This window comes from Pelobates fuscus, chromosome 8 (genome assembly GCF_036172605.1).
Source record: "Pelobates fuscus isolate aPelFus1 chromosome 8, aPelFus1.pri, whole genome shotgun sequence".
Lineage (NCBI taxonomy): Eukaryota > Metazoa > Chordata > Amphibia > Anura > Pelobatidae > Pelobates > Pelobates fuscus.
The window spans coordinates 53,085,583-53,229,761 of record NC_086324.1 but is presented as its reverse complement, the minus strand read 5'-3'; positions in this window follow the sequence as shown (position 1 = coordinate 53,229,761).

Here is a 144,179-nt window from a genome sequence, read left to right as displayed (position 1 = left end):
GCCCCCTCCCTCCACCAATTTAATACACTGCCCCTCCCTCCACCAATTTAATACACTGCCCCCTCCCTCCACCAATTTAATACACAGCCCCCTCCCTCCACCAATTTAATACACTGCCCCCTCCCTCCACCAATTTAATACACTGCCTCCTCCCTCCCCAATTTAATACACTGCCCCCTCCCTCCACCAATTTAATACACAGCCCCCTCCCTCCACCAATTTAATACACTGCCCCCTCCCTCCACCAATTTAATACACTGCCTCCTCCCTCCACCAATTTAATACACTGCCTCCTCCCTCCACCAATTTAATACACTGCCTCCTCTCTCCACCAATTTAATACACAGCCTCCTCCCTCCACCAATTTAATACACTGCCCCCTCCCTCCACCAATTTAATACACTGCCCCCTCCCTCCACCAATTTAATACATTGCCCCTCCCTCCCCAATTTAATACACTGCCTCCTCCCTCCACCAATTTAATACACTGCCCCCTCCCTCCACCAATTTAATACACTGCCCCCTCCCTCCACCAATTTAATACACTGCCCTATCCCTCCACCAATTTAACACACAGCCCCCTCCCTCCACCAATTTAATACACTGCCCCCTCCCTCCACCAATTTAATACACTGCCCCCTCCCTCCACCAATTTAATACACTGCCCCCTCCCCAGTGGTGTATCCTGGTTTTGTGCTGCCCTAAGCAGCTGCTATGTTTCACTGAGGGTTAATCCAGCCTCTAGAGGCTGTCTCATTGACAGCCGCTAGAGGATTTTCTGCGATTCTCACTGTGAAAATCACAGTGAGAAGACGCTGAACGTCCATAGGAAATGCTTTCCTATGGGCGGTTTGAATGCGCGCGTGGCTCTTGCCACGAATGCGCATTCGGAGCTTAGAGGCGGATCGGGGCGGAGAGATCCCCAGCGCCAAGGGAGCCCGGCGCTGGAGAAAGGTAAGTGCTTAAGACACACACGCACACATTAACTGACAGACACACACTGAGTGACAAACATACATACACACTCACTAACAGACGCACAGACACACACTCTAACACGCGCACACTCTAACACACACACACACTAACACACACACACACACACTAACACACAAACTAACACACACACACACACACACTAACACACACACTAACACTAACACACACACACTCTAACACACGCTCACACACTCTAACACACACACACACACACTCACTAACACACACACACTCATTAACACACACACACTCACTCACTAACACACACACACACACACTCACTAACATACACTCACTAACATACACTAACACACTCACACACATACACTCACACTAAGATACACTCACACTAAGATACACTCACACTAAGATACACTCACACTAAGATACACTCACACTAAGATACACTCACACTAAGATACACTCACACACATACACTCACACTAAGATACACTCACACTAAGATACACTCACACTAAGATACACTCACACTACAACACACTCACTAACACACACTCACACTAACACACACTCACACTAAGATACACTCACTAACATACACTCACACACACACACATGTTTATTTTTTTTATTTAATCCCCCCAGCCTCCTTACCTGTGGGAGAGCTGAGGGGATTCCCTGGGGTCCAGTGGTGTCACCCGGCTGGCTTGTCCTGCTGGCGCGCGAGGGAGCACTTTCCCCTGGGTGCTCCCTCTTTAGCTCCGTCGCGCGCCGCGTACTGATGCCGGAGCCGGAAGATGACGTCATCTTCCGGCTCCGGTTTCAGTGCGGTGCGCGAGGGAGCTGAAGAGGGAGCACCCAGGGGAAAGTGCTCCCTCGCGCGCCCGCCAGCCTGGTGATAGCAGGGCCAGCCTCGGGGGGCCCTGAGGTGGCCGGCTCTTGGGCCCCCCAGGAGAAGAGGCTGGCCCTGTGGGTACATACCTGGGTCGCAGGGCGGCCGGGCCCCCTGGTGGGCCGGGCCCGGTCGCAGCCGCGACCCCTGAGACCCCGGTATGTACGCCACTGTAGCTCCCTAATTTGGTGTCCTTAAATATGTCAATCCCACATAAGGATAACAAATAAGTGAGTTATCTACTAAACAACCTAAAGATTAAAATTAAGAAAAAGGCTTTTTAAATTTTGATCTTTTAGCTGTTTAGTAGAGAATTCCCTAAATTGGTGCCCTTATGTGAGATTCCATATGTAAAGATACCAAATTAGGGTGCTGTTTAGCAGATAGCTCCCTTATTTGGTGTCCTTAAATATGGCAATCCAGCATCTCAGCATCTTGCCAACACTACACACAAACACATCCCTGCATTCCAGTGCAAACACTACATACAAACACACCTCTGTATTAAAACATCACCATTATATATAACCACACCACTGCATCTCGCCAACACTACACACAAAAGCATGCCTGCATTAAAATGCCAACACTACATACAAACACACCCATTCATTCACTCACACTTACTCCATACAAAAGCATGCTTACATTGAAACCTTTTTTGGTTTTTACATTGAAACATGCAAGCACTGCTCAATGCTACATACATTAAAAAAAATTGTGGGTGTTTTGTACATTTTAAAGTGCAGGGGGGAGGGGGGTGCCAAAACTAGGACCCAACCCGGGTGCCATATGCTCTAGGTACGCCCCTGCTTTACGTAATGTTAATATTAAAATCTTGTAATTATATATATATATATATATATATATATATTAAAGCGCTGTGGAATTAGCTGGCACTATATAAATACCAACAATAATAAATGCTAACGATGTATTGAACCTTTTATATGGTGTGGCTCTAAACGTAAGCGTATCTGTGCCCTTCAATACATTCAGAGCCATACCCTGTAAAAGGCTCAATACATTTTGAGCATATATTAACTCTACATTCACATACTATATATCAGTGATTAATTTATTGCACTATTGTGTTTTTCTCTCTCTTTTATATATACAGGGAAACACATTTCCCCAAGTTTTAGACACTGCTCAAAAAAATAAAGGGAACACAAATATAACACATCCTAGATCTGAATGAATTAATATTCTTCTGAAATACTTTGTTTTTAACATAGTTGAATGTGCTGACAACAAAGTCATACAAAAATAAAAAAAATGGAAATCAAATTTCCCATGGAGGTCTGGATTTGGAGTCACACTCAAAATTAAAGTGGAAAAACACACTACAGGCTGATCCAACTTTGATGTAATGTCCTTAAAACAAGTTAAAATGAGGCTCAGTAGTGTGTGTGGCCTCCACGTGCCTGTATGACCTCCCTACAATGCCTGTGCATGCTCCTGATGAGCTGGCGTATGGTCTCCTGAAGGATCTCCTCCCAGACCTGGACTAAAGCATCTGCCAACTCCTGGACAGTCTGTGGTGCAACGTGACTTTGGTGGATAGAGCGAGACATGATGTACCAGATGTGCTCAATTGGGTTCAGGTCTGGGGAACGGGCGGGCCAGTCCATAGCATCAATGCTTTCGTCTTGCAGGAACTGCTGACACACTCCAGCCATGTGAGGTCTAGCATTGTCTTGCATTAGGAGGAACCCAGGGCCAACCACACCAGCATATGGTTTCACAAGGGGTCTGACGATCTCATCTCGGTACCTAATGGAAATCAGGCTACCTCTGGCGAGCACATGGAGGGCTGTGCGGCCCCCCAAATAAATGCCACCCCACACCATTACTGACTCACTGCCAAACCGGTCATGCTGGAGGATGTTGCAGGCAGCAGAACGTTCTCCACGGCGTCTCCAGACTCTGTCACGTCTGTCACATGTGCTCAGTGTGAACCTGCTTTCATCTGTGAAGAGCACAGGGCGCCAGCGGCAAATTTGCCAATCTTGGTGTTCTCTGGCAAATGCCAAACGTCCTGCACGGTGTTGGGCTGTAAGCACAAACCCCACCTGTGGACGTCGGGCCCTCATGGAGTCTGTTTCTGACCGTTTGAGCAAACACATGCACATTTGTGGCCTGCTGGAGGTCATTTTGCAGGGCTCTGGCAGTGCTCCTCCTGTTCCTCCTTGCACAAAGGCGGAGGTAGCGGTCCTGCTGCTGGGTTGTTGCCCTCCTCCACATCTCCTGATCTACTGGCCTGTCTCCTGGTAGCGCCTCCATGCTCTGGACACTACGCTGACAGACACAGCAAACCTTCTTGCCACAGCTCGCATTGATGTGCCATCCTAGATGAGCTGCACTACCTGAGCCACTTGTGTGGGTTGTAGACTCCGTCTCATGCTACCACTAGAGTGAAAGCACCGCCAGCATTCAATAGTGACCAAAACATCAGTCAGGAAGCATAGGAACTGAGAAGTGGTCTGTGGTCACCACCTGCAGAACCACTCCTTTATTGGGGGTGTTTTGCTAATTGCCTATAATTTCCACCTGTTGTCTATCCCATTTGCACAACAGCATGTGAAATTGATTGTCACTCAGTGGACAGTTTGATTTCACAGACATGTGATTGACTTGGAGTTACATTGTGTTGTTTAAGTGTTCTCTTTATTTTTTTGAGCAGTGTATATAGGGGTAAGTTGATATATTGTAAGCGCTGCACTTTGATGTTTTGGTGGGGGGTATATCACCTTAACGCTGCAGTATTTGTTCGCTATATATAAATTGTGGGGGGTTTCTGGGAGTTCTCACAGAGCTTCAGATTTCTCATTTTGTTACTTGAAGAATAAGCGCTACTATATACACACATTCTATACATCATTTTACAAATTATGTGCCCTGTAAAAATTATTTACATGTCTTTACGTATGGTGGCATATGTAGGCAAAATGCCCCATGTTTTCATTTTCTGTGTTCCCTCTTTGCTGTAGAATTATTTTTTTATTGTGTTGTATTGTTACCTACAAATTTCTCATACAGTTATATGTTATGTGCTGTTTTAAATGTTACCATAAGTTAAAGATTATTGAGGGGTAGTCCTTGAGTCAAAGTGTCTCAATTGTTCTGGCACCCCTGAAGCTGTAGAAGGATCCCAGAAGCAGGGTATGCAGCCGGGGCAACCCAGTGGTACCAAGGTAAGTTGTCAAACTACTAAAACAGTTTGACAAATTACACTAGGATGCTGCAAATACCTGTAGTGGTTATGGTCCTTGGAACCTTCCTATAACACATCAAGTTGGAGAAAATTTACATTGACAAAGCAAGGTTACTTTCCTGTTATCAGTGAGATTAAGGAAATGGCACAGTCCCTGAGACATTGTCCCGACACTAGGCATAATTATTACAAAGAGGTTTTCAAAATATAAAACCATTAAAAGAAGCTTGTTCTGGGTTGTGGTGTTTAAAAGGTACACTCTAAGCACCAATACGAATACTCATTGACGCCTTTAGACAAGAAGTGGTGACAAGAAGTAGTGCCCTTATGGTGCAAGGAGGTCCCCAGTTCCTATCTCTCTGTGTATAGTTGCTAATAATGACATAACACTACATAGATAGAAGCCTTTTAAAATCTTATCTTCCCTTAGCAGCTGAGACGCCAAACCATGTTGAGCATGTGCACAATCAGCGGCTTGATGAAACCATGTGCAAAGTCCGCAAAACATTGCTATCACATTGACAACCCCTGTGGTATGGCATCCATCAGCTTATTGAGCAATTCCACTCATCTTAAATTTTAAACTACTGCTGGTGGTTGAACTTCATGTCCCATATCTTCTTGGTGACCAGATTTATATAGATAACAGACCCATGTGCCTGGATTGGTGGTGTTGTTTCCTTGTTTGAGCTGACCAGCTGCAGGGGAGAATTTATTTGTACAAAAAGAACCAATGTTCTTTGGGACGTGATACAGACAATATGGCAGCACTTAAACCAATAACACACACAGAGATGTGCATAGAAAACAATAATTACAAAAAAAAAGCGCGCTAAATTAATCTGTAAATATAAAAAAGCAAATAATAGTGCAGACAATCTGGATAAACATAAAAGAAAACAAAGTACAAGTCCTGCCCTTCTTTTTCATACAGTATTATTGAACTGCTGGTGGATACATCTTTTGGAACGATCTTCAGTGTGGGGATATCCCCTCTCCAAAGGAGCTTTGCAAACCCAGAGCCAGGGGTGATGGGGCTCTGGGACATTTGAGTTTTTCCCCTCGTATTTCTCCAAAAAAATTTTCTTTTATGTTTATCCAGATTGTCTGCACTATTATTTGCTTTTTTATATTTACAGATTAATTTAGCGCGCTTTTTTTTGTAATTATTGAGAATTTATTTGTAGTTTGCTTAGATATTTAGGGTCACTTACAGGTCCCTTTTAGGATTTTCAGTTTAGTAATGTTCTATTTGTCACATTCAGTGTGCATAATTCATTGTTCCTTGTATAAATATTGTGAGTGTGGTGTGTATTATTTTATTATTTATATAGCACCAGCAAATTCCATAGCGCTGTAAAATGAGTGGACAAACAGACACATAATTGTAACCAGACAAATGGATGCACATTTTTTTTTTTATATATATATTTGGGCATTGGAGTGTCCCTTTAAAAGTGGTGTGTATGTATATATATATATATATATATATATATATATATATATATAAATTACTATTTGCTATATACTCCAAATGAACACAATCATGCATTCAATTATGCATGTTACCATCAGGGCTATATCTAAACACAGCTTGAAAAAGGAACTGCTCAGTTTATTGAGCAGTTCCACTAAACCTATGTCACGAGTGGAAATGCGAGTTGCGGAATAAACCCATGGACAAAGGTCCATGGAATGAGGTCAAACCCCTCATAATAATCAGGAAGGAACATGCCTGCAGACACAGAAAGTCTGTTGGTTCTACAAATTTCCATGGTAACAGCCACACTTTTAGAACTTTAGAGTAGAACGGAACATTTTTATAGATCTCCCATGTGTTTGTTGTTTGACTTTAACTCACGGTCCCAAAAGGCTATGTGGTTGTACCAGCCATCTTTGGGACAAAAACTGAAAACTGCAGGTTGGGAGAGTGGGCCTGTGGAACAGAATTATATATATTTTTTAACCTAAACAAACACTTTTTCACACTAGTTATAACGTAACCTAACCTGCACCTAGTTTGTGGATACTTGGCTTGCCCCTTTAACTCACCAGAGCTTTGTTTAGTCAATAGAACACTACAATTTAAGCTATTTAAATAAAGAATAATATAATTTGAGTCCATACTAAATTTAAAACCTCACAATAATCCAGAATGCATTTTGTTATCTCTCTCTTTTTTTGTTTTTATTATGTCTTTATTATGTCAGTTTTCAGCAATAATAAATGGATACGGTTGAATATAATTTCATACACTGTATAAAAAACCCAAAACCACTGGGTAAATTATCATTCTCTACGTTATCACTATTTTTGGATATCTTACAATTACATACAATAAAAGAGAGACCACAGTTTTAAAGACTAGATTATTAATAATAAGGTAACATTTCAATAGTAATTGCAGGAATTTAGTTTTAGTCCATTGATTTTTCGGAAACGTCCCCATCCAGAAATAAGAAAAGTGGAAAATAAAAATGAATGCCGATTTCTGGATATTAAAACTTACCCAAGAACAATCAATCAAAGCTCCCCAGTCATGATGTGAAAACCCCTCTCATCTGAAACCTGGGTTTCAATCATACATTCATTTTTTTGTACTGAAAATGAAAGCATATTCCTTGTTAAGAGATAGAATGCCTTCTGAAAGCCAGGATATAAAACTAGAGAAAAAAAAATAAATAAATAAACAAAACCAAAACCAACAGTTTAACATAATTGTATCTTCAGTCTCGCGGAACATACATTTAGTCAGGGGCGTACCTAGAGCATATGGCACCCGGGGCGGGTCCTAGTTTTGGCACCCCCCCCTCTCCCCCCTGCACTTTAAAATGTACAAAACACCCACTATTTTTTTAATGTATGTAGCATTGAGCAGTGCTTGCATGTTTTAAGCATGCTTTTGTATGGAGTAAGTGTGAGTGAATGAATGGGTCTGTTTGTATGTAGTGTTGGCATTTGAATGCAGGCATGCTTTTGTGTGTAGTGTTGGCGAGATGCAGTGGTGTGGTTATATATAATGGTGATGTTTTAATACAGAGGTGTGTTTGTATGTAGTGTTTGCACCGGAATGCAGGGATGTGTTTGTGTGTAGTGTTGGCAAGATGCTGAGATGTATGCAGATATATTCACACACTGACACACATGCAGATACAGACACACATTTACACACATGCAACTACACAGACACAATGCCATCCTCCTGTTTAGTACCTGCTGGCTGAGGCTGTTGGGAGTTGGGCTCTAGTTCTCTCCCAATCAGTGCCGCCCTCCATCCTGCGTGTCTCAGTGTTAGCTGGGAGGAAGTGACTGAATTTCACTTCCCCCAGGGCTGCCATTATATTATTACAGAAGCCTGGTCGCACCATTAAAGCACCACCGCGCACAACTGGGTCCCTGAAGCAGTGGTGACTCTAGGAACAATATATAGGGGAGGCACATAAACAGTGGAGGCTGGAAGCATGAATAATTTTCACTAGGTAATGGGGGAATGTAATGCCATTGGCTGTCTGACGACAGCATGTTGTGCATGCTGGCATCAGACAACACATTTGCATAGAATTCACATTAGCGACCTAGATTTCAGGGATGGCTGACACCTCTTAACTTTGATCTTTGTTTAGCGGATAACTCCCCTATTTCTTATCCTTATGTGGGATTGCCATATTTAAGGACACCAAATAAGGGAGCTATCTGCTAAACAGCACCCTAATTTGGTATCTTTACATATGGAATCTCACATAAGGGCACCAATTTAGGGAATTCTCTACTAAACAGCTAAAAGATCAAAATTTAAAAAGCCTTTTTCTTAATTTTAATCTTTAGGTTGTTTAGTAGATAACTCACTTATTTGTTATCCTTATGTGGATTTGACATATTTAAGGACATTTAAGGGAGGGGGTGACTGGGTGACAGGGTGACTGAGGGAGGGGGTGACTGGTGACAGGGTGACTGAGGAAGGGGGTGACAGGGTGACTGAGGGAGGGGGTGACAGGGTGACTGAGGGAGGGGTTGACTGGTGACTGAGGGAGGGGGTGACAGGGTGACTGAGGGAGGGGTTGACTGGTGACTGAGGGAGGGGGTGACAGGATGACTGAGGGAGGGGGTGACAGGATGACTGAGGGAGGGGGTGACTGGTGACAGAGTGACTGAGGGGGGGTGACTGAGGGAGGGGTGACTGGTGACTGGGGGGGTGACTGGTGACAGAGTGACAGGCTGACTGAGGGAGGGGGTGACTGGGGAGGGGGTGACTGGTGACAGAGTGGCTGAGGGGGGATGACGGGGTGACTGAGGGAGGGGGTGACAGAGTGACTGGGGGGTGACTGGTGACAGGGTGACAGGGTGACTGAGGGGGGTGACAGGGTGACTGTGGAGTTGACTGGTGACAGGGTGACTGAGGGGGGGTGACAGGGTGACTGGTGACAGGGTGACTGGGGGGGTGACTGGTGACAGGGTGACTGAGGGAGGGGTTGAGAGGGTGACTGGGGGGGTGACAGGGTGACTGAGTGGGGGGTGACAGGGTGACTGAGGGAGGGGGTGAGAGGGTGACTGAGGGAGGGGGTGAGAGGGTGACTGAGGGAGGGGGTGACAGGGTGACTGAGGGAGGGGGTGACAGGGTGACTGAGGGGGTGACTGGTGACAGGGTGACTGGGGGGGGTGACTGAGGGAGGGGGTGAGAGAGTGACTCAGGGGTGGTGACAGGGTGAGGGGGGGTGACTGGTGACAGGGTGAATGAGGGGGGGGTTACAGGGTAACTGAGGGAGGGGGTGAGAGGGTGACTGAGGGGGGTGACAGGGTGACTGAGGGAGGAGGTGAGAGGGTGACTGAGGGAGGGGGTGAGAGGGTGACTGAGGGGGAGTGACAGGGTGACTGAGGGAGGGGGTGACAGGGTGACTGAGGGGGGTGACAGGGTGACAGGGTGAGGGGGGTGACAGGGTGAGGGAGGTTAACTGGTGACAGGGTGACTGAGGGGGGGTGACTGGTGACAGGGTGACTGAGGGAGGGGTTGAGAGGGTGACTGAGGGGGGGTGACAGGGTGACTGTGTGGGGGGTGAGAGGGTGACTGAGGGAGGGGGTGAGAGGGTGACTGAGGGAGGGGGTGAGAGGGTGATTGAGGGGGGTGACAGGGTGACTGAGGGAGGGGGTGACAGGGTGATTGAGGGGGGTGACAGGGTGACTGAGGGAGGGGGTGAGAGGGTGACTGAGGGAGGGGGTGACAGGGTGATTGAGGGGTTGACAGGGTGACTGAGGGAGGGGGTGACAGGGTGAGGGAGGGTGACAGGGTGACTGAGGGAGGGGGTGACAGGGTGAGGGAGGGTGACAGGGTGACTGAGGGAGGGGGTGACAGGGTGAGGGGGGTGACAGGGTGACTGAGGGAGGGGGTGACAGGGTGAGGGGGGTGACAGGGTGACTGAGGGAGGGAGTGAGGGTGAATTTACAATAATATTTTCTTACCATGATTCAATGGCTGACTCTCTCCATCCCAGGCAGTGCAGGAGGTGCAGGCAGAGTGTCCGCAGGGGAGAAACCTTGCAGAATGCACGCTCTGCGCCCCCTGCTGGTACACTCCATAACAGCATCCCTGGTGCTCAGTGATGACTCAGAACACAGGCTGGGAATCCCCTCCCTGTGCTCTGACTCACTCACTGAGTGCCTGAGCCGCGAGGGAGAGGACGACCAGCAGCAGGGACATCCAGCACCCCCCTACTGGATGGCACCCGGGGCGGTCCGCCCCCCCCGCCCCCACCTTAGTACGCCACTGCATTTAGTTAGCATTTGAAAAAATAGCTTTAAAAAGCCCAGCTACATTTGAACGTTCAACAGTAGGCCACCAGCTGCATTAGGAAAACAATTCCCACAATTCTTAGTCCAATTACAGCTGGTGGTCAAAGGTTGGACATCTTTTTGTCTCCGTTGTTAAAATTATGATAAAATGATGATGATCCATTCATTCTAAAATACTTTTTTTCCCCCCTGTCACTAAATAGATAATCTTAACGATGCAGAGATTCACAAAAAACAGATCAGAACATTCACAGCAAACTCTTCTTAAAACATCTTATGTATGTAAATAAATTGGGAAAAAAATCATTACTTGTTATTACAGACACTTTAATTTTTTTTCATTATTGAACCAGGGCTCATGTCATTGTTGATCTCATATTCAGATATTGCATCATTTTAACCATTTAACCATTCTAATAAAAAAAAAATTTAAAACAGGCTTTGGATAACCTTATCATTGATAAGGAATTGTTTAAATTTCTGTTGGAAACTACACCAGTTGTACCAGCCTTATATACTCTCCCCAAAATTCACAAATCTTTGATTAGACCACCTGGTAGACCTATAGTAGCAGGGATTGGTTCTCTCCTTTCTCCTTTAGCTAAATTCCTTGATAACATTCTGAGGCCTTTTTTGGTTAACATTAGGTCTTATGTGAGAGACACTACTGAGGTGCTATTGAAACTTAAAGAAATATCACTCAAAGAGATATCACCTAATGAAATCTTGGTTCTTCTCACATTGGATGTGACAAGTTTATATACCTCTATTGAGCATGATGCTGGCCTGGCGGCTGCAAGATCAGCATTCATTTCATTGGGTTTTAATGGTGATGTCTTGAATTTTCTTATGGTACTTTTGGAGATTGTTATGAAAGAGAACTATTTTTTGTTTCAAAATGAATTCTTCTTGCAATTAAAGGGTACTTCGATGGGCTCCAATGTGGCACCCACATACACTAGCATTTTCATGTCAGAAATGGAAGAGAAATGTATTTATCCTCACATGTTATTTCAACAATTTGCCACTAGGTGGTGGCGTTATATTGATGACGTGCTGCTGCTGTGGGTTGGCACATTGGAGTCCCTTAAAGAATTTTACAGTTTCTTGAATACATGTTCTGAAGACATTAAATTTACAATGACTTATGATATGGTTGAGATACCATTCCTAGACATTTTGATTAAAAAGCATGAAGATAGGCTTATGACTGATTTATATAGGAAGACGATGGACAAAAACACAATTCTTCATTTTTCTAGTGCTCATCCTCCAGCTATCTTTAAAGCCCTCCCCAAGAGTCAATACACACGTGTTCGGAGACTTGTATCTGCCGATGATCTTGTGGAGAGGCGTTTGGATGAGATGACCACTAGATTTATGGAACGGGGTTATCCCTTGCCATTGTTGAATGATCAACTTAATCAGATCAAGGATCAGGATAGAGAGTATTTTCTTCATTCTCATAAACATCAACGAAATCACAATAGGCTAAAATTTGTGTCCAAATTTGGAAGGTATTCAGACGAGTTGCGGAGGATTGTATATAGACATTGGCATGTTCTTTCCCAATGCCACCCCAATATAGTGGAATTCTCCCAAAGGCCTATGTTTCCCTACAAAAGAGGCACCTCGCTAAGTTAGTTAAAACTTTGGTCCCTCAGTCAAGTAACGCTTCAAGTGTTGTTAAACAAGGAAATTTTCCTTGTTATAATTGTGTCTCCTGTCATTCTATGATCGGGGGGATGTTATTTATCACCCATATAGTGGCAAAAAGTACTTGATTAAACAACATTTGACTTGCAACTCTGACTTCGTTGTTTATACATTGAAATGCCTGTGTGGCCTTTTATATGTTGGACAGACTAGTCAGAAATTTAAGATGAGATTCTCTAAACATAAGTCGACGATTCGGACTGGACTGACTGACTTGCCTATACCTTCACATTTTGCAGAGGCTAGACATGGGGTCTCTCAACTTAGATTCCAGATCTTGGAACAAATTATAGAATTACCCAGGAGGGGAGACAGGAATAGGAGACTTCTACTACGTGAGGCATTTTGGATACGGGAACTTGACACATTACATCCAAGAGGCTTGAATTATGAATATGATTTATCTATGCTCATTTAAGGAATGATTGGTTGATTTTATTGTTTTTAATTTAATTTTCTTGTTTTACAGGATGTTTTAGATTTCGGGTGCTGGCTCTTTTTTGACACCCTTTTTCTCTCTGTTACATGACATGATACCTTGGACTTCTCGGGGACTACTAAAATTTGATGGCACTATATGTCTATAAATAATCAACACTTCTAATAAGTATTAAATCATGGTGTTATTATGTTTTAGTGTTACACACATTGTTTAAGTGATACACACATTGATCACTATGTTTCTTGTAAGTAAAATAATTTTTTATTTTATTTTTTGATATTTCTTGATTTGTAGCACTTGCACTTCATCACTATAGTTCACACTATATTCAACAGATAATATATTAGTGATTTCCTATTCTAGTGATTTCTCATTTTTTAGCACTTAATAATTGAGAGCCATATATTTGCACAGTAGATATCTCCTTTGTCCCGGTCTTCCTCGTAGTCAATAGTGTAATATGTATCTTGTGCATGTAAAGACTATTCTCTTTTCTTCTTTACTTTTTGTTTTTGTATTATGCTAGGATCAATGCTGGGTTGTTTAGTTTATACCCTTAAACCTTGAGTGCCTATGAGGAGGAGAACATGTATTTTTTCCTTTTTTCTATTTTTCCTTTTTATTTACTTATCTTCACTTATTAGTTTTTATTATTTATTTATTTTTAATTTTATTTTTTTTATTTTATGTCTATTCTTTATTTATTATTATTTTATTTTATTTTTTATCATTTTTATTTATTTTTAATTTTTTAATTTTTTATTATTTATTTTTTTATTATTTATTTTTATTTTAATTATATTTATTTTTATTTATATTTATTTTTATTTTTTATATTTATTTATTCTTATTTTTAGTTACTTTTAGTTATATTTATGTTTATTTTTATAGTTTTTATGATTATGTATTACTATTGTTATTATTCTTTACATCTTTTTTATTTATTATTATATTATTATTATTTATTTTTTATTATTATTTATTTTGTGTGATTTGGAGTATTCCTTATTTTGTTTTTTAATTAGATATGGGCATGATCAATTACTATGCCCTCAATTACTATGCCCTTGATTATATTATATATGACATATTCTGACTTTAACTTAGGGTATATTTAGAGATTTGGTTAGATGGATGCTCTGGGAGATATATCTTGTAATACTCATACGCTCTGTGCCTTGCAGCACATTGCGCATGTCCGGTTTTGCTGTCTGCACGGAGCCATGTTATTATGATCACTATGCCAACTCCGTATCTGACGGACTGCCGCGTGTGCATTCCAGTGACGTCACGTGCGGCTCACATACCCGGAAGTGGACCGCGTTCGGATGATAGAAGGGAAGCTTATCATACATTTCTTGTTTTTTTTCTGTTTTAGTTTTTTTCTGTTTTAGTTTATTTCTTTTGTTCTCTCCTCCATTTTTTTGGCACTTATAGGTAAGCTACTCATGTAAACTACTGGTAATAAGTACTGATCTTTGATGTCACAGTAGGATGCTTATTTACATTTATATACATTCCAGACTATCTCTAACTAGTACAGCATTGCTTAATAATTTATGTCTTTACAACTGGTGATTGATGTATTACTTTTTGATGAATTTGACACAATGAATATTTATATTTGTCCTTTTTTTGCAATATCACTTTCTTGATATTTGTTGTTTTCAAAAAAACTCTGTTGTATCAATTAACAAACCTTGTTAATTAGTTAATTGAATTATGGATTGATTTCCTGTTTGTCATGTTGTTTGCTATATAAGCTCATTTATCACCATGTGGTGTCAGCTTGAAAAAGACATTTGTTGGTCGAAATGTTGCGTTGCATTTTGTTACATTAAAGCTGCATACGGCTTAAAATTTGGAGTGCCTGTGATCTTTTCTTCTTTGTATATTGTCCTGGGATTGCTGGTCCTGATCTGGCGCACCCAGGGGTCAAGTCCTGGGTAAAAAAGTGCAGGAACTCACCCAAGATCCACTCCCCGCCCCCCCCTCACCCCCCAAAAAATGATACGCTTGTATGCAGGGGCTGAGTAAGGGCACGGGGCTGAAGAGGGGGACAGGAGCTGAGGAAGAGGGACAGGAGCTTAGGAGGGGGGAGGGGGGCATGGGCTGAGGAGAGGGACAGGGGCTGAGGAAGTGGGACAGGGGCTGAGGAAGGGGGACAGGGGCTGAGGAAGAGGGACAGGGGCTGAGGAAGAGGGACAGGGGCTGAGGAAGAGGGACAGGGACAGGGGCTGAGGAAGAGGGACAGGGGCTGAGGAAGAGGGACAGGGGCTGAGGAAGAGGGGCAGGGGCTGAGAAAGAGGGGCAGGGGCTGAGGAAGAGGGGCAGGGACTGAGGAGGGGGACAGGGGCTGATGCTCGTATGCAGGGACTGAGTAAGAGCACGGGGCTGAGTAAGGTGGACAGGGGCTGAGTAAGGTGGACAGGGGCTGAGTAAGGTGGACAGGGGCTGAGGAGGGGGACAGGGGCTGAGGAGGGGGACAGGGGCTAAGTAAGGTGACAGTGCTGTGGAAAAAGGGACAGGAGCTTAGGAGGAGGGGGGGGCATGGGTTGAGGAAGGGGCCATGGGCTGAGGAAGGGGCCATGGGCTGAGGAAGGGGCCATGGGCTGAGGAAGGGGCCATGGGCTGAGGAAAGGGACAGGGGCTGAGGAAAGGGACAGGGGCTGAGGAGGGGGACAGAGGCTGAGGAGGGGGACAGAGGCTGAGGAGGGGGGCAGGGGCTGATGAAGAGAGCAGGGGCTGGAGGAGGGAGACAGGGACTGAGGAGGGGGGGCAGGGCCTTAAATAGGGGGACAGGGACTGAGGAGGGAGACAGGGACTGAGGAGGGGGGACAGGACCTTAAATAGGGGGACAGGGACTGAGGAGGGGGACAGGGACTAAGTAAGGGGATAGGGCTTGAGGAGGGGGACAGGGACTGGGGAAAGGGACTAAGGAGGGAGACCGGGACTGGGGAGGGGGGACAGGGCCTTAAATAGGGGGACAGGGACTGAGGTGGGAGACAGGGACTGAGGTGGGAGACAGGGACTGAGGAGGGAGGACAGGGACTGAGGAGGGGGGACAGGGACTGAGGAGGGGGGACAGGGCCTTAAATAGGGGGACAGGGACTGAGTAAGGGGATAGGGCTTGAGGAGGGGGACAGGGACTGGGGAAGGGACTAAGGAGGGAGACATGGACTGAGGAGGGGGGACAGGGCCTTAAATAGGGGGACAGGGACTGAGGTGGGAGACAGGGACTGAGGAGGGGGGACAGGGACTGAGGAGGGGGGACAGGGACTGAGGAGGGGGACAGGGACTGAGGAGGGGGACAGGGACAGAGGAGGGGGACAGGGACAGAGGAGGGGGACAGGGACTGAGGAGGGGGGACAGGGACTGAGGAGGGGGGACAGGGACTGAGGTGGGAGACAGGGACTGAGGTGGGAGACAGGGCCTGAGGAGGGAGACAGGGCCTGAGGAGGAGGACAGGGCCTGAGGAGGGGGACAGGGCCTGAGGAGGGGGACAGGGCCTGAGGAGGGGGACAGGGCCTGAGGAGGGGGACAGGGACTGAGGAGGGGGACAGGGACTGAGGAGGGGGGACAGGGACTGAGGAGGGGAGACAGGGCCTAAGGAGGGGAGACAGGGACTGAGGTGGGAGACAGGGCCTAAGGAGGGGAGACAGGGACTGAGGTGGGAGACAGGGCCTGAGGAGGGAGACAGGGCCTGAGGAGGGGGACAGGGCCTGAGGAGGGGGACAGGGCCTGAGGAGGGGGACAGGGCCTGAGGAGGGGGACAGGGCCTGAGGAGGGGGACATGGACTGAGGAAAGGGACAAAAAAAAAAAAAACCTAAAGTGCCTTCCCCCCTCCCTGAGGCTTACCTTGGGCCAGGAGGGGTGGGACAGGATCTGGAACCTGCAGCCTGCAGTCAGTGGAGTAAGCCGGCCTCTCCTGATGATGTCAGGAGGAGGGGGCGTGGCTTCCTCTGCTCCCCAGCGGTCCTGTGAGAAGAGCAGAGAAAGTCACGCCCCCTCCTACTGACATTATCAGGAGAGGCCGGACGACTCCACTGACTGCAGGGGGAGAGGTGAGTTAAAAATCCGAGTCCCCAGTCAGAGGCAGGGGATTCGGATTTGTGCTCCCCCTGCTCTGGCAGCCGCTTGTGCCAGCCCTGGGTCCTGCAGGACTAGTAATGGGAACGGCGTTCCTGCTGTGGAAAAAGTGCAGGAACGCCGTTCCCACGCGTTCCTGCAGGACTCGAGCCCTGGGCGCACCCTTCGCCGTTTGGATTGAGTGCGGTTCCCACTATCTACTCTGCCTTTAAGGATGGAGGCCCATTTCCAAATGCTAAACAAAAACAAAACCTAGAATTTGTGCTATTTGTTTGTTCCACCATAATTTAAGGATACTATACATACCGCATATAATCGAGTATAAGCCGAGTTTTTCAGCACATTTTTTATACTCGAGTCAATAGTTTGTATTATGGCAATTTACATTGCCATAATACAGACTGGGGGCTGTGGGGGCTGCAGAGAGCATTTACTTACCTCTCCTGCAGCTCCTGTCAGCTCTCTCCTCCTTTGTGCCGAGAGAGCTGACAGGAGCTGCAGGAAAGGTAAGTTACAGCTCTGCCAGCCCCCCACTGAACTGCCAATGCCACTGGACCACCAGGGAAGGAGAGCCACCCTCCCTGCCATATATCAAGCAGGGAGGGGGGACGAAAAAATAAATACAAAAATAATAAAATTAAAAAATTAAATTAAATAAAAAAATAATAAGAAGAAATTATAATTAAAAAAATATTAAAATAATTACAAAAATAATAATAAAATTGCCCACCCCCACCAAAGCTCTGCAACACACACACACACACACACACTGCACTCATACACACACACACACTGCACTCATACACACACACTGCACTCATACACACACACTGCATTCATACACACACTGCATTCATACACACACTGCACTTATACACACACTGCACACATACACACACTGCACTCATACACACGCTGCACTCATACACACGCTGCACTCATACACACGCTGCACTCACACACGCTGCACACACTGCATTCATACACACACACTGCACTCATACACACGCTGCACTCATACACACACGCTGCACTCATACACACGCTGCACTCATACACACGCTGCACTCATACACACACGCTGCGCTCATACACACACTGCACTCATACGCATACACTGCATTCATACACACACACTGTACTCATACACACACTACACTCATACACACGCTGCACTCATACACACGCTGCACTCATACACGCTGCACTCATACACACGCTGCACTCATACACACGCAGCACTCATACACACGCAGCACTCATACGCACACACTGCACTCATACGCACACACTGCACTCATACGCACACACTGCATTCATTATACACATACTGCATTCATTATACACACACTACATTCATTATACACACACTGCATTCATTATACACACACTGTAAATAAATATTCAATTAATATATTTTTTTTTAGGATCTAATTTTATTTAGAAATTTACCAGTAGCTGCTGCATTTCCCACCCTAGTCTTATACTCGAGTCAATACGTTTTCCCATTTTTGGGGGGTAAAATTAGGGGCCTCGGCTTATATTCGGGTCGGCTTATACTCGAGTATATACGGTATTCTATATTTGTTTTTAAGGACAGAAAGTGCTTTCATTTAATACTCTATATGTAAACCTAACATAAAATTAACTATGAATAAAATGTTAAAAGTGAGGGAAAACACTTTTCTGCTTATAATAATTTTTAAACATTTAGGTCAAGTAAAGAAAAAAGGACTCAATAGATTTGTGTTTCAGTCTCCATTGATATGTCCAAGAAATTGGGAACCAGCCAGGGTAGGCATAAGGGGATGAGTTAGGAATTTATTTATTTTATTTATTTATTAAAAATTCTTAAGAAACGTAGTCTTATTACCCATAGGGTCTCGATGCGCATACCAGCAATAAAACAGACAAAACAATATCCAGCAAACAACAGCATTATAATCACATGCATTTGAACCAGGTTAAAAGTTTCATGTCATCCCATACGCCTGAGCAAATAAAACTGTTTTTAAGCTCCGGCGAAACTTCAGTAGATCATTCTCAAGTCTTAATGTCAGAGGCAGGGAGTTCCAAAATTGCGCTCCCTGAACATCACTCGTTCTCCCTCCGCACTTTTTCTTTTTAAAATTTGGAATCTTCAATAAGGCTAAATCAGCAAACTAGGCAACAGTGTGCAATGCAGGTCTGCCATAACAAAGGCTTGTAAGGTGTTGTCATGCATTAAAAAAGGGTTGATTATTGATTCATACGATCATAGTATAATTTTTCTTTTTATAAATCAATGTTAAGAATCTACCTTAAATATACACAGTGCAATTTTTGGTATACATTTTACAAAAGAATATTGCAGAACTAGAAAGAGTAGAGGTAAACTATGAAATGATTAAAGGGTAACGAAAACGGTTACCAAGAAAGGCTAGAAAACCGCACTTGTTTTCTTTAGAAAAAAGGGGGGAAAAGAGCCTTGAAGGGCCTACGTATATAATAAAATAGCACAATACAAATCAATGTAGGATCAGTACAATCCACTAAATGCAAACCTGTTAATTTTTGTCAATCTGTGTTTTATTGAGGGGTAATTGCAAGATACAGACAAGTCAAATTGCAACAATATTATGATCGTGCATAAACACTTTTGTGAAATATTATGGACAAGCCAACCACTCGTTTTGGACAATAAAAAAATGTACGAGAACTGGTTGCACACAAAATCACATTTTTATAAAACAAAAGAATTGTTTACTGAATGCACGCAATAGCAGATTGCGATGTATTATATGAATTGCATACATGGTACTTGCATAGAAAGAAAGGTAACTATAGGAACTAGTGTGGCAAATAGCCAATTAAGAATGTCAAGGGGGAAAAAAAAGTCTGAGAAAAAATAATAAAAACAACACATAAATAGTATCACAGTATGACATATAGCTCTTACTTTGGGATGAAAGGCACAGGTACAGTTAACAGAATATCTTCCAGATCGGTCACTCCTGGCGCCTTTATCAGCAAGTAGAAGGCAGTGTAGAGGGGTGAATTCACCATGTGCTCACCTGGAGAAAGTCAGTAGCTTAAATACAGGATTCTCCTGCAAGACATACTGATTCGCTGTGGGGATAGACTCGGCTTCATTCCTTGTCGTGTGAAGTTTCTAAGTATTTTGTTTTAAGAGATGTGCTTACCACATGAGACCTCTTCGGGAACCAGCTTTGTACACAAGTTAATACATAATAAGTCAAAGGCATCTAGAAAAGCCACCTGTGGTTCTGGTGATATCTTGTGATGTCCAACATCTCACGATCAGCAGCCATGTTGGTAAGTGAGTATGATAAAAAGAGATGTTCAAATACCATAAGGTCCTTCTGTCATAAGTGCTGCACAAATTGGCCAAAACTTTGCTTGCAAAAGACCACTGCCAAAAGGTATATATTACCAGATAGACCAAAGGTTGGCTGGTTGTATTGTAGTGTCTGTCCGGCATGGCAGTCAGGCCCCTACTCCAGCAGCCTATTCATTAGCAGGAATATACAACAGAGAAGAAAACCATTTTTACTTACAGCAGAGGAAAGGGTTCTTTGCAGTAAGAACAGTAAATACGTGGAATTTACAGCCCAAAGAGATTGTCTTATCAGAATCTAGAGATATTTTAAAAGAGGCTTGGATTTCTTAAAAAAAAAATGATAAATGAATAAGGGCCAGATTGAGACCGCAGTCTCTTCAGATTGCGGCTCTATCTCCTCCATCTGCCAAGGCCCAACATGGAGGCAATAAGGCCTCATTTCTGGCCTCCAGCCAGGGCCGGATTAACATAGGGGCTGATGGAGCTGCAGCTCCAGGCCCAGGCCCATGGAATAGGCCCATTTAAAAAAAAAAAAAAAAAAAAAAAAAATTTATTTTTTTTTATTTTTTTTTACACACTACTCTTAGGTTTGCCACCTGACTGGTATTTTACTGGCACAGCCGGTATTTGAGGCTGCCTGGCCGTGCCAGTATTGCAGTAATACCAGCAATACAAATGCAGGTATTTTTCTCAATATAAACAGAGATTATTCTGCAATACCAGCACCGGCCACTAGGGGTCACTGTGTGTGAAGAGAGGCAGTAATAGAAAGTTACAGCATATCGCTCCCCTGCCGCCCCCCTGCCTCAGCACAGAGAATCCAGACAGCAGATCTACAGCTCAGGTAAGTGAGGGATGGGGGGAAAGGCAGCAGGGAGACATGGGGACACTGAGGCACTAGGGGACACATGTGGACACTGGATGACATGTGGGGACACAGATACCACGAGACCTGGGGACACAGACACTTGGGGACACTGGAAAACATGGGGACACTGAAACACTAGGGGACACTGTGAGACATGGGGACATTGGGAGACACCGAGACATTGGGAAATGGAGAAACTAGGGACACAGTGCTGTGTCCCCATGTTCCCATGTCCCCCAGCCTGTGTCCCTAGTGTCTCAGTGTCCCCATGGCTCCCAGTGTCCCCAAGTGTCTCAGTGTCCCCGGGTCTCTCAGTGTACCCATGTCTTACTGTGTCTCCCAGTGTCTGTGTCCCCATGTCTCAGTGTCCCTAGTGACTCAGTGTCCCCAAGTCTCCCAGTGTCCCCAAGTGTCTCAGTGCCCTATGTCTCCCAGTGTCCCCAAGTGTCTCAGTGAACCTGGGTCTCTCAGTGTACCCATGTCTTACTGTGTCCCCTAGTATCCTAGTGACATGGGGACACACTGAGACATGGGAACACTGGGAGACTGGGGGACTGGGCGACGTAAGGACACTGACGCTGTGATACATAGGGACACTGAGAGACTGTGTGACTTGCGAGACTGAGACACTGGGAGACAGGGAGACACTGGGAGCAATCCATCTATACAGCAGAATCAAACTGTAAGTAGTTTGTTGGTGATTTTACAGAATTTTCTCTTGTGTCACTCCTTGTGATTTACATCATGTGATGTCACACATAACTAATTAATTATACAAATGATTAAGGCTGGTATTTTTTTCCAAGAAAGGTGGCAACCCTAACTACTCTTCACATACTCTTGCTTAAAGGAACACTATAGGGTCAGGAACACAATTATGTATTATGTTTAAACCAACCTCTAGCCCCCCTGGCCCTCTTTTGCCTCCCTAAATATAGTAAAATCTTACTTGTATTCAAGTCTGCAGCTGCAGGCTCTGCCTCTGAACTGACACTGTCTGCTGACATCATCAGAAGTGGTGGTCTGAGCAAATGACAATGCTTCCCCATAGGATTGACTGAGACTGTCAACTAGGCAACATCTCCTCATAAAGAAACATTGATTCAATGTATCTTTATGAGGAAAGTTCAGTGTCTGCATGCAGAGGGTGGAGACACTGAATGGCAGTGCTGCACACTAGGCAGTACTTTCCCAGGAAGCACCTCTAGCAGCCATCTAAGGAGTGGCCATGGGAGTTATGTTCTCTGAAAAGACAGTGTTTACTGCAAAAAGCCTGAAGGGAAGGATTCTACTTACCAGAACAAATACAAAACGCTGTAGTTGTTCTGGTGACTATAGTGTCCCTTTAAGTTTGGAAGCTTAAGATAGATGCATGGGAACAAGACTTGTGTGGACAGGCTGACAATAAAATTAGTTTAGATAATGCAGACGTTTGTCTCTCTAACATTGTGGCATGTCCCCTTTCTTCTACACTCACTACATACACCTTTTCTCTGTCCCAGACTTTATACCAGGAGCTTCTGCCTGGTAGTAAGAAGGTAAGGAGACAAGTGGACATGTGAGTGTTAGGGGACAGTCCTTAGAAAGCGTGGAGCGAACAAATCATTAGACGCATTTATGTAAAGCTCAGAGCTCAGGGTGCTGCCTGCATTGTATGCCCTTAGTTGGACAGCCTGCATGATTGGTGGGCAGCCGGACATGCATTCATGCCAGGCTGTCCTTCCAATTCTTTGGACAGACATGTCCCCTTTTTGAGCATCTTCGCCCCTTTTGGCAGTTCTGGCCATGTGATTCGCATGCCAGTGGCACACCCTTTTACCCCGCCCATTGACTTCCTGCTTCACTGGACACTGCTGTTAGGGGGTATGGATTTACTTAAAAGATGAAAGCATAAATTAGAGAGAGATTAGCATAGAATGTGTTTTCGTATAGCTGCATCCTTTGAGTTTCCCTCCAATACCATCTCTATCAGATATATGATGCTTGGGAGGTATGATTGTTTTAGTGTTTTTGGTCGATAAGATTCTGTAAATAGGCCCATCATAATTGTCAGCACCAGGCCCACTGGGCTCTTAATCTGGCCCTGCCTCCAGCTCACGTCACTTCTATAGCTCTCCAAAAACGGACTCCAGTGACTGACTTTCTGGTACAACATATGGTTAGCGCAAATTTGTGCTTCGTACAATAAATAGATTTGTACACTTAACTGTCTTAAATTGTAATCTGTAATGTACAGGTAAATGCACCTTTTAAAAAAAAAATATATAGTGGACAATAGTTTAAAAACCTTAGTACATATAATAAAAACCCTATATGGAACACTCACATGGTCCAGAGCTAATAGACCTTTTACCAGACCTGGTGTGTATAACCTTTAGGTTTGTATTTGGGCCACCTTTCCCCTCTCCTATATGGCCTCTTTATTTAACTGTATATCCCAGGACAAAGAGAATATGCAGGAATAGCGTGATATTACTTTAAGAATAAAAAGCTTATATAAAATGGCCGTTATACTCACAAAAGTGGAGCCTTAATCCTGGTCAATATGGGAGCTTTGTGAAGTTGAAGACCACACCACCTTCTTTATAAGTGCAGGGACTCAGTTAGTTTTAAACATATATTAACTTTATTATTATAATCTAAAACTACAAAAATAGTGCAATTTAAAAATACCAATACTTAAATAAAGTCCTTGTGTAATCCAGAAACTCGTTTTGCCGTTCTGTGGCTTCCTCAATTGAGGAAGTTATGTTTTTTTTTTTCTTCATTTGTTTTTTTATTCTGCCCTATAGGTGCTGAATTTAGAGTGATTTCAATCCACAAAATTACATTATTTTTGCTGGTTAGGACAGTGGTAACATCACTGTCTTAGAATTGAGAGCCCAGGTTTATATCCTGGTCATACCACCCATAATTGTAAAACACTGTGGAATATGTTGGAGCTATTTAAATGCTAACAATAACAATACTTTGCTAGCACTGAAGGTCCCAGTATTTCTCAAAAATAAGTTTAAAAAAATCTACAGATTCAGTTGAGCTCCCCCCCCCCCAATCTTATGCACTTTCTTAGCAATCAATGCTTAGGGACTAAGCACCCATCACAAATGTTGGCTTGCTCTTTAGGAACCTAACCGGGCCAAACCCCATATCGCATTATTCCAAGAAATCCATTTCAAATGGGGACATACACCAGGGGTTGTGTCCTGTCGAGTCCCCGAATAGACTGGGTCTGTTCGTCTAGGTCAGTGGAGCATAGCTTGGAAGTCCGGGCGTGCAGTGGTCAGTAGCCAGTGTGTCCAGATCGTCAAATAGGTCTGTGATTTCCCTTCTGCCATCAGGGATAGCTCCTCCAGTGTTCTGAGTTCCTCCATGCGTCGGTACCAAGTGTCTATGGGCGGTGCAGTTTGTTTTTTCCAGTAGATGGGGATGAGGCTTTTAGCCACATTGAGTATTCGGATTGTGAGGGATTTTTTGTAGATAGATGACTTTGTCTTGGTGTGGTGTATGAGGAATGTTGCAGGTTCCTTCGGTGGGGGGGTGTCAGTGAATCTCTTAATGATTTGGTATATGGATTCCCAGTAGGGTTGGATGAGTGGGCATTCCCACCAGATGTGGAGGTATGTGCCCGTGTGTCTAGTGCATCTCCAGCAGGTTTCGTCTGTAGTGGGGTCGTATATGTGGGTCTGGTGTGGGGTGCGGTACCAGAGGGCTAAAATTTTATAGGCCGTTTCCTGCGTTCCGCTAGACAGCGCGCAGTGGAGCGTGAGGGTACAGATCTTGTCCCATTGAGGTGGTGTGAAGGATGTGCCTAGTGTTTGTTCCCATTTCACCATAAAGCTTGGGGGTGGTTGTCTTCCCTGTCGCATGAGCATGCTATAGAGTGTGGAGAGGCCCTTAGGTAGGGGGAGTGGGTCCATACAGAGCTCCTCGAATTGTGTCAGTGTTCTAGTGGTGTTGTGGATCTGGAGCAGTGGTTGCATGAACAGTTTCAGTTGTCTGTATCTGAATTGTATCATGAATGGGTGGTTTGAGTTCCCGGTCATGGCCTCTAGTGTCCTGAGGCAGCCTCCGGTGGTTGCGTGGCACAGCCTCGGGACCTCTCGGTTCAGGAGGTGGACTAGTGTTTTTCGCCTCTTTTCCTGGGGGGAAGGTCTCGTTGTGGGTCAGCGGAAGCAATGGGGAGGGTGTGGTTGTGAGTGACAGTCGTGTGGCTAGTTTATGCCACACCTGTACGGTCGCTTTGATGAGGGGGTGTGGGGCTGCTAACTGCCTACCTTGTTGGTCGTCCAGCCAGGGGAGGACTGCGATGGGTCTGCCTACCTGTGCGGTCTCTACGTCTTTCCACAGTTTAACTACCTCTGATTTAGTCCATTCCATGATCCGTTTCGATGTGTGTGGCTCTGTAATACCCCTTGAAGTCAGGTAGGGCCAGCCCTCCCTTTTCTTTGGGCAGTGTGAGCACATCATGTTTTATTCGAGCCTTCAACTTCTGCCAGGTGAATCTGAGGGTCATGGATCTGAGCGAGGCAAAGAAAGCCTCCGGGATGGTACAGGGGATGGCCTGAAACAGGTACAGCACCCGCGGCAGGACGTTCATTTTGAGAACTCCCACCCTGCCGAACCACGAGAGTCGTTCTGGATGGTGCGCAGCAGCGGTTGAAAAATCGCCTCGTATAGCTGGGCGAGGTCCTTGGTGATCATTGCCCCTAGGTATCTCAGGGAGGAATCCGACCACCCAAAGGGGAGGTCCCTTCTCAGTGCCGTTTCTGTGTGTTTCGGGATTGAGATATTCAGTATCGTGGATTTGGAGAAGTTTATTTTGAAATTCGATAGTTCTCCATATGTATCGAATTCCCTCATTAGAGTCAGCATCGCCGTTTCAGGTTCGGTGACGAAGAACAATAGATCGTCCGCATACGCTGCTACGGAATGCCTCTTGTTCCCTATCTTCAGCCCCGGGATGAGTGGGTTGTTCCGAATCGAGTTCAGGAATGGTTCCAGTGCGAGTACGAACAAAAGGGGTGAGAGTGGGCAGCCCTGTCTGGTTCCATTCCTGATCGGGAAGGGGTCTGTGAAGGCCCCATTCACACACACGCGAGCCGTCGGTCTCGAATATAATGCTTTGATCCATGTCATCATGAATGGACCCATCCCTAGCTCCTCCAGTACCTGGAACATAAAGTCCCAAGATATCCTGTCGAAGGCCTTCTCCGCGTCCGTAGAGAGCAGGAGAAGGCCCTCTTTGCTGGTGTTTGCGGTGTGGATCAGGGCTAGCGCCCTGATCGTGTTATCCCTAGCTTCAGGTTGTGGGGTAAATCCCACTTGGTCCCTGTGTATTAGGTTCGGGAGAAAGGTTTGCATTCTCTGCGAGAGCACTTTTGTGAAAAGTTTTAGATCGCAGTTGAGCAGGGATATTGGCTGGTAGTTGGCGCATTGTTCAGGGTCTTTCCCCTCTTTGGGGATCAGGGCGATGTTCGCTTCCAGGGTTTGTGGCGGGATCTGTATCCCGTCCCTAAGCGCATTGAGCGCTACCAGGAGGCGGGGGAGGAGGAGCTCCGCGTACGCTTTGTAGTACCTGATAGGTAGACCGTCAGGTCCCGGGCTTTTGCCGGATTTCGCCGTTTTGAGGGCCCATGCTATTTCCTGGGCGGTGATTGGTTCGTCCAGCTCCGTGCTTGCTTCTTGTGTGAGACGTTTGCCTATGCGGGGCTCTAGGTATCTGGTGATTCGTACTTTCTTGTCCGCTAGTGCATTATCTGTCGTGTGTGGTTCTAGGCTGTATAGGTCTGCATAGTAAGTTCGTATAGCGTCTGCCATGTCCCGTGGCATGCCCTGGATCCTCCCCTGTTTGTCCCTGATCTTGGGGATATATGCTGTCGCCCTCTTTTTGGCGATCATACGTGCGAGGAGGGTGCCGCATTTATTAGCGTTATTATAGAAAAACGCTTTAGTGTGTATGCATGCTCTGTGATAGTTGGCATTGAGGATGGTAGAGAGTTCCCTCCGGAGTGTCGTTAGTTGTGCCCCGTCGGTCAGGAGATGGGTCTGTTTGTGTCTGTCCTCTAGTGTGCGAATTTCGGTTAGTAGGGTCTGTAGTCTGGTGGCTTTCGCCCGTTTAAGAGCTGCACCTTTCGCTATGAAGTGTGACGTCCGGCGTGTCATTGTCTGCGAAATATTGCGTAAGTTGCGTTTTGGCGTCTGTCAGCACCACCGGGTCGTTAAGGAGGGAGTCGTTGAGCCTCCAGCTGTTACACGTAGGTCTATATAGTGGGGACGTCACCGTCATTAGGACTGGGGCATGGTCAGACCAGGTTGCCGTGTCTATGGCCGTCCGTCTGATGTCTGTCAGAAAGTAATGTGGCATTAGGAAGTAGTCAATTCGCGAGTAGGTTTTGTTGGGGGTCGAGTAAAAGGTATAGTCACGGTCCGTTGGGTGTGTCGCCCTCCAGCAGTCTACCAGGCGGGCGTCGTGTAAGGTCCTGTCTATGGCTGAGAGGATGTGGCGAGGCAGCGAAGAGGTGCCCGTGGATGTGTCAACTGCCGGTCTTAGGGCTACGTTTAAGTCTCACCCTATGATCAGGCAGCCTTCGGCAAACCTCTCTATTGCCTTGATTGTGGAGCGCAGGAAAAGGTGTTGGCGTCGGTTAGGGGTGTAGAGGCATGCAAACGTGTAGGGTTTGTCAGCTATTAGTCCCTTGACACAAATGTATCGACCTAGCTTGTCACTGAGGGTGTCAGTGGGGGCGAAGTGCAGCGATTTGTGGATCAGTATCGCAGTGCCTTTGGTTTTCCCCTCTGGGTTGTTACTAAAGTAGCCCTGGGTGTATCGTCCGTCTGCGAGCTTAGGGGCTTGACCCTCTTTAAAGTGGGTTTCTTGGATTAGCACTACATGTGCCCTTTGGCTATGGAAATGGCGTAACGCGTTCAAGCGCTTCTCGGGGATGTTTAGCCCTTTAGCGTTTATGGTCAGGAGGTTGATCTCCGCTCGTCTGTGTGTGGTCTGGGGCGGCATAGTAAGGGCACAGCTGTGTCGGTGGCCTGTAGGGGCGGGTGGGGTAGGAGTAGTGAGTGAGTGAGGGGGGGCGAGAGAGCCGCGGGAGCCGGTCAGTAGGTGTAAGGCGGGGCTTCGCCCCTCCCCCCGGGGCCGCTTCGGGCAAGGAGAGCGCGAGGCTATAAATAACAATTTCAACAATAACAGTAAACAATAATACAAACTCAGTAACCAAGTGTGTAAAAGCAAAGGTAAAGGTGTGGGCAAGGTAGCAGTCGGCCCGACCGCACCTGTCGGTCCAGCCAAGTCCCCCTGCCGTGAATTGTACACCCTTGTCCGGTGGGAGCGTGGCCTATCCCCCTGTCTCTCCTTGGGGTTAATCCCCTCCTCTCTGCCGTGGTGTATAGGGTGGCGTACCACTAAAGAGCGCCCTGTTCGTGGGCGGTGTGTGGGGAAACTTTTCTTGTCTGGGGTCACCTGTGTCCTCCGCCACAACCCGTATAACAGTGGATACAATTGGCCCCTGTAGTGTCAGCAGTCGGGAGACCCTAATCTCGAGCACCTTAGCGTACCCTGGGCGTGAAGTCTGTCTTGTGGGGTCAATGTGGCCCAGTCTACCTGTAGGCGTTGGCGTGATGTCCCTGCTGTCCCTCCCTCTAGGCCAATTGAGCTGTCATAGTTGCGGGGGGGGGGGGGCTAGTGCCGTTCCCGGCCAGTGTCGTCTCTGTGGGACCCTGGTTCCCCGTCGTCACATGTCACCTGAAAGTTAACTATAGTGGGTCAGTAGGGGCCGGTGGGGTGGTAAGTTACTTTCCCAATATTCTCGATTTCACTGGACCATTCAAGTACGGTGGTGATGTCCCCCTTTCATAACCCATTCAGCTATTTAGCCGTTGCCTCCCGCCTCACCCCCCAACCCAAAATGTCAGTGCAGTCACATGCCAGTTCGTGGCCACCAAAAACCCCATAGCAGGAGGCTTGGAAAGAGTCAGAAATTATTTTGTGGCGGTGCAGGCCTGTCCCCTTTCCCCCATTTCCCGATGCCCACCCCAAGGGTCTCAATAGACCATGGATTGTAAGATCTGTGTGTATGGCTCGTGTGTGTGTGGGGTTGTCTGCCCCGGTGTGTGTGATTATAGTTACGTGTCTTTTGTGTCCTTTCGTAGCCTCGGGGTCGCCTGGCATAGCTAGCGGGTTGCCCCGGCCGGTCTCACGGTTTCCATCCGGGTCCTGGATCGTCGCTGTGGCTGGTCTTGTGGTGGCGGTGGCGGGCCATTATAGAAGTCCAGCGGGTCTGGCCATCTCAGATGAAGTGGGGGTAGGTGGAGTTCAGTTGTGAGGTCCTGTAGGTCTTGCGCCGTGCGTATTGGTCTAGGACCGCTCGTCTTGTGTGCGATCAGGCCTGTCGGGAAGCTCCACCTGTATCTTATTTTCTGGGCGGTCAATGTTCTAGTAAGCGGTTTCAGAGCCCTGCGGTACCCGAGGGTGGCTGGACAGAGGTCTGGGTATAGATGAAGCTGGTGACCGTCAAGGTCGAGCTCACCTCTGTTGCGGGCCTCATGTAAGATCTCTTCTTTCAGAGCATAGTTTTCTAGGCAGCAGATCACGTCTCGTGGAGGGGCGTCTGGCGGGCCTCTGGGTCTCAGTGCTCTGTGAGCCCGGACGAACGCAATGGGAGACTCACCCGGGCGTCCCAAGAGGCCATTGAATATGTTAGAGATGAGGGTTATCAGTTGTGCGGGCGTTTCTTCTCCTTCTCTTAGGCTGCGTATCCGCATGTTGTTTCTGCGGCCCCTGTTGTCCAAATCTTCGACGTGGCGTGCCATGGCCTGCATTTGGGTTAGTTGATGTGACTGGGCCGTTGAATGGGCCGCCTGTGCCGCGGTTAGGTTGTCGTGGTCAGCCTCAATTTGGGCCATGCGGTCGGCTATGCCCTGTATATCCGCTCTCATCATTTGAATGTCCGCCCTGATAGAGGTCTGAAGGGCCGTGGTGGCGTTGGTCAGATCAGCTCGGGTGGGTAGTGCCTTCAGCAGGTTAAGCCAGTCTGCCGGTGGGGTCGCCATGGTTTCACCCCGGTCTGGGGAGTGGGAGTTAGGAGTGGAGGCTTCAGACTGTGAGTAGGCCTCAGACGCCGCCTGGGAGTTTGCGTCTGGCGTCGCGGCTAAGTATTGCCGCATGGAGGAATTTACCAGCGCCTGGCGGGTCCCCGAGGGTTTAGGGGTGCTCCCGGTCTTGGAATGTTTCCCCATTTCGGGGAGCAGGGTCAGCTTTCTCGGGCTTCACGGGTGTGCTCGGAGGAGCGATGTGATTATGCGGCCATTCCGTTCCGCCGCTCCTCCGCTTTTTTATCCTTGTTGGACTCTCGGACTTCAGCTACGGTATTAGAATTGTGTGGGGTCTTTGAACAAGCATCTTATTAATCTCCTCCTTTTCTAAATATATTTCGTAAAGCCTAGCTGTTGTAAAGAGAAGTAGTACATCTTGCTTGAAATAATAAAAACAAGAAAAAAAAAATATCTATATATATGTAATATGTTTACTATGTGAACTGCTTTAATCTGAATACATGATTGCACTCGCTGTAAAGCAGGTTGGGTTCTACCTCTCATGAATTGTCTCAGGGCTTGGCAAATTTAATCTGACACCTAGAACAAGCTCCATTATTTGGTTTAATGAAGGCACTGTGAGAAGTATAAAACTAGGCGTGTTTTGGTCAGTTTTCATACAGAACAGTTTTGCACTCAATCATGAACATGTATATGTATTTATATATATATATATATATATATATATATATACACACAAGGCTTAATTTGAACTTCTATGTTACTAGCCAGGATTTAAGAGTTACTTGCCACTGCAAGCCATAGAATATCTACAAGGGTTGAATTTCAACTCACCAGGGATAAATATTCACTTAATTTTGAGCCCTGTAATATAAATATGTCAATAGCTCCTTAGTCTCTGCTCTCCTTGCTCCCTCTGCTACAGTTCTGATCTCTTGTAGTCTCGTCTTCCCTTCAGTCAGTCCCTGCAAGCCTGTCCACTGAGGGTGCCCCGCCAGAAGCACAGAACAATATTTTGCATTGAAAAAAGGCAAATGGACTCCAGGCAAGCCCTGCCATCTGTGGCTAATTTTAGCATATGCGTTGTTAAAGGGTTAAAGGGACACTCCAAGCATCATAGCCACTACCGTCCACTGTAGAGTTATGATGCCAGGAGTACCCTGCCCCCTTATACAAATAATGGGGCAAACAGTTTTGCCATTTTAACTAGATCCACACCAGGTGCAGAGGGTTCTCCAGTGGCCAGTGATGACATCAGACTTCTGAAGTCGATCCCTCCTCCATTCATTAGCTGAGAACGACTGCTGGCTGCTATCAGCAAATGAATGTATTTCTACCATATGAATATGCACAGAACTGTCATCAGCCGGCCAAGAACTCTTATCTCAGGCTGGTTAATGATGCCCCAATGATGCTGCTGGAGGTGGAGTTACACCTCTGATTGCACCTGAGACAGCAGAGGAGTTAAACTCCATATGAGCAGCATTTCAAATTAGTTTCCACGCACCATGACCACTTCAAATGACGTAAAAACAACTTTAGATTAACAAAGCAGTTTTGGTGTAGAGATTATGCCCCTGCAGTCTCACTGCTCAATTCTCTGCCATTTAGGAATCAAATCACTTTGTTTATGCAGCCCTAGGCACACCTCCCTGCATGTGACTTATACAGCCTACCTAAACACTTCCTGTAAAGAGTCATCTAATTTTTACACTTCCATTATTGCAAATTCTATTTAAATGTCATATATATGTATATATTTGCTAAGATAGGTGATTTTTTTTTTTTTTTTGTAAATATGTGTTTATTGAAGTGAAATGTTCATTTAGTCAACTTAGAGTAGACATTAAGCGGGACACGCAGGTCCCGGCGATCAAACATCAACGGTAACATGCAAAATCTGTAAGTCATCTTTTCAAGTGAAGCGACACGCAGGTCACCTCTGAACACAAGCATATCATCATTAATTAACATTAATTATCATCAGTAACTACCAACATGTTAACATTTTGTTTACTGTTTTCCTTCCCCCCATAACCCCCCCCCGCCCCCCGTGTGTGGCCCCTCGGATCTCGGGGAGAGCCATTGGAAGTGACAAGTGGGGTCATTGAGCGTAGTATCCATAACCTTTCATAGAGGGACGTGTCGAGAGATACATGCTCTAGGTGTCTGTTTAGCGACCTATCCAACCCCCTCATACACCAGGGTCTAATGATGTTGGGTGCAAGACTTGGTTCGGAGCTCGGATGGTGGGTCCAGCGCTCCGGGTATGGGCCTATATATCCCTACTTGAGCTTGGGTTGGTAGGTATCAGGTTTCAGTTGTGGTGTGAATGGCAGTACTAGACACAGTTCACTACTAGGCTGGGTCAGGGGTTAGCTGTCACGATCTTATTACCGTGTGTTCTCTGGGGTGCATGAGGCATCCGTTCCCCCACCCCCTTCCCCGGTATCCGTCGGTGGGAGTTATGTGGAGCCTTGAGGTAGTCCAGCGTTTGGGAGTTAATACGACTCACCAGTGGTTTGTTCATGTGTTCTGCTGGTATCAGGGTATCTAGTGTAGAGAACGGGGCTAGGGTAGCGTCTGTGGGCCCTCTGCACCCCTATTCGTCCCTGCTTTCTAGTTGGTAGCTGTCGGGTTATGCGTTCCCTGTGTTCCGTAGCCAGTACGTTTCCGTCGTCCCTCTGTCTGCTAAGATACTCAGCGTCTGTGGAGTCATCTCCGGGCTAGTCTTGCTTCTGGTGTATGTGTGGGTGTCAATTTAGGTGGTCTTAGGTGCTGGTATGTGCGTGTGGTGGTATGTGTGGTGTGTGTTCCCAATGTACCTCTCCCTGTCCCCCCACCCGCCCGCCCCCCCCCCCCCCCCCGTGCGGTTCAGTGTGATGCCAGTCTCTCTCGTGTTGCCTCGGTTGTCAGTGTGTGTGTGTATCCTATATTATAAGAAAATAGTCATCCCCTTACGCGCGTTACATGCAAGTCTGGTTACTCTATGCGCTGGTAGCGTTCCCTTGACTCCATCCCCCGGGTGTCTATTCCCAACCGTGGTGGGGCCTCCTCTCTGGTCTCACCGGGGTCCCTGCCCACCTGTCCCCCGGTCCCTGGCGAGGATATGGCAGATCGGAGTGGAGGTAGGGAAGTTGTATCAAGCAGGCCCGGGCCCCGTATTCCCACAACCCCTTCAGTCATCATCCGTGGTTTGCGGGCGATAGAAGAACCAGGGTCCCCATTGATCCGCATGCTTCTCTTGTATGCCCAGCAGGTTGGCTATTATGGATTCAGCTTTTTGGATATCATCCACTTTACGTCTCCATTGTCCGATCGTCGGCGGGTGCGGCTTCTTCCAGAGCAGCGGTATCAGTGCCTTCGCCGCGTTCAAGAGGTGTCGGAGGATCGACTTTTTGTAAGCTGAGAGCGATTTGTCCGTGTGGTGCAGTAGAACTAGGTCTGCCGTCAGGTTCTGAGGTTCGCCTAGTATCTTTCGTATTTCATCTTCAACCTTCACCCAGTATGGCTTAATACCGTCGCATTCCCACCAGATATGTTGTAGGGTCCCTGTCTCCGTCTCGCATCTCCAGCATGTGTTTGGAATTTCTGGGCTGATTCGGTGTAGCAGAGATGGGGTGCGGTACCAGTGAGATAGCAACTTGTAGTTCGTCTCCTGGTATTGTGAGCTAGAGGAGCTCTTGTGTTGCAGCAATAATATTTGCTCCCATTGACTTTCTGTGTATTCTCTGTTCAGTGCATCTTCCCAGCGCCCCTTGAAGGTATCTTTCCTCTCCCTCTCTCCCGTCGCCAGTCGCTGGTATATTGTGGAGACTGTACCTTCTGCCTCGGGTGTCTGGTAGCATAGCTGTTCAAACCACGTTAAGTCTCTATGCAGTCTATTTCTATGCGGTAAGTTGTGATAAAAGTGTTTGAGTTGGGCATAATGGAATTGGTGCATCAACGTGGGTCTCTCTATTTCCGATATGTCCTGTAGCGTCTTCATCCCCCTGTCTGTGATCGCCATATGTAGTGGGGTGAACCCGTCTTGGTTTGGTAGCGGCCATGCTGGAGGCGGTATTCCGTCGCCTATGTACGTGTTATGAGCAATGGGGATCAGGGGGCTCGGGGTAGGTGAGATATAGGAAGTTTGTCTCAGTCTGGTCCATGTCCTAAGGGTCTGGGTGATTGGCGAGTCCTCCCCGAGGTCCTTCTTGGCGTCTGCCTCCTTGTACCATAGGAAGAGGTGTAGGTGGTTGTCCGCCAATTCCCGGCCTAAGGAGGTCCACCGTTTGTGGGGGGACGCCAGGTGCAAGTCTCTGACGCGTTGTAGAACCGTGGCTTGGTAGTATTTGTGGAGGTTAGGCAGGGCCAGTCCTCCCCACGGTTTGGGGAGGCAGAGTGTGTCGTGCTTGATCCTAGCTCTCTCTCCCTTCCATATATATCTGAGGAATGCTGAGCGGAGGGTTTTAAAGAATGTCGGTGGGATTGTGCGAGGTATGGTGTGGAACTTATATAATATCCTTGGTAGGATGTTCATTTTTATGACTGCTATACGACCTTGCCAGGAGATGTGGTTGAAGTTCCATCTCTTAAGGTCGTCCAGGATGTCTGTCAGGAGGGGTGTGTAGTTCTGTGCGTATATATCTTTAGCTTCAGGTGTGACCCGGAGCCCGAGATATGTCATATATTCCGTGCACCAGTGGAACGGAAACTGGCGTTGCAGGGTGGCGCATTCCTCTCCCCGGACCGTCACATTCAAGACCTCGCATTTGGGCAGGTTGAGCTTAAGCCCCGATAGTGTACCATACAACCGGAATTCGCTCATGAGTTGTGGGAGCGACTCAAGGGGTTCGGCCAAGAAGAACAGCATATCATCTGCATAGGCAGCCACCTTGTGTTCCTGGGTCTTATGCGTAAGGCCTAGGATCCGGGGGTTGTTACGGATTTTGTCAAGGAACGGTTCCAGGGTGAGCGCGAACAAGAGTGGCGAGAGTGGGCACCCTTGCCTGGTTCCGTTTCGTATCTCGAAACTGTCCGTGAGGGCTCCATTCACCCTGACTCTGGCATTAGGTTGGTGGTACAGCGTCTGGATCCAGGTCATCATTCCCTCTCCGACACCGACCTTCCTCAGTGTCTCCATCATGAAGTGCCAGTTCACCCTGTCAAATGCTTTTTCCGCATCCGTGGATAGTAAAAGTAGCTTCTTCTGCAGGTGTTTCGCCAGGTGTTGTAGCATGAAGAGTCGGAGCGTACTATCTCTGGCTTCCCTGCCCGGGATGAAGCCTGTCTGGTCAGGGTGGACCAGTCTAGGTATGAAGGCCTGCAGACGGAGGGAGAGTATCTTCGAGAAGAGTTTTATGTCGGAGTTGATGAGGGAGATTGGGCGGTAGTTACCCACCTGTTCCGTGTTCTTCCCTGGTTTGGGTATCACTGTGATCGTCGCCGCCAGGGATTCCTTATGAAAGGAAGCTCCATCACGTAGGTTGTTTAGGGCTTTTACTAATCTCGGTATTAGGTCATCGCTAAATTTTTTGTAGTATTCCACCGGGAACCCGTCCGGGCCCGGTGCCTTACTGTTTTTTGCCGATTTTAGGGCCAGCTTAAGTTCCCCTTCGGTGATGGGCGCTTCAAGACCCTCCGCTTCTTCTGGGGTGAGGGCGTCTGGGTTGAACCCTTGTAGGTAGTTGGTGGTTTCAATTCTCTGCCGTGCGATACCGGTGTCACCATCTGTTGCAGGGATGTGGTATAGTTGTGAGTAATATCTCCGGAATTCGTTGGCGATGTCATCTGGGAATTGTGTGAGTTTGCCCTGTCCAGTGCGCAGGGCGTGTACTTGCGCCTGCTTCTGCGGTCCCCTGAGCATTTGGGCGAGAAGTTTGCCCCCCTTGTTGGCGTGCGTGTAAAAGAATGCCTTTGAGCGTTGCACCTGTCTCATGTGGTTTCGTTCCAGGATGTCTGTGAGTTGTTTCCTTTTCAGGGTCAGCTCACGGTAAGTTGGGTCGTGTTGGGTTCTTTTGTGTATCTGTTCCAGATCTGCTATCTGTCTGGTGAGGTCTTTAATCTGTGCGCCTGCCTCCCTCTTTTTTTGTGTGGCCATTCTGATGAGGTGGCCCCTCAGGACACTTTTGTGCGCCTCCCAGATGGTTATGTCCGAAACGTCTTCTGTGGAGTTCTCCTCGAAGTATCGACGAATGTGATCCGCAATCAACGTTCTCGACGGAACATCTTGGAGTAGGGCGTCATTGAGTCTCCAAGTCATCCTAGCTGGGCGATAAAGTGGTGATCCCAGTTCTACCCTCACTTCACTGTGGTCCGACCAGGGGGTCGAGTGGATGTCAGCCTTTCGGAGGAATGTGAGTCCTTCCTGCTGTATGCATAAGTAGTCGATCCGGGAATACCTATGGTGTAGCGTGGAGTAATAGGTGTAGTCCCGGTCGGTAGGATGGAGCGCCCTCCACGCGTCTGTCAGGCGAAGCGTTCTGAGGGATCGTCGAATAGTTTGCAGGGCTGAGTCAGGGACACTGCTCCGTCCCATCGATGTATCGACCAGAGGATCTAGTGGGACGTTTAGGTCGCCTCCCATTATCAGCACTCCTTCCGTGAAGTTGGCTAACTTTCTCAGTGTCCTACGGAGGAAGCTGGCTTGTCCCGAGTTCGGGGTGTAAATGTTCGCTATTGTATACGTCCTTCCCGCCAGGATCCCTTTAACGAATACGTATCTGCCATCGCCGTCCGACAGATGGTCTGTGGGTACGAACTGGAGGTTGGCTGCGATCAGGATGGCTGTACCCGTTTTTCGCATTGTGGGGTGGTTGCTATAGAAGTTTAGCGGGTAATGTCTGTTTTTGAGTAGCGAGTTTGCCTCAGCTCTCAGGTGAGTCTCCTGCAGGAGAGCAAACGAAACGTGTTGTCTCTTGAGGGTTTTCAAGAGGTGTGATCTCTTTTCCGGGGTGTTGAGGCCCCTGCAGTTCTGCGTCGTAATGATCAGGGGTGCCGGAGAGTAGGCCATTGTCGCGTCCCACTCGCTGGTCAGCTGTAGGCTGTCCGCTCCGCGTCTCCCGCTAGGGGTCTCTCCTTCTTGCAAGCGGGAACGGGGCCGGGGCCTGCCGGATCAGTCGCCGCAGGGCGGCAGGGAGAAAGAGCGGGGGCAAGAGGAAGGAGGGAGAGCGCAGAGGGGGGAGAGAGAGGCAGGAGGGGGGGGGGGGCCAGGTGAGCACCTCCCGGGGCGTCCAGCGAAGAGTTAGAGCGCTGTGGGTATGGGGTCTCTCGCGACTCAGCGTCACAGTCGTATAACGACTGCGGGTGTGTCTCCGCAGGCGCTTGTGTGTCTACCTGTGTTCGGCTGTTCCCTGGAGTGCGTGCGGGTGGTTAGTCGTGTGTGGTGGTGGGGGTGTGTGTGTGGCAGTTATGTAGGGTGTGTCTGTGTGTGTGTGTATACCAATTTATGTAGTAGGTATTGGTGTACCCTTTTGTATAGGATGTGGTCCCGTGTAACTGGGTGGGTGTCCAGAGCCGTACCACTACACGGTATGTACCGGAGTAGCCGCGGCTGTGGCCCCCTCAGTGGTTCTGGTTTACACGGGCTTGGTTCGGGTCGTGGCCTTCGCCAAGTCGAAGTGGTGTGCGGGTGTGTCTGGAAGTCTCAGGTGGATTGCCTGTCCCGCTGAAAATATAGCGTATCGTGTGCACTTTGTTGCTGGTGGTACTAGCGGTTATGTACTCTCCCTCTGGGTCTGAGTTAGCACTATCTACAATTGCGTTAGTAGAGTCTCCCCCGTCCGGTGGTCCAGGCTCTGTAGGGTCTCATAGTCAGTCAGCTTTCAGGTGGCATCGGGCAAGTCAAAGTCAGTCAGGTTATTTGTAGGTGAAGCGTAGGTCGTTATAGTTCGTCGTCGTCATGGTGGTGGGGTGCGTCTTCTAGGCTTCGGTCCGTGACAATGGGTGTGATTCCTGGGTGCCTGTCTCTGCAGTGCGAGTGCGGTCTGGAGTGTGGGGTAGTTCGCGTTAAGAGTGGGGTGGTTGAGGCGTTTAAGCTAAGTCAGGGATGTGTGTCCGGGGTTACACTGGGTTTAATCCCTCCATATACAGTACCTGTCTGATCTAGTGATCCTTAGACTTTCCTGTGCTAAGGGCAGTGCTCAGTGGGCTCCGTGCTATACAACCATCTTTACCATCATTATACATTTTCATCCTCCCCCACCCTCTCCCTCCCGCCTCAAGCATTTTACCCTTTCAACATTCAACATTGCCCCGATCCCCCTCACCCACAGTCTCAGTCCCCCAGTAGAGCCTGGAGTAGCATCGGGTTGTACCCCTAGTTTGGCGGTGATCCAGGTGTAGTGTCACTACAGTATTAAGCGGTAAGGTCCCATGTCCCAACTTTCACCCCCCCTCCCAAATAGCGTCCAGGATCCCACCCCTTCCATTCAACAGTGCCAAATTGTCAGTGTCTCGGTGGTGCGTAAGTGCCCCTGACCACTTCAGGTGTGGGTGATGTCGTCGGGTGGGTGGCAACAGTCCGCAGGGAGTCAGTCCATGCCAACAGCACTAGCGTGTGGTGCAGGTGAGTAAAGTCAATAGTCACGGGTCAAAGTCGATAATTTGTCAGTGTAAGAACATAAATGTACTTAGCTGTCATGATCTCAGTCGCCAGGATGCCTCTGTCCTACCAGCCGGGGGAGACGCCAGGTCGTCCACCTCAGTGCCAGGTCGTTAGTCAGCCTGCTGGGCCGGGTTGCGTGGCCGGTGCGCCGGCGGTCTGTGCGGCGATTCCTCTCTGCGGCGTCGTGCAAGTCTTTGTGCCATCGGGCCAGGGCGTGGTTCTGTCGGCCTCAGGATCCAGTCTTCAACCTCCGTGGGCGGCAGGCCTAGTCGCCTCAGGAATATCGGTACTTCTTCAGGCCACCGGATCGGGATCCATTCGTTATCATGGCGGGCCAGTAAGCTAAAGGGGAAGCCCCATTTATAGGGGATGTTGCGGCTCCTCAGAAGTTGGGTTACCGGCCGGAGTGCCCTGCGGGCCTCAAGAGTGAGGGGTGACAGGTCGTGGTAGAGGGCCACTTCTGAGCCTTGAAACGGCCAGGACTGTTTGGAGCGGGCCTTGGACATTATCAGTTCTTTTAGTTTGAATTCATGCAAGCAGCAGATAATGTCTCTGGGAGAATTGTCAATGTTCCTCGGTCTTGTGGCCCTGTGGGCTCTGTCGAATTGGATATGTTGCGGTGCGTCCGGGCCTAGTATACCTTTGAAGAGGGCGGAGAGTATAGCCTCCACGTCTTCTTCTCCATTGGATTCAGGGAGGTTGCGGATTCTTATATTAGATCTGCGTCCTCTGTTATCCAGATCTTCAGCTTGTCTTCTAAGGTGCAGAAGGATAGTCCCCTGTCGGGTAATTGCTAAGTTATTAGCTTCTATGCGGCTAGACATTGCCTGTTCTGAGGCCTCCAGGGTCTGAATGCGGTTACCATGTGCTGCCAATTCGTTTCCTAAGATGGCGACCTCCGCTCTAATCGCCTCATGGAGCGTGTCCGAGGTACTTTTGAGGTCGTCCTTCATGGTTGCAGTAAGGGCCCTGATATCAGCTCTTATGTCCGCGAGGGATAGCGCTTGGGGTTCCGTCTCCGGCGGTGAGCACTGGCCGTCGGCCATTTTGGGGCCTTGTGTGCCGCGTGGCTGGCTGCTCGGTGTTTGCAGGTAGCCGTCCAGGGAACCGGCGTGCGGGCTGTTCAGTGGTCTCCTGGGGGTCTGGTGGGTGTCTGCCCGTTTGGTGCGCCCCATCGGGAGAGTATTGCGGCGTTTAGTGCTGCTTACAATGCTGCGCGGGTCGGAGCTCCGAAGTTAAGCGGCCATCTCCGACGGCTTCCAGGCCACCAGCTCAAGATAGGTGATTTTAATTAGCCTTGTTAACTGTAAAGCTGTATTTTTGCTTGTGTGTGCACTGTTCCTTTAACTGTATTTTGTATATGTTTTGGTCTTTACAGCAGCACCACTGCTTGGAAATGCATGTTCTGGGTGTGCCCCCAAATCCCATTACACATAATCACAGACATACACAATCACAGACCCACACATGCAGACATACAATCACAGACACACTCACAATCACATGCACACACCCAATCACATATATACACATGATCACAGATCTACACACACAATCACAGACATACACAGAATCACAGACATACACAAACAGACCCACACATGTACACATACACTCACATACACATATAACTACTGGCATACACCCACAAAAATCACATTAATGCACATTTAATTTAGTAATTAAGACGTCCACCCAGCCTCTCTAACTTGCTCTGGGAGGGCTGGGGTGGATCCTCTCCCGGGTGGCCAGTGGTTGCTGCTGTGATGGGATCACTGTGCACTTACTGCACAGGTCCCTCGTGCACCCAGTAATGATGCGATGCCAGGGTGACGTCATATCCCAGCAGCCGGCTCAATGCAGGGTGCGCGAGGGAGCTGTACAGAAACAGCACAGTAAGTAATGGGCTCCCTGTCTCCCTCACCACCCGAACGGCAACTGGGCCTCATTAGAAGAGGTTCAGGGCTGCTTTTTGGATACGCCTGTTTTACAGGCATCATCTATACACATAAACTGTTCATTATTAGATTAAACTGTTTTGGCGAATGTAGTGTCCCTTTAAGTGATCATGGTGCTTAGGCAATAAAACCCCTCAAAGTCTAAACAATTCTTGATTTCCATAAGGGAGTTTAATAAAACTAATAACTTTTATCTAACACAGGAAATATTACATCCAAATCTATTAAAAAATCCCATTCACATTCTTTATAAAAAGCACTTCTAGCAAAGGATCCAACTCAGACTTAAACTGCACCAATCAAACTATATCCTGGTTGTTGCAAATTTAATGAATCTTTTGCTGTGATACTAAAGTAGTGAAAAGCTAGGCAAGCCCGCCATCTTGTGGACAAAAAACCTGCAAATTGCATGAATAGCACATCAATAATGTCAAAAGGTCACTTAATGTCTGGATGGGTAACACCTACACACAGAGAATAGGGAAACAGCAACTTGAATGAAGGAGATAGAAAGAGCGAGATATGTATATGGGACCATGGAGTGGCCGGGCTTAACGTGTGCCATGGTCAAGGATTCAAAAGACGATTAAACAATTACCCTGGTTAAATCCTAAGAAAAGACCTGGAATTACAAAGTTATTTTTATCTACCAAGACTACACTTAAGGCCTGGGATATTGTTTTTAAAAATGATCATTCTCCCAGCCTATATAGAGCAATGCCAATTGAGTTATTGAAAGATTATATTCCATCTTTAAAAACAGAACGGTTGAAGGAATGCTCTATAACTAATCTTGACAATTTTTTTCACGGCAATGCTATTCTTTCTTTGGAAAAATTGAAACTTAAGTATGGATTAACGAATGTATGTGAATTGGATTGTATGTTAATCATTGACAAATTGAAAGAACTATATAAGGTACCTGAAACAGATAAAAACTATAAAACGCTTGAGATGTCTCCATTAGAGAAAGCTTTTTTATGCAGCCCCACTAGTAAAGGCATGATATCGTTATGCTACTCGTTTTATAACGCCAAGCCCTTAGTAAAATTAAAACATATGTTGTCATGGGAGACGGAGTTGAGTGCCCAGTACGATCTAGAAGAATGGTTCGGTTTTTTTAAAGCTTTAAAAGGTATTTCGTATTGCACCGACCACTTTGAAAATCATTATAAAATTTTATATCGCTGGTACCTGGCCCCGTCTAGATTGCACAACATCAACAATATGTATTCTGACCGGTGTTGGAGAGATTGTGGGGGTGTGGGCAATATGGCCCATATTTGGTGGTTCTGTCCTAAATTAACTAAATATTGGAAATTGATTCACGACCTAATTATTAAAGTGGACAGAACCATTAGCATTTTAACCTCGGAACAAGCCTTATTCAAAAAACTCCCGGAGTCCATTAATAGATCAGACAAAATAATCATAGGTCACATTTTGATCGCTGCTACATCCTGTTTACCTAGACATTGGAAGTCCCAAGATGTGCCATCTCTCAGGGAAGTTTTTAATTTGATTCTAGAAAACAAGGCACACGAATTATCACATAGAGCTAATATGCGTGGTTTCCCAATATTAAAATACAATTGGGATAAGTGGGAAGAAAAAATCAAAACAGCATATGGTCTTTGACATATTTATTATTAAAGTGCATTGATGTAAAACATATTATTATTATTATTATTATTATTTTTTTGCCATATACACTGTTATGCCTATTTTAATACTGGATGGTTATTCTTTTCCATTTCCAAGTTCCCCTTCCCTTCCTACCCCCAATACAATGTTTATATTCTTGTTGTTCTAAAAATATGTAAAACTTTAATAAAAATTATTTGAAAAGAATAGGGAAACAGCAACTTGAATGAAGGAGATAGAAAGAGCGAGATATGTATATGGGACCATGGAGTGGCCGGGCTTAACGTGTTCCATGGTCAAGGATTCAAGAGGTACTCAAAAGACGATTAAACAAGCCAGGGTTAAGGATACAGAAAAGTAGAATAGTCCATATGAAGCCGGGTCAGTAACAAGAAATACCAAGTTAACAGTACGCACTTGCAGGCAATAATACAACAGGCCAATGATCCCAGGAAGGAGGGAAGTATTTATAGGGGCAACCAAAATACTATTGGACATCATCATCAACCTGCACCCATTTACATGAAGGGGTAAGACTTGTGAAGGGTAGATGATGTGCCCCATAGTTATGACCCTTACAAATTTTATTATAAAATTACTAAAACCTACCGGGTCCTGTAACTTTGAGGACTCCTGTAGGCGGTATGAGGCTGCCATGGTGATCTGGTAAACTCGCAAGATCGACATAGTTCAGAACACATTCTGTACATGGAGCAGCTGATCGGAGTGGCGCAGGACCGGAGACATTGTGGCTGCCATGCGGCTCCCCCTGAGTCTGCAAGTGCTGCGCGGCAGCCCGAGGTATGACACTTATGGGTAGATGATAAAATTGATAAAATACTTGTGTGGAAAAAATTAAGTCTCGTTCCCTATTTTAATTCATGTTTAAAGGCTAAATATACCCTAATATGCTTAAACGAACACTATAGCTTTAGGAATACAAATGTATTGAGAGTATAGTGCGCATGCACGGCAAAATGCAGCGCTAGGCTAGTCAGATGGTCTCTCTGAGAAAAGATGCTGGATAGATAACTCTATTCTCTTGTACATATGATGAGTTGGTGTGATGAGGAAGCTCCCATATCACTTGAGAAGATAACATTTCTCATCAGCTTCGAAATAGACCTGTTATGTGTGGTTAGAGCTTTTAGCCTAACTTTTGTTACTTGAATTCACACCACCATCTTCATCATATAGGATTACTCACTACAGTCAGAATTCCGGTGAATTCAAAGTGAATTTCAAATTTAAGGTCAAAATAGCCTAACTCAAAACATTCTGTTAGCTCTGCTTTCAGTTTGGCTACTCTGGTGTTAAATTTGAAATTCACTTCCCTCTCACTTTAGTAAATAACCCTGATAATCAGTTTAATGCTTAAAGGCAAGAATGCCATGGTGATCTCACGGCACTATACCATTGACATGAAGTGGTGTTGGCATGGTGAGCGGTCCTTTCATTCATATATTGTATATTGTAATGCTATTTCCTATTAGTTATTTATTTTTTATTTTTTTCATTAGGATCTATGGAAAGAAACTATAATCTAGGAAGTGAAAGAGGAAAGAGGACAACGATAAGAAGAAATATAAGGACTGGCAGAGATTGCAGTCGATCCACATTCACTTGAGATGTGGTTCTTAATGCTAACTCCTAGAAATGCAGGAGAAACAGAATGTAAGGAACCAGAGTGGTGGACATATGGAAGGGGACATCCAGCCTCTTTCAGGATTGGCTAAAAAAGATGATGGTGACTTCCTGTTTATTCCAGTACTGGTTTAGAAGGTTTCTGAACCTATTACGTCCATGTTAGAGATAATTATGAGTCTCCTTCAGGACATGACCGGGAGCAGCTGTAGTCTCTTTCAAGAGCTGATGATGGTGACCACCAGACAGTATAGAAAACGAACAATCAGATCTACCGCCTGACCAAATTGTAGAAGCTGATACCCAAGAACTATGTTGTATACACATGCTATGGACCTGTGAACGTATCAACCTGCAGCACTGCAATGACATGCACACTCTTGCACTTTCAAGTTACTATCTAGATATAAAAGAAACTGTATACAACCTTGAGTGGTACACTATACAGAGGGGGTAACCCTTAGTAGAAGACAAGAAGAAAATTGGACACTGTGTACCATTAGAAAGGTATTAGGGAGATTAAACTTGTAAAGTACTTGATGGCTCCAAAATAGATATAGGGGTCTCAAGTTCAGATGTAGAGCTAGAACCACATAAAATAGGAAAGAAAAAAAGTCTTTATTAATTGATTTTAAAAATTGCAATTAGTAATCACCCAAAGTGTTCCACACTAAAACAATAGTGGAAACCTAAAAATAAAAGTAAAATCAACAATTGATAGAGAGCCCAATAGCTCTATATAAAAATCTCTGAAAGTGTATATATAATGAATCAGCAAAAGCACACGTCTTTGCTCACAGGGAAACAGAAGTCACTAGATATAAGACTGTAGTGGGGGTTAAATAAGTCGATGGTAGTCAAAAGAATAGCTGGACGCATATGAATGCTATATATGGTGAATGCAGAATGCAAGTAATTCTTGAAAAATAGTAGTGGTGCGTATATGTATATACTTGCTGGTAAAAAAGTAACAAGATAATATTAGTAGGCTAAAGTGTAACGCACTAAATAGTGCGGTATATAAATGCCATAGTGGAGAGAGAATATCACCTCTATGGTTGAGATTGGTATATAAATATAAGTGTACTCAGATTTTTAGTGCACAGAGAGCCTAATCTAATAAGTACAGTTAGACTGAGAGGTATAATAAATTCTACTCGTAATATATGAATTCCGCACATAGTATATTCCTTGATGCCTCTAGAGAAATTATAATCCCACCAAAATTGTATCGCGGCTGAATAAGGAGATATACACTAGTCAGCATGTATATATGTAATCACAGTGTAAGAGTAGCGCCTACATAGCTAGAGTTGGTGTATAGTTTAGATACATCCAAGTTCCTTGTGTGGCGATAGAAAAGTCTGGTATATTCAATTAGCTAGGAAGTGAATATATATATAATTAGTAATTTGCTATACGACTGGATAACGAAGAAATAAATTGTATCTTAGTAGGTGCCGTAGATGGATAGTTACAGTATATAATTGCTGTGATAAGGATCTATCGCTGCTAAACTTGGAAATATACTGGTCAGCATAAAAGCAGTAGTGCTAGGTAATATCAGAATAGCAATCCTAAATACAGCAAAAACTAGATGTTAGCTGTAACTCCACCGTGCCTTCAAGGGCACCTAAATATCCCCAGCCAGATACAAATGCTGATATAAGAACTCTAGGATAGCAAAATATATACCCCTATGCCTTCGAGGGCACCTAAATTCCTCTGCTAAATAAGTGCTAGTGAATCAAAGGATGATAAGGACAGAGATAGACGTTGTCATTAAGGTCTGAGACAACGTGGGAATACACCCCTTGACGCGCGCTTTCGCCGAACTGGCTCGTCAGAAGGGAACCGATCGGTATGAAACACCCGGTTTAAAAAGGGGAAGGTAAATCCTGATTGGTCTGTGAAGGATGAATATGATTGGTTGTGTCTAAAAGAAGGTGGATCTTAACCAGACGGACACATAGTAAGGAGATTTTAACCCCATGTGGGGAGAATGGAAAGAGGAGATTTAAATCTAGAGGGAATTGAGATTATTCCAAGAGAAAAGAGAATTTGAGAAACAGTGTTGTCAAATAATTGATTAAAGTAGTAACATTTTGCCATGATGATAATGAATAGTTAAGGAGTCCACAAGATGGACTGAAACGTTGATCTGTTTTAGAAGTTGGAAGAAAAGTTATATTTTAATGGAATTCCGAGAGTGCAACCAACTATTTTTCTATTTATATATATGTATATATATAATAAATATTAAAATGAATCTGTCAATACGCACCACTTTGGCCTTCTCTTCCACAATAATTAGTTTTGCTATAATGCCAAATGCAATGGACTTCCCATACACTGTGAAATGTAAATGTAAAAAACTGTAAAATGCGTTGCCAGGTCAATGTCATATACATAATTTAAACCTTGCCAAAACCCCTGTTACAAAGACTCCTATCTATATGGTGTACCAGCCAAACAGTAAGTAAATTGCATAGATTAGATTTTATTTATACCTTCTTTCAACAAATTAATCCACATTGACTTTAATGGTAGCACATCTCTGGATGTTTGCCCAGTTAGTTCTAAAAGGTTTGAGATATTTGAGGAACATGACAAAGAGTTCAGGGTGTTGCCTTGCTCTTCAATTTCCCAAGCACTCAATGCGAATGAGCATCTGTGGGATGTGCTGGAACAACACCTCGCACCTCGCAACTTGCAAAACTTAAAGGATCTGCTGCTAATGTCTTGATGTCAGACACCACAGGCCATGTTCAGAGGTCTTGTGGAGTCCATGCCTTGATGCATCAGAGCTGTTTTGGTAGCACGAGGGGGATATTAGGCAGGTGGTTTTAATGTTGTGGCTGATCAGTGTATGTGTATCAATAATAGTAGTAGCACTAATATAAGAGACACACATTTTTATATCTTGAAATAAAAATGATACAGAGTTATTCAGTAAAGTGAGAATTTTGAGGAATTCAAAGTGAATTTAAAATTGAAGGCTAAAATAGTCAAGCTTGATGCATATCTGACTTGGACAGCATTTCAATTTCTGCTATTTTGTCTTTTAATTTGAAATTCACTATGAATTCCTGACACTTCTTACTTTAGTGAATAACCCTTCAAGATTTAATATGCGAAAGGAGAAAATAAAAAAAACATTATATTTCTCCACCCCATTTGTAATGTGTTTTTTTTTTTTGCAGTGCCCAGACTTTAATAAACTTTTAAACAAAAATGGAGCATCACATAAAAAATGTTTAGATAGGGGCGTGGCCACGGACCGCATGGAAGCAGTCGCATAAACTGAGAGCTCCGCCGTTCTGTGGGCCCAACAGCGAGTTTAACAGCAACAATCTCACGGAAAACTTCCCGACGGGTGACCGGAGACGCAGTGAACACCATGTCGACCAAACTCGGCAAGAAATTAAAACAAAAAACAATGGACTCGCTCCTAAACTCACAACACATAGCGAGCATGCGGATCCAAGATGGCGCCGGTGTACCGCGATCACCCACGCATGAAATGGAAGCAGCCGACAGTCAGGACAGCTCCAGCACCGCCAATGTGCTCCCAGCCACTGATGCCTCAGTGAGTACTATGCTACAAACCCTTAAAGCTGACTTACGGTCTGACCTTCTGAAAATAGCGTCGGATATAAGGGCTGACATTCAGACACTGGGAGACAGAACAGCCCATCTAGAGGAAAAAACAGAAGGCCTCACGGACGCACATAATGACCTGGCTGATGCACATGCAGCATTGGCTGATAAAGTATCAGAGGGAAAAATAGCAGATAATGAAGACAGGGACCGGAGGAATAACATCAGACTCCGAGGTATCCCTGAAACTATAGGACCGCAAGACCTAGCCCAATTTGTACAAAAACTATTCAAAGCTTTAATTCCAGCGCTAGATGATGCAGACCTTCGCTTGGACAGAATACACAGACTGCCTAAACCCAAACACTTACCTGCTGCTACCCCCAGGGATGTGAACACGAAAATCCATTACTTTACGGTTAAAGACCGGATTATGCAGGCCTCCAGACTCAGCAACGCCCTACCAAGAGAATACGCAGATATCAAGCTTTTTATTGACCTCTCAGCCGCCACCATGTACAAGAGGCGATCGTTCGCCCCCATCACCGCAGCCCTGCGCAACGCCAACATCGTGTACAAATGGGGGTTCCCTGCCAAATTGCTGGTTAACAGAAATGGAGTGTTCCGTGCAATAACCACCCCAGAAGACGGTCTGAAAATTTTAGAGGACTGGAATATACCGATCCCACCAACCGACAGGCAAAGATCCGGTACTTCACCACCGCCTCGAAAAATAGCAAGGGATAGCCAACGTGTTCCGTGGAATTCAACAGACCCGCGGACCCGAAGGGACTCACATATATGAAGCTCCGCACTACAATTACCACGACACGTAATCTTACCATCCACTATGCCCTATTGTCTTGCTATGTTACGAATATATGTTAAAGGGATAACCTGATGTATGATTTTTAGAGCAAGTTGACACCGCCATGTGAGCACAGCCATAGGCCCTCAGGCAGTAGGAGGGTTTGATTATAACCATAACTTTTTAATCTATATCGTTATTGTATCTATACTAGTTCTGAAACTACCACTACCCCCACACGGCTTACAGACTAAGCCAACTTATACCCGTTTGCAAACTACTGCACACAGCCCCAAGGGCTAGCGGGCAATTGTATATAGTTCTTCCACCCCTCCCCCTTCGAAGGTCCCTTTGGACCGACACCCGCAGTCAAGGTAACAGGAGCTGGGCGCAAATACGCATTCTAAAACCACCCTAGCGCACTGTCCTCACCACTTACCACTATAAAATAACATAAAACCACCATGCCGCTAAAGATTGTATCCCTCAATACAAAAGGGTTGAACTCACCCAACAAGCGTAGGCTAGCCCTACAACAAGCTAAAAAACAGGGGGCACATGTAGCAATGTTTCAAGAAACCCATTTCAAATGGGGGTCCAAACCCAGGTTTAATTCCCCGTGGTTCCCAGTTGACTACCACACATGCTACCACAAGAAAAAGAGAGGTGTATCCATTTTAATAAGCAGTAATGTAGCTTTTGAATTGGTACGAAAAATCGGAGACAAAAAAGGTAGATAGATACCTTATTGTACAATGCTACATTAATAGCCAACCGTACACATCGATGAATGTATATTGCCCGAATGATAATCAAACTGTGTTTCTTGCTGATGTCTTTTCTCTCTTGTCACTGTACAGTTTTGGGGAGGTAATCATTGGAGGCGACACTAACTTCCTCTTAGATGTAGACATGGATTCGTCCGCTTCTAGAACAGTAAATACGAACACCTCACACAAACGACACACCCAGACAACCAATATAAGACAATCATTAACGACACACAACTTCATAGACCCTTGGAGAATCTTACACCCGACAGATATTGACTACACCTGCTACACAGCAGCTCACAACAGCTACTCCAGGATAGATAGATTTCTGATCAAAGCTACATCACTAGAGAAGGTGACACACACTGACATCGGAGTTATCACATGGTCAGACCATGCTCCTATCACACTGACCTTATCAGACCACTGCCCCTCGGAGGGTCGCACCACCTGGAGGCTAACTGAAACACTACTTAATGACCCGATAATAGTCTCCCAAATCTCAACAGACCTCCAACACTATTTAGCGGAAAACACACAAACTACTACAACACCTAACTTCATCTGGCTGGCACACAAAGCAGTGATTAGAGGCAGCTTTATAAAACATGCAAGCCATGCTAAGAAAGCGCGTCAAGCGCGATACCTGCAAATTATAGCGCATATAACATCGTTAACTCACAGAAACAAACAGGCACCATCACCAGACATACAAACAGCGCTACTCAAAGCACACTCCGACCTACGAGACTTTGAACTGGCCAAAACCACTTATCTATTGCAAAAAGCCAAACACAAATTTTTTGCCTACGGCAATAGAGCAGGAGCAAAAGTAGCCTCCCAACTCAAACAAAGATCGGCCGCCTCCAGGATTGCCTTCTTAAACAATAGCAAAGGTCAACAAATCATAGATCCGAAGAAAATAGTAAATGAATTTTCTGACTATTATCATGAGCTGTATAATCTGGGAACAACAGGGGAGGTAAAGGTTCCTACGATAGATGATGTTCACAAATACCTGGAAGATGTCCAATTGCCTTCCCTATCGATAGACGAAGTCAATCGACTTCGACAACCAATATCCTCCGAAGAGGTGCTTAAAGCCATATCAGACCTCCCCCAAAACAAATCCCCAGGACCGGATGGCTTGCCCAACCGTTACTACAAAGACTTCTCCAACATTCTAACACCACATCTCACCAACTTCTTCCGTCGAGGCATGGAAGATGGGACACTGCCAGCAGAGACACTTTTAGCCCACATTTCAACATTAACCAAACCTGGCAAACCACCTACAGTGTGCAAAAACTTCAGGCCCATATCCCTATTAAATAGTGACGCCAAATTGTACGCAAAAATTATTAGTAACCGACTCACAAATGTCTTAACCAGTTTAGTGCACAACGACCAATGCGGGTTCATAAAAGGACGTCAAGGCTCCGACAATACCCGAAAGGTCCTTGGCATAATTGCATCCATGGAACATAACTCGGATGAGGGCCTTCTCCTTGCGCTACATGCGGAGAAGGCCTTCAACCGTCTAAACTGGACATACATGCAGGGGGTGCTCATGAAATATGGACTACCTCCTGAGATGATCAGAGGTATTATGGCGCTATATGCAGCACCAGCAGCCAAGGTTTCTCATAGCGGCTTTATATCTAACTCGTTCCCCATAACAAACGGGACACGTCAGGGCTGCCCCTTGTCCCCGCTACTGTACATCCTGTCCTTAGAACCCCTGGCCCAAAAAATACGTTCCCATCCTAATATAGGGGGTATAAAAGTCTCATCTCACGAATACAAATTGTCACTTTTCGCTGACGATATCCTGGTGACACTAAGAGACCCTAAAACTTCAGTGCCTAGCCTTATGGACACCCTAACACAGTTCGGTGATATATCATACTACCGTCTGAACCAAGACAAAACCCAAGCTCTGCCTATTCGACTCCCTACGGCCACTAAAACCTCCCTAAAAGACAAATACAAGTTTGATTGGAGATCATCCTCCTTGACATTCTTAGGGGTAAAAATAGCCCCATCAATAAGCGAGATAGCGAAACTCAACCACCACACTCTCCCGCAACAATGCACCAGAGAAGTTCATAAGTGGACACAGACGAACATATCGTGGCTAGGGAAAATTAACGCCTTTAAAATGGTAGTTTTGCCAAAAATACTTTATGTGTTCAGAATGCTTCCCGTCCATATCCCGCAATCACTCCTCAAATCCCTGCAAACTATTTGCAACAGATTTATCTGGGGAAACAAGAGACCACGCATATCACATACTATATTGCAGAAACACTCATCACAAGGCGGAGTGGGCCTGCCTAACATAGCTTTATACCACAAAGCCTCTGCCCTAACAGCAGGAATAATGCTACACACCCCAGTAGGGAATATCCAGTGGGTCGACATGGAAAAGGCCCAATTCCGAGGAAACACTGCCATAGACTACATGTGGACTCCAAGAAAACTTAGACCGCCAAAAGCAGACTTACTCCCTACCACGAGATTCACACTACAAGTGTGGACAACCTTTCTAGAGTCACTGGGATCTAAACATATGTTTCACCCCAAAGCACCACTGACAGCCCTCAGATCAATTTCACCTGACATTCGCATACAAAAATGGCTGCAAGCAGGTATCACGCACATAAACCATATACTACTGCCCCGAGGAATAATGTCCTTCCCTGACATCCAAAAGAAATGGAGCCTTCCCAACGACGCTATATTCACTTATCTCCAACTCAAGGGACTCCTCACCACACATGCACCCCACCATCAACACACCCCGACTCCAATATCTCTCCCAGCCGATGCAATACTAGAGAGATGTAGGAAAGCGCCAACAAAATCTAAAGCTATCACACTCTGTTATAAAGCATGGGAAAACACCTTATCCCCTTCTACACCTAAATGTAAAGCATTATGGGATAATCTATCCAAATGGACGCAATGCTATACACACATCGAAGCACACAGGAAACTACTATATAGATGGTACTTGACCCCGAGTAGGCTTTCCAAAATATACCCAAATTCATCATCTCTATGCTGGAGATGCAAAGCGGCGGAAGGTACGCTTATCCACATATGGTGGAACTGCCCTAACATCCAACCTCTCTGGACAGAGGTCTATCATACACTTCTGGCCCTTCAGGTACCCACCTTCCAGAAGTCCCCTGAAGTATTCCTGCTCATGCGATTTCCTGCTCTATTTGACAAACCACATAAACAATTAAGTGCCCTCACCATCCTAGCAGCACGCTATCTTATAGCCCTGAACTGGAAATCCGCAATGTGCCCAACTAGAACCCACTTATGGGACAAACTGCAACAATTTTACGTTTTCGAACGCATGGCTATAACTGATACCAAAAAAGCGCACACATTCCAACCAACCTGGGCCCCATGGGTCAAGTTGTACGCAACCGCACATTGATATCTCCCTAAAAAACCCTAATCAACTCACAAGTACCACCGTATTATATTATATGGGTAGAAAGCAATCAATGGGGAAAGGAGACCGAGACAGAATAACTGTTTCTCAGGGGTTACTTGTTAACTGAAAAGTAAAGGGTGAAACATGTTTGCCTAAGGGAAGTGACGGATCATGTTCTTTCTTTTTGTTAACAAATATACGAGTTAATAACATCTCAGGAGCATATACTGCGATTTTCCGAATGTATGTGTGGTTCACCAGTACCTTGCTGTATTACCCTTGTTGTCTACCTGATGTTTATGCTTTATGTTCAAACTGTATTTTTTACATCATTTGTTAAAATACACTGTGGAAATCTACCTTTATTGACAATGCTATACGAGATTTGCATGCTGAAAACCATTCAATAAAAATTATATTGGAAAAAAAATGTTTAGATAAATTATAAGTGAATTTCACGGTTATATACAATGGTGTAAATTCCATAGTGACAGCTACCCCAGCTAACGGTGTAACCCAAAAAAAAAAAAAAAAAAAAAAAAAAAAAAAGGATGCAAAAAATCATTATAATATTTATTAGGATTTGAAAATAAACACATATAGGCCTATGTAGTAGTTGCCATTTTTTGAATTTAGTTGGTATAGAAGCAGCGACATCACAGGATTCTATAGTTTGACCAGTGCAACTGTCACTCCTTAGCTAGCTTTCAAGCGATTCAGAGGAGTTTTCGTGCTGTTATTCGAAAATTGTAAACGAACAAATATGGAAAATCCAACAACCACCGAAACATCATGTGGAGAGAAGAGGACAGGCAAGAAGAGGCAACGGGAGAAGACCGAGAAGAAGAAAGGACCAGACGGGAGTGAAACAGAAGAGCATTTGAAGAGAAAGAAGAAATGCGAAGGTAAGAAACAGTACACTGGAGATTGAGGAGGGGATCCATTCTACTAGAGAATATTTAAATTCAGAATGGTTTACTTATATTTAATGTCTCAAAACGCAGTAATACTACTCTGTGTTCTTTAATCACAGTTACCTAATCTAACTTAGCACTGAAGCCTAACTTTAGCAGATTCCAAAAACTACTTCCCCCTTTTGGTTTTCAAAATATAAGGATTATTGGTGGAAGTGAAACGTTCTCAATAAGTTTTGAGCATTTCTTAGCGTTTGTTCATACTAGGTAAGAACATTAAAATATATGATTTTAAGGTTAAAACCTAGTCAATCAGGGCCCGAAGTAAACATTTCAGTACGTATTGTGTCAAAATAACAATAAAAAAAGTTTACACAATACTAAACACATTTTAAACAAAAAAATAACTTTTTTTAAAATATGATGTAACATATGGACAATTTTTACTCTTCCAGAAGGAGCCACCATCCATCCTGTGGTTTCTCCAATGGACACCAGCATTTCTCTGGAGAGATTTGCCTTTCATAAAACCCTTGGACAGGGCAGCTTTGGCAAGGTATGTAATATCCACCAAATGGACTGAGAATTTTCTTATGGACAGAAATGAATAGTGAAAGCCTAATATAACACAAGAACCTGTTTAGAATAAAACGGAACCCAACTGTACAGATCATTTTTAAAAAGTTGTGTATTTAAAAGGTTTACTTAACGGACATGTACAAAAGTGAACATATTATAGTTGACCTGACATCTTTCCAGTGTGACTAATTTAGCCTTAAAATTAATTTTGAATTCAGTTGACATTTCAGGCTTTTCTTACTTTAGTGACTACTCCTGTTTGTGTAACCGACAACAATTATTTAGATTACAATTATTTATCTACTTAAAACAATATAATTGTAGTATAACCCTATACAATACATTGTGCCGTATGTATTTTAAGCCCAGTTCTGAGGGTTCCAGCCAGCACAGCTGCTAAAATTATAAACATTTATTTAATAAATAGTGAGTTGTGCGGACCAGAGAAAGTTAGGGACTTAGAAAAAATCTTCAAGTTCAGCTTTTTGGGCTTTAATGATGCAAGTCAGTTGTCAGCTCAGTGTAATTCATTGTTAAATCAATAATCCTCAAACTTTAAATTAAAATAATTTTCAAATATGGATATATTATGGATGCATGGTGTTATGTTATGAATAATGGCATTTGTTAGTACCTGTTGTATTTTTTAATATGAGTTTTTTGTCCATTTTACATAAAGTTGTTAATTTTCAAATGTCTCCAACTGTCATGTCTGTCTGCACTTCCTGGTCACATGATTCCACAATGCTGTTAAATGTTCCTAAATAGAGAAAAAACAATATTGAAGTGGTCTAGCAAACCACTTTCACCTGATAATGTGGCCTCCATGCCTTTCCTGGGCATGATCGCTTCCACTGTGCTCTCCAATAGGGGGTAACCCAAAATAAGCTGTTCCCCATATTTTTTAGGCCTTATTTTTGTTTACGAGTTACTTATTCCTAAAGAGATACTCTATTCTTACATAGATTATTTTGAAACAGGTTTTCTACCCCTGTTTTCTTGCACATGTTTTATAACTGCATTCAAAAGCCAAATCCCTCATTACATACGCCACTGAGTCCATGCAATACACCTCTTTACCCATACAAGTACTTTTATCCTGAGAGCATGTACAGGAGGATTTTCTGGGGTTTGTAGTCCTGTTGTTGGCATATATATATATATATATATTTTGTCAATCTTTATTTTTATTGAGGCATAAGTCAGATAAACAATACAATACAGTGGTGACAACAACTCAAGCAGACAGGCATGAGATAATTAACAGTATAATATCCAAGCATTACCAATATCATCACATATCAATATAAAACATTAGAAGTACAAAGCTATACTTCAGCTTATCTCTTATTTTTTTTTTTTTTTTGTACTTTTGTTAATGGCTTCTCTGCAATAAAGAATTATGTATGTGCATGAGATGTTCAGAGACATGTCCAGAAAGCTAGATGACCCACTCAGTATAAACTATACGACTACTTATTACACTTGTATTCATAAATGAACAACTGTGTAAACAATGGGATGTCTAACTATGTAATAAAAACAATATATTCACCAAAAAAATCAGTACAAAGCTATGCCATCATATAGTCTGCGGTATGTCTCCCTGTGGTCAAAAGGGCCTAATTTTATAAGAAAAAATTAGTCTCAAGGAGCTAACATACACTGTGTAAATGAAAATGAGAACAGCTCTTGCAGATGTTTGCTGAAAAGTAAGATAGGATAGAGCCAGCACAAGCCAAACACAGCACTGGCCAATCAGCACCTCCTCATAGAGATAATTGAATTCATGTATCTCTATGAGGAAAGTTCAGTGTGCAGCACTGCCCCAGGAAGCACCTCTAGTAGCCAACTGAGGAGTGGCCAGCGGAGGTATCACTAGGTTGTAATGTTAACATTGCCTTTTCTCTGAAAATACAGTGTTTACTGCAAAAAAGCCTGAAGGGACTGATTATACTCACCAGAACAAATACAATAAACTGTAGTTGTTCTGGTGACTATAGAATCTCTTTAATGTGTAATCGGGACATACTGCAGGAATCAGATATAGAACCACTGGACGCTCAGGATTGCAAATAAAAACCCAAATCAGCGTTTTAGTGAGGCAAAAAGAAACAGGTCCTGCCGCTATCACTATTAGATAAGTGAGTAGAGGAGGTCTGCATGAGACCTATGCCACTATCCTACCACCACATCAGATAAGACATTACAATGAAAAAAAAAAGCAAAGAATCAATAAGGCAGAAGAGGGCATTTAAGAGCACAGCTGGAGTGTATTAACCCCTTCAGGACCGGCCTGTTTTTGCGATGTTTGTACGTTAAGGACCAGAGCAGTTTTAACACTTTTGTGGTGTTTGTGTTTAGCTGTAATTTTCCGCTCTCTCATTTACGGTTCCCATACAAGTTATATATTGTTTTTTTCAGGACAAAAGGGGCTTTCTTTACATACCATTATTTGTATTATGTCCAATATTGTATTTAAAAAAAATAATAAAATATGGTGAAAAATTAAAAAAAAAAACATGTTTTTGGACTTTTACTTGAAAAATCTTTTACTTATCTACAAAAGCTAATGAAAAAAACAGCTAAATAGATTCAAAATTTTGTCCCGAGTTTAAAAACACCCAGTGTTTACATGCTTTATTGCTTTTTTTTGCAAGTTATAGGCCTATAAATACAAGTAGGAAATTGCTGTTTCAATATATATATATTTTAAATGTATCAATAGTGACCTTGTAACACCGTTATCTGTCATAAATCCCCGAAACACACCTAACATGTACATATTTTTTTTAAAGTAGACAACCCAGGGTATTCAAAATTGGGTATGTCCAGTTTTTTTTAGTAGCCACTTAGTCACAAACACTGGCCAAAGTTAGCCTTTATATTTGTTTGTGTGTTAAAAATGCAAGAAACGCTAACTTTGGCCGGTGTTTGTGACTAAGTGGCTACTAAAAAAGGCTGAACATACCCCATTTGCAATACCTTGGGTTGTCTTCTTTTGCAAATGGTATGCCATCATGGGGCTAATTCTCATTCCTTGGCTACCATACGCTCTCAAAGGCAACCTAACCAATCCGACAAATTTCAATAAAAAAAAAAAAGTAAAATCAAGCCTTATATTTGACCCTGTAACTTTCACAAACACTATAAAACCTCTACATGTGGGGTACTGTTATACTCAGGAGACTTCGCTGAACACAAATATTAGTGTATCAGAACAGTAAAATGTATCACAGCAATAATATCCTCAGTGAAAGTGCTGTTTGTGTGTGAAAAATGCAAAAAAATTCACTTTCACTGACAATATCATCGCTGTGATATGTTTTACTGTTTTGAAACACTAATATTTGTGTTCAGCGAAGTCTCCCGAGTAAAACAGTACCCCCATGTACAGGTTTTAGGGTGTCATAGAAAGTTACAGGGTTAAACACAGTGCTAGCAAATTAAATTATCTGGACTTTCGGCCTGGGTTGGCAGGCAGGTCCCTCAAATTGCAATCATTAAAATTACTTAATTAGGTAAAAATATTACATAAATACACATGTAGAATTTTAATATATATACATATTTATATATTTGACGTCTACGTGTATATTTATGAAATTATTTATGTAATTATGTATATGGACATATGTATATTTCGTATTGTTTTTATTTATTTATTTATACATAGATATATATATCATTACATTCTAAGTATATTTTGATATAAATATATATATATATATATATCAAAATACTGTTAGAATAAAATTGCATATATAAATATTTTTTTATAATTATTAAAAATTATTTTTATTTTTTGTTATTTATTTTTATTAACATATTATTTGTATTTTATAATAATATATATATACCATATATATAGCAATTATATATATATTGTATATATTCGTGTGTAATTTAAATATAAGTGTATTTTTATATTAATATACGTATATATAAATATAAAAATACACTTAATATGACATTATATATATATATGATACATATACATATATTATATATAGATATAATACATGTATATATATCATATATATATACACATATTATTTATTTATTTTTACACTGATTTTACACTGGTTTTTTTTTTACTTTATTTTTTGGATTTTTTACTTGCAGGGAGACTGCCTGTCAGCACAGACAGTCCCCCTGCAGGCAGATACAAAGACCCCTATTGCGGTCATGTGATCGAGTGATCACATGGCCGTGGGGTCCTGATCTGCCGAGGGGGGACTGCCCGGGCAGACAGGCAGTCCCCCTGGACCGGGTGGAGCACTGATCGCCGCCGTGGGACCGACGGCGATCAGGTAAGTAGCCCCAGACCGTTATGACGGTTCAGGACCGTCAGCGGTCCAAACGCACGTTTTACCGCTGACGGTCCTGAACCGTCAGCGGTCCTGAAGGGGTTAAAAAGTGACAAGCTAGGGCTGGGTACTGGCATGTAACCAATAGGAGCATAGAAGTTAGGCAGTGGGACTGCACAAATTGGAGAGTTCAGACAATTCTTCGACTAGAGTGATGAAGGTTAAATGCCGCTGGTGTCAGCAGCAGAACAGGAGTGAGGCAGGTCGTCCCCAAAAACCCCAAGCCTGCTTTTAGACCTACATCATTGTACCATGGACTTGAAACTGCACAAAGTTCAAGTCCTCCCGCGCTGGGGGTAGCAAAGGGCTGAGGTGATCTTGGGCCGCAGTCAGTGTTTAATCCTCTGATCGGTAGGTCAATTTAAAAGGAATGTCCCACTTGTGTTTGAGCAATGCCTAAGGGAGGCCTGCTTGTTGGCATTTTATAATGGGAAGCTTAATGTAGCAGAACTAAAAACCCTATTGGGCAGCTAAAGATCTGCACTTCTTTCAGCATCTCCTTAAGTGCACAGTTAGTCTGGAAGTGGGCAGCATGACAGCAAGTATTGAGGGTAAAATTGCCCTGGTTGGGGTGGTCAGTAAAGAGCTGCTGGAGATCTGCAGCCTGGGAATGAGCCTACATTGCATCTATGCTACCCCAACCTATCTGCCACCACCTCTAATACATCCCTGATGGCAGATGGACCGAGCATTACTGGCAGATTAATAACATTGCCCCCTGCCTCCATTGCATGAAGATTATATGAATGTCAGCTTTGCCAGTGGCTGAGTAAGGTGAAAGATCGTTCCCACAGCAGCAGGAAAGACTTGGAATAGACAATCACTAGCACTCAAGCTGCTGTGAAGCAAAAAATAAATAAATAAAGAGATATACATGGCTATAGCATACCCTCCAGGGTTTAATTTTTACTTGCTAGAACAACATTTTAATTTGCCAATGGCTAGTAGTATAATATTATCCCCTTATGGACACAACTTCATAAATAAAAGGGAATCATGACGGAATATTTCCGTCATTTTTTCCTTAAGGGGTTAAACTCTCTATATATAATGTTAAACTCTGAGATATATATATATATATATATATATATATAAAAAAAAAAAAGCAAGATAGTTCCTGCACTCACGCTATATCACCCCTTGGTAACCGGGTGCCAGCCAAATGTGGCTAATGTATCCAGGAAATTCAAATAGATGGCTGCACTCACGGTATTTCTGGTATAAAAGTCCAAAGTTTATTGTAGCATCGTTAAAAAGATCGACGTTTCAGTCCTTCTAAGAGGACTTTCCTCAGGATCATAGAAGCATATAACAAACATATAACGTTTTTCTATAAAACATAATTAGTTAGATTAGGTAAATTGGCTTACCCCAGGTGAATCGTGCCGTCTGACTGGCGTCCCTGTGTCTCCAGTGCGCATGTGCGTGTGTGTTCCACCCTGTGTAGTGACGTCATCAAGTGCCGACGTGATCGTTCGTTGCCATAGCGACGCAGGCATGCAATACGTCGCTATGGAAATAAAATCAACCGAACATACGGAAATATTAGTGATTGTGCACACTGTTTAATCAATGTGATCAATATATACTCTTTAATGAACATCTACCATATTGATCACATTGATTAAACAGTGTGCACAATCACTAATATTTCCGTATGTTCGGTTGATTTTATTTCCATAGCGACGTATTGCATGCCTGCGTCGCTATGGACAGTAATTATTTAAGTTTCTTAAAAATACACAGTGTTACTTACACACTCTCACTAACACACACACACACTCTCTCTCACTGACATACACAATGTCACTTGCACACTCTCACTGATATACACAGTGTCACCTACACACTCTCACTAACACACACACACACACACTGACATAGTGTCACCTACACACTCTCACTAAAACACACACACACACTGACATACACAGTGTCACCTACACACTCTCACCAACATACACAGCATTACTTACACACTCTCACTAACACACACACATACACACTCTCAATGACATACAGTGTCACCTACACACTCTCACCAACACACATTGTCAGTTACACACTGTTACTAATTCCACACACAGTGTCACTTTCACGCACACAGTGTCACTTGCACACTCTCCCTAACACACACACCCAGAGTCACTTGCACACTCTCACTAACACACACACACTGTCACTCAAACACAAACTCACTCACTTTACATATAGTCACATTTAATTTACACACACAAATACATCAATTTAACACACACACCAATTTACAGACATTCATACTATAAGCAATCCCCCTGAGCCTACCTGAGTGCTGTGAAGAGAAGAGGTCCAGGCAGCATGATCCAGGATATTGCTCTTCTTTCTCTGGGGGAGCAGAAGAGCCATGCACTGTGAGCACAGGCTGCTTCATGTTCCCCTACTTCCTGTGTCCACAGGCAGGGGACAGCCAGGATACCAGGTCATGACCCGGTTTCCCCTGCTTGCAGGAAGCAGAGTGCTCTGCCCGGGTGCTGGGGATAAAGATATCCCCTGGACTGCAAGGAAGGGGAGGCATGACTGCTGCCCTGCAGTAAGGGGGTGGGAATAATAAAGATACATTGTTGCCTATATGGTGGGATATAAGAAGGAGAGCAGAGGGGTGGGACTCACCAGTGCAGAAGGAGCAGTCTGGAACTGTGGGGATATTTATGGGATAATAATGTAAACAGATGAGAAATTGCCCACGATTTTCAATTCTCAGATCCCTAATCGTTATCGTGTTAAATGAAATGTATAACCATATACCGGTAATTAAAAATCACAAATTGTTATAAAAATAGATATTTATTTCTTAACAATTTAAATAATAATGATGAGTAACATGCATGATAATAATCAATGGAATTCGAGTATAACATGAATATGCAATACAATATGGTAATTTAAAACAACATTTCCTAATGACTAAGACGTAGTTTAAAATCTACACATTAGGTGTCAAGATTTACGACCCTTTCACAGAGACAAAGAATGTGAAGTTTCAGCGTGCAGCATGAGATCGTAAAAGAAACTTTCAGCTGGCAGTTTAGAAATAACCCTTTCAATGCTGGCTAAACCTCCTAAATAGTTAAGATCTACTCCTATGTAATTTTAAATAAATAACATTTAACCAGTCATCAACCATTCCTTGATCCATCCAATGAGAAATCTACATGTTACATAAGCTGATATTTTAATTAATTTGCCTAAATAGATATTTTATCTTATTTTAGAGCCAATCAATACAGCTGGATAAATGGTCATGATATGCTAACGTGATATTAATCACACAAATACATTAATGGCTATATTAATCCCAGCTGCAGATGGGATGCTATAACCATATATATATTCTTTAATAATTAAGATTTCTAAATATGAAATCAAACATGATTTATCCAGTCATATATCATGCTATTAATTTTAATTAATTTTGATTAATTAATTAAATGTCTGTATATTTACCAGTTATGTAGATATTTTCTCATCAGATATCCTCAGGTAGCTAAATGTCATAGATCTCTTTCTCTGCATGGAGTGTGAGAGTTTCTTGGTTACTCTGGTCGCCCGATTCTGCCTGGATCTCTCTGAATCCCCAGAGTGTTGTAATGTCTCTCTCTTCAATCTTTGAATCTCCTGAATTTTGAATCTCCTTCTTTGAATCTCCTTCTTTGAATCTCCCTCTCTCTTCCCTTGTCTTAACTTTTTAAAGGGGAAATTCCTCTAAGTGATAGCCAATCACAAATGTGGGGTGTGGTTGCCTTCTAGGTAATCATTTTAATATTCGAACTCAAGAGGGCAGCCTTGTTCCACTAGACATACCTATCCAGGAAAGAGTTAACTTTTCCTGGTGGCTATTTTTGACGTCATTTACGTTATCTTTATGTATCCAATAACTCAGATCTTCTGTCAGATCAAGAGAATTTCTTCAGACTATGCGTCTGCAAATTCTGCTATAATTCCTAAAATTGATAGTTTGTGAAATAAGTTTCACCTTAAACTATAATGGGACGTTGTACAATATCGAAAGTAAAATGTAATTGTTTAATCTCCTGTCACCTAAGTCTGGGAATAGAATTTATACAGTCTGTCCATCCCCCGTTCTCAATGTCTTATCTATTTGGTTTGGTTATATACACATTCCATTCAGCTTGGGCAGAGCAGTCAGTCAAAGAGAAAGGATAGAATTTTGTGTCTCTTTGTTAACTTGAAGATACAAAATGGAGTCTGGTCTGTTTAGCAATGACTTCAGAACATACACTTTGTATTTCTATCATAGCACAAATGTCTACCGATATAAATACCCTGACATAACCCCCCTTTAGTGGATATCATAGCCAAGTAATTTAGCTTATGAGTAGGCACTATGGAAGTCACAAGACATATTGTGCAATCACATCATTTCTAACATAGGCTCATGCGTGGAACGAACATCTTTGTATATTTTTGTACCTGTAAGTGTTTTGAACTTTATGCTTAGTACAATCAACCATAATATCATTATTATCATAACACACCCAATAACAAACTTAACATGTATGAACCAGTCAACCCGATCAATAAGGTCAGTATCTAACTCAGAGTATTTAAATGTGTCCACAGAAATGTTATCTTTCTTGATTGACATTTGGATAGTGTGGTTGGGCTTATGGTCCAGCAAGAACTTTAGATTAGGATCTAGAGGGATATCTAGATTCTGGAAGGGATCCACCATCTCAATAGCACTTTCGAGGACGTCAGTGTACACTGGGTATAGCGTAACGTCACCGATGGTGATACGAGAGTTGTGGGGTACCTTGATCAGTGATACAGGTGCTGGTAAGGCAATTACTTTATTAGTCCCCTGGTCCCTGCGAAAAACACTCATGTTTTTAAGACATGTGCTTACCAACCATTTATCTTTTACTAAGATAGCATGTACTAACGCATTACTGTCGGTTTTTGACATAGTCACTTGACATGTTTCAGAGCCATGTTTAAGGTACTCGATTCCACACAAAGCATTGGTAGAATCGTACACAAAAGGTTTTCCATCACATTGGAAATTATTGTCTTTGAATTTTTCACAGTCATTCAAAATGGGTATTGAATACCAATCTGGTATCCACGGTTGAAAAGCCAAAACATCTGGGGTTTGGACTTTTACATGGATATTTTCCTTCCATGTACCAACGTTGTAAATTGTTTTCATTTGAAAAATGTTTTTGGGAGTTACATATGGTATGGCCAATAAAAAGCAAATCTCCATACGTTCCGGGTCAATTAAGAGAGGTATAGCGCTCCCCATCTCAAAGGCCAGATTTAATTGCATAGGCTCAATTTTTTCTCCATCCACATTGGCAAGCATCGCATGAACAATATCCTTGGATACAAAATACAGAGGTATGCGTCCCCCTGCCAATTCGATCATTCCAGTTTGCACTTCGTCGAGAAAAGCAAGTGTGTGGAACAATATTGGGTCATGCAGAAATAAAAGTTCATGCTTAAATAAGTCATGACTTTGGTGCAACTCAGTGGATTTGGCAATTAACTCCGAATGCAAATTTGTTGTAACAACTGTGTCTTCCACAATAGTTAACACGTCTTGGAGAAGTGTTCTTTGCTCTTTTATCACCTGATGAATATCGTTAATGTGTTGCTTTAGCGCATAGATTTCCATATCCAGCTTTTGGACAGTAATAGAGTTGGCTGCAGACATTCCAGTTGCGACAACTGCACCAACAGTGGCACAAACTAATGCAACAATTATAGCGGTGAGGAACCTTTTGGGTCGGTTGCTCATCGAAATAGAACTGGATACAAATGGTTTCCGGGCTTGCTCCAAGATGTTTCGCACACGGTCCTGTGCTCTTTGGAGGTGCATCTGGTACCAAGTCTGTAACTCAGGAAGCTGCATCGATGAAATGTTGTACGCCTTCTCGATGGAAATCTTGGGGTCCAAGCTGACGAACACACGTCGGGTAAGGATCCTCTTCTCTGTTAAGATGAACCCTGGTGTCTCTTGAATCAGGATGCCGGAGGAGGGTCCCATCTCTGCGATCGGGTCGGTCCGTAGCTCTTGGCACAGGAGCAGTACGATCCAGAAACACGCCACATCCTTCTTGGACATCTTTCGACAGTCACGGATCAGGAACTCGTTTCAGACTTATCTACTAATGATTCAAGGTTTGTTAAGTATACAAACTTATAACAGTGTGACATCACTTGGCCTAGGACAACGCATTATTACGATTCATCAACATATGTATTCTCTCTAATTCTATTTTTATAACTTCATCCCTCACTACATTTATTACTGACTCCTCAGCAATATGCCTATATCAACTAAACAAGCTGGTAACCTGCTTAGAAAATGTAGTTATTGGATGGCAAGGAAATGGTTAATGACATGAACGTACATGAGATCATGGCACATCACAACATTTCACATCATACTATACCACGTGAATCAAGCATTCATCCAGGTTAGTCGTTCACCCTTCTGCATCTGAATCCACACCTATAATCCTTAATTGAGATTTAGGATGACAAGCACGCAACTGGTTAATGTGAACCCACTTTTCAATAAAATCACCATCCTTAGGAATTTTTATTTTGTACGCTACTGGGGAAATTTTGTCAATGATGACATATGGCCCTTTCCAAGAAGGTAAAAATTTATTTTCCTTGACTTGATTTCGCGCAAAATTATACAGATAGACTTGATCTGTTATCTCATATTCCTTTTTCGTGGTTTTTAAATCGTAATAGGTCTTAACCCCTGTTGCTGCTTTCTCTAGATTCTTTTGGGCAAAAGCAAACGCATGTTGTAAATGCTTGCGCAAATCTTCGATATACTGATGCGTAGTGGCAGCATTGATCAAATTATGATCCGAAGTACGATATAGTAAATGCTGTGGTAAAACCATCTTTCTTCCTGTCATCAATTCAAAAGGTGACAATTTGGTAGCAGTGCTAGGTGTAGCTCTAATCGCCATTAAAACTAGGGGCAATTTAATGTCCCAGTCTTTACCAGACTCCTTAACATACTTCTTCAGAATATTAACGATAGACTGGTTATATCGCTCTACCCCCCCGCTAGACGCAGCGCGGTATGCAATATGTAGCTTTCGTTTAACACCTAGAATATTCCACATCTTAGCCATTACTTCGCTGGTAAAATGACTACCTCTGTCTGACTCAATTCTTTGAGGCAGACCGAACCTGGAAAAGACATGGTTAATCAGCAAAGTGGCGCACACGGTACTCGTGTTCTCTCTACAAGGCAAACATTCTATCCACTTTGTGTACATACATGTAACGGTGAACATGTATTTGTTACCTCTTGAAGATCTTGTTACAGGACCTATAAAGTCAATTTGGATATCAGACCAGGGTAATGACACCCCCCTCTTCTGAAGTGGTGCACGATGGGTTGGACCATGGGGTTGATATTGCGGACAAATCAAGCATCCCTGACAGTATGTCTTAACATCTCTTAACATGTGTGGCCAATATGCATAATCACGCAATATCTCATATGTGATCTTATCACCACGATGCCCAGATGTAGGTGCATCATGTGCGTGTTGGAGCATTAACCCTCGGTATACAGTTGGGACTACCCATTGTTGAATACCATGTTTAGAAGTTCTGACCAGCAACCCATCCATGATACTAAATTGGACTTTATATCTCATTAAGATTCGTAAATCTTCATTATCTTTGCAATCCTCATCTGTGATGGGATTGGCAGTAGGGTCTTCTATATGTTTATAGAATATACCAATGACAGGATCGTTCTTCTGACTGGTAATCAGATCCTCACTAGGAGCTTCTTGACTCCATTGCACGACATTTAAGTCGGCATTATCTCTAGCCTGTCGTCTAGTTATGGCTTCAACGTGAATTGAACCCATAAGATCATCAATGTTTAGGGTTTCACCATTGATGGCTGCTTGTTTTGCCAGTGAATCGGCTAAGTCATTACCATCCTTGTCAATACCTTCTATCTTAGAATGGCCTTTGGTTTTCTTCCAATATATGGTTAAACCATGTTCCTTAACCAACTCATCGATTTTACAAAACAATTTCCCATGTTTAACAGGTTTGTTATTGCTTTTCAGCATTTGGTTACGTTTCCAGCTAGGCAGATATTCGACGAAACTGTTGCGAACATAGTTGGAATCAGTTATGATAACAAATTCTGTGATACTATATTCTATTGCCATTTGAATGGTCTTATATACTGCACAGAGTTCGGCTATCTGACTGCTTTTGGGACCAATATTGTATCCTATAGATACATTGGGATAATCACCTATCCAGGCGATTCCGATACCTGCAACTAACTTTCGTTCAGCACCAGCGACGTGGTGATATGAACAACCATCAATGTATACCCACGGTAGTGGTCGACAGTATTCCTCGTCATAAACTTTATAAGGGGATAGCAATTGCTCTTCTATGAAGTCATCTCCGGTGTCATTATCATCCAGAGATGGAGCAGTACAGTCATGTAATTCTGCTAAACCTTGGGCAACTGGGCTTCTCTTATTATGTTTATAACGGACTTCTAACGGCCATCCCTGTAAGGATAGAGTCCATGCAGTAATTCGACTGTTAGAGAGATTACCGTCTCTAATTCTTTCACTCTGCAGATACTGTAGAGGTTGGTGAGCTGTTTCTACAATTATTTTCTCACCTTGGATATAGCTACGAAAATTTTGTAGTGCCCAGACAGTCGACAATAACGCCTTCTCACACGTGTTGAATTTAACTTCAACAGGTGACAAAGTCTTGCTAGCATATGCAATAACTTTGTTTAAACTGTCCTGCTTCTGGTACAGAACAGCACTTATGCTTAAATCGGTATAACCTGTCTCCAGATAGAAGGGTTTACCCCCCTCTGGGTATGCTAAACAGGGTGCCTGAGTGAGCTTCCTCCTCAGTTCACTTACCGCTAGGTCCTGAGGCTCCCCCCAGTTCCAGGTAGTTTCCTTTTTAAGCAGGTGTAAGAGTGGTTTCGTTATTTCTGCATAGTTATCTATAAACTTACGGGAGTAGTTAGTCATACCAAGGAACGATCTTAATTCCCTGATATTTGAAGGTGTTTTAGCCTTTAGTACGGCTTCAACCTTCTTCCTCTGGGGATTTAATCCTTCAGAAGTTACCTCATGTCCAAGGAAATTGACATGGGTGCGACACCATTGCGCCTTATGTAATGACAGTTTAATCCCTGCCTCTCTTAACTGAGTGAGAACATGTCTAATCTCTATGATATGCTTATCAAAGGAAGTGCTTTTCAGCAAGACATCGTCGACATATGATAACGTTCCTCTCTCGAGTGCGTCAGGCATAGCTTTATGCATGAACACAGCGAATTCATGACCAGAGTTTATGTAACCGAAGGGCATACGGGTCCAGGTATACTGCTGCTTTCCAAATGTGAAGGCCAATTTGTATTGGTCTTCATTATGGACTGGTACAGTCCAATATCCCTGCGCACAGTCAATGGCAGTGAATATTTTGGATCCCTGCATTTGTACCAAACATTGGTCTATGTATGGCACTGGCCAACCAGACATATAGACGTGTTTATTTAGCTGTCGTAAGTCAGCGCATAAACGCCATTGTCCATTAGGTTTCAGAATCCCCAAGATCGGATTATTATACGAACTGTGCACTGGACGTATAATGCCCCTTTCCTTTAAATTCTGAATGATGTCTTGTAGACCATCGTATGACGCTAATGGGAGTCTATATTGTTTGATAAATACAGGTGGTAAATTTGGATCAGTTTGTATTCTGGCTACGTGTAGGTTAGTTAACCCACAGTCGTAGGAATCTTTGGCAAAAATATCTTGGAATTCCAAAAGGATTTCCTTTAGCTGCTGCCGCTCAGCATCGTTGGAGCAACCGTCAGCTAAAGATATTTGCTCTTCTAGCCTTTCCTGAAATCCTGGAAAGATTTCAGGCTGGCCTATCTCATAAGCTTCTTCAAGCCTAGTAGTTAGGTCAGTTCGGTGTTGACTTACCTTTTCTCTTTGGTCGTGATACTCTTGTGATTCCTGCTCATTGAGCGGATGATCGAAGGTGATTGATGCTTCTTCGATTTTACACGAGCCGTCTTCGACGTTGAAGGGATATGCAGATAGGATAGTGAATAATCCTTCTGGGGAGGAATGGAATATTTGATCGACAATTTCGTCCTCAGTTAAGTATTCTTCAGGGATGAGGCCTATAATTTGGTTTTGGAAACCAAATGTATAGTACTCAGCATCCAATGCTAGACCTAATAATGTTCCTTTTGGTAAAGTAACACTATTGGGTGTAACATTGTTGACCATTATATAGGTGGGATTCTTACCAATACTTACCATTGGTGTATGCGTTACCACCATCCCTAATCGTTGTATCCTGTTGGATAAACAAATTAGGGCATCAGAGTTTTCTAATCTCTGACCCTCCTTGACCTGTAGGGGTAAAAGAAAGTTACTTGTCCCTTGTGGAATGGTTATGTCATCAGGTACTTGGATACTTACCGCATATGGGAGTATTTGTCCTGATTTCAGGGCGTTTTCCTCGTGTAGGTATCCACAAGGATTACCTTTTAACCTTGTCCACAAGTTGGAATTAATCAGGTCAAGGTGTATGGCAAAGCGATGTATGACATCATTGCCAATGTAAACCTGATAGCGAGGTTCGTCTATCACTAGGAATAAATGTTTAACTGTCTTATTTCCGATGGAAATAGATAGTAAACATTTTGCTATCACATTGTGACTCTCTGATTCGCCATCCAGGTTCTGGATCCACCTGTCATGTGGGGAAGCGTACCTGATCATTTTAGGATTAGCGATCTGCTTTAACAGACTTCTGCTAATATAGCTGTTCTCACTCTGTAAGACCAGCTTTGCATTCCTATCTCTTCCTAAGTCATTTATCTGAATAGGAAAGAATAAGTTGTTATTAACCCTTTCAAATCTGGCAAGGAATTGAGCATGACCTGCCAGATCTACAGATTCAACATAGTCCCTGTGGAGAGAAATGGTTAAAACATCACCTTCCAGAGAGACATTCTGGATCCTCTCTGGAGCAATTCTTACGGAATGCTCATCTACAGGTGCGATTGCATCATTCACCTGCAGGATAGTCACGTCAGGTGACTGACTATTCCTAAAATGTACCTCTATCGAGTCAGGTCTTTCCTCTATCACATGGCAGTTACGATCAGATTGTACATGTGATTTCTCATAGGTTATAGGAACCTTAGCTTGTGACCATACAATTCCATTCACACAGTCAATAATTGTGTTAAGTCTTCTGAGTATGTCTATACCCAGAATCAGTCGGTTATAGGGGAGATCTACCACTATCACCGGGTGTCTAAAGGTTTTGTTACCTATTTTAAACTTTAACCAAGTATTGCCAATAACATGAAGTGCATTTCCTCCAACACTCAACAGAGCATTGGGGAAATCTCTTAGCTTCGGCTTATCCGTTGCTAAGTCCATTACCTGCTGGAAGTAGGTTTTGGATAAGATCGTGGCTTGTGAACCAGTATCTATTAACCCTTTGAAAGGTTGGGGTAGCGAATCCTGTATTTCTACAGACATGTAGTACCTTCCTTCATGTTCCTCTAATTCACATAAGAATTTAGAATGTGTCAACATATTACTTGTTTTCCATACATTACCGGTCACAGCAGTAGTTTCTACCTGTACTGAGGAATGCTCAGTCTTACCCACAGGCCCATCCCTTTTAGGAATATCTTGAACTGTCAAGCGGGAACTAGTGGTCGGCATCTCATCAGTTAACCCTTTCAGGGCTGGATCCTGGAAACTAGTGGCTGCTGGGGCTATTTTAGCCTTTGGCTGAAATGAAAAAACAGAAGAACACGTTGCGCCTCCTTCACCCGGAAGTGAAGTGACGGGATTGGCAATAGGTTTCCTAATGCAACTATTGTTTATTTGACTGTTAGTACCTGGAAAGGAAACAGGGTTAGGCATTACATCTACTGACAACCTATCCTGTTTAGTCACTGTAGCTATTGTGGCTGCGGTATTTGTTGCTGTTGCTGCAGTTGCACCGGTGGCTCTGCAATTGGAGCTGCTCCTAAAAAAGGATTGATAGCAAAGACTTGGTTAATCTTTGTTATTTGCTCCATTAATTTGCCCATCTGGTCTGTCAATTGACCAACCTGACGACGCAAATTATTTCCCCCATTGCCGTTTTGTCTTTGCCCATTAGAATTTGGCTGGGATGGCTGAGACTGTTGGGAGTTATTGGAAGCAGATTGGTTGTTTCTGTTTCCATATCTCCTATTTCCCTGAGGATTCCTTCTCCATTGGGAATTGCCTTGGTTTTTATTAACCCAGGGGCGTTTATTCCCATTGGTATTGGATTTTTCAGAGTTATTGTCAGAGGAGTTTGCAGAATTGTTTCTGGTATTTTCCTGTTTCTGAGGCTTTGGTGTTTTCAAAACCTCAGAATAGGTCCTCTTTTTCTGTTGGGTTTCTAAACCTAATTGTATTTTAGTCTCTGACACCATTTTATCACCAGGTTTCTTAACCTTTGGCTGATTTTCGTCATGTGCATGGTGTATGGTATACAATTTCATGCACTGACTGACTAGCCATTCTAATGGTAGCTTACAATCATAATCTCTTGCAAGATTCATTTGTATACTTACCGGCATGGCATGAAAATACAGATCTTTGAAATCTGTGCTTTCATACCTGGGTTTTCTTTGGGCCACGGAGTATGCAATTTTAAGAATTACTAAAAATTCTCTGGGGCTTTGATCTGGGCGGCACTTTAAGTTATAAAGCGCCTTCTTTGCAGAAGCAACGGTTTTATACTTACCATATTCCATGATTATTTCATATTTCATTTTGGACCAGGACATTAATTGCATAGCTTGAAGACTTTCAAGATGAACACGGCACATTGAATCAAAGGTCCATGTAATGAACCATTTCTTTTGAATGTCATCATACATGCCCAATGAATTCATTGCTCTATCATAATTTTCCAGATGTTCAGATATGTTTCCTGAACCTCTAGAAAATTGTGGGACAGTCTCTCTAAGGAACTTAACAACCTTTGGCGATTCATAAACAGGCGTCGTTGATTTACGACTTCTGTTTCTGTTTTTGGGTAAGCGTCTATGCGATCTGTCTGCTGAAGAGGAATTAGACCCGTACAACAGTGCAGATGGCATATCAGTCACATGGCCTTCAGAGTGGACAGTGCAATCACTTTCACTCCCATCACTCTGAGCTTCTTGTTCACTGTCACAATTCTGATCAGCATCAGAATCCTGCCAGTGTACAGAACCATGTCTGTTTTCATTCCTATCATCTTGAACTGGACTCTCCCTCTCAAGTTTGGCCAAGACAGCTTTTTCAAACTGTTCTGCCCAAGATTGCCAAGGTTGTTTGGCAATGCCAGGAGATGGAGAATTCTGTTTCACAGGTGATATTCCTGAATTACTCACCTCATTCCTTACAGACTGTTTTATGAAAACCTGGTCTGGTGTGGGAAAATCATGACAAGGAGGGGATTTATAGATAGTCTTTTCTTTCATTTTTGTGCAACTTTTTGGCACAGAATGATGGCTATCAACCTCACTGCCTGATTTCAGACTCTCCTCTTCATATTTATCCAATTGTATTTTGAGCTGATTTATTTCCTGTGCATATTTATCCATCAAAGCTGTCATTTCTTTTTCATGATCAGCCTGACGAGTTTTATGCTCAGCAAGTAAATCTTGGTATTTCCCATCTTGAATGCCAAATTGTTCACTGTACGTGTCCAGTTTGGTATTCAATACCTTGTTTTCATCTAACGCCTTAAGAAGTGCTGTCATAAAGAAAGGCCAGGAGTGTATTATGTGCCCCATCTTTTTCTCTATGTTCTTTTGTTCAGCAATTACTTTAAGTTGTTTCAGTATGTGTTCATCAGTCATAAGCGTCCGTTTAGCATCCCATTCTACGCTCTTTAACCAAACGTCATAGCTTAAATCATTTTTCATATGTTTATGAATATTGATTAGAGCATGTTTTCTTAAGTCTTCAATTATTTCAGTATTATCTGTTACAGATGTATCGCTGCCGCTGGCCATATTTTATACAGTGATTTAATCTCAATACAAAACTCTTTTCTATATTAAGATTAATTGCATGAATTACACAAATATTATTGTATATGGAATATAATTTCAACTTAAACGATCTCAGCAGTGCCTCCAATTTGTGGGGATATTTATGGGATAATAATGTAAACAGATGAGAAATTGCCCACGATTTTCAATTCTCAGATCCCTAATCGTTATCGTGTTAAATGAAATGTATAACCATATACCGGTAATTAAAAATCACAAATTGTTATAAAAATAGATATTTATTTCTTAACAATTTAAATAATAATGATGAGTAACATGCATGATAATAATCAATGGAATTCGAGTATAACATGAATATGCAATACAATATGGTAATTTAAAACAACATTTCCTAATGACTAAGACGTAGTTTAAAATCTACACATTAGGTGTCAAGATTTACGACCCTTTCACAGAGACAAAGAATGTGAAGTTTCAGCGTGCAGCATGAGATCGTAAAAGAAACTTTCAGCTGGCAGTTTAGAAATAACCCTTTCAATGCTGGCTAAACCTCCTAAATAGTTAAGATCTACTCCTATGTAATTTTAAATAAATAACATTTAACCAGTCATCAACCATTCCTTGATCCATCCAATGAGAAATCTACATGTTACATAAGCTGATATTTTAATTAATTTGCCTAAATAGATATTTTATCTTATTTTAGAGCCAATCAATACAGCTGGATAAATGGTCATGATATGCTAACGTGATATTAATCACACAAATACATTAATGGCTATATTAATCCCAGCTGCAGATGGGATGCTATAACCATATATATATTCTTTAATAATTAAGATTTCTAAATATGAAATCAAACATGATTTATCCAGTCATATATCATGCTATTAATTTTAATTAATTTTGATTAATTAATTAAATGTCTGTATATTTACCAGTTATGTAGATATTTTCTCATCAGATATCCTCAGGTAGCTAAATGTCATAGATCTCTTTCTCTGCATGGAGTGTGAGAGTTTCTTGGTTACTCTGGTCGCCCGATTCTGCCTGGATCTCTCTGAATCCCCAGAGTGTTGTAATGTCTCTCTCTTCAATCTTTGAATCTCCTGAATTTTGAATCTCCTTCTTTGAATCTCCTTCTTTGAATCTCCCTCTCTCTTCCCTTGTCTTAACTTTTTAAAGGGGAAATTCCTCTAAGTGATAGCCAATCACAAATGTGGGGTGTGGTTGCCTTCTAGGTAATCATTTTAATATTCGAACTCAAGAGGGCAGCCTTGTTCCACTAGACATACCTATCCAGGAAAGAGTTAACTTTTCCTGGTGGCTATTTTTGACGTCATTTACGTTATCTTTATGTATCCAATAACTCAGATCTTCTGTCAGATCAAGAGAATTTCTTCAGACTATGCGTCTGCAAATTCTGCTATAATTCCTAAAATTGATAGTTTGTGAACTAAGTTTCACCTTAAACTATAATGGGACGTTGTACAATATCGAAAGTAAAATGTAATTGTTTAATCTCCTGTCACCTAAGTCTGGGAATAGAATTTATACAGTCTGTCCATCCCCCGTTCTCAATGTCTTATCTATTTGGTTTGGTTATATACACATTCCATTCAGCTTGGGCAGAGCAGTCAGTCAAAGAGAAAGGATAGAATTTTGTGTCTCTTTGTTAACTTGAAGATACAAAATGGAGTCTGGTCTGTTTAGCAATGACTTCAGAACATACACTTTGTATTTCTATCATAGCACAAATGTCTACCGATATAAATACCCTGACATAACAGTTTTCAAAGTTTCAGAGCCCTTTAACTTCTAGCCTTCTGCTGTTTAAAAAAAAACAAAACAAAAAAACAAAGCATTTAGTTACTTCACTCCAGTGTTTTCAGTTACTGCAAGCTAGGCCTTCCCTGCAAGATGGCAGAGTTGTCAAGGGAGGCTTTGCTGGGGGTGCTGCAGGCCTACCTGGCTTCCAATGGATCCGGTTCTCTGGCAGAGCTGATGGCCGACCTTCCCCAGGCTCGGATGGAGGTGGAGCAGCAGGGAGGAGGCCGAGGCGTTCTAGACCTCCTTCCCGCCTTTCCCCCAGTCCGGTGCGCAGAGGAGGCGGATCGGAGGCCGGGACCAGCGGGCAGCAGCCGGCGGCAGAGCATGGAGGCGGTGATGGCGGATCCCGGGCTTCCAGGAGGCAGCCGCGGGTAGTGAGAGCTGCGGTGAGGCGGGCCCAAGATGGCGGAGCGCGGGAAGAGCGCTCGTGCAGTCCTCCTTCTTTTCCGGTCCGGCAGGAAGTGACGCATCGACGTCGGACGTCCGGGCGGTGCGTGGAGACGCCGGACGTCGCAAGGGGCGCGTACGTGACGGACGCACGGCGCACAGTGCTGACGTCACAGGCCTCACCGGAGAACCCGGAAGTGGGTGCAATTTCGGCGCCGGAGCCCCAGGGGAGCCATGGGGGCGCCCAAGATCGGGAGCGGAGGGCTGTACAGCCCAGGAGAAGGCTGGGGGCGTTTGCCCTGCAGCCAGGTGAGCCCAGAACTCGGGGACTGCCGGACAGGAGTCCAACATGGCAGGACAGCACCCAGAGGAGGCTGCAGGAGGACTCTGAATCCGGATCAGAGGAGGAAGAGTTGGACCGGAGGACGGTTCCCAGACCTCGCCAACCTGAGCAGGCTACCATGGCAGCTCCACTAAGCGGTGAGTTGGCTTGCGCTAGTGCTTGGGGTAGCCTAGCTAGGGGGCAGGGTGCGCTAGGGCAGGAGCAGGCTGCGGATAGGGAATTGTTGCGCTTGGTCAGGGCAGTGGTAGATAGGTTGCCAGCTGCGCATAGCCAATCAGGGGACGTGCGCAGGGTGCTGGAGGAGGCCGATAGGGCTCAGGCATGGGGGGGGGGGGGTTCCGTCCCTCTCTACCGGGTTGTGAACTATCCCCCTTGGGCATGCATGTCCCAGGGGAGACACGGGATAAGATTATTAAAGGGGAATTTGTGGACTTTTTGTCCCTGGTTTCCCCGGACAGGGATTCTGTGGATCGGCTACGTCGTGGCGAGCCACAGGACCCTGAGAAGGGTAAGCAAATCCCACGAACGTTTGGGAATTGGTTACAGGGTTTCGCAGTTTTCGCAAGTATTCTGACCCGTCGGTTCCCGGACAGGGCGCCGGCGCTGTTCGGGTACTTCGGGATCTGATTTGGGGTGCGTATAAGGTGTATGGCGGGCAGAGCTGGTTCCGGTACGACCAGCAGTTCCGTCAGAAGATGGCGGCGTGTCCTGGTTTGGACTTCGGCACGCAGGACGGCAGCCTGTGGCTGTTACTCATGACGCCTAGTCGTCCGGCGTCCTTTCCAGGGGCAGCCGGCGCCGGAGCTTCCTCCGGTGTGCCGGCTGGGCAGAAAAATGAGAGCCACTGCAGGTGGTACTCCTCCTGTAGGTTCAAGCACGAGTGCTCGCATTGTGGGGGTGCTCACCCTGCCATGCGATGCTTCAAGAAGGCGAAGCAGTCCATTCCCAAGTCAGGGTCCCGAGAGGATGGTTCCAAAGGGGAGGACACCAGTGACCGTGGCAAGGATGTTGCCATGGCTCGGGGCCTACCCTAAACGCTGCGATGCCGCGGTGTTGGAGGAAGGGTTTTCAGTCGGATTCTGGATCCCCTTTGTCTTCTCGGCGGAGCCACGGTTGGCAGATAATCTTCGGTCGGTCCAGGGTAAGGAGGAAGTTTTGGGTGCCAAATTGGGAAAAGAGTTGTCGTTGGGGCGCATGGCGGGGCCGTTTTCTTACCCCCCATTTCCCAACTTGCAGGTATCGCCCTCGGGGCTGGTACCTAAAAAGGAGCCCCGCTCCTTTCGGTTGATTCATCACCTGTCCTACCCGGCTGGGAGGTCGGTGAACGATGATATCGATAAGGAATTCAGCAGGGTGCGTTATTCCTCGTTTGACAGGGAAGCGGGGTTGGGGGCACTCCTGGCTAAACCAGACATCGAATCGGCCTTTTGGTTATTGCCGGTTCACCCAGAATGTTATCACCTGCTGGGTTGTCAATTCCAGCGGTCGTTTTTCTACGACATGTGCCTTCCCATGGGTTGTTCGATATTGTGTTCTTATTTTGAAATGTTTTCCTCGTTTTTTGAATGGTCTGTGGTTCAGTATTCGGGTTTGGATTCGGTTACGCACTTCCTGTTTGTGAGTCCTCGGGAGGGTGACGGATGTGCTCAGTTGTTGTCGGCCTTCCGCGCGGTGTCCGCGTGGTTTGGCGTGCCAGTGGCGGAGCAGAAGACGAAGGGGCCAGTCACTAGGCTGTCGTTTTTGGGCATCGAGATTGACACCGTGGACATGGTTTTTCGCTTACCGGACGAAAAGCTAATGGTCCTGCTCAAGCAGATTGACTTGGTAAAATCGTCTCGGAAGGTCCAGTTGCGCACGATGCAAGTACTGCTGGGTCACCTAGCCTTTGCTTGCAGAGTCTTGCCCATGGGTCGGGCCTTTTGCCGGCGCTTGTCATGGGCGATGGTTGGTATCAGGGAGGCTCACCATTTTATTCGGGTGACGGCCAAGCTTAGGGCTGACTTGCAGGTATGGAGCGTCTTCCTGGGTAGGTATAACGGCCGATCATGCTGGTTACGGGAAGCGGTTCCCAATGCCGAACTCTATACACGGATGCATCGGGATCGGTAGGGTTTGGGGCTTACTTTCAGGGCAAGTGGTGTGCTGCTGCTTGGCCGTCGGCATGGCGTGAGCTGGAGTTGATGCAGAACCTTACGTTCTTGGAGCTGTTCCCCATAGTGGTGGCGCTAGCACTGTGGGGGGACGAGTTGCGGAACCGGGTGGTGGTTTTTCACACGGATAACATGAGTGTGGTCCACGTGATTAACAGATCATCGTCTGCATCTCCTCCAGTGCTGGCCCTCTTGTGTCACCTAGTGCTGCTGAGCTTACAGTTTAATGTGTGGTTGCAGGCTCGGCATGTCCCAGGGGTTTTGAATGAGTTGGCTGACTCTCTTTCTCGGTTTCAGTGGGACCGTTTTCGGGAGTCGGCCCCAGAAGCAGAACAGGAGGGTCTTCGCTGCCCGGCATACTTATGGGACCTGGTTTCGGAGGGCTGATGTCCTTGGTGTCGGAATCGTTGTCGGCGGCCACGTGGAAGGCGTACAGGTCGGTATGGGTAGGTTGGCTGTCGTGTGTGGAAGGGTCTGATCGTATGTCATCGGGGTCAGCTCGGTTCACAGTGACGTTACGCTATATGAGTAGGCTCCTGGAGCAAGGTCAATCATGTGCATCGGCGGAGAGAGCGCTGTCGGCTCTGTCGTTTTTGTTTCGGTTTTTAGGCTGGCGGGACATAACGAAGGAGTTTTGTCTGCAGCGGGTTCTGCGCCGGAGGCGTCCGGACCGGCGGCGTCCGATTTCAGTGGAGCTGTTGTGGCAGTTGATGGGGGCGTTGCCAGGGGTCTGTGGCTCGGTCTCCGAGAGTCGGCTATTTCAGGTTAGTTTTGCGCTGTGTTTCTTCGGTGCGCTGCGGGTGGGGAAGCTTGTCGCCCCCAATCGCTGTTCGGTTTCTCCACTCCTGCTGTCAGATGTGCGTTGGGCAGATGGGTTTGTGGACCTGCATATCCGCAGATCCAAGACAGATCAAGCTGGTGCTGGTGTGTGGCTCAGGGTGGGGAGCTATGGGGGTGAGTATTGTCCGGTTCGGCTCTTCCAACAGTATATGGCGAGGCGGCCGGCGGCGGCCTCGTTGTTGGTGCATGCGGATGGGTCCCCGCTTACGCGTTTTCAGTTCACATCAGTGTTGGGAAGAGCTCTGGTGGACTGCGGTCAAGATCCATCCGGGTTCTTGCCTCATTCCTTCAGGATCGGGGCCGCTACTCAGGCTAGCGGTATGGGTTTGGCGGTTTCGGTGGTGCAGCGATTAGGCAGATGGTCTTCCAGGAGGTTTCAGCTGTATGTTCGACCACATCTGTTATAATTTGTTTCAGGTTGCGTCCCCCGTTATGTATGGATCTTGGGGCATTCGTTTATATATTGGGCAGCTCGACGGGCTCAGTCTCGCTCCTATGGACGGAACCTAGGGATCTCCATGGACATAGCAAGGGTATGCTGGAGGGGTGTACGGGGTCTGTCCTGGAGGCAAGTCTATCCGGAGTGCGTGGCCCTGAGCAGGTTCGTGTCGGGGGCTGTTACAATTGTGATCCATGCGGGAGGTAATGATTTAGGGAGGGTTAGATCGGTGGATCTGATGCACTCTGTCAAGCACGACTTGGCCCGGTGTTTGGTGCTATTCTCAGACTGTACCCTGATTTGGTCGGAGATTGTTCCCCGTCCTGGCTGGCAGGTCTTGACGCATGCCAAGGGTCTGGAGCGGAGCAGGCGCAAGCTCAACATGGCGATCTCTCGGTTTGTGCGGCGGCTTGGTGGTGTGGCGGTTCGGCATGTGGAGCTGGAGGGGGACAATCGGAATTTGATGTGGGCGGACGGAGTGCACCTGAACCAAATAGGATTGGACATTTTTAATGCGGGGCTGCAGTCGGGTATAGAAAAGGCGCTGGCTGCGGGGGGCGTGATGCCGGAGAAGGAGAGGGAGGGCCGGCATCGCGGTGGCGGAGTTCCTGGCCAGCGCACGTAATGCACGGAAAGGATTTGGGGAGTCGCAGCCTGCTAGGGCTGATGACCGAAGGCAGGCTTAACGAACTCTGGATAAAGACTTGGAGTATCTGTCTGTTGGGTAGTCACCCCAACAGCTAACAGGTGGAAATGTTGGCTGTGTTAAAGTTTAATAAAGCTGTGGCCGTTGCCCTTACCCAACAATCCGGTGTCATGTCGTTATTGGGGGTAACGGTTTTTGGCATTTGGGTCAGCAGTCATGCACATTTAGCTCCCCCAACAGCTGAATGGCTGCGCTGGGGGGGGTGACTAAGGAGTCGCTCACCCAGCACAGCATCCCCAGACAGCAGTAGGCCAGCCCACCATAAAAGCTCCCGGTGGGCGGCGCCCCAGGAGAATGCCTTATTCGCCTAATAGTAGCGCCGGCCCTGGATGCAGTGTGTGTATGTATAGTGGAAGCAGCGTGTTTGTGAGTAAAGTGGGTTTAGTGTGTGTATAGTGAATGCAGTGTGTGTTTGTGAGTAAGGTGAATGCAATGTGTCTGTGTGTGAGTATATTGGATGTAGTGTGTGTGTGTGTGTACATTTGTGGGTAGGATAGGGGCTGTGTTCTGTAGGGAGCGAGCAGGTGTAAAAAAAATATATTTTATGGGGGTCGGAGCCTGACAGCTGCGCTTACCGGTTGCACATTTAGTGAGCTCTGCTCAGAAATAATCAATTAAAGCTGTAATTAACGACTACTCTTTGAGATCTTGCCAGAGGACATACTCTTTCGACGGGTGGGAACTGCTGCAACTGAACTTTTAATCTTTCTGACCGAGATCGGCGTCTCACGAAGGAAATGGACCCGCGGCCCATCTGTGGCCAACCTACAGAAACCGCGAGGGAGGCGGCCGATCCCTCTGTTACCTGCTTCATAAGACTTTGGAGGTCCTTCCTTCACTCTGCACCTCTTACTTGTGCTGCACTGGCGGAACACCAGCAAGCCCTCATCAGCAACAGCTGGCCTACAAGAGGCAAGATGGCGGATGCCACAAGCAAACTAGCGTCTCCAGCCACACATTCCACTCTCATGGAACACCTGGACAAACTATTCGCGGATTTCTGGTCTGCACTTACCCTTTGCTCACACTCTCCAGCTGGGGCTCCGCAGACGCTCCCCTTGCAACAAGCCAAGCGGCATTCAAAAACCCCTGGGCAGCACTATAACAACCAACCAGGGGCGAGGAGGTGGAAGCAGGCGCCCCGGAGAAACCCTCGCCGCAGAAAACCTGGCCCAGCAAGGAAACCCTGTCTCCCCACGTTGCGGCCCCTATCCGGATTGCTCCTGGGGCACAGCTCACTCACCCGGGAAGTCACAGTTCATCCTGCGCGGAGGCATCTTTTCAGAGGGCCGCAGAACCAAGCTCTGGTCGCAACTCATGATGGGACTTGTGTGCACAATACTCTGGGGTAGCTCTCACCAAGTACAAGGTGTAGGCTGAGCCACAGACCCTCTTGTAGATGCTAAAAACTTGGGTGCTTTCTGCCTATTCATAAGCATTTATGTCCGAAATTCTGTTTCTCTTTGTTTTAACTCTAACCTCCTTTATTCCTGAAGAGATATCATTGTCCTGTTACTATTATTTTAAGTCTGAGCCAGTGAGCACACAGGTGCACTCTATGACCATTTAGCATGTTTCTTCCTAATCAACCCTACATGTCAAATAGATGTGTCAAGCTAGTTAGGTCATATTAGCAAGCCTCTATTTCCAAACCTACTCTTTCACATTGTTTACACACTTAAAAATCACTACATGTTTAATGTCTCAAGCTTGACGATTTCCACGTGACCCAGCATATTAGACATTCTTATTTAGCTTGTATTATTCATTTTATAAAATTGTGCCTTTTATGTTTATTGTTTTTTTTAATAAGTTTATTCTCCCAGTCCTGCTTGTAACCTTTGGCCAGTGAGGGGGGAGACTACTTTCCATGGTGGTCTGTTTGCCCTGTACAAGCAAGCTTCCCTCGTGCTGGCTTTAATAGTGAAGGAGACCCAGGACATGCTTTCTTCTGTTTCTGGAGGGTCCTTTCTTCAACTATCGCAAGCCTACAGCCGTCAAAGCCTTGCAACGGGCTACCACGGAGAGAGAGCTGGAGAAAGGACACCCACACGTTGCTCTACACACACCCACACACACATACATATGAAAATAATAGACACATATACAGATACTGTGTGTGTATTTATATATATATATATATATATATATATATATATATCAATTTTTTTTTTTTAAAGTTCATAGTGTATTATCTGTCAGTCTTGGTTTTGCTCATAAGTCAAAGTAGTCCCTACTTTCGATTGTAAATTAAAATGAAAAAAAATAATATATAAAAATAACAACTTTGTATTACTTTCCATTTGTCAATATACCGTATATACTCGAGTATAAGCCGACCCGAATATAAGCCGAGGCCCCTAATTTTACCCCCCAAAAATGGGAAAACGTATTGACTCGAGTATAAGACTAGGGTGAGAAATGCAGCAGCTACTGGTAAATTTCTAAATAAACTTAGATCCTAAAAAAAATATATTAATTGAATATTTATTTACAGTGTGTGTATAATGAATGCAGTGTGTGTGTGTGTGTGTGTGTATGAATGCAGTGTGAGTGTATGAATGCAGTGTGTGTATGAATGCAGCGTGTGTATGAGTGCAGCGTGTGTATGAGTGCAGCGTGTGTATGAGTGCAGCGTGTGTATGAGTGCAGCGTGTGTATGAGTGCAGCGTGTGTATGAGTGCAGCGTGTGTATGAGTGCAGCGTGTGTATGAGTGCAGCGTGTGTATGAGTGCAGCGTGTGTGTAGGAATGCAGTGTGTGCATGAGTGGTGTGTGTGTGTGTGTTGCAGAGCCTTGGTGGGGGTGGGCAATTTTTTTTTTTTTTTTATTATTATTTACATTTTTTTTATTATTATTATTTATTATTATTTTTATTTATTTAATTTAATTATTATTTATTTTTTTATTATTTATTATTTAATTTTTTTTTTTTTATTATTACTATCTTTTTTTTTGTCCCCCCTCCCTGCTTGATACATAGCAGGGAGGGGGGCTCTCCTTCCCTGGTGGTCCAGTGGCATTGGTAGTTCGGGGGGGGGGGGGAGAGGGGGCTGCAGAGAGCGTTACTTACCTTTCCTGCAGCTCCTGTCAGCTCTCTCCTCCTCCGCGCCGTCCGTTCAGCTCCCTCTGTCAGCTCCCACTGTAAATCTCGCGAGAGCCGCGGCTCTCGCGAGATTTACACTGGGAGCTGACCGAGGTGCTGAACGGACGGCGCGGAGGAGGAGAGAGCTGACAGGAGCTGCAGGAGAGGTAAGTAAGATCTCTGCAGCCCCCACAGCCCCATTGTCTGTATTATGGCAATGTAAATTGCCATAATACAGACATTGACTCGAGTATAAGCCGAGTTGGGGTTTTTTAGCACAGAAAATGTGCTAAAAAACTCGGCTTATACTCGAGTATATACGGTAAGTCATCTAAGTGTGAGAGTAAATGAATACACAGTACTTCCATGATGATTTTTTTCTCCTCTCTCTACAGGTTGTTTTATCATCTGACCAGATAACCAACAAATGGCTCGCTATGAAGATCATCGATAAGCAACGCCTTATTGAAAGCGCAAGCAGCTGCCTAGTTGAACGCCGGGTGCTGGAAATTGCTGCCGGGAGCAAATTCCTTACCCATGCATATGCCACCTTCCAGACAGAGGTGCCAAAATTATTACCTTATATCAACCCGCTTTTTAAAAAGGAACACTCCAGGCACCATAACAACATAATCAGTATGGCGTTATGGTGCCAGGTCCATGGCTTACTTTTATGGGTTAAATCGTTAATGAACAGTTAACCCCAAAGAGCTGAATTAATGGCTGTTTAACTCTGACTATCTCCAGGGGTGTTTTCAGAAGATTCCTATTCACAAATAGCTTGAGAAACATATGGATTTCTCTCAAGCTGCTTTGTGAATGGGAAACTACTGATTGGCTTTAACCCCGTAAGGACCAAACTTCTGGAATAAAAGGGAATCATGACATGTCACACATGTCATGTGTCCTTAAGGGGTTAAACCAGCATACTGAGGCTTCCTGCTTCAAGATTCAGAGAAAAGCAGAAAGAGAGCTAAACAGTGCTGGATTCAACTCTTTGGGGTTAAACCATTCATTAAGAGTGTAACCACCAAAGGTAAGCCAGTTCTCATTTCCATTAAGTTGTTATGATGCCCAGAGTGTAGTGATTATGGTGTCAAAATAGCTTTACAGAATGAAGGATTTTCCCAGCATCCATAGCCCAACCCCTCTTCAGCTGCACATATAATATGAAAAAACACGTCAGCATTTACACATAGAAACATAGAATGTGACGGCAGATAAGAACCATTCGGCCCATCTAGTTTGCCCAATTTTCTAAATACTTTCATTAGTCCCTGGCCTTATCTTATAGTTAGGATTGCCTTATGCCCATCCCACGCATGCTTAAACTCCTTTACTGTGTTAACCTCTACCACTTCAGCTGGAAGGCTATTCCATGCATCCACTACCCTCTCAGTAAAGTAATACTTCCTGATATTATTTTTAAATCTTTGTCCCTCTAATTTAAGACTATGTCCTCTTGTTGTGGTAACACATGAGAACCAAACCAGGATGGCAGTCACTGGCTGATAGAGCTCAGTATGAGACGATTGCTGTGTGAGATTTCTATGTCTATACACAGCTATATAATGGACTCTCTGCAGCTTTAGATTTTATGCCTGATGGGGATTAAATCATTATTTTCATTGGACTGTTTAGAGATTTGGGAGATCTCAGCATTTCTTAGTTGAAGAGAATGTAACTTCAGAATAATCACAACATGGAGTTGACTCCAAATACATCTTTTTTTCTATATATGTTTGGATTTATTGTCACCATACAAATTCTTCCTGGGATGTTTTCGAGTTTGCATTTCCACCAACCTTAGAAAGAGTACTTGGGGCCCGTTGACTATTAATTGATATTTTGTAAGTTTCCCTGACATTATAAAAGGCATGTCAGATCACCATGGGTTTTTGGAACAGATATCAACAGCAGGGCCGTCTATAATATGATTAGGACCCTGGGCAATGCATTTTCTTGGGGCCCCTGGGCCCTGCCCCTCCTATCCCTCCCCCCCCAATTACACCCAATGCGCAATCACACTGACAGACGTACTGGCCCATACAGACATTAAAACATTCACAGATACACACTGACACAGACACATACACTGGCAGACATACTGACAGATATACTGACACACACAGACACATACACTGACAGACGTATTGACACACACACAGGCATACTGACACACACACAGGCATACTGACACACACACAGGCATACTGACATACACATAGACAGACGTACTGGCACATAGACACAGACAGACATTAAAACATTCACAGATACATACTGACACACACATACACTGACACACAAATATATACTGGCAGACATACTGACACACACACACAGACATACATACACACACAGGCACATACACTGACAGATATACTGACACACACAGACACATACACTGACAGACGTATTGACACACACACACACACAGAGACATACATACACACACAGACACATACACTGACAGATATACTGACACACACAGACACATACACTGACACACACACAGACAGACATACATACACACACAGACACATACACTGACAGATATACTGACACACAGACACATACAGGCAGACATACACACACAGACACATACACTGACAGAAGTATTGACACACACACACATGCATACTGACATACACATAGACAGACGTACTGGCACATACACACAGACAGACATTAAAACATTCACAGATACATACTGACACACACATACACTGACACACAAATATATACTGGCAGACATACTGACACACACACACAGACATACATACACACACAGGCACATACACTGACAGATATACTGACACACACAGACACATACACTGACAGACGTATTGACACACACACACACACACACACAGAGACATACATACACACACAGACACATACACTGACAGATATACTGACACACAGACACATACAGGCAGACATACACACACAGACACATACACTGACAGAAGTATTGACACACACACACATGCATACTGACATACACATAGACAGACATACTGACACACACAGGCCTACTGACACACACACACATACTGACACACACAGACATACTTACACACAAGCATACATTTAGCCACCCTCCAGGTTCGTACCTTTTCCTGTTGGGTGGTTTCCCTGGGGTCCAGTGGCAGGCTGAGGCAGATGGGAGTTCTCCTCTGAAACTCCCCTCCATGCCATTCTCCTCCCGCGCGGCTGTGCTCTCCGTCGGGAGGAAGTGACGTCACTTCCTCCCAGCCGGTACAGGAAGGGGCCCGGTCGCGCTGTTTAAGCGTCACAGCGCCAGACCGGGCCCCTGCTCACACATGCTCTCCGGGTGGCCTTTAGTGCATGAGCCACCCGGGGAGCCTCCTCAGCGTGCGGGCCGGTGCGGCTCTGTGCAGCCGCACCGCCGGGTCCAAGGGGGGCTGCGCAAATCGCGGGGCCCACGGGGCAGATGCTCTGGGCCCCCCAGGAGCAACTGGGCCCGGGGCAGCTGCCCCGTTTGCCCCGCGTTAAAGACGGCCCTGATCAACAGAGCCGGATAAAGACTGCCCAGGGCCATAACCTTTACAATAAAATCGTGTTAGCAAAGATGTGGAATGCAATGACTCGAATACATTATTATTATTATTATTGTAGGCATTTATATAGTGCCAACTTTCCAGCTCTTTACACTATAATAAAATGAGGAAATTTAACAATAAATGAGACAATCACAAAATGTTAGAGGAACAGTAGGTTGATGAGGAGCTTGCTCAAATTAGCTTATAGTCTAGAGGACATTGGGTATCAGTGGCGTACATACCAGGGTCGCAGGGGTCGCGTCTGCGACCGGGCCCGGCCCACCAGGGGGCCCGGCCGCCCCTGCGACCCGGTATGTAGCCACTGGGCCAGCCTCTTCTCCTGGGGGGCCCTAGAGCCGGCCACCTCCGGGCCCCCCGAGGCTGGCCCTGCTGTCACCCCACGGCCGGTCCTGCGGGCGCGCGAGGGAGCACTCTCCCCTAAGTGCTTCCTTTTCAGCTCCCTCGCGCACCGCACTGATACCGGAGCCGGAAGATGACGTCATCTTCCGGCGCCGGTATCAGTACGCGACGCGCGAGGGAGCTGAAGAGGAAGCACTCAGGGGAGAGTGCTCCCTCGCGCGCCGGCCAGCCTGCCTGCCCGCCGGGTGACCGCCCCCCCCAGGAGCCCAGCAGCACCACTGGACCCCAGGGAATCCCCTCAGCACTCCAAAAGGTAAGGAGGCTGGGGGGATTAAATAAAAAAAACAAAAAAAAACGTGTGTGTTTTAGTGTTAGTAGGTGGAAGTAGGAAAAGCGACACAGAGGAAAGTAGGTGGAAGTAGGAAAAGCGACACAGATTTGTGTGTGTTTCATGTGGAGGCAAAAAAAAAAACGTACCAAAGACAATGACTGCTTAGAGCTATAACCAGAAAGATGAGGCAAAACATTTTAATCTATCCAATAAAATATTTTATATAAGATTTTTTATTACAATGGTTTCCTGGTGGATGTCTGGGGGAAAACTCGAATGGTGCTTAACCTGTTATGGCATCTATGCGGTCATAACAAGCTGGTCCCTAAAGACTATTGGCTGTCCTACTTGGTAAAAAAATATACTGAACTACTATAAACTGGCCATCATATGTCTTGATGTCTTGATAGATGGGATTTACATGAATGCTGGGGGCAGTATGTGAATATTCTGTATGAATACGGTGTGCAGAGCAATGATGATTAGTGTGTGTGTGTGAGTGTGTGTGTTAGAGTGTTTGTGTCTGCTAGTGAGTGTCAGTGAGTGTGTTTTTGCGTGTGCGTTTGTGTGTGTGTTTGTGTGTGTGTCTGCTAGTGTCAGTGAGTGAGTGTGTCTGTTGAGTGTGTCTGCTAGTGAGTGTCAGTGAGTGTGTTACTGTGTGTGTCTGTTACTGAGTGTGTTTGTGTGTGTGTTAGTGAGTCTGTTAGTGAGTGTGTGTTTGTCAGTGAGAGTGTATGTTTTGTAAGTGAGTGTGTATGTTTTGTAAGAGTGTGTATATTTGTCTGTCGCTGAGTGTGTCTCTGTCAGTAAATGTGTGTGTCTGTTAGCTAGTGTGTATGCGTCTGTTCGTGAGATTGTGTGTGTGTGTGTCTTCAGCACTTACCTTTCTCCAGCGCCGGACTCCCTTGGCGCAGGGGATCCCTCCGCTTCTCAGCTCCGAATGCGCATGCGCGGCAAGAGCCGCGCACACTTTCAAACCGCCCATAGGAAAGCATTACTCAATGCTTTTCTATGGACGCTCAGTGTCTTAGAATCGCGGAAGAGCCTCTAGCGGCTGTCAGTGAGACAGCCACTAGAGGCTGGATTAACCCTCTGAAACTGCTATGTTTTCAGCTGCAGGGTTAAAAGTAGAGGGACCTGACACCCAGACCACTTCATTGAGCTGATGTGATCTGGGTGTCTGTAGTGGTCCTTTAAGTGTGTGTGCATCTGCATGCACTGGCGTACATACCGCGGTCGCAGGGTTCGCAGCCCTGCAACCCCTGCGACCAGGTGCCCGCCGCAATGTGTTGCGGCCCCGGCCTGCCAGAGTAAGCGCGGGGGGGTTGGGGGGGGCCCACGGATCAATTTTCGCACCGGGGCCCCATGGGTCATGTGTACGCCACTGTTGGGTATAAAAACACAATAGGAAGACTATGAAGGGGGATAGCAACCAGACAACAAGGTGGGAAAGTAGCAGAAGAGGTAAGAGTGGAGTCTGGCCCTTTAGGAGAGACAGGTTTGTGAAACAGAAGTTACTCTGGCCTTTATAAGTATTTCTAATTATATATTACAGGTTCTATATTGTTCCCTCCAGAACCTGTAAAAGTAGTTTACCTCTAACCAGTGGCAAGATGATCTCCTCCCTGCAGCTCTGCTCTGCCTCGGGTAGATGATCACTATTGAGAAGCACTAGAGAAGTACAGGTCCCTGGAAATGCTTCTCACACAGAAGCACTGAATTCAATGTTTCTCTGTGAAAAGTGTCACATCTGCTCTTTCCTAATAGCTCCTAGTAGCTTTATAAAAGAACCGATTTCTCTTGAAATCAATGTTTTTGTAAAGTAAGAAATGAACAGCAATGTGAAATACCTTAGGTGTTTGGAGTGTTCCTTTTAATACATTTAGAACCTTTGTATGTTTGATTTTTATTATTATTATTATAATTATCATTATTTCCATAGCACTGGTGTGTAGCCAGCAACCACATTACTGCTATACAGAATGAAACTATACTCTAAATAGTCTAACGTTTATTCTGCTGCATTTTCTTAATCAGGACCGCCTTTTCTTTGCCATGGAGTATTTAAGCGGAGGCGACCTCTATGATTATCTTGATAAGAATGGAAGACTGGATCTCAGCACCACAACGTAAGATAGCGTCTTAAAGTCATAGAAGGCGAAGGGAGTATGGAGTAAAGACTTTTGCAGGATAGAATACAGGGTGCAGCAGAACCGATTAAGCAGTTTTGAGGGGTTATAAGAAATTAACTGAGGTATATAGAGAAAAACTGTTTTTATTTTCGAATTCAGCAGTAAATACCATTTTATTTAAATTAAGTTTTGAAAATAATGTCCTTGAGAAGGCGGCCATTAGCAGCAACACACTGTTGGAGACGATCTCTGAAGTTTTATACCGCTCGTTCACACATATCGCGGGGTATGGCGTTAACTTCTTCAATAATCTGCTCCCTTAGCTCTGGTAGGGTGTGAGGGCGATGTTTGAACACTTTTTCCTTCAGATATCCCCAAAGAAAAAAATAGCAAATGCTCAAATCTGGTGACCATGCCGGCCACCCCACATCACCCCTCAGAGAGACCAGACATTCGGGAAACCTTTCTTTCAAAACATTGAGTATATTACAGGCTGTGGAACCTGTTGGAACCAGAAATCCCCCAATTCCTCTTCTTCAACAATCTCTTCCATTCTGGCCTGCAGAAAAATTTCCAGCATTGAGACATAACGTTCAGAATTCATGGTCATGCCTTCACTAGTACGGGCCTATCACTCCGTATTGTGATACACCACACTGTTAGTTATGGGGAATGTAGCGGCCTTTCATGAATCATTCGGGAAACAGGGTTATTTTGAGCCCAGTAGCGGAAATTCTGTTTTTTCACAGCTTCACTGAGATGAAAATGTGCCTCGTTGCTACTGAAGAAAGCGGGACCTGTGCAAGCATTTGCTCACACAGATTTCTGCGGTTGGCGTAATCTGCTATACTCAAATCTTGAGCCAACATTATCTTGTAGAGACGAAACTGCAAGTCTAAATGAAGAATCCTCCTCAGACTGCAGTCTGATATTCCCAAAGCAACAGCATGCTTTCGAGCAGAACGTCCTCAATTGCTGCTCTCACTAGCTGCACATTTCCGGTGTGCAAATGGACCTGCGTCGGCCATGTGTACCTCTTCTAAGTGTGGTGCCAGTTTCCTCCAACCGCCTAACCCATGACCGAATTGTGTTTGCATTAGGAACGTTATTGCGCGTAATGTTGAACCATCGCCGAAAAGCTCTTTGCGTCTCGATCACAGATTGGTTGTTTTCTAAATACGCCCGCACGGCAAAGCCTTGATGTACTCCAGTCCAAACCATATTGGCTACTGAAATGAGGTGATGGACGGAACACAATGAGACTAGGTGTACCTGCCTCCACCCACCACAGCCCGAGCATTGACCCGTCAAAACTGCTTAATCGATTCTGCTGCACCCTGTATTTACTAAATAAATTATAAGGCATTAGGTCTCAAAGAGAAGGTTTGTAAAAGTGGGTATAAAGAAATACCACCATTAAAGGGGAACTCTAAGCACTACAATAATTTCATCTCACTAAGGGTTCGATGTAATATCTTTGGATAGGCTTTTCGAATGATTTAATTTTCTGAAAAATATTTTAATATTTAGAATTTTTTTTAAATTCTTTATTGTTATTGTGCAGAGTTGTACATATAAGGATTACAAGACATATCAAATAAAAGCCAATGCAGCAAGAACAATTGCGATAAATGACAAGCCAAGGGGTCTGCACATTTTACAATTTATACAGCATGAATTAAACTAATTATGTCCAAGTACTAAGTTAAATGAAGGCTGGAGGACAGACAGCTTGTTAAAGTCATGGAGGTTAATAAAACGAGAGATAATTAGCATCGACATGAAAACATGCTTAACTTCTGTAGGTAGTAGAAACACCCTGTCCACCTATGTAAACGTGGCTAGGAGATACTGAAAAGTAAAACTGCGAACGAGGTCATGAAGTAAATACCACTGGTCTGGGGCATTATGATTCGGTTAGCAGGAGTAATGGTAAGTTCCCGAGCATATAGCTTTGCCCAGAACTCCGGTCAAAAGTCAGAAGTAGCTGGTCCGCATGTATCGAAAGGCCCGGTAGCCATCTTGAGTACTAGGACTCGATCTAGTGATACCCCGGTAGGGTTAGATCTTGTCGAGGTGCCCACACAGTGGGGACTGAGATATTCCAACACATTCCAAAAGGGGGCGGGGGGAACAGGGCTCGGAGTCAGCAGGTGTCACTTCAAGGTTTTGTTTAATAGTTGCCCCAGGAGCCCTACTTCAATTTATGTCCTCCTGGGAACAATCTACAAAAATCCTGACACCAAAACATCAAGGCTTCCTTTGCTCCAAATACCAGATCATCAAATCTCACAAATTGGTGCAACACTACTCAAAATCTCAACAGGGTCTACCCTAAGACATTGCCCTCTTGTTGGAGGTACCTAATTTTGGTCAGATCAATACTGCATATATTTTTGGAATGTTTTTTCATTGTTCGTTTTTGGAAACGGATACACAAGGCCACTACTTCAAACACAGGTGACATGATGTCCTCCTATCCTGTGGAAATGCTGCTAAACCACACTAAGTTACCTATTTCCACTTGCAAAAAAACAATTTCAGAGCATTTGTGGACAGCAGCCAGATCCTGGGTCCCTGAACTCTGGATGTAGACACCTGCCCCTATGTTTTAAGGTTCGCTGTATTGGGTGGAAGAAATTAAACAGATGCAGGAAAATACTTAGTGTCTGGCACACAGAACGGATAAACACTTGGAAACATGGTGAACTTCCTAACTCATCCTTGCTAATATTTATGGAAGTCCACTTAAACTCTTAGACTTTGCTTTGGAGTTTATGATCGCACTTTCATGTCCTCCCACCCCAACATTCTCTTCTCTTTTTAATATTGGTGTTATACCCATTCGTTTCAACGCCAGTAGGGAACATGTGTTCTTGTTCCTGTTTCAAAGTCTTTGCCCACAATCCAGCACAATGTTGTGATAATGTTATGATAGGTGTAGATTGTATTGTCACATTGTGTGGTTGGGGATTGACTTAATGTATAACTTGGGTTTTCTTTCCTTCTGCATCCTATTTCCATACTGTATTTTACTCAGTGTTGCACTGAAAACCTTTAAAATAAAGATTGTCAAATAAATAATTAAAAAATAAATATTCTCACGTAGGCTGACCATCTCGTGTTGTTATGTTTTTGAAATGTCTTATTGAATCACTTTATACCAACTGTATATTCTTTACACTTTAGGTACCGACTGTATATTCCATATTAAACATCTTAATAAAAATTGATACATGAAAGAAAAAATAGTTTGACATTGAACGGAAGGATGGCACCATGGACTCCAGATACTGTGTCCACTTCAATGAGATGATGCAGATACATTGCCTACGGTGTCACTTTAACTCTCTCAAAACCCTGTTCTAGTATTTTATCTGACTCCCCCAAAAAGCATTACATTACAAAAACATTACAGTTCCATAGTTAATTTTAATTTTGGTCAGGGTTAAGGTAATTTTGGTCAGAGTTTTAGTGCACAGCAAGATTTAGAAAAGCTTGTTTAGCGCAAATGGTCATTCAATGTATGGAATGTGTTCGATCATAACATTAAAGGGACACTATAGTCACCTGAATAACTTTAGCTTAATGAAGCAGTTTTGGTGTATAGAACATGCCCCTGCAGCCTCACCGCTCAATCCTCTGCCATTTAGGAGTTAAATCCCTTTGTTTATGAACCCTAGTCACACCTCCCTGCATGTGACTTGCACAACCTTCCATAAACACTTCCTGTAAAGAGAGCCCTTTTCAGGCTTTCTTTATTGCAAGTTCTGTTTAATTAAGATTTTCTTATCCCCTGCTATGTTAATAGCTTGCTAGACCCTGCAAGAGCCTCCTGTATGTGATTGAAGTTCAATTTAGAGATTGAGATACGATTATCTAAGGTAAATTACATCTGTTTGAAAGTGAAACCATTTTTTTTTTCATGCAGGCTCTGTCAATCATAGCCAGGGGAGGTGTGGCTAGGACTGCATAAACAGAAACAAAGTGATTTAAAGGGACACTATAGTCACCTGAACAACTACAGCTTAATGTAGTTGTTCAGGTATGATCTATAGCTCCCTGCAGGCAATCTAATGTAAACACTGTATTTTCAGAGAAAATACAGTGTTTACATTGATTCATAGGAATACCTCCAGTGGCCGTCACTCAGACGGCCACCAGAGGGACTTCCTATCATGCATGGCCCTAAAAAGGCCCTGTACTCGTCAGACGTATTAAAATACATCTGACGTGTGCAGGAGAGAGAAGGCACTGTGTGCGCGCCTTCTCTCTCCAGCCTGTCAGCAGAGGAGGGGGGCGGGCAAAGACCGCGAGCTGAGCTGTCAGTCAGCTCAGCTCGCGGACCGCACACCGCGTGCATGCCCTCTGAAATGGAAGCGTCTGATTGCTCCCTGCTCGCGCCCGCCTATTTCGTCAATTTGACGAAATAGGGGGCGCGGCTTCACGAGGCTCCCGGCGCTGGAACCAGGTGAGTAAAAAACTCTGCCTGGAGAGTCCCTTTAACTTCTAAATGACAGTGAATTGAGCAGTGAAATCGCAGGGGAATGATCTATACACTAAAACTGCTTTATTTAGCTAAAGTAATTTAGGTGACTATAGTGTTCCTTTAATATAGTAACATTTCGCCACGCTAGATAATGGCATTAATAACATTTCTCCGTAGTAGATAATGGCATTAATATAGTAACATTTCTCTGGGTAAGCTCATTTAAAAAGTTCAATCATGATACTGTTTTGTGTATGGAAACATTAATCAAGCTGCCTGCTAAACATCAAACTCTTGTCCATCAGATTCTTTGCTGCTGAGATAGTCTGCGGACTTCAGTTTCTCCATCGATACGGCATTGTCCACCGGTAATTAATACTGAACTATTTAGAAGGTGTTTTCTCTACACTGGGAGTTATATCTTTCTAATTATATTATAGTTTATTTTTTTTACTTTGCTGTATCCACTCTTCTTTGTCCATCATAGATGATTTACATAAAGAAAAGCCTCAGAATAGTTTTAAAAGCCTCCCATTATAAGGAGTTTGACTTCCTACCTAGGATTGGCTCTTCAATTACACTACCAATTACACTTCAATTACGCTACCATTAAGCAGGAACTCCCGCAAGCTCTCCAGAGCTAAGACCCAGAGTGTAGGTCATTTGCTGAAGTCCTGAAGGGCAGAGCTTAGCTCTGGAGAGCAAACAGATGTTCCAGTTTAGGAATTCCTGTTTCTCTAGCAATGACAGTGGAGGCAGTGATCCCAGGCAAGGAGTCCTAATTTTCCAAACCAATTTAACTCCTTACCATTAAGCAAGCTGTAGTGGTTATGGTGCTTGGAGTCTTGCTTTAAAAACATTGCTCCTTCAACTAACCAATTTTAATCTGGACATGTTACTTTGAAAAAACCTAGAGACTCCTCACTGGTAGTTTCCTAGCACCATCACAACTACATGAAGCAATAGTTATCCCTTGTTCTCTCCAGATAACTTTGAAGGTGTTCTCCTTTCTTTCTTGATCAGAGCATGGGAGGTGTTACGGTGTATTATTTTTGGCAGCAGTTGCATTGCAGAGGGCAGTTCTGATTAAAGATATTGCTAGCACAGGCTTGTGGGCAGGGCTGGATTAAAGGTTTTCCGGGCACTGTAAAATCCTGGGGTGCCCCCCATCTCATGTCGCTGAAGGGGTTAAAATCCCTTCAACACTTACCTGAATCCAGCGCAGAGGGTCAGGCTCCGCCCACGCTCTTCCCCTGCCAACGTCCGCCGGCAGGGGGAGACCTAATGCGCGTGCATTAGACCTCTCCATAGGAAAGCATTACTAAGAAGCCGGAAGTCCCTCTAGTGGCTGTCTGGCAGACAGCCACTAGAGGAGGAGTTAGCCCTGGAAGGTAATTATTGCAGTTTATAAAAACTACAATGATTACACTTGCAGGGTTAAGGGTGATGGGAGTTGGCACTCAGACCACTTCAATGGGCTGAAGTGGTCTGGGTGCCTACAGTGTCCCTTTAACATAGGGGCTGATTTTTTTTTGACACTACTCTTGCTACATGCTCTTGCTTAAGTATGGAAACAAAACTGGTGTCGACTGGCAGACAATAATATTAGTTAAAGTAAAGCTGACTTTGAAGCAGCAAGAGCATATGCATAAACACTGCCTTTTCTCTTAAAAGTCACTGTTTACATTGAAAAGCCAGCAGGGACATGCTACAGACACCAGAACCACTACATTAAGGTGTGTGTGTGGGTGTGTGCCTGCTAGTGAGTGAGCTTGTGTTTTTATGTCAATGAGCTTATGTATATCAGTGAGATTGTTTGTCTATAAGGCTGTGTATCAATGAGCTTGTGTGTGTCAGTGAGATTGTCTGTGTCTGCATGTGAGTATGCTTACTGTATAATTAAATGTTTTACTCTGAAGGGACCAATATTTCACATTAGAAAAAGCAATATATATTTGAGATATATATTACTCAATCATCCGGGGTGGCAAGACATAGGCTTACATATTACATGCGACAATATATGGCGCAATGACTTGGGGCTGGCATACATTTTTTTTTTCCAGGGCTGATTTGTATCCCCAGTCCGGCCCTGCTTGTGGGGTCCTACTACATTAAAGGGGGCTTCCACTTTCTCTGAGACATACTAGCCTAAATAAGATATTGGTTAAAGGGATACTATTGTGACAGGAATACAAAGCTGTATTTCTGTCACTATCGCTCTCCCTGCCTCCCTGGTGACTAAAGGGTTAAAAACCTTTTAACAGAAATTACAGAAACAGGACTCACTTTTTTTTCTTTACAGCGATATAAAGCCTGAGAACATCTTAATGGACAGCGTGGGGCACCTGAAGATCGCCGACTTTGGCTTAGCACTGGAAAACATCCGAGGAAGGAAAAAAGCCAAAGAACACGCTGGAACCCTGGGCTATATTGCGCCAGAGGTGAGACAAAAACCATGGCTTATGTGCATACATTAAATGGCTCTGCAGCAGTTAGGCTCGCTATCCATCCTATGAGGAATATATTTCCAACCGGAATTAAGAAATTACAAGTTATTTTTAATGTAGTTCCAGTACGTGACTGGCCTAAAGCTTCACATATGGGAGCACACATATTGTAGTCCACATTCTGTGTATAGTTGGGATGACTAAATGTATACAACCATCCCTTCCGAATTCAACTAAACCATTCACACATTTACTCACAAAAATAAATAGAAGATTATATGTAAACCGTTGTTTGGCGAGAGGTTGATTTGGATTCTTTAGCAGGAAAGATCCAACGCGTGGTGTTTTTTGTAAGAAATAAACAATTGAATTCAGGGCTGGTGCAAGGATTTTACGCATTTTGCCTACACCTCCCCATCCCCCCCCAAAATGCATCTTTGTCTGTGCGTCTCTTAAACCCCTCTTGAATGTCTTAATTTCTTTCTTAACCCCTCTTACACCTCTTTATGTTCTTACACCACCTTTAGTCTTATTTCCCATTTTTCTACTTTGTATGTCTTATTTTCCCCTGAGCCTCTTTGTGTGTTTCTTAGTCCCACCGTCACTTTGTGTTTCAATTCGTCACCCACAGTGACTGTGTCTCTTTTTTTCTCTTCTCCTCTGTGTGCCTCTTCCCCCAGAACTTTTACGTGTCTCTTTTTCCTCCACAGCCCTGTGTGTGTCTCTTTTTTCCAAGCCTGTTTTGTGTCTATTTTCCCCATCCTCTCTGTGTCTCATCCTCCCCTTATCCAGTCCATCTGTGTTTCTCGTTCTCCCCCCACAGCCCCTTTCGTATACTTCTCTTACAGCCCCTTTTGTGTCTTTTTCCACTTCCCCTGTGTATGTATTCTTCCCTCCTTCACCTCCATGTGTCTTTCTCCCCTTTTACAGCCCCTGTGTCCTTCTCGTTTGCCCTTTCCCCAGCCCCTGTGTCTTTCTTTCCCCCACAGCCTTCCACTCCAGCCACTTTGTGTTTCTCTTTCTCCTCTTCCCCAGCTCCTGTGTGTGTCTCTTCCTGCTCCCTTCTAGCTGATAATCTCGCAGATTGCTCCACCCATGCCTGTGCACCCTGAGGCAGCCGCCTGTGCCGCTTTATGGTTGCGCCAGCCCTTATTGAAAGGTTTAGCTGACCTACAATGTCCAATACAATCTGCATTAAGGAGCACAGATACAAAATATGTGCAGCATGTTGGTTTTCTTATCAAGAGACATTATATGGTACAGAATGTAATGTCCAGATTCCACAAATAACTGTATATCTTATCGATTCTTATCTTGAAATATACCTGACAGTACTAGTTTATTAAAATAAATCTTGATTTTTATATCTTCAGATGCTTCTCGGACAACGTTACAATGCTGCTGTGGACTGGTGGGCATTTGGGGTAATCCTGTATACCATGGCCACCGGAGAATTCCCATTTTATTGTGGGAATACTAGTGAGACCTTGGTGGCTTCAGTGCTTCAGGATACTCTGAGCTACCCAGAGTGCCTAAGCACTGCAACACAGGATATCCTAAAAAAGGTATGTATGATCAAGTTCTGAATTATGCAAAAATATTTATCATTTATTTCCAATTCTTAGAGATTGCTTCCACAATTCTCATTGGCTCTTGCGTATCATTACTGTAAACACAGATATATGGAATTTGTATCGCCCAACATATGGACATGCAGTTCTAGCTGCAGGGAAGGATTCCCCCGCCCCCTCCTTGAAGCCCTGCCATTAACAAGCGGAAGAGCTGCTGAATGAGGACCTGCCTGGCAGAGAGGATGTGATCTTCACCTCTGCTGGGTGAAGGCACTTCACTTCTTGCAAACCTCGGCTCCATCTAGAATGGGAGAGTTGCCATGGTAACAGCAACAACGCTGTGAAAGTCTGGGCTCGCAGGAATGAGAGGATCAGCCACCAGAGGGGAAGGCTGAGAGCCTCCTGGTCCCTCCTGGCCAAACTCTGCAAAGTTTGTTAATGTAGGGCCTGGCTTGCCAGACCACTTACAGGTGTACGATCTGTACCCCCTTAATGTCGGTCTTGGACCCCAACCTGTAAAAAGCAGGAGGGAGGGCAAACAGAACATATGCGCACATTACAGACTGCCAGCAAACACCACAGACTGCCAGCAAACATACACATTATACAGAGATGGACAGAGGGAGAGACTATGGAGTGAGGCAGTGGGTGGGACACTTTGGGTTACTGACTAAACTCCAATTTTTCACAAATTAAATAGACACTATAGTCACTAAAACAACTAGCTAATGTAGTTGTTCTGGTGTCTACAGCCTGTCCCTGCAGGCCTTTTAATGTCAACACACTGCATTTTCATAGAAAAGCCAGTGTTTACATTACTGCCTAGTAACACCTGTAGTGGCACTCACTCAGACGCTGAGCGCTGCCCATAGAAATGCACTGATTCAATCAGTGGTGTACACACAATCCATGGGGCCCTGGTGTGAAACTGATCCGTGGGACCCCTCCCTTCACCCCCCCCCCCCCCCACAGACACACACACAAACATACAAACAGACAGGCAGGCACACATACATACATACAGACACACACACACAAAAGGCATACATACAAACAGACAGGCACACACACATACAAAGACACATACACACAGACAGGCACATACATACATACATACAGACAGGCACACACATACACATACATACATACATACATAAAGACAGGCATACATACATACACATACATACATACATACAGACAGGCACACACATGCATACAGACACACACAAACATACAAACAGACAGACACACAGGCACACATACATACAAAGACACATACATACAGACAGGCACACACACATACAAAGAATCATACATACATAAACAGACACACACACACACACACACACAAACAAACACACACACACACACACACAATGTTTAAGTCACCCTGCTGTTTTCTACCTTTTAGGTGCAGGAGGGTGACTTTCTCTGGGGTCCAGTGGTGGCTCGGGTTGATGGGAGTCAGAGTTCCCACTCTGACTCCCTCTGCTTCCTCCCCCGCGGGCTCTGTGATAGCTGGGAGGAGTGACGTGCAGATTGCCGCGCGGGCCGGGAAGCACAAGAGATGGCGGCGGGTATCCGGTCGCAGGGGTCCGCAGGGCCGCCGGGGCCCCTAGAGGGATTCTAGGGGGCCCGGTCTCAGCTGCTACCCCTGCGACCGCGGTATGTACGCCACTGGATTCAATGCATCTCTATGAGGAGATGCTGACAGGCGCAGCACAGCATTTTGCCGCACATGCGCAATATTTTCTATGGGAAAGCATTGGATTGGCTGATAACGTCAAATGTGATGATCTCAGCTATATAGGCAGAGCAAGTCACTGGAAAAAAAAGGTACATTTAATACCTGTATATAATACCAAACTGCAAAGGGGTCGGAAACCTAAAGAGAGTTTTATACCGCGCATCATGTAACGCTTACCATTAACATGTAACACTATAAACAGTGTAGTTTTGATATAGCAGCTACCAGGTCACTCTGAATGGTTTCTGTCATAGTAATGAAATAACATCTCCCAATAGGAGGCTGCAATTGCTAACCTATCTTTTCAATGTTGCACCAAGCTGAAGCTGGTGGTAACTGGACTGAGTTAGTGAATGTTTTTGGCCAGGTGATACTTTTTTTTCATATTCAATGGAAACCAGGTGTTTTTCTCCTGCTAATCTCTATAGAAAGCGTTACTAGTAGTGATGTCCCGAACAGTTCGCCAGGAACTGTTCGCTGGCGAACATAGCTTGTTCGTGGTGAACGCGGCGGGCGAACATATGCGATGTTCGGTCCGCCCCTATTCGTCATCATTTAGTAAACTTTGACCCTGTACCTCACAGTCAGCAGACACATTCCAGCCAATCAGCAGCAGACCCTCCCTCCCAGACCCTCCCACCTCCATGACGAAAATTATTTGACAACATGAAAAATGTCTGTCAGTGTGAAGTTGGACACCTTGTACTTTGCAGGATTTGAGACTTTGCTTTCTGTTAGAGATCTTTGTATTATCAGTTATATCAATTGCTGTTTGCTTTTTGTTTTGTTAATAAAGGAAATTCAAAATTTATTTCACACACTCTTCTGTTCCTCTTTACAGCTCCTGCAAAAAGCACCTGCCATGCGGTTGGGGAGAAAAGGCCTAATCCGTTCTCACAGCTTCTTCCAGTCTATTGACTGGGAGGAGTTGGAGGCCGGACGGGTAGAGCCTCCCTTCACGCTAAGTACAGTAAGTACATGAACAGAAAAGTTAAATATAAAGCAGTTTATAAATCTGCCTATAAAATCTTTAAAGAGAGAAAATGGCCATTGAGGTGGGTGATGCCATTTGGTGGATGTTGTTGTCATTTGACTGGCTGGTTATCTGCAGATTCTATATCTCCTGCTACCTAAAGATGTTGCTACATAATAAAATGAGCTTTACATAAGCATTGGATATATATATTTTTTTACCAATGCTGTAAAATATTTGATGATATCTTAAACTGGGAATTGTGAGGAATTTTTAGAGGATTTTTTTTTTAGTTTGTCCAAAAAGCCAGACTGGAAAAATTATCCTATTCAGGTATTTCTCCAGCTTTGTTGCTCTAACCCAACTTTTTTTGGCAAAACCCTCATTAATTCTACATTATTCCTGGTTCAGTAAAAAAAAACAACAATTTGTTTAATGAAGCTCTGCTCAGCTCTTAACTACAATACAGTAAAATAGAAGTGTTCAATGCATTGAAAACATCTTAAAAGAGAGATTATACTGATTTTTCCTTCCGAGTTGACAGGAAATTATCTATCCTTTGCTTCATATTTTCCCTCACCGGCCCTCCACCTGTAAATATTTCCTCCTTTACATTTCTTCCCCCGACTCCTCACCATTTTGTCGTTTTTCATTCCTTCTTATTACCTCTACCCATCTTTGTGTCCTTAATTTCCCCTTATGTTTTCTTTTAACTCCCAAGTTCGGCATTATATAATTTATCTCGATATTGTTGCATATTTCTTCCCAGCATATTATATATAAAAATACATAAATTACAAATTTAAAGACAAACAGGCATGGGGAAATGTTTGAACTGGAATGAGAAAAGACTGAAGCACATGATTATGCGCAGTGCTCTGTGGTATGCTAAAAAGTGTATCTCTCGTCACATTGTAGCCATCTATGGACGAAGTGAAATCAGTGGTGGTGCAGGAGAAAGCCTTATCATCGGCAGAACCCCTGAAAACACCTGTTGGGCCAGAGAACCTGAAATTATTCTGTGGTTTCTCTTTTATTAGCCCGCAATTTAACATCTCATCCCAGTCCACAGCAGCAACTCCGTTGTAGAGAATCAACATCTGCTCTCTATGGCCTGACTACAGTGGACATTGCCAAGGTAAGGTAAATGCTGAAATATAGATAAATTGGAAATACATATGTATTACAATCATATTAATTAAAATATATAAGACATGCCTTTTGGGGGGCATTGCTGCTGTTAAATCAGTTAGTAAATAGCATTTTGGTGTAACTCAGGTGATGCAAATAAATAAATAGTTGAAAAATTCCAATCCAAGCAAAATGGTTCTATGGAAACCGAGAAAAAACAGTGACACCATTAGCTATTTACTAAATGGCATGGCAATTTTACAAGCGTAAAATAACATGTTTTTAGCATAAATGTCATAGAGACCTGCTTTCTTCTGTGGTACTGAAACAGTGATAAATTAACAGAATCTTTGATAATAAAGTCTTTGAGACCCCACCATAGAGAGCTGATGGCAAGACTTGCCCAAAAATGTGGTTACATGTAAAGTAATAATCTTGGTTGAATGAGAGACCTGTTACTCGACTATGATTGGTTAGCTTTATAAGTCAATAAAAAAATATTCAAGCTTTACAAAGCCTTGTGTACCACACAAGGATTAAATGACCAGAGGCTACTTTTGGCATCCTGCCGTGGGAAGTTAACCCAAGCCAGCAGAGGAACTTGTGGTGAGACTCTCTTCAGAGTTCCCAAAGACATAACTGAGATGCTGTTTAAATTAACCCATGCTTTGCAGTAACACTTAAAAATAAGGTCTTGCATTTTTATACCGTACGTTTTTCTTTTTTAAGTTTTGCATTATACCTGCTAAATAAACTGCTATTGTAACACTATGGGTACCTTTTATTCTGTTTAAGGTACATCAGCATCCATCTCTCGAAGGAGAAGACTGGTAGTGTCCATAAGACAAACTGTTGGTAACATATGGTAACATATTTAAGAACATATATAAGAACTTGTTGTATTTATCATAATAGTAATAGTGTAAGTTTTAAGAGCTCTGGCTATTGTAGAGATGCATAACAATACTCACATGTCACACTTTCTCCCCAGACAAGCTTATTTTTTTAGGCAGAAGAAACAAAAATTCAAGACATTCAATCTGGTCCCATAAGTGTTACAAGGGACAGTAGGAGTAGGTACTCTCTGACCCTCAATTTGGATTAAGGGGATTGGGGGGACTACCCTAAACCTTAAATGATATTACCATACTTCCCACACCTGGGAGAAAGGGATGGGACAATTCGTCGTGCCCTTAGTCTGTAAATTCTCTTTTTGAACTGCTTACACAAAAGTTGAAAAAAAAGGGGAGGCTCTTCGGCGGGCTGTCTCTGATTAATTATGGGAACAAATAAACTCACTTTTTAAAATTTGTTTATTAACAAAAATAAAAGTGTATAAAAAAAAGTGTATGAGAAAGTCAGTCTGCTATTTCCTCTTTCATTACATGCGGAGGTCTCAGAGATTAATTTTGAGACTTTACTCGGTGACTAGAACCCTCCACAAAGCTGGATCAGAAGGAATGTGGCTGTTGGTTTTGGAACTCTCTGGACATGGAAGTTATAGTCAAACTAAAGGATTCTTTTCTAAATGTTTGCAATAATCGGCCCAGAAAATAAATTAGGCCCTAAGACAACCTTCTAGACAACCAATGATTTCAAAGTGAAATTATAACTGTCTAATCAATTTTTCATGGCAGAAGCTGTACCCTTCAGGAGCATATACGCCGTGTGGAAACGCGAGAATTTAAAAAAAATGTTTAGTCGCCATTCATGATCTACTGGACCAAATACTGGAATAAGTTGTAATCTTTTTGCAGGAAGAGCAAAAAAAATATTTTAAAAATAAAACCAAAACCGATGGGCATACCACTATTTGTGGTAAGGAATGTATTCTTAGCACCTCTGAAATTGTATTTCTAGGACTTAACTGAGCATCTGCTCAAGAAAGGTGAACCTCCTCAAAAAGGTAGTGATCACTATTGGCACTACATTCAAGAGGAAGAAAACCATGTAGCAATTTATTGGATTTCCAAATTTCTACATTTCTTTTTAGTTACTTCAAAGATGGTACCAGCCTGCTGTACTTTCACAGAAGACAATATACGGGGTCAGAAAAAGCACATGGAGCCTTTGAAAAGGTGTTTTACCACTTCACCACCATAAATATTCTACTACTGCCAGATCCATAAAAACTATACAAGACAACCCTGTATATAATACAACAGCATTATTTGGAAGAACTTACTATGGGAGGCAACAATATCTTTCAGAAGCATCTACTCCTTGTGGAAACATGGAACAACTGATTATTCGCCATTTATGATCTACTGGACCAAATACGTGGTGTTCAGCCTGGATAATGTCTAGAGCTGGATATAATACAATGGTGTTCTTTGGAGGAACTTCACTCAAGGCATTTGTATGACTGTCTGAGTGACTTGCTATGCGAGGCAACAATATCTTTCAGGAGCATTTACTCCTTGTGGAAACATGGAAAAATTGATTATTCACCATTTATGATCTACTGGACCAAATACATGGTGTTCAACCTGGATGATGTCTGGAGCTGGATATAATACAATGGCATTCTTTGGAGAAACTTCACTCAAGGCACTTGTATGACTGTCTGAGCAACTTGCAAAGAGAGGCAACAATATCTTTCAGGAGCATCTACTCCTTGTGGAAACATGAAAAAACGGATTATTTGCCATTCACAATCTACTGGACCAAATACTTGGTGTTCAACCTGGATGATGTCTGGAGCTGGATATACTACAATAGCATTCTTTGGAGAAACTTCACTCAAGGCACTTGTATGACTGTCTGATCAACTTGCTATGGGAGGCAACAATACCTTTCAGGAGCATCTACTCCAAGTGGAAACATGGAAAAAGGGATTATTCACCATTAATTATATACTGGACCAAATACATGGTGTTCAACCTGGATGATTTCTGGAGCTGGATATAATACAATGGCATTCTTTGGAAGAACTTACTATGGGAGGCAACAATATCTTTCAGAAGCATCTACTCCTTGTGGAAACATGGAAAAACTGATTATTCGCCATTTATGATCTACTGGACCAAACAAATACGTGGTGTTCAACCTGGATAATGTCTGGAGCTGGATATAATACAATGGTGTTCTGTGGAGGAACTTCACTCAAGGCATTTGTATGGCTGTCTGGGTGACTCACAAAGGGAGGCAACAATATCTTTCAGGAGCATCTACTCCTTATGGAAACATGGAAAATGGATTATTCACCATTTATGATCTACTGGACCAAATACGTGGTGTTCAGCCTGGATAATGTCTGGAGCTGGATATAATACAATGGTGTTCTTTGGGGGAACTTCACTCAAGGCATTTGTATGACTGTCTGAGTGACTTGCTATTCCAGGCAACAATATCTTTCAGGAGCATTTACTCCTTGTGGAAACATGGAAAAATTGATTATTCACCATTCATGATCTACTGGACCAAATACATGGTGTTCAACCTGGATGATGTCTGGAGCTGGATATACTACAATAGCATTCTTTGGAGAAACTTCACTCAAGGCACTTGTATGACTGTCTGATCGACTTGCTATGGGAGGCAACAATACCTTTCAGGAGCATCTACTCCTTGTGGAAACATGGAAAAAGGGATTATTCACCATTAATTATATACTGGACCAAATACATGGTGTTCAACCTGGATGATGTCTGGAGCTGGATATAATACAATGGCATTCTTTGGAGGTGGTACCAGCCTGCAGTACTTTCACAGAAGACAATTTATGTGGTCAGAATAAGCACATGAAGCCTTTGAGAAGGTGTTTTACCACTTCACCACCACAAATATTCTACTACTGCCAGATCCAGAAAAACTATACAAGACGACCCTGGATATAATACAACAGCATTATTTGGAGAAACTTTACTCAAGGCATTTGTATGACTATTTGAGCGACAATGCCTTTCAGGAGCATCCACTCCTTGTGGAAATATGGAAAAATTGATTGTTCGCCATTCATAATCTACTGGACCAAATACGTGGTATTTAACCTGGATAATGTCTGGAGTTGGATATAATACAATGGTGTTCTTTGGAGCAACTTCCCTCAAGGCATTTGTATGACTGTATGAGTAACTTGCTATGTGAGGCAACAATATCTTTCAGGATCATCTACTCCTTGTGGAAACATGGAAAAATTGATTATTCGCCATTCATGATCTACTGGACCAAATACATGGTGTTCAACCTGGATGATTTCTGGAGCTGGATATAATACAATGGCATTCTTTGGAAGAACTTCACTCAAGGCATTAAAATGACTATCCAATCAATTTGCTAAGGACATAGATATACCTTTCATGAGCATACACTCCTTGTGGATGTTGTTTGGTGGATATTCATTGGGCAAAATGTACCGAGTTATGTCTGCTCTTGCCATATCCACAACCAAAACAACCTGCAGTATTCTGAGGACACTGATCTACTGCAGCCCCTGTCAACTTCTGTAGGACATTGGACAATTGAACCTTATTGTTGATGTGGATCCTTCGCACAAATTTACCTCAATAATGGTAGTTAAACAGCAAATGACAAAGTTGTTTCATTTGATATCGATCTGTGGATTGTCTTCAGCAAAACAGTCGACAATTCTTTTCCAAAAGGATTTCTTCTGCCAACTTATGTGAAGAGCAGGCAATATTCAGATCTGCCTACTGCTTCTCTCAAATGAAAAAGAAAGGATCTGTGAAACAAAAGCTATCAGCTAGTTCTAAGGAATACGAGTCTTGAGCATCATTGATGGAATTCTTTAACTATAAAGTGACATTTGGAACAAATGACTTTAACAAGAATCATTCTTCATTACTTGGACCCGACACCTGATACTATCTACTGATTTGTAATTCTATGATTCTCTGCAGCATTTATAAATGTTCACTAAAAAGTATTCAAAAAGTGTCACTCGCATCTATGTAATGAATGGTGTGTGAATCTGTGAGTACCAGGAGACATGAAAGGTGTGTGAATGTTCAGTAACAAGGGTTGAAGCCTTGGCGTGGCGTTACTGCTCACATGGATAACCATGTGCTAATTCAACCAATCGTGTGTCTAAAGCTGTTTTGACTGCTAGTTATTTATATCTGTTTATAGATCCCTGCTGAGCAAGCAGCATGCGAGCACCAACTGAACTCAGTTTTCTATCAAACAACTCTGCAATGCTTCGACATAACCCTTAGGGATGGTGATAGGGCACTCCAGGCAACATAGCCACTACAACTCCATATTGCCTAGATTGTCCTATTTTTATCTCTCTTTACATTTTATGTCAATGTTTTGATAAAGTTACATTTCCACATTAGCAATACAAATGTAATTAATTAAACAGCGCTCAGAGAAAGGGTTTTGTCTAAATATGGACAGAATTGATATTGATAATGGGATCCACAATAACACTAGGGTAGAAGTAAGGCAGGCAGTGCAAGGGTATGCTGACACTATCACTACTAATGCCTTGATTGCTACTTTGGAAACTGCCATGCCTGCTATCAACACTGGTAAACACCCTGCTTCCTACTGCAGTGTTTGTAGTGAATGTAGTGTGTTTGTAGTGAGTGCAACGTGTGCAAAGTGAATGTAGTGTGTGTGTGCTGCAAAGTGTGTTTAGTGAATGTAGTGTGTGTGTAGTGCAGAGTGTGTTTAGTAAATGTAGTGTGTAGTGAGTGCAACGTGTGTATAGTGAATGTAGTGTGTGTGTAGTGCAAAGTGTGTTTAAAGAATGTAGTGTGGGTGTGTAGTGCAGAGTGTGTTTAGTGAATGTAGTGTTTGTAGTGAGTGCAGAGAGTGTCTAGTGAATGTAGTGTGAGTATGTGTAGTGCAGAGTGTGTTTAGTGAATGTAGTGTGTGTGTGTTTGTGTATGTGTAGTGCAAAGTGTGTATAGTGAATGTAGTGTGTGTGTAGAGCAAAGTGTGTTTAGTGTGTGTAGTGCAGAGTGTGTTTAGTGAATGTAGTGTTTGTAGTGAGTGCAGAGTGTGTTTAGTGAATGTAGTGTGAGTATGTGTAGTGCAGAGTGTGTTTAGTGAATGTAGTGTGTGTGTAGTGCAGAGTGCGTTTAGTGAATATAGTGTGTGTGTGTAGTGCAGAGTGTGTTTAGTGAATGTAGTGTGTGTAGTGAAGAGTGTGTTTAGTGAATGTAGTGTGTGTAGTGCAGAGTGTGTACTTGTAAGGATGCAGTGCGTGTGTAAAATAGGGGGGAGGGGAGTATTTTTTTTATTTATTTGTGTATACTTCAATTTTTCCCCCCTTCCTGGTTCTTACTGTGTCAGGGAGGGGGGAGATCACATTCCCTGGTGGTCCGGTGGCATGGTGGAGCGAGCCAGCCGCGTTACATTGAAGAGGGGGCCCAGCAGCACACACTGTCTTCCTTTCCAGCTCCTCTCTGACTAACTCTCGCGAGACAGGTCTGCGTGCTGTGCGGAGCGTTGCCATGGTAACCCATGGCAACGCGCTGGCGGCCGCAGGGCGTAGGGAAGTTAGACAGAGAGCAGCTGGAAAGGAGGACAGAGTGTGCTGCTGGGCCCCCTCTTCAATGTACAGGTAGCAGGGGGCCCTCTGTGCACATATATATAGCAAAAATTATATATAAGTGCACATAAGGAATGTGGGGCTCGGACTGCCAGAGTAGTTCGGGCCCCCCAGGACCGCCGGGCCCATGACAACCATTATGGTTGTTATGCCCTGATGGCGGTCCTGCTGCTGAGTCCATACACACACACATAGACTGCTGAGTCCATACACACACAGACTGCTGAGTCCATACACACACAGACTGCTGAGTCCATACACACACAGACTGCTGAGTCCATACACACACAGGCTGCTGAGTCCATACACACACACACACAGACACAGACTGCTGAGTCCATACACACACAGACTGCTGAGTCCATACACACACACAGACACAGACTGCCGAGTCCATACACACACACAGACACACAGACTGCCGAGTCCATACACACACACACAGACACACAGACTGCCGAGTCCATACACACACACACACACAGACACACAGACTGCCGAGTCCACACACAGACACACAGACTGCCGAGTCCATACACACACAGACTGCTGAGTCCATACACACACAGACTGCTGAGTCCATACACACACAGACTGCTGAGTCCATACACACACAGACTGCTGAGTCCATACACACACACAGACTGCTGAGTCCATACACACACAGACTGCTGAGTCCATACACACACACAGACTGCTGAGTCCATACACACACACAGACTGCTGAGTCCATACACACATACAGACTGCTGAGTCCATACACAGACACAGACTGCTGAGTCCATACACACACACACAGACACAGACTGCTGAGTCCATACACACACACACAGACACAGACTGCTGAGTCCATACACACAGACACAGACTGCTGAGTCCATACACACAGACACAGACTGCTGAGTCCATACACACAGACACAGACTGCTGAGTCCATACACACAGACACAGACTGCTGAGTCCATACACACACACAGCCACAGACTGCTGAGTCCATACACACACACAGCCACAGACTGCTGAGTCCATACACACACACAGACACAGACTGCTGAGTCCATACACACACAGACTGCTGAGCAGAGGCGGCTCTAGACTTTATGAGGCCTTAGGCGTAACTCAAACATGAGGCCCCACTAACAAAAAAGTGTCACATATACACATTGATGCACAGTTTACCTGTGTATGTGCCTGAGAGTGTGTCTGACAGAGAGTATACTTTTGTGTGAGAATGTATGTCTCTGTGAGCATGTTTGCGTTTTTGTCTGACACTGAAGTGTGTTGTGTGTATGGCGGGTGATGGTGTGAGGGGGTGATGGTGAGAGGGAAAGGGGGGTGATGGTGAGAAGGGGGGGGTGATGTGAGAGTGGAGGAGGGGTGATGTGAGAGTGGAGGGGGGGTGATGTGAGAGTGAGGGGGGGTTGATGTGAGAGTGAGGGGGGGTTGATGTGAGAGTGAGGGGGGTTGATGTGAGAGTGAGGGGGGGTTGATGTGAGAGTGAGGGGGGGTTGATGTGAGAGTGAGAGGGGTGATGTGAGAGTGAGGGGGGGTGATGTGATGTGAGAAGGAGGGGGGTGATGTGAGAAGGAGGGGGGTTGATGGTGAGGGTGGTGAGGGGGTTGATGGTGAGGGTGGTGAGGGGGTTGATGGTGAGGGGGTGAGGCTGGGGGGGGTGAGGGGGTGAGGCTGAGGGTGGGGTGAGGCTGAGGGTGGTGAGGAGTGAGGCTGAGGGGGGTGGGGGTGATGCTGAGGATGGTGAGGGGGTGATGATGCGGGTGGCTGGGGTGGGGGGGTGATGCTGCGGGTGGTTGGGGTGGGGGGGTGATGCTGAGGGTGGTGAGGGGGGTTATGCTGAGGATGGTGAGGGAGGGCGATGCTGAGGGTGGTGAGGGAGGGTGATGCTGAGGGTGGTGAGGGAGGGTGATGCTGAGGGTGGTGGGGTGGTGAGGCTGAGGGTGGTGGAGTGGTGAGGCTGAGGGTGGTGGGGGAGGGTGATGCTGAGGGTGGTGGGGTGCTGAGGCTTAGGGTGGTGGGGGGTGCTGAGGCTGAGGGTGGTGGGGGGTGCTGAGGCTGGTGGGGTGGTGAGGCTGAGGGTGGTGAGGGGGTGAGGCTGAGGGTATTGGGGAGGGTGGGGAGGCTGAGGGTGGTGGGGGGGTGCTGAGGCTGAGGGTGGTGGGGGGGTGCTGAGGCTGAGGGTGGTGTGGTGTGGGGTGCTGAGGCTGAGGGTTGTGGGGTGCTGAGGCTGAGGGTTGTGGGGTGCTGAGGCCGAGGGTTGTGGGGTGCTGAGGCTGAGGGTTGTGGGGTGCTGAGGGTGGTGGGGAGGCTGAGGGTGGTGGGGAGGCTGAGGGTGGTGGGTAGGCTGAGGGAGGTGAGGCTGAAGGTGGTGGGGAGGGTGGTGAGGCTGAAGGTGGTAGGGAGGCTGAGGGTGGTGGGGAGGGTGAAGTTGGTAGGGAGGCTGAGGGTGGTGAGGCTGAGGGTGGTGGGGTGCTGAGGGTGGTGGGGAGGCTGAGGGTGGTGAGGAGGGTGGGGAGGCTGAAGGTGGTGGGGAGGGTGGTGAGGCTGAAGGTGGTGGGGAGGCTGAGGGTGGTGGGGAGGGTGGTGAGGCTGAAGTTGGTAGGGAGGCTGAGGGTGGTGAGGCTGAGGGTGGTGAGGCTGAGGGTGGTGAGGCTGAGGGTGGTGGAGCTGAGGGTGGTGGGGCTGAGGGTGGTGTGGGGTGCTGAGGCTGAGGGTTGTGGGGTGCTGAGGGTGGTGGGGGTGGTGGGGAGGCTGAGGGTGGTGGGGAGGCTGAAGTTGGTGGTGGGGAGGGTGGTGGGGAGGGTGAGGAGGCTGAAGGTGGTGGGGAGGGTGGTGAGGCTGAAGTTGGTAGGGAGGCTGAGGAGGCTGAGGGTGGTGAGGCTGGCTGAGGGCGGTAGGGAGGGTGATGAGGCTGAGGGTGGTGGGGAGGGTGGTAGTGAGGCTGAGTCCATACATACAGACACACAAACTTCCTCACTAGCAGACAGACAGAGACAGACACACACACACACACACACACACACACACGCACGCACACACACACACACACACACACACACACACACACACACACACACACACACACACACACACACACACACACACACACACACACACACACACACACACACACACACACACACACACACACCTGTCCCTGGAGTCTGTTGCTGGGGGTCAGCCATCTCCCATGCTTTCCAGCAGCAGCATGGGCTGCTGCTTAAGGCGGGGCTTGTATGGGGGAGGCGGGGCTTCTATTGGGGGCGGGGCCTTTGCCTGGAGCCTGTCAGTGCTCCCTCCGGCCCCAGACAGCCCCCTGCACCGTTCCAGCTGCTCTGCCCTGAATTCCCTCGGGCTGTAACAGGCTGTTAAAGCCCGAGGGAATATCATTTAAACACATAGCCAGTAGGTTGCTGGCATTTGGGGGGGGCCACAGCATGATGTAGGGGGGGCCATGGCCCCCTCTGGCCCCCCCCTAGCGATGCCACTGTTTCTAAACAGTTAGGAGTACAATAGAACACTGGCGCTACCTTCTCTCTTTCTCCTTTTTACTATCTATTTCCTTTGTGGTTTTGGGGTTTGTGAGGGAGTCCCACAGACCTAGGTGAACTGCCTGTTTTTTTGTCTGTTGTGGCCTGTTAGGGCTCATCTATTGTTCTTTTTCTCTGTATACAAAAATGTTGCCTAACTGACACTGGACGTCCTCACGCTTGTAGGGCTTCAAAGTAAACAAAAGAGCGAATTTATTTTAAGGAGACGTGCATTAGCATATAACTAATGTTTCAGTCCAACTACCTTGACATATTAAAAAAAAAGTGTTTGGTAATGGGACTGATATAGTGAATGTAAAAGCAAATCAAATGACTTTATCTTGTTGAGTCCTATGAGTGTGTTCTTCACTTTGGCTGAGATCATCAAACTTAATAATCTCAGCCAATCCAATGGTTTCCCATAGGAAAGCATTGGGAGGCTATTGTGCATGTGGGGCAAAAATCTGTGGAGCTAATCAGCATCTCCCTGGGGAGCTTTCAGCACCTCCATGCAGACCTAATCTAATTCACTGCCCCTCCTCCCTCCACTCTAATTGAATACACTGCACCCACTCCCACCACTCTAACTTAACACACTGCCCTCCCTCCACCAATTTAATACACTGCCTCCTCCCTCCACCAATTTAATACACTGCCCCCTCCCTCCACCAATTTAATACACTGCCCCCTCCCCAGTGGTGTATCCTGGTTTTGTGCTGCCCTAAGCAGCTGCCATGTTTCACTGAGGGTTAATCCAGCCTCTAGAGGCTGTCTCATTGACAGCCGCTAGAGGATTTTCTGCGATTCTCACTGTGAAAATCACAGTGAGAAGACGCTGAACGTCCATAGGAAATGCTTTCCTATGGGCGGTTTGAATGCGCGCGTGGCTCTTGCCACGAATGCGCATTCGGAGCTTAGAGGCGGATCGGGGCGGAGAGATCCCCAGCGCCAAGGGAGCCCGGCGCTGGAGAAAGGTAAGTGCTTAAGACACACACGCACACATTAACTGACAGACACACACTGAGTGACAAACATACATACACACTCACTAACAGACGCACAGACACACACTCTAACACGCGCACACTCTAACACACACACACACTAACACACACACACTAACACACACACACTAACACACACACACTCTAACACACGCTCACACACACACTCTAACACTAACACACACACACTCACTAACACACACTCACTAACACACACTCACTAACACACACACACTCACTCACTAACACACACACACTCACTCACTAACACACACACACACACTCACTAACATACACTCACTAACATACACTCACACTAAGATACACTCACACTAAGATACACTCACACTAAGATACACTCACACACATACACTCACACTAAGATACACTCACACTAAGATACACTCACACTAAGATACACTCACACTACAACACACTCACTAACACACACTCACACTAACACACACTCACACTAAGATACACTCACTAACATACACTCACACACACACACGTTTATTTTTTTGTTGTTTTTTTTATTTAATCCCCCCAGCCTCCTTACCTGTGGGAGAGCTGAGGGGATTCCCTGGGGTCCAGTGGTGTCACCCGGCTGGCTTGTCCTGCTGGCGCGCGAGGGAGCACTTTCCCCTGGGTGCTCCCTCTTAAGCTCCGTCGCGCGCCGCGTACTGATGCCGGAGCCGGAAGATGACGTCATCTTCCAGCTCCGGTTTCAGTGCGGTGCGCGAGGGAGCTGAAGAGGGAGCACCCAGGGGAAAGTGCTCCCTCGCGCGCCCGCCAGCCTGGTGATAGCAGGGCCAGCCTCGGGGGGCCCTGAGGTGGCCGGCTCTTGGGCCCCCCAGGAGAAGAGGCTGGGCCTGTGGGTACATACCTGGGTCACAGGGCGGCCGGGCCCCCTGGTGGGCCGGGCCCGGTCGCAGCCGCGACCCCTGCGACCCCGGTATGTACGCCACTGTAGCTCCCTAATTTGGTGTCCTTAAATATGTCAATCCCACATAAGGATAACAAATAAGTGAGTTATCTACTAAACAACCTAAAGATTAAAATTAAGAAAAAGGCTTTTTAAATTTTGATCTTTTAGCTGTTTAGTAGAGAATTCCCTAAATTGGTGCCCTTATGTGAGATTCCATATGTAAAGATACCAAATTAGGGTGCTGTTTAGCAGATAGCTCCCTTATTTGGTGTCCTTAAATATGGCAATCCAGCATCTCAGCATCTTGCCAACACTACACACAAACACATCCCTGCATTCCAGTGCAAACACTACATACAAACACACCTCTGTATTAAAACATCACCATTATATATAACCACACCACTGCATCTCGCCAACACTACACACAAAAGCATGCCTGCATTAAAATGCCAACACTACATACAAACACACCCATTCATTCACTCACACTTACTCCATACAAAAGCATGCTTACATTGAAACCTTTTTTGGTTTTTACATTGAAACATGCAAGCACTGCTCAATGCTACATACATTAAAAAAAATTGTGGGTGTTTTGTACATTTTAAAGTGCAGGGGGGAGGGGGGTGCCAAAACTAGGACCCAACCCGGGTGCCATATGCTCTAGGTACGCCCCTGCTTTACGTAATGTTAATATTAAAATCTGGTAATTATATATATATATTTTTATTATATATATATTTATATATATATATCTATATATATATATATATATTAAAGCGCTGTGGAATTAGCTGGCACTATATAAATACCAACAATAATAAATGCTAACGATGTATTGAACCTTTTATATGGTGTGGCTCTAAACGTAAGCGTATCTGTGCCCTTCAATACATTCAGAGCCATACCCTGTAAAAGGCTCAATACATTTTGAGCATATATTAACTCTACATTCACATACTATATATCAGTGATTAATTTATTGCACTATTGTGTTTTTCTCTCTCTTTTATATATACAGGGAAACACATTTCCCCAAGTTTTAGACACTGCTCAAAAAAATAAAGGGAACACAAATATAACACATCCTAGATCTGAATGAATTAATATTCTTCTGAAATACTTTGTTTTTAACATAGTTGAATGTGCTGACAACAAAGTCATACAAAAATAAAAAAAATGGAAATCAAATTTCCCATGGAGGTCTGGATTTGGAGTCACACTCAAAATTAAAGTGGAAAAACACACTACAGGCTGATCCAACTTTGATGTAATGTCCTTAAAACAAGTTAAAATGAGGCTCAGTAGTGTGTGTGGCCTCCACGTGCCTGTATGACCTCCCTACAATGCCTGTGCATGCTCCTGATGAGGTGGCGTATGGTCTCCTGAAGGATCTCCTCCCAGACCTGGACTAAAGCATCTGCCAACTCCTGGACAGTCTGTGGTGCAACGTGACTTTGGTGGATAGAGCGAGACATGATGTACCAGATGTGCTCAATTGGGTTCAGGTCTGGGGAACGGGCGGGCCAGTCCATAGCATCAATGCTTTCGTCTTGCAGGAACTGCTGACACACTCCAGCCATGTGAGGTCTAGCATTGTCTTGCATTAGGAGGAACCCAGGGCCAACCACACCAGCATATGGTTTCACAAGGGGTCTGACGATCTCATCTCGGTACCTAATGGCAATCAGGCTACCTCTGGCGAGCACATGGAGGGCTGTGCGGCCCCCCAAATAAATGCCACCCCACACCATTACTGACTCACTGCCAAACCGGTCATGCTGGAGGATGTTGCAGGCAGCAGAACGTTCTCCACGGCGTCTCCAGACTCTGTCACGTCTGTCACATGTGCTCAGTGTGAACCTGCTTTCATCTGTGAAGAGCACAGGGCGCCAGCGGCAAATTTGCCAATCTTGGTGTTCTCTGGCAAATGCCAAACGTCCTGCACGGTGTTGGGCTGTAAGCACAAACCCCACCTGTGGACGTCGGGCCCTCATGGAGTCTGTTTCTGACCGTTTGAGCAAACACATGCACATTTGTGGCCTGCTGGAGGTCATTTTGCAGGGCTCTGGCAGTGCTCCTCCTGTTCCTCCTTGCACAAAGGCGGAGGTAGCGGTCCTGCTGCTGGGTTGTTGCCCTCCTCCACATCTCCTGATCTACTGGCCTGTCTCCTGGTAGCGCCTCCATGCTCTGGACACTACGCTGACAGACACAGCAAACCTTCTTGCCACAGCTCGCATTGATGTGCCATCCTAGATGAGCTGCACTACCTGAGCCACTTGTGTGGGTTGTAGACTCCGTCTCATGCTACCACTAGAGTGAAAGCACCGCCAGCATTCAATAGTGACCAAAACATCAGTCAGGAAGCATAGGAACTGAGAAGTGGTCTGTGGTCACCACCTGCAGAACCACTCCTTTATTGGGGGTGTTTTGCTAATTGCCTATAATTTCCACCTGTTGTCTATCCCATTTGCACAACAGCATGTGAAATTGATTGTCACTCAGTGGACAGTTTGATTTCACAGACATGTGATTGACTTGGAGTTACATTGTGTTGTTTAAGTGTTCTCTTTATTTTTTTGAGCAGTGTATATAGGGGTAAGTTGATATATTGTAAGCGCTGCACTTTGATGTTTTGGTGGGGGGTATATCACCTTAACGCTGCAGTATTTGTTCGCTATATATAAATTGTGGGGGGTTTCTGGGAGTTCTCACAGAGCTTCAGATTTCTCATTTTGTTACTTGAAGAATAAGCGCTACTATATACACACATTCTATACATCATTTTACAAATTATGTGCCCTGTAAAAATTATTTACATGTCTTTACGTATGGTGGCATATGTAGGCAAAATGCCCCATGTTTTCATTTTCTGTGTTCCCTCTTTGCTGTAGAATTATTTTTTTATTGTGTTGTATTGTTACCTACAAATTTCTCATACAGTTATATGTTATGTGCTGTTTTAAATGTTACCATAAGTTAAAGATTATTGAGGGGTAGTCCTTGAGTCAAAGTGTCTCAATTGTTCTGGCACCCCTAAAACAGTATTGTGTTCTCTGCTATTTGGAGGTAGTGTGACAGATATCCACATCCAAGTTCTTTTCGGTGCTACATACGCGATGTCCATTCAATTCATTATTGTACTATCCTCAATCCTATAATTATTTTACCCTCCACCCAACAGTTGAGATGTGATGAACCTTTCTTCTGGCTCCTACTCTTATAGTGCCCACTCTACTGTTTGAGGGGGGGGGGGGGGGGAGAGAGAGAGAGAGAAAGACAGAGAAAAAGAGAGAGGAGGGAGAGGGAGGGAGAGTTTAATATTGAGGTGCAAGGTAAGTCTGCATATTTTTCTTTCTAAACATGACCTGCAATGGTTGGTATAATGGTGCTGGATTTGAATATTTAAATTGTGACATAAAACAACAAAACAAAACAACAAAAGAAAGTATCCTCTGTGACTGTATTTTGCCACTTCTGCCGTGTTTGTACCGGACGCCATGAAAACTCAGCATATACACTGAAAAAAACATACACACAAAAAAACTATGCCAGTGGTTAATTGCACTAGTAGATAGCACAGAACTTTTTTTTTTTTTTTACTTTTAGGGTCCAACTCATTTTTTATTCTATAGCACAAGAGAACTACTTACACCCTTGCTACCCACCTAGGTAATTGTACAGCATAGAGGTTCCCTTTAATTTTTCTTTAATAAAATTTGTAAAGAAACACCTGTTAATTTGAATGAATTATGCTAGATATCAAGAATTAGTGGTTTAATATTGAACAGAGCGGTCAGACTCAATAAAACTCCAAACACTGCATTGAGTTCTAAATTATTACCAAGTAATTGTCTTGCCATGAAAGGTCAATATCCATCAGGTTCCACTGTAAGGATGGAAAAAAGTGTGAAGGAATCCTCTAAGGTGCCATGTCAAGGCTTATTGATCAATTATCCCTTTTTCAGCTCAGGAACCAACATAACTCCATGATAAATCAATGGTATTAACACAAAAAATGAATTGGTGAGTTGCAGTGAAGATAATCTTTGTTTGAATATAATATAAATGGAAACTTTAGCAAATCAGTTTCATGAGCGCATGAAATAAAATTATACATAGGAAAAATCTAAACAGCACAAACACTACTGTGCACTTCCAGCATAAGCGGAACATTTCCAGCACCGTAACCACTATAGACCTCTGTAGTGTTTATGGTACCAGGAGTGCACTGGCGCTGTCCCATTGTAACATGTCACACCATTAAAGTACAAGTTACCTGGGTCCCCGAGCCACCTATGGTCTGCTGCAGGTAAGCTGGATGTTTTAGTAGAGCTATGGTCGGCTGTTACTGGATTCTCCTGAGAGGGCTCAGTTGACTCTCTTAGACAAGAAGTGAAGTCTTGCATGGTCCTATTTAGCTCAGTGAAGCTAAGCTGTAGAAGGATCCCAGAAGCAGGGTATGCAGCCGGGGCAACCCAGTGGTACCAAGGTAAGTTGTCAAACTACTAAAACAGTTTGACAAATTACACTGGGATGCTTCAAATACCTGTAGTGGTTATGGTCCTTGGAACCTTCCTATAACACATCAAGTTGGAGAAAATTTACATTGACAAAGCAAGGTTACTTTCCTGTTATCAGTGAGATTAAGGAAATGGCACAGTCCCTGAGACATTGTCCCGACACTAGGCATAATTATTACAAAGAGGTTTTCAAAATATAAAACCATTAAAAGAAGCTTGTTCTGGGTTGTGGTGTTTAAAAGGTACACTCTAAGCACCAATACGAATACTCATTGACGCCTTTAGACAAGAAGTGGTGACAAGAAGTAGTGCCCTTATGGTGCAAGGAGGTCCCCAGTTCCTATCTCTCTGTGTATAGTTGCTAATAATGACATAACACTACATAGATAGAAGCCTTTTAAAATCTTATCTTCCCTTAGCAGCTGAGACGCCAAACCATGTTGAGCATGTGCACAATCAGCGGCTTGATGAAACCATGTGCAAAGTCCGCAAAACATTGCTATCACATTGACAACCCCTGTGGTATGGCATCCATCAGCTTATTGAGCAATTCCACTCATCTTAAATTTGAAACTACTGCTGGTGGTTGAACTTCATGTCCCATATCTTCTTGGTGACCAGATTTATATAGATAACAGACCCATGTGCCTGGATTGGTGGTGTTGTTTCCTTGTTTGAGCTGACCAGCTGCAGGGGAGAATTTATTTGTACAAAAAGAACCAATGTTCTTTGGGACGTGATACAGACAATATGGCAGCACTTAAACCAATAACACACACAGAGATGTGCATAGAAAACAATAATTACAAAAAAAAAGCGCGCTAAATTAATCTGTAAATATAAAAAAGCAAATAATAGTGCAGACAATCTGGATAAACATAAAAGAAAACAAAGTACAAGTCCTGCCCTTCTTTTTCATACAGTATTATTGAACTGCTGGTGGATACATCTTTTGGAACGATCTTCAGTGTGGGGATATCCCCTCTCCAAAGGAGCTTTGCAAACCCAGAGCCAGGGGTGATGGGGCTCTGGGACATTTGAGTTTTTCCCCTCGTATTTCTCCAAAAAAATTTTCTTTTATGTTTATCCAGATTGTCTGCACTATTATTTGCTTTTTTATATTTACAGATTAATTTAGCGCGCTTTTTTTGGTAATTATTGAGAATTTATTTGTAGTTTGCTTAGATATTTAGGGTCACTTACAGGTCCCTTTTAGGATTTTCAGTTTAGTAATGTTCTATTTGTCACATTCAGTGTGCATAATTCATTGTTCCTTGTATAAATATTGTGAGTGTGGTGTGTATTATTTTATTATTTATATAGCACCAGCAAATTCCATAGCGCTGTAAAATGAGTGGACAAACAGACACATAATTGTAACCAGACAAATGGATGCACATTTTTTTTTTATATATATATTTGGGCATTGGAGTGTCCCTTTAAAAGTGGTGTGTATGTATATATATATATATATATATATATATATATATATATATATATATATATATATATATATATATATATATAAAAATTACTATTTGCTATATACTCCAAATGAACACAATCATGCATTCAATTATGCATGTTACCATCAGGGCTATATCTAAACACAGCTTGCAAAAGGAACTGCTCAGTTTATTGAGCAGTTCCACTAAACCTATGTCACGAGTGGAAATGCGAGTTGCGGAATAAACCCATGGACAAAGGTCCATGGAATGAGGTCAAACCCCTCATAATAATCAGGAAGGAACATGCCTGCAGACACAGAAAGTCTGTTGGTTCTACAAATTTCCATGGTAACAGCCACACTTTTAGAACTTTAGAGTAGAACGGAACATTTTTATAGATCTCCCATGTGTTTGTTGTTTGACTTTAACTCACGGTCCCAAAAGGCTATGTGGTTGTACCAGCCATCTTTGGGACAAAAACTGAAAACTGCAGGTTGGGAGAGTGGGCCTGTGGAACAGAATTATATATATTTTTTAACCTAAACAAACACTTTTTCACACTAGTTATAACGTAACCTAACCTGCACCTAGTTTGTGGATACTTGGCTTGCCCCTTTAACTCACCAGAGCTTTGTTTAGTCAATAGAACACTACAATTTAAGCTATTTAAATAAAGAATAATATAATTTGAGTCCATACTAAATTTAAAACCTCACAATAATCCAGAATGCATTTTGTTATCTCTCTCTTTTTTTGTTTTTATTATGTCTTTATTATGTCAGTTTTCAGCAATAATAAATGGATACGGTTGAATATAATTTCATACACTGTATAAAAAACCCAAAACCACTGGGTAAATTATCATTCTCTACGTTATCACTATTTTTGGATATCTTACAATTACATACAATAAAAGAGAGACCACAGTTTTAAAGACTAGATTATTAATAATAAGGTAACATTTCAATAGTAATTGCAGGAATTTAGTTTTAGTCCATTGATTTTTCGGAAACGTCCCCATCCAGAAATAAGAAAAGTGGAAAATAAAAATGAATGCCGATTTCTGGATATTAAAACTTACCCAAGAACAATCAATCAAAGCTCCCCAGTCATGATGTAAAAACCCCTCTCATCTGAAACCTGGGTTTCAATCATACATTCATTTTTTTGTACTGAAAATGAAAGCATATTCCTTGTTAAGAGATAGAATGCCTTCTGAAAGCCAGGATATACAACTAGAGAAAATAAATAAATAAAATAAACAAAACCAAAACCAACAGTTTTACATAATTGTATCTTCAGTCTCGCGGAACATACATTTATAGTTAGCATTTGAAAAAATAGCTTTAAAAAGCCCAGCTACATTTGAACGTTCAACAGTAGGCCACCAGCTGCATTAGGAAAACAATTCCCACAATTCCTAGTCCAATTACAGCTGGTGGTCAAAGGTTGGACATCTTTTTGTCTCCGTTGTTAAAATTATGATAAAATGATGATGATCCATTCATTCTAAAATACTTTTTTTTCCCCCCTGTCACTAAATAGATAATCTTAACAATGCAGAGATTCACAAAAAACAGATCAGAACATTCACAGCAAACTCTTCTTAAAACATCTTATGTATGTAAATAAATTGGGAAAAAAATCATTACTTGTTATTACAGACACTTTAATTTTTTTTCATTATTGAACCAGGGCTCATGTCATTGTTGATCTCATATTCAGATATTGCATCATTTTAACCATTTAACCATTCTAATAAAAAAAAATTTTAAAACAGGCTTTGGATAACCTTATCATTGATAAGGAATTGTTTAAATTTCTGTTGGAAACTACACCGGTAGTACCAGCCTTATATACTCTCCCCAAAATTCACAAATCTTTGATTAGACCACCTGGTAGACCTATAGTAGCAGGGATTGGTTCTCTCCTTTCTCCTTTAGCTAAATTCCTTGATAACATTCTGAGGCCTTTTTTGGTTAACATTAGGTCTTATGTGAGAGACACTACTGAGGTGCTATTGAAACTTAAAGAAATATCACTCAAAGAGATATCACCTAATGAAATCTTGGTTCTTCTCACATTGGATGTGACAAGTTTATATACCTCTATTGAGCATGATGCTGGCCTGGCGGCTGCAAGATCAGCATTCATTTCATTGGGTTTTAATGGTGATGTCTTGAATTTTCTTATGGTACTTTTGGAGATTGTTATGAAAGAGAACTATTTTTTGTTTCAAAATGAATTCTTCTTGCAATTAAAGGGTACTTCGATGGGCTCCAATGTGGCACCCACATACACTAGCATTTTCATGTCAGAAATGGAAGAGAAATGTATTTATCCTCACATGTTATTTCAACAATTTGCCACTAGGTGGTGGCGTTATATTGATGACGTGCTGCTGCTGTGGGTTGGCACATTGGAGTCCCTTAAAGAATTTTACAGTTTCTTGAATACATGTTCTGAAGACATTAAATTTACAATGACTTATGATATGGTTGAGATACCATTCCTAGACATTTTGATTAAAAAGCATGAAGATAGGCTTATGACTGATTTATATAGGAAGACGATGGACAAAAACACAATTCTTCATTTTTCTAGTGCTCATCCTCCAGCTATCTTTAAAGCCCTCCCCAAGAGTCAATACACACGTGTTCGGAGACTTGTATCTGCCGATGATCTTGTGGAGAGGCGTTTGGATGAGATGACCACTAGATTTACGGAACGGGGTTATCCCTTGCCATTGTTGAATGATCAACTTAATCAGATCAAGGATCAGGATAGAGAGTATTTTCTTCATTCTCATAAACATCAACGAAATCACAATAGGCTAAAATTTGTGTCCAAATTTGGAAGGTATTCAGACGAGTTGCGGAGGATTGTATATAGACATTGGCATGTTCTTTCCCAATGCCACCCCAATATAGTGGAATTCTCCCAAAGGCCTATGTTTCCCTACAAAAGAGGCACCTCGCTAAGTTAGTTAAAACTTTGGTCCCTCAGTCAAGTAACGCTTCAAGTGTTGTTAAACAAGGAAATTTTCCTTGTTATAATTGTGTCTCCTGTCATTCTATGATCGGGGGGATGTTATTTATCACCCATATAGTGGCAAAAAGTACTTTATTAACCCCTTAAGACCGCAGCCAAATGTACAAGTTGTGATCCAAAAAAAATGTAAACAAACCACAGAATTTTACTATATGTCTGTTCAACAATAATTTACCTCTTTCATACTAAGTGCACCCACACTTATTATATATCATTTTGTTCAGGGGAAACAGGGCTTTCATTTAATATCAAACATTCATGTATGGAACTCCATTTTATATGAATAAAATCTAAAAAACTTGAAAAAATTATGAAATCTTGTTATTTTTCAATTTCAGCATGGCAATTTAACTGTTAATGTCAGAATACTATTCGGTTTTCCTGCAATAAAACATACATATTTGTATTCAGAAATGTCTCACGAGTAAAACAGTACCCCCCATGTATAGGTTTTATGGGGTTTTGGAAAGTTACAGGGTCAAATATACGACTTGTCCATTATTTTATTTTCTGCATAGAAATTTGACAGATTGGTTTGAGTGACCTAGGTTGCCTTTTAGACCGTATGGCAGCCCAGAAATGAAAATTACCCCCATCATGGCATACCATTTGAAAAAGTAGACATCCCAGGGTATTCAAAATGGGGTATGGCCAGTCTTTTGTAGTAGCCACTTGGGCACAAACCCTAGCCAAAGTTAGCGGGTTTTTTTGTGTTTTCTTTTTTTTACATAAAATCTGTACTTTCACTGATAATATTATTGTTAGTATATAGTTTACTGCCCTGAAACACTCCTAGTTCTGCTCAGTGAGGTCTCACGAGCGCCATGGTACCCCCCATGTATAGGTTTTATGGGGTTTTGAAAAGTTTCAGGGTCATATATACGGCTTATCCATTTATGCTTTTTCACCTTGAAATTTGTCAGATTAGTTTGCAGTGTCCAGGCTGCCTTTGAGACCGTATGGCAGCCAAGAAATGAAAATTACCCCCATCATGGCATACCATTTGAAAAAGTAGACATCCCAGGGTATTCAAAATGGGGTATGCCCAGTCTTTTGTAGTAGCCACTTGAGCACAAACCCTAGCCAAATTTAGTGTTTGTTTTTTTTTTTTGCATTTTTCACATAAAATCTGTACTTTCACTGATAATATTATTGTTAGTATATAGTTTACTGCCCTGAAACACTCCTAGTTCTGCTCAGTGAGGTCTCACGAGCGCCATGGTACCCCCCATGTATAGGTTTTATGGTGTTTTGGAAAGTTACACGGTCATATATACGGCTTATCCATTTAGGCTTTATTACATTGAAATTTGGCAAAGTGATTTTCTGGGCCTATATCACATTTGAGAGAGCATGGCAGCCTGGGTAATAACATTTCCACTATTATGGCATACCATTTTCAAAAGTAGGCAACCCAGAGTATAAGAAATGGTGCATTGCAAGATGTTTGGTCTAACCACTTTATCAGAAATGAAGGGCCCACATAGGGGTTATAGCTTTATTTGTGCTTTTTCACGCACATGAACTCCATTTTCACAGGACATTTCATATTCCTGATATGAGTTATTGCAACAAAGCCTCACTATTTGTATTTAACATTGTCTCCTGAATGTAACAGTACCCCCATGTACTAGATTCTCTGTTTTGGGGGGGAAGTCATGGGGACAAAAATATTAGATGTCCTTTTCAAAGTTGGCAATTTAACAAAGTGATTTTCTGGGTCTATCTCGCCTTTGAGAGAGCATGGCAGCCTGGGTAATAACATTCCCACCGTTATGGCAAACCATTTTCAAAAGTAGGCACCCCAGAGTATAACAAATGGCATAATTTGAGATGTTAGGTCTAGCCATTTTAACAGAAATGCTGGGCCCATGTGGCGATTTCTACTTTGATTTTTGTCTTTTTAATCAGATAAATAGCATTTTCACTGGAAATGTCATAATACAGATATTAGTTAGTGCACTAGAGACTTGGTATTTTGATTTAACACTGTCTTCTGAATATAACGGTACCCCCACGTACTATTATTTCAGATTTTACTGATAAGTCACAGGGCGAAATATATTAGATGCCCTTTCAGCTTGTAAGTTTGCCAATATTATTTTCTGGGCCTATGTAGCTTTTCAGAGAGTATGGCAGCCTGGGTAATACCATTCCCACCGTTATGGCAAACCATTTTCAAAAGTAGGCACCCCAGAGTATAACAAATGGCATAATTTGAGATGTTAGGTCTAGCCATTTTAACAGAAATGCTGGGCCCATGTAGTGATTTCTACTTTGATTTTTGTCTTTTTAATCAGATAAATAGCATTTTCACTGGAAATGTCATAATCCTGATATTAGTTAGTGCACTAGAGACTTAGTATTTTGATTTAACACTGTCTTTTGAATATAACAGTACCTACATGTACCATGTTTCCAGGTTTTTATTATATCACATGAATAGAACAGTACCCCACATACACTTTGATCTGAAGGCAGAGAGAGGCAGATAGATCTTTGATATCACATAGAGAGTCACTGTGCGAAAAGTTTGAGAAGTAAAAAAAACGAAAAAAAAAAACTATTTTTTGTAACCCTTTCAGTGCTAATCACAGCATTAACCCTGTGATCAGTTTTTTATTGGGAAGTCACATTTCAAGTACTACAAATGTAGTATTTTGAGTTGTTTGGTGTAGCCACTTTAGAATGGCTAGCGTAAACAGGGACAGGCCAAGGTCAGGGGAATCCAGAATTCAGAGTAGTCGGTAAAACAAGCCAATGGGTCGGTACAGGCAGCTAACAAAGCGTAGTCAGGACAAGCCGAGGTCAGAAATCCAGGTAAATCAAGCAAACAAACTGCCAAAGTCCCATACAGAGTGATTCAGAAATTCAGCTCTGTATGGTAGACTTTGAAACAGTCTGTTATGCAGAGGGCGGGTAGAGATGGGCAGGTTGGACAATAAAAACTGGAGTCCTTTCGGACTCCTTTCTTGTAGCAAACACGGCACTTTTTTTGGGGAGCTTTTTTACTAGGGGTGGATGGGATTCGGGAAGGGAAGTGTTTGCCACAAAGTCTTTGGAGATCTCCTGATTCCAAAGTGGGATTGGGGGGCTGGGTAAATAACATACGGGACAAAATGCTTAATGTGAATTCGAGGAAAGGGCAGGGCCTACCTATGACCTCTTTTGTATAGAGGACATAGGCATTGAAAATTGCAATCTGGCTCACGTAGATTGCAATTTTCTTGTACCAGGTCCTAGTTTTTCGGTTCACCAGATAGGGCTGTATGCATTGGTCAGCCAAGTCTACTCCCCCCATAAACTTGCTGTAGTCTACAATGCACTTCGGCTTTTCCAGATGCTCAGTGCTACCTCTCACAGACACTGGCACTGTACTTTCGTCATGCATCGTAGACAGCATGTATACATCTTTCCTATCTCTGAAGCGAAGAGCAAGCAACTCATCCTGGCGGAGAGCTGAAGAGGAACCTCTACTGCTTCTGCCACTTGCCAGGGCTTGGGGGAAACCCCTGCGATTCTTCCTCACTGTGCCACAGGCTAGGGTTTCAAAACAATATAAATTTTTAAATAATTCTATACTGGTATAATAATTGTCAACCCATAGCCTATATCCCTTATTCAACAAGGGAAGGATTAGATCCCAAACAATCTTGCCACTTGTACCCACAGAATCAGGGCATCCTGGTGGGTCAAGATGGCTATCCTTCCCCTGGTAAATGCGAAACGCCCATGTGTAACCAGTACAGGATTCACATAATTTATAAAATTTAACGCCATATCGGGACCGCTTCGATGGAATATATTGCTTAAATAGCAGTCGACCTTTAAATTTCATAAGGGACTCGTCAATTGAAATATCTTTATCGGGGACATAATTTTCAGAAAATTTGTCTGACAGGAGTTGAATAAAGGGCCGAATTTTATATAGCCTGTCAAACAGTGGGTCGTTTCTAGGGGGACACAGCGAGTTATCATTAAAATGAAGGAATCGCAGCAGTTGCAGGTAGCGATCCCTCAACATAACCTCAGGGAAAAGAGGTGTAGCCAGGATACGTTGCTTGCTCCAGTAGGACCTGATACTGGGCTTTTTTACAATACCCATCATTAGGGTTAAAGCCCAAAACCGCTTCATCTCTGCGACATCCGTGGGTCTCCACATATTCCTGCGACCATGATGGGACCCCGGATGTGCAGAGAGATACTGCATAGCAAACAAATTTGTTTGCTGAGCCATGAGCTCAAATATATCGTCTGACATAAAGAGCTCAAAAAAACGAATTGGCTCGCAGTCGTCCACTGTTACAGTGATGCCAGGTGTAACAGTGAACGGCGGTATTTCTGGGGCCATCATATTTGGAGGCACCCAGTCTCCGCCTGGCATTGGGCTTGCTGAGCGTCCTCTTGTGAGTGGTGGTGGGGCACCATCACTTGAGGTCTCACTCAGAGGCTCAATGTCAGAGGCAGTGATAGTGTCACTGTCTTGCAGAGTGTCACTATCACTGCCTGCCAGAATGGCATACGCCTCCTCGGCTGAGTAGCGACGTGCCATTCTAGGGGGACAAATTAATTAATTGATATACTAAAGTGGGTAATTAATTATCTACCTGCCTAACACCTACTACCCGCCCTCAAAAAATAATATAAATGTACTGATCACAGTATAGGCAGCTGCAATCAGTACACTGAAAGGGTTATTTTCAGATCTATAAAAATAACCCTAAAAAAAAGTCAGTCTGATCAGAGAGCCCTCTGATCACAGTGATCACTGATACAGTACTGTACAGCAGATAAACTGTACAGTTTAGTGATCACGGCAGCGGGGAAAGGGTTAAGGGAGATTTGGGTTGCTGCGACTGACACAAAGGGTCAAAAAAAATTAGAAATAATTTTTTTGACCCAAAAAAGTTTTTAAAACTGAAAGGGTTATTTTTTGATCTGTAAAAATAACCCTAAAAAAGGTCAGTCTGATCAGAGAGCCCTCTGATCACAGTGATCACTGATACAGTACTGTACAGCAGATATACTGTACAGTATAGTGATCACGGCAGCGGGGAAAGGGTAATGGAGATTTGGGTTGCTGCGACTGACACAAAGGGTCAAAAAAAATTAGAAATAATTTTTTTGACCCAAAAAAGTTTTTAAAACTGAAAGGGTTATTTTTTGATATGTAAAAATAACCCTAAAAAAGATCAGTCTGATCAGAGAGCCCTCTGATCACAGTGATCACTGATACAGTACTGTACAGCAGATATACTGTACAGTATAGTGATCACGGCAGCGGGGAAAGGGTAATGGAGATTTGGGTTGCTGCGACTGACACAAAGGATCAAAAAAAAATTAGAAATAATTTTTTTTTGATCCAAAAAAATAATAATAAATAAATACCCTAATCAGGTTGATCACAGTAATATGCTGTGATCAGCACTGAAAGGGTTAAATAAAATATAAATTTTAAAACTTTGAAAAAAAAATTAAACTTTCTTTTTCCACAGGAGCTGCAAAAACCACGATCTCTCTGCCTCTCTCTCTCAGATCGAAGTGAGGTGAGGAGAGGGGCAGAGACAATGTGTCAGCCAGTGATCTGAGATCATTGGCTGACACATACTAACAGTGATCACAGTGACTGGCTGTCACTGTGATCACCTCCTACAGATCGCGGTAATTGGCCACAGGGGGATGCCTGGGAGGTACAGGCATGCCCCCACCGCGATCTGTAGGGGGCTAATGGCTGCAGTTACATGTGTCAGCCAATGGGCTGACACATAGTAACACTGATCGCACTGACAGGCTATGGCAGCCTGTCAGTGTGATCAGACTGCAGCCTGACAGTTCAGATCGCGGTCACTGACCCCAGGGGGGCTGCCTGGGGGGCCAGGCATGTCCCCCGACCGCGATCTGCTGCAGAAGAATGCGGCCGGCTCCATGTGTCAGCCGATTTCAAATCGGCTGACACATGGTAAATACCGATCGCAGTGACAGCCTGTCACTGCGATCGGAAGCTGCAGACCGCGGTCCCCAGGCACAGGGGGGCTGCCTGGGGGGCCAGGCATGCCCCCCGACCGCGATCTGCAGCGGCCATGTTCCGCCGGCCACGTGGGGCTGAAGACCGCCCAGGACGTACTATGCCGTCCTGCGGCGTTTAGAGCCACCAAAATAAGGACGGCATAGTACGTCCTGCGGTCTTAAGGGGTTAAACAACATTTGACTTGCAACTCTGACTTCGTTGTTTATACATTGAAATGCCCGTGTGGCCTTTTATATGTTGGACAGACTAGTCAGAAATTTAAGATGAGATTCTCTAAACATAAGTCGACGATTCGGACTGGACTGACTGACTTGCCTATACCTTCACATTTTGCAGAGGCTAGACATGGGGTCTCTCAACTTAGATTCCAGATCTTGGAACAAATTATAGAATTACCCAGGAGGGGAGACAGGAATAGGAGACTTCTACTACGTGAGGCATTTTGGATACGGGAACTTGACACATTACATCCAAGAGGCTTGAATTATGAATATGATTTATCTATGCTCATTTAAGGAATGATTGGTTGATTTTATTGTTTTTAATTTAATTTTCTTGTTTTACAGGATGTTTTAGATTTCGGGTGCTGGCTCTTTTTTGACACCCTTTTTCTCTCTGTTACATGACATGATACCTTGGACTTCTCGGGGACTACTAAAATTTGATGGCACTATATGTCTATAAATAATCAACACTTCTAATAAGTATTAAATCATGGTGTTATTATGTTTTAGTGTTACACACATTGTTTAAGTGATACACACATTGATCACTATGTTTCTTGTAAGTAAAATAATTTTTTATTTTATTTTTTGATATTTCTTGATTTGTAGCACTTGCACTTCATCACTATAGTTCACACTATATTCAACAGATAATATATTAGTGATTTCTTATTCTAGTGATTTCTCATTTTTTAGCACTTAATAATTGAGAGCCATATATTTGCACAGTAGATATCTCCTTTGTCCCTGTCTTCCTCGTAGTCAATAGTGTAATATGTATCTTGTGCATGTAAAGACTATTCTCTTTTCTTCTTTACTTTTTGTTTTTGTATTATGCTAGGATCAATGCTGGGTTGTTTAGTTTATACCCTTAAACCTTGAGTGCCTATGAGGAGGAGAACATGTATTTTTTCCTTTTTTCTCTTTTTCCTTTTTATTTACTTATCTTCACTTATTAGTTTTTATTATTTATTTATTTTTAATTTTCATTTTTTTTATTTTATGTCTATTCTTTATTTATTATTATTTTATTTTATTTTTTATTTTTTATCATTTTTATTTATTTTTAATTTTTTTATTTTTTATTATTTATTTTTTTATTATTTTTTATTTTAATTATATTTATTTTTATTTATATTTATTTTTATTTTTTATATTTATTTATTCTTATTTTTAGTTACTTTTAGTTATATTTATGTTTATTTTTATAGTTTTTATGATTATGTATTACTATTGTTATTATTCTTTACATCTTTTTTATTTATTATTATATTATTATTATTTATTGTTTATTTTTTATTATTATTTATTTTGTGTGATTTGGAGTATTCCTTATTTTGTTTTTTAATTAGATATGGGCATGATCAATTACTATGCCCTCAATTACTATGCCCTTGATTATATTATATATGACATATTCTGACTTTAACTTAGGGTATATTTAGAGATTTGGTTAGATGCATGCTCTGGGAGATATATCTTGTAATACTCATACGCTCTGTGCCTTGCAGCACATTGCGCATGTCCGGTTTTGCTGTCTGCACGGAGCCATGTTATTATGATCACTATGCCAACTCCGTATCTGACGGACTGCCGCGTGTGCGTTCCAGTGACGTCACGTGCGGCTCACATACCCGGAAGTGGACCGCGTTCGGATGATAGAAGGGAAGCTTATCATACATTTCTTGTTTTTTTTCTGTTTTAGTTTTTTTCTGTTTTAGTTTATTTCTTTTGTTCTCTCCTCCATTTTTTGGGCACTTATAGGTAAGCTACTCATGTAAACTACTGGTAATAAGTACTGATCTTTGATGTCACAGTAGGATGCTTATTTACATTTATATACATTCCAGACTATCTCTAACTAGTACAGCATTGCTTAATAATTTATGTCTTTACAACTGGTGATTGATGTATTACTTTTTGATGAATTTGACACAATGAATATTTATATTTGTCCTTTTTTTGCAATATCACTTTCTTGATATTTGTTGTTTTCAAAAAAACTCTGTTGTATCAATTAACAAACCTTGTTAATTAGTTAATTGAATTATGGATTGATTTCCTGTTTGTCATGTTGTTTGCTATATAAGCTCATTTATCACCATGTGGTGTCAGCTTGAAAAAGACATTTGTTGGTCGAAATGTTGCATTGTATTTTGTTACATTAAAGCTGCATACGGCTTAAAATTTGGAGTGCCTGTGATCTTTTCTTCTTTGTATATTGTCCTGGGATTGCTGGTCCTGATCTGGAGCGCCCTTGGCCGTTTGGATTGAGTGCGGTTCCCACTATTTACTCTGCCTTTAAGGATGGAGGCACATTTCCAAATGCTAAACAAAAACAAAACCTAGAATTTGTGCTATTTGTTTGTTCCACCATAATTTAAGGAAACTATACATACCACATATAATCGAGTGTAAGCCGAGTTTTTCAGCACATTTTTTATACTCGAGTCAATAGTCTGTATTATGGCAATTTACATTGCCATAATACAGACTGGGGGCTGTGGGGGCTGCAGAGAGCATTTACTTACCTTTCCTGCAGCTCCTGTCAGCTCTCTCCTCCTCTGTGCCGAGAGAGCTGACAGGAGCTGCAGGAAAGGTAAGTTACAGCTCTGCCAGCCCCCCACAGCCCCCCCACTGAACTGCCAATGCCACTGGACCACCAGGGAAGGAGAGCCACCCTCCCTGCCATATATCAAGCAGGGAGGGGGGCCGAAAAAAATAAATACAAAAATAATAAAATTAAAAAATTAAATTAAATAAAATAATAATAAGAAATTATAATTAAAAAAATATTAAAATAATTACAAAAAGAATAATAAAATTGCCCACCCCCACCAAAGCTCTGCAACACACACACACACACACACACACACACTGCACTCATACACACACACACACTGCACTCATACACACACACTGCATTCATACACACACTGCATTCATACACACACACTGCACTTATACACACACACTGCACTTATACACACACACTGCACTCATACACACGCTGCACTCATACACACGCTGCACTCATACACACGCTGCACTCATACACACGCTGCACTCACACACGCTGCACACACTGCATTCATACACACACACTGTACTCATACACACGCTGCACTCATACACACACGCTGCACTCATACACACGCTGCACTCATACACACGCTGCACTCATACACACACGCTGCACTCATACACACACTGCACTCATACGCATACACTGCATTCATACACACACACTGTACTCATACACACGCTGCACTCATACACACGCTGCACTCATACACACGCTGCACTCATACACGCTGCACTCATACACACGCTGCACTCATACACACGCTGCACTCATACACACGCAGCACTCATACGCACACACTGCACTCATACGCACACACTGCACTCATACGCACACACTGCATTCATTATACACATACTGCATTCATTATACACACACTACATTCATTATACACACACTGCATTCATTATACACACACTGTAAATAAATATTCAATTAATATATTTTTTTTTAGGATCTAATTTTATTTAGAAATTTACCAGTAGCTGCTGCATTTCCCACCCTAGTCTTATACTCGAGTCAATACGTTTTCCCATTTTTGGGGGGTAAAATTAGGGGCCTCGGCTTATATTCGGGTCGGCTTATACTCGAGTATATACGGTATCCTATATTTGTTTTGTTTTTTGTAATTCTTTATTTTTGTTGTGCATTATGGGTTACAAGCAATCCTGTAATGCCACGACAGCAGTCACAGGTATATCAACGTTAACATCATCATGACAAGTTTAATCTGCACATTTTGTGAGTAGGTATGCGTACTAGTACGTGCAATGTAAACAACGAGCTAATTATTAAAAGTTTTGCTTATTAAAACGTACATATCATGGAAAAGTTGGTAGGGGAGATCCAAAGGAGAGGAACAAGGTTTGAGCATACAATCTACGTTCAAGGTTATACTAGGTAGTTCTCATCATTCGCGTTAATATTGTTATCACTCGTTTTGATACCGTCATCTCTCGCTTTAGTGTGTGTGTGACAGATTATCTCTCGCTTCAGTGTGTGTGTGACAGGTTGTCTCTCGCTCTAGTGTGTGTGTGTGACAGGTTGTCTCTCGCTTTAGTGTGTGTGTGACAGGTTGTCTCTCGCTTTAGTGTGTGTGTGACAGGTTGTCTCTCGCTTTAGTGTGTGTGTGACAGGTTGTCTCTCGCTTTAGTGTGTGTGTGACAGGTTGTCTCTCGCTTTAGTGTGTGTGTGTGACAGGTTGTCTCTCGCTTTAGTGTGTGTGTGACAGGTTGTCTCTCGCTTTAGTGTGTGTGTGACAGGTCGTCTCTCGCTTTAGTGTGTGTGTGTGTGACCGGTTGTCTCTCGCTTTAGTGTGTGTGTGACAGGTTGTCTCTCGTTTTAGTGTGTGTGACAGGTTATATGTGAGATTATGCTACTATAGAGATAATACAAATTTTAATAGTTAACACTATACGTGTGCTATAAGTGTAGCTGTCAACATAGGAACTCTCATGGTTAAATGTCGCTAAACAAGTCACTTATATATACAAATGGTCACCTACAAGTAACAAATGGGTATATCAGAAAAAAAACAAAAAAAAACAGTTTGATAGCAGGCTAATTAAGCATTGTGTTAATTTCAAATTAACCATCTAACTGAGTAAAACAGGCTAGGATTAATTGTGATAAAAGGTTAGTTAAATTCGGTTAATTTAAGCTATCCACACGTTATATATACTTGGCAGCAAGCTACAGGCTATGCGTTGGGGGGATAAGCCCCTGTGAATAATGATGGGCTAGGGGCACACTTTCAGCATTAAAGTTGAGCCTACTTGAAACACATAATGCGCCTTAGGAAAGACAGGTAGTATATGGGCCTAACGATAAAAGATAAAAGAGGCAAAAACGAAAAGTCAAATGATACTGACAACTGGAAAGCGTCCAAGTGTGTTCGGCAGGGGTTAGTCAGCGTGCAGCGGGAACGACCTAGCTGAAGTAATTTGTGTTGCCGCTATCAGCCTATGCCCTTGTCATGGGTTGGCCTCAGGTGTGGATGTGATTCCATGCAGCCCCGTGGTCCCCTCTGGTTGTCATCATGTAGGGGTCTCAGCGCGATTAGGTGGGTCCATAGTTGTGGTTGGTGCTGGATGGCTGTGCTTTGCTTCTCCATGTGGGGTTCAGCTCCTTCCCATTTCCGTGGGTCTGAGTGGGGCCTGCGGCTCAGTGCATGGGCCGGGGCAAGGCTAGTAGGCCTTCTTCGTGCCTGCGGGCGGTGCAATAATACGTGTCGCTTCTGCCCGGATGGTTTGGGCACCTGGGGTGGGTCTCTGCTGGACCGCCTTGTGTTGCGGTAGCGGCGGGTATGTTTGCGATGGCGTCCTGCTCGGGTCTTCTTAGACGCTGGGTGTTGCTGCATTCGCCTGAACTTTTGCGATGGGTCATTGGAGTGCAGTCGCTTCGGGGAAGCAGGAGGCCAGGTCGGGTTAGGTTGGCCCAGTTTGTGCACCAGTTTCTTCCAGAATGTTTCGAAGTGGAGGTTAAGTCGTGCGAGGATATCAGGTTCGTCGATTGGGTCGTCTGCATGTGTCGGATCCGCCATTTTAGGTGGGCCTCCGTTTGTGAACGACGTTCCACTTCTCAGCATATCTGGGATAGCCATCCCAGGGTGGACCGGGATAACCCCCGCCGGTCCGGGGGGGGGGGGGTAACAGGGTTGATTCATACGGTAAGCAGCTCCAGGACGCCTCTCCCGCCCGGCGCACACTAGGCCGCGATGCCGTTTTCGGATCCATCTGGCTCCTATTAGGTAGCAGAGTGTCCCGCTGTGGGCCCCGTGTCTTGGGTGACCATAGGGCATTCAATACTGCCGTTTGTGTCGCTCGTGTGAGTCGTTTTCCCCTTTTTTGATGGAGATTGTGTCGGAGCTCCTGAATAGCACGACTCTCCGCCATGATGGTCAGGCCCCCATCCTATATTTGTTTTTAAGGACAGAAAGTGCTTTCATTTAATACTCTATATGTAAACCTAACATAAAATTAACTATGAATAAAATGTTAAAAGTGAGGGAAAACACTTTTCTGCTTATAATAATTTTTAAACATTTAGGTCAAGTAAAGAAAAAAGGACTCAATAGATTTGTGTTTCAGTCTCCATTGATATGTCCAAGAAATTGGGAACCAGCCAGGGTAGGCATAAGGGGATGAGTTAGGAATTACATTATATACAAACTAGGCAACAGTGTGCAATGCAGGTCTGCCATAACAAAGGCTTGTAAGGTGTTGTCATGCATTAAAAAAGGGTTGATTATTGATTCATACGATCATAGTATAATTTTTCTTTTTATAAATCAATGTTAAGAATCTACCTTAAATATACACAGTGCAATTTTTGGTATACATTTTACAAAAGAATATTGCAGAACTAGAAAGAGTAGAGGTAAACTATGAAATGATTAAAGGGTAACGAAAACGGTTACCAAGAAAGGCAAGAAAACTGCACTTGTTTTCTTTAGAAAAAAGGGGGGAAAAGAGCCTTGAAGGGCCTACATATATAATAAAATAGCACAATACAAATCAATGTAGGATCAGTACAATCCACTAAATGCAAACCTGTTAATTTTTGTCAATCTTTGTTTTATTGAGGGGTAATTGCAAGATACAGACAAGTCAAATTGCAACAATATTATGATCGTGCATAAACACTTTTGTGAAACATTATGGACAAGCCAACCACTCGTTTTGGACAATAAAAAAATGTACGAGAACTGGTTGCACACAAAATCACATTATAAAACAAAAGAATTGTTTACTGAATGCACGCAATAGCAGATTGCGATGTATTATATGAATTGCATACATGGTACTTGCATAGAAAGAAAGGTAACTATAGGAACTAGTGTGGCAAATAGCCAATTAAGAATGTCAAGGGGGAAAAAAAAGTCTTAGAAAAAATAATAAAAATAACACATAAATAGTATCACAGTATGACATATAGCTCTTACTTTGGGATGAAAGGCACAGGTACAGTTAACAGAATATCTTCCAGATCGGTCACTCCAGGTGCCTTTATCAGCAAGTAGAAGGCAGTGTAGAGGGGTGAATTCACCATGTGCTCACCTGGAGAAAGTCAGTAGCTTAAATACAGGATTCTCCTGCAAGACATACTGATTCGCTGTGGGGATAGACTCGGCTTCATTCCTTGTCGTGTGAAGTTTCTAAGTATTTTGTTTTAAGAGATGTGCTTACCACATGAGACCTCTTCGGGAACCAGCTTTGTACACAAGTTAATACATAATAAGTCAAAGGCATCTAGAAAAGCCACCTGTGGTTCTGGTGATATCTTGTGATGTCCAACATCTCACGATCAGCAGCCATGTTGGTAAGTGAGTATGATAAAAAGAGATGTTCAAATTCCATAAGGTCCTTCTATCATAAGTGCTGCACAAATTGGCCAAAACTTTGCTTGCAAAAGACCACTGCCAAAAGGTATATATTACCAGATAGACCAAAGGTTGGCTGGTTGTATTGTAGTGTCTGTCCGGCATGGCAGTCAGGCCCCTACTCCAGCAGCCTATTCATTAGCAGGAATATTCAACAGAGAAGAAAACCATTTTTACTTACAGCAGAGGAAAGGGTTCTTTTCAGTAAGAACAGTAAATACGTGGAATTTACAGCCCAAAGAGATTGTCTTATCAGAATCTAGAGATATTTTAAAAGAGGCTTGGATTTCTTAAAAAAAATGATAAATGAATAAGGGCCAGATTGAGACCGCTGTCTCTTCAGATTGCGGCTCTATCTCCTCCATCTGCCAAGGCCCAACATGGAGGCAATAAGACCTCATTTCTGGCCTCCAGGCTCCAGCTCACGTCACTTCTATAGCTCTCCAAAAACTGACTCCAGTGACTGACTTTCTGGTACAACATATGTTTAGCGCAAATTTGTGCTTCGTACAATAAATAGATTTGTACACTTAACTGTCATAAATTGTAATCTGTAATGTACAGGTAAATGCACCCTTTTAAAAAAAAAAAATACATAGTGGACAATAGTTTAAAAACCTTAGTACATATAATAAAAACCCTATATGGAACACTCACATGTTTCAGAGCTAATAGACCTATTACCAGACCTGGTGTGTATAACCTTTAGGTTTGTATTTGGGCCACCTTTCCCCTCTCCTATATGGCCTCTTTATTTAACTGTATATCTCAGGACAAAGAGAATATGCAGGAATAGTGTGATATTACTTTAAGAATAAAAAGCTTATATAAAATGGCCGTTATACTCACAAAAGTGGAGCCTTAATCCTGGTCAATATGGGAGCTTTGTGAAGTTGAAGACCACACCACCTTCTTCATAAGTGCAGGGACTCAGTTAGTTTTAAACATATATTAACTTTATTATTATAATCTAAAACTACAAAAATAGTGCAATATAAAAATACCAATACTTAAATAAAGTCCTTGTGTAATCCAGAAACTCGTTTTGCCGTTCTGTGGCTTCCTCAATTGAGGAAGTTATAAGTTTGTTTTTTTCTTCATTTGTTTTTTTATTCTGCCCTATAGGTGCTGAATTTAGAGTGATTTCAATCCACAAAATTACATTATTTTTGCTGGTTAGGACAGTGGTAACATCACTGTCTTAGAATTGAGAGCCCAGGTTTATATCCTGGTCATACCACCCATAATTCTAAAACACTGTGGAATATGTTGGAGCTATTTAAATGCTAACAATAACAATACTTTGCTAGCACTGAAGGTCCCACATTTCTCAACAATAAGTACAAAAAAATCTACAGATTCAGTTGAGCTCCCCCGCCCCAATCTTATGCACTTTCTTAGCAATCAATGCTTAGGGACTAAGCACCCATCACAAATGTTGGCTTGCTCTTTAGGAACCTAACCGGGCCAAACCCCATATCGCATTATTCCAAGAAATCCATTTCAAATTGGGACATTCACCAAAACTTAGTTCTTTTTATTATCCAATAAATTTCCATTCCCGTTACAAAACCAAGAAAATGGGCACCTCAATCCTGATAAGAAAACGAGGTCTTCTTTTCATTAGTCTTCAGAACTGGTGATGAAGAGGGAAAGTTTCTTATCATTCATTTTTATATTATTCACCCTTTATATTGGTTAGCATATATGGTCCACACATTAATAAAGCTACATTTTTGGGCTCCCTGCTCCAAAAGGTTTAGGATCATAAATTTGGACTTGGCAGTCGTCCTGGTCAATGGAGAGTCATTTTCACCCTCTGCAGATCTGTAGCTTTGTTGTCCCCAATGTCTGCTGCTTGATCTTGTTCTTAACTTAACCCCTGATGATGAAAGCGAAGGTCGGCAGGCTCAGATTATTGACCCGCTTGAGAAAGATGTAGCAGAAGTCATGCAACCTCAGATTGTCAGCGAAGATGCTGACGAAGGAAAATAGCCTGTGATTATTGATAACAAGCAAAAACTGCAATGGTATGCTTGAAGTTGACATAGAAGTGTGAGGAAAGGGTAGACAAGAATGCCACAGAAGAGAACTTGACCAGCGTGTGGCACAAGAGAAAGTTCAGGAAGTCGTTCCTTTCATCGTTAACCTGCAAGCCCATCAAGAGAGGAGATGGCTTGGTCATATCAACCAGGCAGAAAATTCCATAGGCCCACTTTGCTAGGGCAGACATTTTGAGGATAATGACCCTCTCCTGTTCAATATGGTACTTCCCATACTTTAAATGGCAGCGTGTACACAACCTCTTCATGTGCCAGATACGTTGTTTGAGGTTAATCGTGATGCGAACAATGTAAAACCTTCCGCTTTTTTATCCTTGTTGGACTCTCGGACTTCAGCTAAGGTATTAGAATTGTGTGGGGTCTTTGAACAAGCATCTTGTTAATATCCTCCTTTTCTAAATATATTTCGTAAAGCCTAGCTGTTGTAAAGAGAAGTAGTACATCTTGCTTGAAATAATAAAAACAAGAAAAAAAAAATATCTATATATATGTAATATGTTTACTATGTGAACTGCTTTAATCTGAATACATGATTGCACTCGCTGTAAAGCAGGTTGGGTTCTACCTCTCATGAATTGTCTCAGGGCTTGGCAAATTTAATCTGACACCTAGAACAAGCTCCATTATTTGGTTTAATGAAGGCACTGTGAGAAGTATAAAACTAGGCGTGTTTTGGTCAGTTTTCATACAGAACAGTTTTGCACTCAATCATGAACATGTATATGTATTTATATATATATATATATATATATATATATACACAAGGCTTAATTTGAACTTCTATGTTACTAGCCAGGATTTAAGAGTTACTTGCCACTGCAAGCCATAGAATACCTACAAGGGTTGAATTTCAACTCACCAGGGATAAATATTCACTTAATTTTGAGCCCTGTAATATAAATATGTCAATAGCTCCTTAGTCTCTGCTCTCCTTGCTCCCTCTGCTACAGTTCTGATCTCTTGTAGTCTCTTCTTCCCTTCTGTCAGTCCCTGCAAGCCTGTCCACTGAGGGTGCCCCGCCAGAAGCACAGGGCAATATTTTGCATTGAAAAAAAGGCAAATGGACTCCAGGCAAGCCCTGCCATCTGTGGCTAATTTTAGCATATGCGTTGTTAAAGGGTTAAAGGGACACTCCAAGCATCATAGCCACTACCGTCCACTGTAGAGTTATGATGCCAGGAGTACCCTGCCCCCATATACAAATAATGGGGCAAACAGTTTTGCCATTTTAACTAGATCCACACCAGGTGCAGAGGGTTCTCCAGTGGCCAGTGATGACATCAGACTTCTGAAGTCGATCCCTCCTCCATTCATTAGCTGAGAACGACTGCTGGCTGCTATCAGCAAATGAATGTATTTCTACTATATGAATATGCACAGAACTGTCATCAGCCGGCCAAGAACTCTTATCTCGGCCTGGTTAATGATGCCCCAATGATGCTGCTGGAGGTGGAGTTACACCTCTGATTGCACCTGAGACAGCAGATGAGTTAAACTCCATATGAGCAGCATTTCAAATTAGTTTCCACGCACCATGACCACTTCAAATGACGTAAAAACTACTTTAGATTAACAATGCAGTTTTGGTGTAGAGATTATGCCCCTGCAGTCTCACTGCTCAATTCTCTGCCATTTAGGAATCAAATCACTTTGTTTATGCAGCCCTAGGCACACCTCCCTGCATGTGACTTATACAGCCTACCTAAACACTTCCTGTAAAGAGTCATCTAATTTTTACCCTTCCATTATTGCAAATTCTATTTAAATGTCATATATATGTATATATTTGCTAAGATAGGTGATTTTAATTAGCCTTGTTAACTGTAAAGCTGTATTTGTGTTTGTGTGTACACTGTTCCTTTAACTGTATTTTGTATATGTTTTGGTCTTTACAGCAGCACCACTGCTTGGAAATGCATGTTCTGGGTGTGTCCCCAAATCCCATTACACATAATCACAGACATACACAATCACAGACCCACACATGCAGACATACAATCACAGACACACTCACAATCACATGCACACACCCAATCACATATATACACATGATCACAGATCTACACACAGAATCACAGACATACACAGAATCACAGACATACACAAACAGACCCACACACGTACACATACACTCACATACACATATAACTACTGGCATACACCCACAAAAATCACATTAATGCACATTTAATTTAGTAATCAAGACGTCCACCCAGCCTCTCTAACTTGCTCTGGGAGGGCTGGGGTGGATCCTCTCCCGGGTGGCCAGTGGTTGCTGCTGTGATGGGATCACTGTGTACTTACTGCACAGGTCCCTCGTGCACCCAGTAATGATGCGATGCCAGGGTGACGTCATATCCCAGCAACCGGCTCAATGCAGGGTGCGCGAGGGAGCTGTACAGAAACAGCACAGTAAGTAATGGGCTCCCTGTCTCCCTCACCACCCGAACGGCAACTGGGCCTCATTAGAAGAGGTTCAGGGCTGCTTTTTGGATACGCCTGTTTTACAGGCATCATCTATACACATAAACTGTTCATTATTAGATGAAACTGTTTTGGCAAATGTAGTGTCCCTTTAAGTGATCATGGTGCTTAGGCAATAAAACACCTCAAAGTCTAAACAATTCTTGATTTCCATAAGGGAGTTTAATAAAACTAATAACTTTTATCTAACACAGGAAATATTACATCCAAATCTATTAAAAAATGCCATTCACATTCTTTATAAAAAAGCACTTCTAGCAAAGGATCCAACTCAGACTTAAACGGCACCAATCAAACTATATCCTGGTTGTTGCAAATTTAATGAATATTTTGCTGTGATACTAAAGTAGTGAAAAGCTAGGCAAGCACGCCATCTTATGGACAAAAAAAACTGCAAATTGCATGAATAGCACATCAATAATATCAAAAGGTCACTTATTGTCTGGATGGGTAACACCTACACACAGAGAATAGGGAAACAGCAACTTGAATGAAGGAGATAGAAAGAGCGAGATATGTATATGGGACCATGGAGTGGCCGGGCTTAACGTGTGCCATGGTCAAGGATTCAAAAGACGATTAAACAAGCCAGGGTTAAGGATACAGAAAAGTAGAATAGTCCATATGAAGCCGGGTCAGTAACAAGAAATACCAAGTTAACAGTACGCACTTGCAGGCAATAATACAACAGGCCAATGATCCCAGGACATCATTGGACATCATCATCATCAACCTGCACCCATTTACATGAAGGGGTAAGACTTGTGAAGGGTAGATGATGTGCCCCATAGTTATGACCCTTACAAATTTTATTATAAAATTACTAAAACCTACCTAAAGGTCCTGTAACTTTGAGGACTCCTGTAGGCGGTATGAGGCTGCCATACCGCCTACTCGCAAGATCGACATAGTTCAGAACACATTCTGTACATGGAGCAGCTGATCGGAGTGGCGCAGGACGGGAGACATTGTGGCTGCCATGCGGCTCCCCCTGAGTCTGCAAGTGCTGCGTGGCAGCCCGAGGTATGACACTTATGGGTAGATGATAAAATTAATAAAATACTTGTGTGGAAAAAATTAAGTCTCGTTCCCTATTTGAATTCATGTTTAAAGGCTAAATATACCCTAATATGCTTAAACGAACACTATAGCTTTAGGAATACAAATGTATTGAGAGTATAGTGCGCATGCACGGCAAAATGCAGCGCTAGGCTAGTCAGATGGTCTCTCTGAGAAAAGATGCTGGATAGATAACTCTATTCTCTTGTACATATGATGAGTTGGTGTGATGAGGAAGCTCCCATATCACTTGAGAAGATAACATTTCTCATCGGCTTCGAAATAGACCTGCTATGTGTGGTTAGAGCTTTTAGCCTAACTTTTGTTACTTGAATTCACACCACCATCTTCATCATATAGGATTACTCAGTAAAGTCAGAATTCCGGTGAATTCAAAGTGAATTTCAAATTTAAGGTCAAAATAGCCTAACTCAAAACATTCTGTTAGCTCTGCTTTCAGTTTGGCTACTCTGGTCTTAAATTTGAAATTCACTTCCCTCTCACTTTAGTAAATAACCCTGATCATCAGTTTAATGCTTAAAGGTAAGAATGCCGTGGTGATCTCATGGCACTATACCATTGACATGAAGTGGTGTTGGCATGGTGAGCGGTCCTTTCATTCATATATTGTATATTGTAATGCTATTTCCTATTAGTTATTTATTTTTTATTTTTTTCATTAGGATCTATGGAAAGAAACTATAATCTAGGAAGTGAAAGAGGAAAGAGGACAACGATAAGAAGAAATATAAGGACTGGCAGAGATTGCAGTCGATGCACATTCACTTGAGATGTGGTTCTTAATGCTAACTCCTAGAAATGCAGGAGAAACAGAATGTAAGGAACCAGAGTGGTGGACATATGGAAGGGGACATCCAGCCTCTTTCAGGATTGGCTAAAAAAGATGATGGTGACTTCCTGTTTATTCCAGTACTGGTTTAGAAGGTATCTGAACCTATTACGTCCATGTTAGAGATAATTATGAGTCTCCTTCAGGACATGATCAGGAGCAGCTGTAGCCTCTTTCAAGAGCTGATCATGGTGACCACCAGAACGTATAGAAAATGAACAATCAGATCTTCCGCCTGACCAAGTTGTAGAAGCTGATACCCAAGAACTATTCTGTATATACATGCTATGGACCTATGAACGTATCAACCTGCAGCACTGCAATGACATGCACACTCTTGCCCTTTTAAGTTACTATCTAGATATATACTATTCTCCACATAAAAAGCAGTACACTATTACCACATAAAAATTAAGACTGTGTACTTTTTCAATAAATCATCACATTAATATGTTTACTAGTTAAGTAAAATAGTTTTAAACGGTCGCTCTGAGCACTATAACTGCTATTGCGCATTACAGCAGTGGTTATGGTGCAGAGTTCATGTGACTTGTGTTATACATATTTTGATTATTTTGACAAAAGTAGGGGCTCTGGTTGCTTACCTACATTTTGGTCTCTCAGCAGCATCTGGGCTGAAGCAGAAGCAAGCTCAGACATTAGCCATCATAATCACTGCGATACTGAGTTACAATAGTTATAGTGCTAAAGTAACCATTAGCCAGTCTAACATTGGCAACAATGCTAATGCAACATAATACAGTTTAATTAATTGGTAAAACTAGATTTTTTTCATGCAAATAAATTTTATTATATATATCAACACACACCACTTTGGCCTTCTCTTCCACAATAATTAGTTTCGCTATAGTGCCAAATGCAATGGACTTCCCATACACTGTGAAATGTAAAAAACGGTGAAATGTAAAAAACTGTGAAATGCGTTGCCAGGTTAATGTCATATCCATTATTTTAATCCTTGCCAAAACACCTGTTATAAAGACTAAACTCCTATCTATATGGTGTACCAGCCAAACAGTAAGTAAATTTAGATTTACTTTAAATAAGATTAGATTTTATTTATACCTTCTTCCAACAAATTAACTTGTGCCACTACTCAGCATAACATTAATAGCCAAATGTTATATATTTGGTCTTCAGAATGCAAATGTACATTTGTCATGCATTTCTACTTTTCGTTAAACCAACACCGGGAGATGAGTCCACATTGACTTTAATGTTAGCACATCTCTGGATGTTTGCCCATTTAGTTCTAAAAGGTTTGAGATATTTGAGGAACATGACAAAGAGTTCAGGGTGTTGCCTTGCTCTTCAATTTCCCAAGATCTCAATGCGATTGAGCATCTGTGGGATGTGCTGGAACAACAAATCCGATACATGGTGGTCCCACCTTGCAACTTGCAAAACTTAAAGGATCTGCTGCTAATGTCTTGGTGAAAAAAGGGAAGAAAAGCCAAATACCCCGAGCGGAGTCAGCTTGGTGTGTGTCAGGGGCGGCCAGAATAGGGGATAACCCTCACATTTGTGAAATAAAGAGAAACAGACCTGGTGGGTCTGATAGGAGTTGGACGCCCCCTGGTGGGTATGTATATATTTAAAACT